The sequence below is a fragment of the Phyllobates terribilis genome, unplaced genomic scaffold, assembly GCF_046119375.1.
Source record: "Phyllobates terribilis strain yellow unplaced genomic scaffold, ASM4611937v1 Scaffold_283__1_contigs__length_2490627, whole genome shotgun sequence".
In the NCBI taxonomy this organism is placed as follows: Eukaryota; Metazoa; Chordata; class Amphibia; order Anura; family Dendrobatidae; genus Phyllobates; species Phyllobates terribilis.
The window spans coordinates 1,157,416-1,301,594 of NW_027363043.1; positions in this window are offsets into that span (position 1 = coordinate 1,157,416).

Genomic DNA, 144,179 nt, shown 5'->3' on the forward strand with positions numbered 1-144,179 from the left:
ACAACAGGTCATCCGATCCAGGCCTGTTTGCCCACTGGACAAGTCATTGGATCAGGGCCTATCTAACAGGTCTTCGGATCCAGGCCCATTTGCCCACTGGACAACAGGTCATCGGATCGGGGCCCTTATGCCCACCGGACAACAGGTCGTCGGATCGGGGCCGGTCTGCCCACCGGACAGCAGGTCATCGGATCGGGGTCTGTGTGCCCACCGGACAACAAATCATTCGATCGGGGCCTGTCTGCCCCAACAGACAATAGGTTATCGGATCCAAACCAGTTTTCCTACTGGACAACAGGTCATCGGATCGGGGTCCATCTGTCCACCAGACAACAGACCATCGGATGCAGGCCTGTTTGCCCACTGGACAATGGGCCCATCTGCCCACCGGACAACAGGTCAAAGGGGCCTGGATCCGATGACCTGTTGTCCGGTGGGCAGATGGGTCCCGATCCGATGACCTGTTATCCGGTGGGCAAACGGGCCTGGATCCGATGACCTGTAGTCCGGTGGGCAGATGGGCCCCGATCTGATGACCTGTTGTCCGGTGGGCTGACGGGCCCCGATCCGATGACCTGTTGTCCGGTGGGCTGACGGGCCCCGATCCGATGACCTGTTGTCCAGTGGGCAAACGGGCCCTGATCCGATGACCTGTTGTCCAGTGGGCAGACGGGCGGGTCCGATGACCTGTTGTCCGGTGGGCAGATGGGCCCTGATCCGATGACCTGTTGTCCAGTGGACAGACCGACCACGATCCGATGGTCTGTTGTCCGGTGGGCAGATGGTCCCTGATCCGATGAGCAATTATTGTCCGGTGGGTATAAGGGCCCCGATCCGATGAGCTATTGTCCGGTGTGTATAGAGGCCTCGATCCGATGATCTGTTGTCCGGTGGACAGACGGGCCTGGATCCGATGACCTGTTGTCCGGTGGGCAAACGGGCCTGGATCTGATGACCTGTTGTCCGGTTGGCAAACATGCCTGGATCCGATGACCTGTTGTCTGGATCTAGGCCCTTTTTCCCACCGGACAACAGGTCATTGGATCGGGGCCCATCTGCCCACCGGACAACAGGTCATCGGATCCAGGCCCGTTTGCCCACCTGAGAACAGGTCTTTGGATCGGGGCCCAACTGCCCACCAGACAACAGGTCATCGGATCCAGGCATGTTTGCCCACCGGACAACAGGTCATCGGATCGGGGCCCATCTGCCCACTGGACACCAGTTCATCAGATCCGGGCCCATCTGCCCACCGGACAACAGGTCATCGGATCCAGACCCGTTTGCCCACCGGACAACATTTGGTCATCGGATAGGCCCGTTAGTTAGCCCACTCAACAGCAGTGCATCTGATCCAGGAAGATAGCGTCTGCTATCGAAACGCGTCGTGGCGTTAGAGAGCGTACTAAACAATAAAAGGTTTGTGTGTTATAACCTAATCCACTGTCTAGTTGTTCTAGCGCTTCACTAACACCGCAGAATTCCTTCTTTCTTGAGTGCATCTGATCCAGACCCGTTTGCCCACCCTTGACCACAAAACAGCTAAAGACGGCCCACACATACTGTGTAAAAGTGATAATTTCACACTGACAATCCCTAGTGCAGGTTGTAAAGCTGGGGCTGTCAATACTTATGAGGGGGCTGCTGTAACATGGGCAGGGGGCTTTTATACAATGGCTCGTAAAGCCAGTGCAGTACTTTCATGTCATTCATTACATGGATAGCTACAACAACATATGAAAAAAAGTACAAAAGTACAATTAGGAGGTCATCTTTAGAACATGACCCTGAAGATTATATTTTCCAGTGAAAATAAATCATTTGGTCTGATACATGATCTACAAATACCAAAGTGACAGATTTTTACCCCAAGTTCCTCTAGTACAATTTCTTGTCTGGTTTGGAAAAAATGTTTTCAAATACCCTCTTTGGCAATTCTGAGTTAATAGAGGGGTCTCCCCATTCAGGTCCCATCATCAATGGGGAGTTATAAAAAGAGTCTCTCTCTGGAGGACAGGTCATCGGATCCAGGCACGTTTGCCCACCGGACAACAAGTCATTGGATCGGGGACCATCTGCCCACCGGACAACAGGTCATCTGATCCAGACCCGTTTGCCCACCGTCCGGACAAAAGGTCATCGGATCTGGGCCCGTCTACCCACCTTACAACAGGCCATCGGATTAAAACCCGTCTTCTGCCCACCGGACAATAGGTCATCGGATCCAGGCCCGTTTGCCCACCGGAAAGCAGGTCATCAGATCCCGGGGCCCATGCCTACCAGACAACATAATGAGCACAGTGATGTCACAGATGAGCACAGTCATGTCACAGTACAGGAGTAATGAGCACAATGATGTCAGTACAGGAGGAATGAGCACAGTGATGTCACAGTACAGGAGTAATGAGCACAGTGATGTCACATGTTGTACAGGAGGAGTATTGAGCACAATAATGTCAGTACAGGAGTAATGAGCACGTCTGTACAGTGATGTCACAGTACAGGAGTAATGAACACAGCAATGTCAGTACAGGAGGAATGAGCACAGTGATGTCACACAGGTCATGGGATCCAGGCTCGTTTGCCCACCGGAAAACAGGTCATCGGATCGGGGCCCATCTGCCCACCGGACATCAGGTCATCGGATCCAAGCACGTTTGCCCACCTGAGAACAGGTCTTTGGATCAGGGCCCATTTGCCCACCGAACAACAAACAGGTCATCGGATCCAGGCCCGTTTGCACACCGGACAACAGGTCATCGGATCGGGGCCCATCTGCCCACCGGACAACAGGTCATTGGATCCAGGCATGTTTGCCCACCAGGTCATCGGATCCGGGCCCATTTGCCCACCGGAAAACAGGTCATTGAATCGGGGCCCATCTGCCCACCGGACAACAGGTCATCATCGGATCCAGGCTCGTTTGCCCATCGGACAATAGGTCATCGGATCGGGGCCCGTCTGCCCACCGGACAACATGTTGGTCATCGGATCCAGGCCCGTTTGCCCACCGGAAAACAGGTCATTGGATCGGGGCCCATCTGCCCACCGGACAACAGGTCATCATCGGATCCAGGCTCGTTTGCCCACCGGACAACAGGTCATTGGACATCTGGGCCCATTTGCCCACCGGATAACAGGTCATCGGATCCGGGCCCATTTGCCCACCGGACAACAGGTCATCAGATCCCCGGGCCCATCTGCCCACCAGACAACAGGTCATTGGATCCAGGCTCGTTTGCCCACCGGAAAACAGGTCATCGGATCGGGGCCCATCTGCCCACCATCGAATCCAGGCACGTTTGCCCACCGGAGAACAGGTCTTTGGATCGGGGCCCATTTCACCGAACAACAGGTCATCGGATCCAGGCCCGTTTGCCCACCGGATAACAGGTCATTGGATCCGGGGCCAATCTGCCCACCGGACAACAGCTGGATCGAGGCATGTTTGCCCACCGGACAACAGGTCATCGGATCCGGGCCGATTTGCCCACCGGACAACAGGTCATCGAATCGGGGCCCATCTGCCATATATATATATTATATACATAGAGTATGGGCAGGTGGGCCTTAAAGGGATTTTCCTGGACAAACATATTGATGGCCTATCCCTTGGTTAGGTCATTAATATCAGATTTGTGGGGGTCCAGCACACGGCACCTCCACTAATCAGCTGTTTGCAGCTTCGGCAGAGGTCAGATGTAAACAGTGTGGAGGAGCTGAACATCACTGATCTCGGATCCAGGCTCGTTTGCCCACCGGACAACAGGTCATCCATCGGATTGGGGCCTGTCTGCCCACCGGACAACAGGTCATTGGATCAACAGGTCATCAGATCGGGGCCCATCTGCCCACTCCGACACAGGTCATCGGATCCAGGCTCGTTTGCCCACCGAGCAACAGATCATAGGATCGGGGCCCAACTGTCCACCGGACAACAAGTCATCGGATCTGGCCAGGTCTGTTTGCCCACCGAACAACAGGTCATCGGATCAGGGCCCATCTATCTGCCCACCGGACAAAAGGTCATCGGATCGAGGCCCGTTTGCCCACAGGACAACAGGTCATAGGATTGTGGCCGGTCTGCTCACCGGACAAAAGGTCATGGGATCGGGGCCCTTCTGCCCACCGGACAACAGGTCATGGGATCGGGGCCCGTCTGCCCACCGGACAAAAGGTCATGGGATCGGGGCCTATCTGCCCACCGGACGGACAACAGATCATCGGATCCAGGCCCATTTGCCCACCTGACAATAGGTAATCGGATCTGGCCCATCTGCCCACCGGACAACAGCTCATCGGACCGAGGCCCTTATAGCCACCGGACAATAGCTCATCGGATCGGGGCCCTTATGCCCACAGGACAACAGGTCATCGGATCGGGGCCGGACTGCCCACCAGACAACACATCGGATCGGGGCCCATCTGCCCACCTGACTTAGCTCATCAGATCGAGGCCCTTATACCCACCGGACAATAAATAGCTCATTGGATCGGGGCCCCTATGCCCACCGGACAACAGGTGCCGATGTGCCCACCGGACAACAGGTCATCGGATCCGGGCCCGTCTCCTCACCGGACAACAGGTCATCGGATCGGGGCCATCTGCCCACCGGACAACAGGTCATCGGATCGGGGCCCATCTGTCCACCGGACAACAGGTCATGGGATCAGGGCCGGTCTGCCCACCGGACAACAGGTCATCGGATCTGAGCCCGTCTGCCCACCGGACAACAGATCATCGGATCGGGGCCCGTCTGCCCCAACAGACTATATTATAGGTCATCGGATCCAGTCCACTTTTTCCACCGGACAACAGGTCATCGGATCGGGGCCCATCTGTCCACCGGACAACAGGTCATCGGATCCGGCCCATTTGCCCACTGGACAACAGGTCATCGGATCGGGGCCCATCAGACAACAGGTCATCGGATCCAGGCTCGTTTGCACACCGGAAAACAGGTCTTTGGATCGGGGCCCATTTGCCCACCGAACAACAGGTCATCGCATCCAGGCCCGTTTGCCCACTGGACAACAAACAGGTCATCGGATCGGGGCCCATCTGCCCACCGGACAAAAGGTCATCGGATCCAGGCATTTTTGCCCACTGGACAACAGGTCATCGAATAGGGGCCCATCTGCCCAACGGACAACAGGTCATCGGATCCAGGCTCGTTTGCCCACCGGACAACAGGTCATTGTCTGCCCACCGGACAACAGGTCATCGGAACGGGGCAGTTTGCTCACCGGAAAACAGGTCATTGGATCGGGGCCCATCTTCCCACCGGAGAACAGGTCATCGGATCCAGGCTCGTTTGCCCACTGGACAACAGGTCATTGGATCGGGGCCCATCTGCCCACCGGACAACAGCTCATCGGACCGAGGCCCTTATAGCCACCGGACAATAGCTCATCGGATCGGGGCCCTTATGCCCACAGGACAACAGGTCATCGGATCGGGGCCGCAATACCCACCAGACAACAGGTCAACGGATCGGGGCCCATCTACTCACCTGACAATAGCTCATCGGATCGAGGCCCTTATACCCACCGGACAATAGCTCATCGGATCGGGGCCTCTATGCCCACCGGACAACAGGTGCCGATGTGCCCACCGGACAACAGGTCATCGGATCCGGGCCCGTCTCCTCACAGGACAACAGGTCATCGGATCGGGGCCATCTGCCCACCGGACAATAGGTCATCGAATCGGGGCTCGTCTGCCCACCGGACAACAGGCCATCGGATCGGCGCCCGTCTGCTCCCTGGACAACAGGTCATCTGATCTGATCGGGGCCTTTCTGCCCACTGGACAAGAGGTCAACAGATCCAGGCTCGTTTGCCCATCGGACAAAAGGTCACCAGATCAGGCCACCTGCCCACCTGACAACAGGTCATCGGATCCGGGCCCGTCTGTCAACCGGACAACAGGTCATGGGATCGGGGCCGGTCTGCCCACCGGACAACAGGTGACCTGTTGTCCTGTGAGCTGACGGGCCCCGCTCCGATAAAGTGTTTTCAGGTGGGAAAACGGGACTGGATCCGAAGACCTGTTGTCCAGTGGACAGATGGGCCCCGATCCGATGACCTGCTGTCTGGATGGAAAACGGGACTGGATCCAATGACCTATTGTCCGGTGGGCAGATGGGATCCAATCCGACAACCTGTTGTCCGGTGGGCAGATGGGCCCCGATCCGATGACCTGTTGCCCGGTCGGCAAACAGGCCAGGATCTGATGGCCTGTTGTCCGGTGGACAGATGGGCCCCGATCCGATGAGCTGTTGTCCGGTGGGAAAAAGGGACTGGATCCGTTCACCTATTGTTCGGTGGGCAGACAGGCCCCGATCCCATGACCTGTTGTCTGGTGGGCAGACGGGCGCGGATCCGATGACCTGTTGTCCGGTGGGAAAAAGGAACTGGATCCGATGACTTATTGTCCGGTAGGCAGACGGGCCCCGATCCGATGACCTGTTGTCCGGTGGACAGATGGGCCCAGATCCAATGACCTGTTTTCCGGTGGGAATACGGGACTGGATCCGATGGCCTATTGTCCGGTGGGCAGACGGGCCCCGATCCGATGACCTCTTGTCCGGTGGGCAGATGGGCCCGGATCCCATGACCTGTGTTCTGGTGGGCAGACGGGCGCGGATCCGATGACCTGTTGTCCGGTGGGAAAAAGGAATTGGATCTGATGACCTATTGTCCAGTAGGCAGACGGGCCCCGATCCGATGACCTGTTGTCCGGCGGGCAGAAGGGCCCGGATCCGATGACCTGTTGTCCGGTGGACAGATGGGCCCCGATCTGATGACCTGTTTTTCTGTGGGAAAACGAGCCTGGATACGATGACCTGTTGTCCAGTGGCATATGCGCCCCGATCTGATGACCTATTGTCAGGTAGGCAAACGGGCCCGGATCCGATGACCTGTAGTCCGGTGGACAGATGGGCCCCGATCCGATGACCTGTTTTCCGGTGGGAAAACGGGACGGGATCCGATGGCCTATTGTCCGGTGGGCAGACGGGCCCCGATCCGTTAACCTGTTGTCCGGTGGGCAGATGGGCCCCGATCCGATGACCTGTTGTCCAGTGGGCATATGAGCCCCGATCCGATGACCTATTGTTAGGTAGGCCAACGGGCCCGGATCCGATAACCTGTTGTCCGGTGGACAGATGGTTCCCGATACGATGACCTGTTTTCCGGTGGGAAAACGGGACTGGATCCGATGACCTCTTGTCCGGTGGGCAGACGGGCCCGGATCCGATGACCTGTTGTCCAGTGGGCATATGCGCCCCGATCCGATGACCTATTGTCAGGTGGGCAAACGGGACCGGATCTGATGACCTGTTGTCCGGTGGACAGATGGGCCCCGATCCGATGACCTGTTTTCAGGTGGGAAAACTTGACTGGATCCGATGACCTATTGTCCGGTGAGCAGATGGGCCCTGATCCGATGACCTGTAGTCGGGTGGGCAGACGGGCCTGGATCCGATAACCTGTTGTCCGGTGGACAGATGGGCCCCGATCCGATGACCTGTTGTCCGGTTGGAAAACGGGACTGGATCCGATGACCTATTGTCCGATGGGCAGAGGGGCTTCAATCCAACAAACTGTTGTCCGGTGGACAGATGGGCCCCGATCCAATGACCTGTTGTCCGGTGGGCAAATAGGCCAGGATCCGATGACCTGTTGTCCAGTGGGCATATGCGCCCCGATCCAATGACCTATTGTCAGGTGGGCAAATGGGCCCGGATCTGATGACCTGTTGTCCGGTGGACAGGTGGGCCCCGATCCGATGACCTGTTTTCCGGGGGGAAAACGGGACTGGATCCAATGGCCTATTGTCCGGTGGCCAGACGGGCCCCGATCCGATGACCTATTGTCAGGTGGGCAAACGGGCCCGGATCCGATGACCCGTTTTCCGGTGGGAAAACGGAACTGGATCCGATGGCCTATTGTCCGGTGGGCAGACGGTCCCCCATCAGATGACCTGTTGTCCAGTGGACAGATGGGCGCCGATCCGATGACCTGTTGTCCAGTGGGCAGACGGGCCCGGATCCGATGGCCTGTTGTCCGGTGGGCAGATGGGCCCCGATCCGATGACCTGTTTTCCGGTGGTCAACCGGCCAGGATCCGATGACCTTTTGTCCGGTGGGAAAACGGGACTGGATCCGATGTCCTATTGTCCGGTGGGCAGACGGTCCCCAATCAGATGACCTGTTGTCCAGTGGGCAGATGGGCGCCGATCCGATGACCTGTTGTCCAGTGGGCAAACAGGCCAGGATCCGACGACCTGTTGTTCAGTGGGTATATGCGCCACGATCTGATGACCTGTTTTACGGTGAGAAAACGGGACTGGATCCGATGGCCTATTGTCCGGTGGGCAGACGGGCCCCGATCCGATGACCTGTTGTCCGGTGGACAGAGGGGCCCGGATCCGATGACCTGTTGTCCGGTGGACAGATGGGCCCCGATACGATGACCTGTTGTCCGATTGGAAAACGGGACTGGATCCGATGACCTATTGTCCGGTGGGCAGATGGACTCCAATCCGACAACCTGTTGTCCGGTGGACAGATGGGCCCCGATCCGATGACCTGTATTCAGGTGAAAAAATGGAACTGGATCCGATGACCTATTGTCCAGTGGGCATATGCGCCCCGATCCGATGACCTATTGTCAGGTGGGCAAACGGGCCTATATCCGATGACCTGTTGTCCGTTGGACAGATGGGCCCCGATCCGATGACCTGTTTTCCTGTGGGAAAACGGGACTGGATCCGATGACCTGTTGTCCAGTGGGCATATGCGCCCCGATCCGATGACCTATTGTCAGGTGTGCAAACGTGTCCGGATCCGATGACCTATTGTCCGGTGGATAGATAGGCCCCGATCCGATGACCTGTTTTCAGGTGGGAAAACGGGACTGGATCCTTTCAGCTGTTGTCCAATTGGCATATGCACCCCGATCCGATGACCTATTGTCCGGTGGGCAGACGGGCCCGGATCCGATGACCTGTTGTCCGGTGGATAGATGGGCCCCGATCCGATGACCTGTTTTCCGGTGGGAAAATGGGACTGGATCCGATGACCTGTTGTCCGGTGGGCAGATGGGCCCCGATCCGATGACCTGTTGTCCAGTGGGCAGACGCGCCCGGATCCGATGACCTGTTGTCCGGTGGATAGATGGGCCCCGATCCGATGACCTGTTTTCCGGTGGGAAAATGGGACTGGATCCGATGACCTGTTGTCCGGTGGACAGATGGGCCCCGATCCGATGACCTGTTTTCAGATGGGTAAACGGGACTGGATCCGATGACCTATTGTCCGGTGGGGAGACGGGCCCCGTTACGATGACCTGTTGTCCGGTTAGCAGATGGGCCCTGTTCCGATGACCTGTTGTCCGGTGGACAGATGGTCGCCGATCCGATGACCTGTTGTCCGGTTGGAAAACGGGACTGGATCCGATGACCTATTGTCCGGTGGGCAGATGGGCTTCAATCCGACAACCTGTTGTCCGGTGGACAGATGGGCCCCGATCCGATGACCTGTTTTCAGGTGGGAAAATGGGACTGGATCCGATGACCTGATGTCCAGTGGGCATATGCGCCCCGATCCAATGACCTATTGTCAGGTGGGCAAATGAGCCCCGATCCGATGACCTGTTGTCCGGTGGACAGATGTGCCCCGATCCGATGACCTGTTTTCCGGGGGAAAAACGGGACTGGATCCAATGGCCTATTGTCCGGTGGCCAGACGGGCCCCGATCCGATGACCTGTTGTCCGGTGGGCAGATGGGCCCCGATCCGATGACCTGTTGTCCGGTGGGCAGACGAGCCCCGATCCGATGACCTGTTGTCCGGTGAGCAGATGGGCCCTGATCTGATGACCTGTTGTCCGGTGGGCAGACGGGCCCGGATCCGATGACCTGTTGTACGGTGGACAGATGGGCCCCGATCCAATGACCTGTTGTCCGGTTGGAAAACGGGACTGGATCCGATGGCCTATTGTCCAGTGGGCAGACGGACCCCGATCCAATGACCTGTTGTCCGGTGGGCAGATGGGCTCCGATCCGATCACCTGTTGTCCGGTGGGCAGACGGGCCCGGATCCGATGACCTGTTGTCCGGTGGACAGATGCGCCCCGATCCGATGACCTGTTTTCAGGTGGGAAAAAGGGACTGGATCCGATGACCTGTTGTCCAGTGGGCATATGCGCCCCGATCCGATGACCTATTGTCAGGTGGGCAAACGGGCCCGGATCCGATGACCCGTTTTCCGGTGGGAAAACGGGACTGGATCCAATGGCCTATTGTCCGGTGGGCAGACGGTCCCCCATCAGATGACCTGTTGTCCAGTGGACAGATGGGCGCCGATCCGATGACCTGTTGTCCAGTGGGCAGACGGGCCCGGATCCGATGGCCTGTTGTCCGGTGGGCAGATGGGCCCCGATCCGATGACCTGTTTTCCGGTGGTCAACCGGCCAGGATCCGATGACCTTTTGTCCGGTGGGAAAACGGGACTGGATCCGATGTCCTAATGTCCGGTGGGCAGACGGTCCCCAATCAGATGACCTGTTGTCCAGTGGGCAGATGGGCGCCGATCCGATGACCTGTTGTCCAGTGGGCAAACAGGCCAGGATCCGATGACCTGTTGTTCAGTGGGTATATGCGCCACGATCTGATGACCTGTTTACGGTGAGAAAACGGGACTGGATCCGATGGCCTATTGTCCGGTGGGCAGACGGGCCCCGATCCGATGACATGTTGTCCGGTGGGCAGACGGGCCCGGATCCGATGACCTGTTGTCCGGTGGACAGATGGGCCCCGATACGATGACCTGTTGTCCGATTGGAAAACGGGACTGGATCTGATGACCTATTGTCCGGTGGGCAGATGGACTCCAATCCGACAACCTGTTGTCCGGTGGACAGATGGGCCCCGATCCGATGACCTGTATTCAGGTGAAAAAACGGAACTGGATCCGATGACCTGTTGTCCAGTGGGCATATGCGCCCCGATCCGATGACCTATTGTCAGGTGGCCAAACGGGCCTATATCCGATGACCTGTTGTCCGTTGGACAGATGGGCCCCGATCCGATGACCTGTTTTCCTGTGGGAAAACGGGACTGGATCCGATGACCTGTTGTCCAGTGGGCATATGCGCCCCGATCCGATGACCTATTGTCAGGTGTGCAAACGTGTCCGGATCCGATGACCTATTGTCTGGTGGATAGATGGGCCCCGATCCGATGACCTGTTTTCAGGTGGGAAAACGGGACTGGATCCTTTCAGCTGTTGTCCAATTGGCATATGCACCCCGATCCGATGACCTATTGTCCGGTGGGCAGACGGGCCCGGATCCGATGACCTGTTGTCCGGTGGATAGATGGGCCCCGATCCGATGACCTGTTTTCCGGTGGGAAAATGGGACTGGATCCGATGACCTGTTGTCCGGTGGGCAGATGGGCCCCGATCCGATGACCTGTTGTCCAGTGGGCAGACGCGCCCGGATCCGATGACCTGTTGTCCGGTGGATAGATGGGCCCCGATCCGATGACCTGTTTTCCGGTGGGAAAATGGGACTGGATCCGATGACCTGTTGTCCGGTGGACAGATGGGCCCCGATCCGATGACCTGTTTTCAGATGGGTAAACAGGACTGGATCCGATGACCTATTGTCCGGTGGGGAGACGGGCCCCGTTACGATGACCTGTTGTCCGGTTAGCAGATGGGCCCTGTTCCGATGACCTGTTGTCCGGTGGGCAGACGGGCCCGGATGCGATAACCTGTTGTCCGGTGGACAGATGGTCCCCGATCCGATGACCTGTTGTCCGGTTGGAAAACGGGACTGGATCCGATGACCTATTGTCCGGTGGGCAGATGGGCTTCAATCCGACAACCTGTTGTCCGGTGGACAGATGGGCCCCGATCCGATGACCTGTTTTCAGGTGGGAAAATGGGACTGGATCCGATGACCTGATGTCCAGTGGGCATATGCGCCCCGATCCAATGACCTATTGTCAGGTGGGCAAATGGGCCCGGATCCGATGACCTTTTGTCCGGTGGACAGAAGGGCCCCGATCCGATGACCTGTTTTCCGGTTGGAAAATGGGACTGGATCCGATGACCTATTGTCCGGTGGGCAGATGGACTCCAATCCGACAAACTGTTGTCCGGTGGACAGATGGGCCCCGACCCGATGACCTGTTTTCAGGTGGGAAAAAGGGACTGGATCCGATGACCTGATGTCCAGTGGGCATATGCGCCCCGATCCAATGACCTATTGTCAGGTGGGCAAATGTGCCCCGATCCGATGACCTGTTGTCCGGTGGACAGATGTGCCCCGATCCGATGACCTGTTTTCCGGTGGGAAAACGGGACTGGATCCGATGACCTGTTGTCCGGTGGGCAGACGGGCCCAGATCTGATGACCTGTTGTCCAGTGGGTATATGCGCCCCGATCCGATGACCTATTGTCAGGTGTGCAAACGGGTCCGGATCCGATGACCTGTTGTCCGGTGGACAGATGGGCCCCGATCCGATGACCTGTTGTCTGGTGGGCAGACGGGCCCGGATGCGATGACCTTTTGTCCGGTGGGAAAACGGGACTGGATCCGATGGCCTATTGCTAATGGGCAGACGGGCCCCGATCCGATGACCTGTTGTCCGGTGGGCAGATGGGCCCGGATCCGATGACCTGTTGTCCGGTGGGCAGACGGGCCCGGATGCGATGACCTGTTGTCCGGTGGACAGATTGGCCCCGATCCGATGACCTGTTATCCGGTGGGAAAATGGGACTGGATCCGTTCAGCTGTTGTCCAGTGGGCATATGCACCCCGATCTGATGACCTATTGTCAGGTGGGCAAACGGGCCCGGATCCGATGACCTGTTGTCTGTTGGACAGATGGGCCCCGATCCGATGACCTGTTGTCCAGTGGGCAGACGCGCCCGGATCCAATGACCTGTTGTCCGGTGGACAGATGGGCCCCGATCCGATGACCTGTTGTCCAGTGGGCAGACGCGCCCGGATCCAATGACCTGTTGTCCGGTGGACAGATGGGCCACAATCCGATGATCTATTGTCCAGTGGGTAAACGGGACTGGATTCGATGACCTGTTGTCCAGTGGGCATATGCGCCCCGATCCGATGACCTATTGTCAGGTGGGCAAACGGGCCCGGATCCGATGACCTGTTGTCACGTGGACAGATGGGCCCCGATCCAATGACCTGTTTTCCGGTGGGTAAACGGGACTGGATCCGATGGCCTATTGTCCGGTGGGCAGACGGGCCCCGATCCGATAACCTGTTGTCCGGTGGGCAGATGGGCCCCGATCCGATGACCTGTTGTCCGGTGGGCAGACGGGCCCTGATCCGATAACCTGTTGTCCGGTGGACAGATGGGCCCCGATCCGATGACCTGTTGTCCGGTTGGAAAACGGGACTGGATCCGATGACCTATTGTCCCGTGGGCAGATGGGCTTCAATCCGACAACCTTTTGTCCGGTGGACAAATGGGCCCCGATCCGATGACCTGTTGTCTTGCGGGCAGATGGGCCCCGATCCGATGACCTGTTTTCCGGTGGGAAAGCGGGACTGGATCCGATGACCTGTTGTGCAGTGGGCACATGCGCCCCGATCCGATGACCTGTTGTCCCGTGGACAGATGGGCCCAGATCCGATGACCTGTTTTCCGGTGGATAAACGGGACTGGATCCGATGGCCTATTGTCCGGTGGGCAGAAGGGCCCCGATCCGATGACCTTTTGTCCGGTGGGCAGATGGGCCCCGATCTGATGACCTGTTGTCCGGTGGACAGATGGGCCCCGATCCGATGACCTGTTTTCAGGTGGGAAAACGGGACTGGATCCGATGACCTGTTGTCCAGTGGGCATATGCACCCCGATCCGATGACCTATTGTCAGGTGGGCAAATGGGACGGATCCGATGGCCTGTTATCCGGTGGACAGATGGGCCCCGATCCGATGAACTGTTTTCCGATGGGAAAATGGGACTGGATCCGATGGCCTATTGTCCGGTGGGCAGACGGGCCCCGATCAGATAACCTGTTGTCCAGTGGGCAGATGGGCCCCGATCCGATGACCTGTTGTCCGGTGGGCAGACGGGCCCTGATCCGATAACCCGTTGTCCGGTGGACAGATGGGCCCCCATCCGATGACCTGTTGTCCTGTTGGAAAACGGGACTGGATCCGATGACCTATTGTCCAGTGGGCATATGAACCCCGATCCGATGACCTATTGTCAGGTGGGCAAACGGGCCCGGATCCGATGACCTGTTGTCAGGTGGACATATGGGCCCCGATCCGATGACCTGTTTTCCGGTGGGAAAACGGGACTGGATCTGATGACCTGTTGTCCGGTGGACAGATGGGCCCCGATCCGATGACCTGTTTTCCGATGGGAAAACGGGACTGGATCCGATGGCCTATTGTCCGGGGGGCAGACGGGCCCCGATCCGATGACCTGTTGTCCGGTGGGCAGATGGGCCCTGATCCGATGACCCGTTGTTCGGTGGACAGATGGGCCCCGATCCGATGACCTGTTGTCCGGTTGGAAAACGGGACTGGATCCGATGACCTCTTGTCCTGTGGGCATATGAGCCCCGATCCGATGACCTATTGTCCGGTGGGCAGACGGGCCCCGATCCGATGACCTGTTGTCCGGTGGACAGATGCGCCCCGATCCGATGACCTGTTTTCAGGTGGGAAAAAGGGACTGGATCCGATGACCTGTTGTCCAGTGGGCATATGCGCCCCGATCCGATGACCTATTGTCAGGTGGGCAAACGGGCCCGGATCCGATGACCCGTTTTCCGGTGGGAAAACGGGACTGGATCCGATGGCCTATTGTCCGGTGGGCAGACGGTCCCCCATCAGATGACCTGTTGTCCAGTGGACAGATGGGCGCCGATCCGATGACCTGTTGTCCAGTGGGCAGACGGGCCCGGATCCGATGGCCTGTTGTCCGGTGGGCAGATGGGCCCCGATCCGATGACCTGTTTTCCGGTGGTCAACCGGCCAGGATCCGATGACCTTTTGTCCGGTGGGAAAACGGGACTGGATCCGATGTCCTAATGTCCGGTGGGCAGACGGTCCCCAATCAGATGACCTGTTGTCCAGTGGGCAGATGGGCGCCGATCCGATGACCTGTTGTCCAGTGGGCAAACAGGCCAGGATCCGATGACCTGTTGTTCAGTGGGTATATGCGCCACGATCTGATGACCTGTTTACGGTGAGAAAACGGGACTGGATCCGATGGCCTATTGTCCGGTGGGCAGACGGGCCCCGATCCGATGACATGTTGTCCGGTGGGCAGACGGGCCCGGATCCGATGACCTGTTGTCCGGTGGACAGATGGGCCCCGATACGATGACCTGTTGTCCGATTGGAAAACGGGACTGGATCTGATGACCTATTGTCCGGTGGGCAGATGGACTCCAATCCGACAACCTGTTGTCCGGTGGACAGATGGGCCCCGATCCGATGACCTGTATTCAGGTGAAAAAACGGAACTGGATCCGATGACCTGTTGTCCAGTGGGCATATGCGCCCCGATCCGATGACCTATTGTCAGGTGGCCAAACGGGCCTATATCCGATGACCTGTTGTCCGTTGGACAGATGGGCCCCGATCCGATGACCTGTTTTCCTGTGGGAAAACGGGACTGGATCCGATGACCTGTTGTCCAGTGGGCATATGCGCCCCGATCCGATGACCTATTGTCAGGTGTGCAAACGTGTCCGGATCCGATGACCTATTGTCTGGTGGATAGATGGGCCCCGATCCGATGACCTGTTTTCAGGTGGGAAAACGGGACTGGATCCTTTCAGCTGTTGTCCAATTGGCATATGCACCCCGATCCGATGACCTATTGTCCGGTGGGCAGACGGGCCCGGATCCGATGACCTGTTGTCTGGTGGATAGATGGGCCCCGATCCGATGACCTGTTTTCCGGTGGGAAAATGGGACTGGATCCGATGACCTGTTGTCCGGTGGGCAGATGGGCCCCGATCCGATGACCTGTTGTCCAGTGGGCAGACGCGCCCGGATCCGATGACCTGTTGTCCGGTGGATAGATGGGCCCCGATCCGATGACCTGTTTTCCGGTGGGAAAATGGGACTGGATCCGATGACCTGTTGTCCGGTGGACAGATGGGCCCCGATCCGATGACCTGTTTTCAGATGGGTAAACGGGACTGGATCCGATGACCTATTGTCCGGTGGGGAGACGGGCCCCGTTACGATGACCTGTTGTCCGGTTAGCAGATGGGCCCTGTTCCGATGACCTGTTGTCCGGTGGGCAGACGGGCCCGGATGCGATAACCTGTTGTCCGGTGGACAGATGGTCCCCGATCCGATGACCTGTTGTCCGGTTGGAAAACGGGACTGGATCCGATGACCTATTGTCCGGTGGGCAGATGGGCTTCAATCCGACAACCTGTTGTCCGGTGGACAGATGGGCCCCGATCCGATGACCTGTTTTCAGGTGGGAAAATGGGACTGGATCCGATGACCTGATGTCCAGTGGGCATATGCGCCCCGATCCAATGACCTATTGTCAGGTGGGCAAATGGGCCCGGATCCGATGACCTTTTGTCCGGTGGACAGAAGGGCCCCGATCCGATGACCTGTTTTCCGGTTGGAAAATGGGACTGGATCCGATGACCTATTGTCCGGTGGGCAGATGGACTCCAATCCGACAAACTGTTGTCCGGTGGACAGATGGGCCCCGACCCGATGACCTGTTTTCAGGTGGGAAAAAGGGACTGGATCCGATGACCTGATGTCCAGTGGGCATATGCGCCCCGATCCAATGACCTATTGTCAGGTGGGCAAATGTGCCCCGATCCGATGACCTGTTGTCCGGTGGACAGATGTGCCCCGATCCGATGACCTGTTTTCCGGTGGGAAAACGGGACTGGATCCGATGACCTGTTGTCCGGTGGGCAGACGGGCCCAGATCTGATGACCTGTTGTCCAGTGGGTATATGCGCCCCGATCCGATGACCTATTGTCAGGTGTGCAAACGGGTCCGGATCCGATGACCTGTTGTCCGGTGGACAGATGGGCCCCGATCCGATGACCTGTTGTCTGGTGGGCAGACGGGCCCGGATGCGATGACCTTTTGTCCGGTGGGAAAACGGGACTGGATCCGATGGCCTATTGCTAATGGGCAGACGGGCCCCGATCCGATGACCTGTTGTCCGGTGGGCAGATGGGCCCGGATCCGATGACCTGTTGTCCGGTGGGCAGACGGGCCCGGATGCGATGACCTGTTGTCCGGTGGACAGATTGGCACCGATCCGATGACCTGTTGTCCGGTGGGAAAATGGGACTGGATCCGTTCAGCTGTTGTCCAGTGGGCATATGCACCCCGATCTGATGACCTATTGTCAGGTGGGCAAACGGGCCCGGATCCGATGACCTGTTGTCTGTTGGACAGATGGGCCCCGATCCGATGACCTGTTGTCCAGTGGGCAGACGCGCCCGGATCCAATGACCTGTTGTCCGGTGGACAGATGGGCCCCGATCCGATGACCTGTTGTCCAGTGGGCAGACGCGCCCAGATCCAATGACCTGTTGTCCGGTGGACAGATGGGCCACAATCCGATGATCTATTGTCCAGTGGGTAAACGGGACTGGATTCGATGACCTGTTGTCCAGTGGGCATATGCGCCCCGATCCGATGACCTATTGTCAGGTGGGCAAACGGGCCCGGATCCGATGACCTGTTGTCACGTGGACAGATGGGCCCCGATCCAATGACCTGTTTTCCGGTGGGTAAACGGGACTGGATCCGATGGCCTATTGTCCGGTGGGCAGACGGGCCCCGATCCGATAACCTGTTGTCCGGTGGGCAGATGGGCCCCGATCCGATGACCTGTTGTCCGGTGGGCAGACGGGCCCTGATCCGATAACCTGTTGTCCGGTGGACAGATGGGCCCCGATCCGATGACCTGTTGTCCGGTTGGAAAACGGGACTGGATCCGATGACCTATTGTCCCGTGGGCAGATGGGCTTCAATCCGACAACCTTTTGTCCGGTGGACAAATGGGCCCCGATCCGATGACCTGTTGTCTTGCGGGCAGATGGGCCCCGATCCGATGACCTGTTTTCCGGTGGGAAAGCGGGACTGGATCCGATGACCTGTTGTGCAGTGGGCACATGCGCCCCGATCCGATGACCTGTTGTCCCGTGGACAGATGGGCCCAGATCCGATGACCTGTTTTCCGGTGGATAAACGGGACTGGATCCGATGGCCTATTGTCCGGTGGGCAGAAGGGCCCCGATCCGATGACCTTTTGTCCGGTGGGCAGATGGGCCCCGATCTGATGACCTGTTGTCCGGTGGACAGATGGGCCCCGATCCGATGACCTGTTTTCAGGTGGGAAAACGGGACTGGATCCGATGACCTGTTGTCCAGTGGGCATATGCACCCCGATCCGATGACCTATTGTCAGGTGGGCAAATGGGACGGATCCGATGGCCTGTTATCCGGTGGACAGATGGGCCCCGATCCGATGAACTGTTTTCCGATGGGAAAATGGGACTGGATCCGATGGCCTATTGTCCGGTGGGCAGACGGGCCCCGATCAGATAACCTGTTGTCTGGTGGGCAGATGGGCCCCGATCCGATGACCTGTTGTCCGGTGGGCAGACGGGCCCTGATCCGATAACCCGTTGTCCGGTGGACAGATGGGCCCCGATCCGATGACCTGTTGTCCTGTTGGAAAACGGGACTGGATCCGATGACCTATTGTCCAGTGGGCATATGAACCCCGATCCGATGACCTATTGTCAGGTGGGCAAACGGGCCCGGATCCGATGACCTGTTGTCAGGTGGACATATGGGCCCCGATCCGATGACCTGTTTTCCGGTGGGAAAACGGGACTGGATCCGATGACCTGTTGTCCGGTGGACAGATGGGCCCCGATCCGATGACCTGTTTTCCGATGGGAAAACGGGACTGGATCCGATGGCCTATTGTCCGGGGGGCAGACGGGCCCCGATCCGATGACCTGTTGTCCGGTGGGCAGATGGGCCCTGATCCGATGACCCGTTGTCCGGTGGACAGATGGGCCCCGATCCGATGACCTGTTGTCCGGTTGGAAAACGGGACTGGATCCGATGACCTCTTGTCCTGTGGGCATATGAGCCCCGATCCGATGACCTATTGTCCGGTGGGCAGACGGGCCCCGATCCGATGACCTGTTGTCCAGTGGACAGATGGGTCCCGATCCGATGACCTGTTGTCCAGTGGGCATACGGGCCCGGATCCGATGACCTGTTGTCCGGTGGACAGATGGGCCCCAATCCGATGACCTGTTTTCCGATGGGAAAACGGGACTGGATCTGATGGCCTATTGTCCGGTGGGCAGACGGGCTCCGATCCGATGACCTGTTGTTCGGTGGGCAGATGGGCCCTGATCCGATAACCCGTTGTCCGGTGGACAGATGGGCCCCGATCCGATGACCTGTTGTCCGGTTGGAAAACGGGACTGGATCCGATGACCTATTGTCCAGTGGGCATATGAGTCCCGATCCGATGACCTATTGTCAGGTGGGCAAACGGGCCCGGATCCGATGACCTGTTGTCCGGTGGACATATGGGCCCCGATCCGATGACCTGTTTTCCGGTGGGAAAACGGGACTGGATCCGATGGCCTATTGTCCGGTGGGCAGACGGGCCCCGATCCGATGACCTGTTGTCCAGTGGACAGATGGGTCCCGGATCCGATGACCTGTTGTCCGGTGGACAGATGGGCCCTGATCGGATGACCTGTTTTCCGATGGGAAAACGGGACTGGATCCGATGGCCTATTGTCCGGTGGGCAGACGGGCCCCGATCCGATAACCTGTTGTCCGGTGGGCAGATGGGCCCCGATCCGATGACCTGTTGTCCGGTGGGCAGACGGGCCCTGATCCGATAACCCGTTGTCCGGTGAACAGATGGGCCCCGATCCGATGACCTGTTTTCCTGTTGGAAAACGGGACTGGATCCGATGACCTCTTGTCCGGTGGACAGATGGGCCCCGATCCGATGACCTGTTTTCAGATGGGAAAACGGGACTGGATCCAATGACCTGTTGTCCGGTGGACATATGGGCCCCGATCCGATGACCTGTTTTCCGGTGGGAAAACGGGACTAGATCCGATGGCCTATTGTCCGGTGGGCAGACGGGCCCCGATCCGATGACCTGTTGTCCAGTGGACAGATGGGTCCCGATCCGATGACCTGTTGTCCAGTGGGCAGACGGGCCCGGATCCGATGACCTGTTGTCCGGTGGACAGATGGGCCCCGATCCGATGACCTGTTTTCAGATGGGAAAACGGGACTGGATCCAATGACCTATTGTCCGATGGGGAGACGGACCCCGATCCGATGACCTGTTGTCCGGTAAGCAGATGGGCCCTGATCCAATGACCTGATGTCCGGTGGGCAGACGGGCCCTGATCCGATAACCTGTTGTCCGGTGGACAGATGGGCCCCGATCCGATGACCTGTTGTCCGGTTGGAAAACCGGACTGGATCCGATGACCTATTGTCCGGTGGGCAGATGGGCTTCAATCCGACAACCTGTTGTCCGGTGGACAGATGGGCCCCGATCCGATGACCTGTTGTCTTGCGGGCAGAAGGGCCCCGATCCGATGACCTGTTGTCCTGTGGGCAGATGGGTCCCGATCCGATGACCTGTTTTCAGGTGGGAAAACGGGACTGGATCCGATGACCTGTTGTCCGGTGGAGAGATGGGCCCCGATCCGATGACCTGTTTTCAGGTGGGAAAACGGGACTGGATCCGATGACCTGTTGTCCAGTGAGCATATGTGCCCCGGTCCGATGACCTATTGTCAGGTGGGCAAACGGGCCCGGATCCGATGACCTGTTGTCCGGTGGACAGATGGGTCCCTATCCGATGACCTGTTTTCCGGTGGGAAAACGGGACTGGATCCAATGGCCTATTGTCCGGTGGGCAGACGGGCCCCGATCTGATGACCTGTTGTCCAGTGGGCAGATGGGCCCCAATCCGATGACCTGTTTTCCGGTGGGAATGCGGGACTGGATCCGATGACCTGTTGTACAGTGGGCATATGCGCCCCGATCCGATGACCTCTTGTCCCGTGGACAGATGGGCCCCGATCCGATGACCTGTTTTCCGGTGGATAAATGGGACTGTATCCGATGGTCTATTGTCCGGTGGGCAGAAGGGCCCCGATCCGATGACCTTTTGTCCGGTGGGCAGATGGGCCCCGATCTGATGACCTGTTGTCCGATGGGCAGACGGGCCCGGTTCCGATGACCTGTTGTCCGGTGGACAGATGGGCCCCGATCCGATCACCTGTTTTCAGGTGGGAAAACGGGACTGGATCCGATGACCTGTTGTCCAGTTGGCATATGCACCCCGATCCGATGACCTATTGTCAGGTGTGCAAACGGGACGGATCCGATGGCCTGTTATCCGGTGGACAGATGGGCCCCGATCCGATGACCTGTTGTCCAGTGGGTAGACGGGACCGGATCCGATGACCTGTTGTCCGGTGGACAGATGGGCCCCGATCCGATGATCTGTTTTCAGGTGGGAAAACGGGACTGGATCCGATGACCTATTGTCCGGTGGGCAGACGGGCCCCGATCCGATGACCTGTTGTCCGGTGAGCAGATGGGCCCTGATCCGATGACCTGTTGTCCGGTGGGCAGACGGGCCCGGAACCGATAGCCTGTTGTCCGGTGGACAGATGGGCCCCGATCCAATGACCTGTTGTCCTGTTGGAAAACGGGACTGGATCCGATGACCTATTGTCCGGTGGGCAGATGGGCTTCAATCTGACAACCTGTTGTCCGGTGGACCGATGGGCCCCGATCCGATGACCTGTTTTCAGGTGGGAAAACGGGACTGGATCCGATGACCTGTTGTCCAGAGGGCATATGCACCCCGATCCGATGACCTGTTGTCCAGTGGGCAGACGGGACCGGATCCGATGACCTGTTGTCCGGTGGACAGATGGGCCCCGATCCGATGACCTGTTTTCACGTGGGAAAACGGGACTGGATCCGATGACCTATTGTCCGGTGTGCAGACGGGCCCCGATCCGATGACCTGTTGTCCGGTGAGCAGATGGGCCCTGATCCGATGACCTGTTGTCCGGTGTGCAGAAGGGCCCGGATCCGATAACCTATTGTCTGGTGGACAGATGGGCCCCGATCCGATGACCTGTTGTCCGGTTGGAAAACGGGACTGGATCCGATGACCTATTGTAAGGTGGGCAGATGGGCTTCAATCCGAAAACCTGTTGTCCCGTGGACAGATGGGGCCCAATCCGATGACCTGTTTTCCTATGGGAAAACGGTACAGGATCCGATGGCCTATTGTCCGGTGGGCAGACGGGCCCCGGTCCGATGACCTGTTGTCCGGTGGGCAGATGGGCCCCGATCCGATGACCTGTTGTCCGGTGGGCAGATGGGCCCGAATCCGATGACCTGTTGTCCGGTGGACAGATGGGCCCCGATCTGATGACCTGTTTTGAGGTGAGAAAACGGGACTGGATCCGATGACCTGTTGTCCAGTGGGCAGACGGGCCCGGTTCCGATAACCTGTTGTCCAGTGGGCAGACGGGACCGGATCCGATGAACTGCTTTCCGGTTCGAAAACAGGACTGGATCCGATGACCTGTTGTCCGGTGGGCAGACGGGCCCCGATCCGATGACCTGTTGTCCAGTGGGCAGACGGGACCGGATCCGATGACCTGTTGTCCGGTGGACAGATGGGCCCCGATCCGATGACCTGTTTTCAGGTGGGAAAACGGGACTGGATCCGATGACCTATTGTCCGGTGGGCAGACGGGCCCCAATCCGATGACCTGTTGTCCGGTGAGCAGATGGGCCCTGATCCGATGAACTGTTGTCCGGTGGGCAGACGGGCCCTGATCTGATAACCTGTTGTCTGGTGGACAGATGGGCCCCGATCCGATGACCTGTTTTCCGGTGGGAAAACGGGACTGGATCCGATGACCTGTTGTCCCGTGGACAGATGGGCCCCTATCCGATGACCTGTTTTCCTATGGGAAAACGGGACTGGATCCGATGGCCTATTGTCCGGTTGGCAGACGGGCCCCGGTCCGATGACCTGTTGTCCGGTGTTCAGATGGGCCCCGATCCGATGACCTGTTGTCCGGTGGGCAGACGGGCCCGTATCCGATGACCTGTTGTCCGGTGGGCAGATGAGCTCCGATCCGATGACCTGTTGTCCAGTGGGCAGACGGGCCCGGATCCGATGACCTCTTGTCCGGTGGACAGATGGGCCCCGATCCGATGACCTGTTTTCAGATGAGAAAACGCGACTGGATCCGATGACCTATTGTCCGGTGGGCAGACGGGCCCCGATCCGATGACCTGTTGTCCGGTGAGCAGATGGTCCCTGATCCGATGTTCTGTTGTCCGGTGGGCAGACGGGCCCCGATCCGATGACCTGTTGTCCGGTTGGAAAACGGGACTGTATCCGATGACCTATTGTCCCGTGGGCAGATGGGCTTCAATCCGACAACCTGTTGTACGGTGGACAGATGGACCCCGATCCGATGAGCTGTTTTCCGGTGGGAAAACGAGACTGGATCCGATTACCTGTTGTCCAGTGGGCATATGCACCCGGATCCGATGACCTATTGTCAGGTGGGCAAACGGGCCCGGATCTGATGACCTGTTGTCCCGTGGACAGATGGGCCCCGATCCGATGACCTGTTTTCCGATGGGAAAACGGGACTGGATGCGATGGCCTATTGTCTGGCGGGCATATGCGCCCCGATCCGATGACCTATTGCCAGGTGGGCAAACGGGCCCGGATCCGATGACCTGTTGTCCGGTGGACAGATGGGCCCCGATCCGATGACCTGTTTTCCGGTGGGAAAACGGGACTGGATCCGATGACCGGTTGTCCCGTGGACAGATGGGGCCCGATCCGATGACCTGTTTTCCTATGGGAAAACGGGACTGGATCCGATGACCTGTTGTCCGGTAGGCAGACGGGCCCGGTCCCGATGACCTGTTGTCCGGTGGGCAGATGGGCCCCGATCCGATGAACTGCTTTCCGGTACGAAAACGGGACTGGATCCGATGACCTATTGTCCGGTGGGCAGACGGGCCCCGATCCGATGACTTGTTGTCCGGTGAGCAGATGGGTCCTGATCCGATGTTCTGTTGTCCGGTGGGCAGACGGGCCGGATCCGATAACCAGTTGTCCGGTGGACAGATGGGCCCCGATCCGATGACCTGTTGTCCGGTTGGAAAACGGGACTGTATCCGATGACCTATTGTCCAGTGGGCAGATGGGCTTCAATCCGACAACCTGTTGTACGGTGGACAGATGGGCCCCGATCCAATGAGCTGTTTTCCGGTGGGAAAACGAGACTGGATCCGATGACCTGTTGTCCAGTGGGCATATGCACCCGGATCCGATGACCTATTGTCAGGTGGGCAAAGGGGCCCGGTTCCGATGACCTGTTGTCCCGTGGACAAATGGGCCCCGATCCGATGACCTGTTTTCCGATGGGAAAACGGGACTGGATCCGATGGCCTATAGTCTGGCGGGCAGACGGGCCTCGATCCAATGACCTGTTGTCCGGTGGGCAGATGGGTCCCGATCCGATGACCTGTTGTCCGTTGGGAAAACGGGACTGGATCTGATGACCCGTTGTCCAGTGGGCATATGCGCCCCGATCCGATGACCTATTGTCAGGTGGGCCAACGGGCCCGGATCCGATGACCTGTTGTCCCGTGGACAGATGGGCCCCGATCCGATGACCTGTTTTCCGATGGGAAAACGGGACTGGATCCGATGGCCTATTGTCTGGCGGGCAGACGGGCCCCGATCCGATGACCTGTTGTCCGGTAGGCAGATGGGTCCCGATCCGATGACCTGTTGTCCGGTGGGAAAACGGGACTAGATCTGATGACCTGTTGTCCAGTGTGCATATGCGCCCCGATCCGATGACCTATTGTCAGGTGGGCAAACGGCCCGGATCCGATGACCTGTTGTCACGTGGACAGATGGGCCCTGATCCGATGACCTGTTTTCCGGTGGGTAAACGGGACTGGATCCGATGGCCTATTGTCCGGTGGGTAGACAGGCCCCGATCCGATGACCTGTTGTCCGGTGGGCAGACAGGCCCCGATCCGATGACCTGTTGTTCGGTGGGCAGACGGGCCCGGTTCCGATGACCTGTTGTCCGGTGGACAGATGGGCCCCGATCCGATGACCTGTTTTCAGGTGGGTAAAAGGGACTGGATCCGATGACCTGTTGTCCAGTGCGCATATGAGCCCCGATACGATGACCTATTGTCAGGTGGGCAAACGGGCCCGGATTCGATGACCTGTTGTCCGGTGGACATATGGGCCCCGATCCGATGACCTGTTGTCCGGTGGGAAAACGGGACTGGATCCGATGGCCTATTGTCCGTTGGGCAGACGGGCCCCGATCCGATGACCTGTTTTCCGGTGGGAAAACGGGACTGGATCCGATGGCCTATTGTCCGGTGGGCAGACGGGCCCCGATCCGATAACGGTTGTCCGATGGGCAGATGGGCCCCAATCCGATGACCTGTTTTCAGGTGGGGAAAAGGGACTGGATACGATGACCTGTTGTCCAGTGGGCATATGAGCCCCGATACGATGACCTATTGTCAGGTGGGCAAACGGGCCCGAATCCGATGACCTGTTGTCCGGCGGACATATGGGCCCCAATCCGATGACCTGTTTTCCGGTGGGAAAACGGGACTGGATCCGATGGCCTATAGTCCGTTGGGCAGACGGGCCCCGATCTGATGACCTGTTGTCCGGTGGGCAGATGGGTCCCGATCCGATGAACTGTTGTCCAGTGGGCAGACGGGCCCGGATCCGATGAACTGTTGTCCGGTGGACAGATGGGCCCCTATCCGATGACCTGTTTTTAGATGGGAAAAAGGGACTGGATTCGATGACCTATTGTCCGGTGGGCAGACAGGCCCCGATCCGATGACCTGTTGTCCGGTGAGCAGATGGGCCCTGATCCAATGACCTGTTGTCCGGTGGGCAGACGGGCCGGGATCCGATAACCTGTTGTCTGGTGGACAGATGGGCCCCGATCCGATGACCTGTTGTCCGGTTGGAAAACGGGACTGGATCCGATGACCTATTGTCCGGTGGGCAGATGGGCTTCTATCGGGCAACCTGTTGTCCGGTGGACAGATGGGCCCCGATCCGATGACCTGTTTTCTGGTGGGAAAACGGGACTGGATACGATGGCCTATTGTCCGGTGGGCAGATGGGCCCCGGTCCGATGACCTGTTGTCCGGTGGGCAGATGGGCCCCGATCCGATGACCTGTTGTCCCGTGGGCAGACGGGCCCGGATACGATAACCTGTTGTCTGGTGGACAGATGGGCTCCGATCCGATGACCTGTTGTCCGGTTGGAAAACGGGACTGTATCCGATGACCTGTTGTACGGTGGACAGATGGGCCCCGATCCGATGAGCTGCTTTCCGGTGGGAAAACGAGACTGGATCCGATTACCTGTTGTCCAGTGGGCATATGCACCCCGATCCGATGACCTGTTTTCCGATGGGAAAACGGGACTGGATCCGATGGCCTATTGTCTGGCGGGCATATGCGCCCCGATCCGATGACCTATTGTCAGGTGGGCAAACGAGCCCGGATCCGATGACCTGTTGTCCGGTGGAGAGATGGGCCCCGATCCGATGACCTGTTTTCCGGTGGGAAAACGGGACTGGATCCGATGACCGGTTGTCCCGTGGACAGATGGGGCCCGATCCGATGACCTGTTTTCCTATGGGAAAACGGGACTGGATCCGATGGCCTATTGTCCGGTGGGCAGACGAGCGCCGGTCCGATGACCTGTTGTCCGGTGGGCAGATGGGCCCCGATCCGATGACCTGTTGTCCGGTGGGCAGACGGGCCCGGATCCGATGACCTGTTGTCCGGTGGACAGATGGGCCCCGATCTGATGACCTGTTTTCCGGTGGGAAAACGGGACTGGATCCGATGACCTGTTGTCCGGTGAGCAGACGGGCCCGGTTCCGATGACCTGTTGTCCGGTGGGCAGATGGGCCCCGATCCGATGAACTGCTTTCCGGTTCGAAAACAGGACTGGATCCGATGACCTATTGTCTGGTGGGCAGACGGGCCCCGATCCGATGACCTGTTGTCCGGTGGACAGATGGACCCCGATCCGATGACCTGTTTTCAGGTGGGAAAACAGGACTGGATCCGATGACCTATTGTCCGGTGGACAGACGGGCCCCGATCCGATGACCTGTTGTCCGGTGAGCAGATGGGCCCTGATCCGATGTTCTGTTGTCCGGTGGGCAGACGGGCCGGATCCGATAACCAGTTGTCCGGTGGACAGATGGGCCCCGATCCGATGACCTGTTGTCCGGTTGGAAAACGGGACTGTATCCGATGACCTATTGTCCGGTGGGCAGATGGGCTTCAATGCGACAACCTGTTGTACGGTGGACAGATGGACCCCGATCCGATGAGCTGTTTTCCGGTGGGAAAACGAGACTGGATCCGATGACCTGTTGTCCAGTGGGCATATGCACCCGGATCCGATGACCTATTGTCAGGTGGGCAAACGGGCCCGGATCCGATGACCTGTTGTCCCGTGGACAAATGGGCCCCGATCCGATGACCTGTTTTCCGATGGGAAAACGGGACTGGATCCGATGGCCTATAGTCTGGCGGGCAGATGGGCCTCGATCCAATGACCTGTTGTCCGGTGGGCAGATGGGTCCCGATCCGATGACCTGTTGTCCGTTGGGAAAACGGGACTGGATCTGATGACCCGTTGTCCAGTGGGCATATGCGCCCCGATCCGATGACCTATTGTCAGGTGGGCCAACGGGCCCGGATCCGATGACCTGTTGTCCCGTGGACAGATGGGCCCCGATCCGATGACCTGTTTTCCGATGTGAAAACGGGACTGGATCCGATGGCCTATTGTCTGGCGGGCAGACGGGCCCCGATCCAATGACCTGTTGTCCGGTGGGCAGATGGGTCCCGCTCCGATGACCTGTTGTCCGGTGGGAAAACGGGACTGGATCTGATGACCTGTTGTCCAGTGGGCATATGCGCCCCGATCCGATGACCTATTGTCAGGTGGGCAAACGGCCCGGATCCGATGACCTCTTGTCACGTTGACAGATGGGCCCTGATCCGATGACCTGTTTTCCGGTGGGTAAACGGGACTGGATCCGATGGCCTATTGTCCGGTGGGCAGACAGGCCCCGATCCGATGACCTGTTGTCCGGTGGGCAGATGGGCCCGGATCCGATGACCTGTTGTTCGGTGGGCAGACGGGCCCGATTCCGATGACCTGTTGTTCGGTGGGCAGACGGGCCCGGTTCCGATGACCTGTTGTCCGGTGGACAGATGGGCCCCGATCCGATGACCTGTTTTCAGGTGGGAAAAAGGGACTGGATCCGATGACCTGTTGTCCAGTGCGCATATGAGCCCCGATACGATGACCTATTGTCAGGTGGGCAAACGGGCCCGAATTCGATGACCTGTTGTCCGGTGGACATATGGGCCCCGATCCGATGACCTGTTGTCCGGTGGGAAAACAGGACTGGATCCGATGGCCTATTGTCCGTTGGGCAGACGGGCCCCGATCCGATGACCTGTTGTCCAGTGGGCAGACGGGCCCGGATCAGATGACCTGTTGTCCGGTGGACAGATGGGCCCCGATCCGATGACCTATTTTCAGATGGGAAAACGGGACTGGATCCGATGACCTATTGTCCGGTGGACAGACGGGCCCCGATCCGATGACCTGTTGTCCGGTGAGCAGATGGGCCCCGATCCAATGACCTATTGTCCGGTGGACAGACGGGCCCCGATCCGATGACCTGTTGTCCGGTGAGCAGATGGGCCCCGATCCAATGACCTGTTGTCCGATGGGCAGACTTGCCCGGATCCGATAACCTGTTGTCCGGTGGACAGATAGGCCCCGATCCGATGACCTGTTGTCCGGTTGGAAAACGGGACTGGATCCGATGACCTATTGTCCGGTGGGCAGATGGGCTTCAATCCGACAACCTGTTGTCCGGTGGATAGATGGGCCCCGATCAGATGACCTGTTTTCCGGTGGGAAAACGGGACTGGATCCGATGGCCTGTTGTCCGGTGAGCAGATGGGCCCCGATCCGATGACCTGTTGTCCAGTGGGCAGACGGATCCGGATCCGATGACCTCTTGTCCGGTGGACAGATGGGCCCCGATCCGATGACCTGTTTTCAGATGAGAAAACGGGACTGGATCCGATGACCTATTGTCCGGTGGGCAGACGGGCCCCGATCCGATGACCTGTTGTCCGGTGAGCAGATGAGCCCTGATCCGATGTTCTGTTGTCCGGTGGGCAGACGGGCCCGGATCCGATAACCTGTTGTCCGGTGGACAGATGGGCCCCGATCCGATGACCTGTTGTCCGGTGGGCAGATGGGCCCCGATCCGATGACCTGTTGTCCAGTGGGTAAACGGGACTGGATCCGATGACCTATTGTCCGGTGGGCAGATGGGCACGGATCCGACGACCTGTTGTCCGGCGGACATATGGGCCCCGATCCGATGACCTGTTTTCCGGTGGGAAAACGGGACTGGATCCGATGGCCTATAGTCCGTTGGGCAGACGGGCCCCGATCCGATGACCTGTTGTCCGGTGGGCAGATGGGTCCCGATCCGATGACCTGTTGTCCAGTGGGCAGACGGGCCCGGATCCGATGAACTGTTGTCCGGTGGACAGATGGGCCCCTATCCGATGACCTGTTTTTAGATGGGAAAACGGGACTGGACCCGATGACCTATTGTCCGGTGGGCAGATGGGCTTCAATGCGACAAACTGTTGTCCGGTGGACAGATGGGCCCCGATCCGATGACCTGTTTTCCGGTGGGAAAACGGGACTGGATCCAATGACCTGTTGTCCAGTGGGCATATGCGCCCCGATCCGATTACCTATTTTCAGGTGGGCAAACGGGCCCGGATCCGATGACCTGTTGTCCGGTGGACAGATGGGCCCCTATCCGATGACCTGTTTTCCGGTGGGAAAACGGGACTGGATCCGATGGCCTATTGTCCGGTGGGCAGACGGGCCCCAATCCGATGACCTGTTGTCCGATGGGCAGATGCGCCCCAATCCGATGACCTGTTTTCAGGTGGGGAAAAGGGACTGGATACGATGACGTGTTGTCCAGTGGGCATATGAGCCCCGATACGATGACCTATTGTCAGGTGGGCAAACGGGCCCGGATCCGATGACCTGTTGTCCGGCGGACATATGGGCCCCGATCCGATGACCTGTTTTCCGGTGGGAAAACGGGACTGGATCCGATGGCCTATAGTCCGTTGGGCAGACGGGCCCCGATCCGATGACCTGTTGTCCGGTGGGCAGATGGGTCCCGATCCGATGACCTGCTGTCCAGTGGGCAGATGGGCCCGGATCCGATGAACTGTTGTCCGGTGGACAGATGGGCCCCTATCCGATGACCTGTTTTTAGATGGGAAAACGGGACTGGATCCGATGACCTATTGTCCGGTGGGCAGACGGGCCCTGATCCAATGACCTGTTGTCCGGTGAACAGATGGGCCCCTATCCGATGACCTGTTTTTAGATGGGAAAACGGGACTGGATCCGATGACCTGTTGTCCGGTGAGCAGATGGGCCCTGATCCAATGACCTGTTGTCCGGTGGGCAGACGGGCCGGGATCCGATAACCTGTTGTCTGGTGGACAGATGGGCCCCGATCCGATGACCTGTTGTCCGGTTGGAAAACGGGACTGGATCCAATGACCTATTGTCCGGTGCGCAGATGGGATTCAATCGGGCAACCTGTTGTCCGGTGGACAGATGGGCCCCGATCCGATGACCTGTTTTCCTGTAGGAAAACGGGACTGGATCCGATGGCCTATTGTCCGGTGGGCAGATGGGCCCCGGTCCGATGACCTGTTGTCCGGTGGGCAGATGGGCCCCGATCCGATGACCTGTTGTCCGGTGGGCAGACGGGCCCCGATCCGATGACCTGTTGTCCGGTGGACAGATGGGCCCCGATCTGATGACCTGTTTTCCGGTGGGAAAATGGGACTGGATCCGATGAACTGTTGTCCGGTGGGTAGACGGGCCCCGATCCGATTACCTTTTGTCCGGTGAGCAGATGGGCCCTGATCCGATAACCTGATGTCCGGTGGGCAGACAGGCCCGGATCCGATAACCTGTTGTCTGGTGGGCAGATGGGCTCCGATCCGATGACCTGTTGTCCGGTTGGAAAAAGGGACAGGATCCGATGACCTGTTGTCCAGTGGACAGATGGGCCCCGATCCGATGACCTGTTTTCCTATGGGAAAACGGGACTGGATCCGATGGCCTATTGTACGGTGGGCAGACGGGCCCCGGTCCGATGACCTGTTGTCCGGTGGGCAGATGGGCCCCGATCCGATGACCTGTTGTCCGGTGGGGAGACGGCCCAGATCCGATGACCTGTTGTCCGGTGGACAGATGGGCCCCGATCTGATGACCTGTTTTCCTGTGGGAAGACGGGACTGGATCCGATGACCTGTTGTCCGGTGGGCAGATGGGCCCCAATCCAATGACCTGTTGTCCAGTGGGCAGATGGGCCCGGATCCGATGACCTCTTGTCCGGTGGACAGATGGGCCCCGATCCGATGACCTGTTTTCAGATGAGAGAACGGGACTGGATCCGATGACCTATTGTCCGGTGGGCAGACGGGCCCTGATCCGATGTTCTTTTGTCCGGTGGGCAGACGGGCCGGGATCCGATAACCTGTTGTCCGGTGGACAGATGGGCTCCGATCCGATAACCTGTTGTCCGGTTGGAAAACGGGACTGGATCCGATGACCTATTGTCCGGTGGGCAGATGGGCTTCAATCCGACAACCTGTTGTCCGGTGGACAGATGGGCCCCGTTCCGATGAGCTGTTTTCCGGTGGGAAAACGGGACTGGATCCGATGACCTGTTGTCCAGTGGGCATATGCGCCCCAATCCGATGACCTATTGTCAGGTGGGTAAACAGGACTGGATCCGATGGCCTATTGTCCGGTGGGCAGAAGGGCCCCGATCCGATGACCTGTTGTCCGGTGGGCAGATGGGCCCCGATCCGATGACCTGTTTTCCGGTGGGTAAACGGGACTGGATTCGATGGCCTATTGTCCGGTGGGCAGAAGGGCCCCGATCCGATGACCTGTTGTCCGGTGGGAAGATAGGCCCCGTTCCGATGACCTGTCGTCCGGTGGGCAGACAGGCCCGTTTCTGATGACCTGTTGTCCGGTGGACAGAAGGGCTCCGATCCGATGACCTGTATTCAGGTGGGAAAACGGGACTGGATCCGATGACCTATTGTCCAGTGGGCATATGCACCCTGATCTGATGACCTATTGTCCGGTGGGCAGACAGGCCCGGATCCGATAACCTGTTGTCTGGTGGGCAGATGGGCTCCGATCCGATGACCTGTTGTCCGGTTGGAAAAAGGGACAGGATCCGATGACCTGTTGTCCAGTGGACAGATGGGCCCCGATCCGATGACCTGTTTTCCTATGGGAAAACGGGACTGGATCCGATGGCCTATTGTACGGTGGGCAGACGGGCCCCGGTCCGATGACCTGTTGTCCGGTGGGCAGATGGGCCCCGATCCGATGACCTGTTGTCCGGTGGGGAGACGGCCCAGATCCGATGACCTGTTGTCCGGTGGACAGATGGGCCCCGATCTGATGACCTGTTTTCCTGTGGGAAGACGGGACTGGATCCGATGACCTGTTGTCCGGTGGGCAGATGGGCCCCGATCCAATGACCTGTTGTCCAGTGGGCAGATGGGCCCGGATCCGATGACCTCTTGTCCGGTGGACAGATGGGCCCCGATCCGATGACCTGTTTTCAGATGAGAGAACGGGACTGGATCCGATGACCTATTGTCCGGTGGGCAGACGGGCCCTGATCCGATGTTCTTTTGTCCGGTGGGCAGACGGGCCGGGATCCGATAACCTGTTGTCCGGTGGACAGATGGGCTCCGATCCGATGACCTGTTGTCCGGTTGGAAAACGGGACTGGATCCGATGACCTATTGTCCGGTGGGCAGATGGGCTTCAATCCGACAACCTGTTGTCCGGTGGACAGATGGGCCCCGTTCCGATGAGCTGTTTTCCGGTGGGAAAACGGGACTGGATCCGATGACCTGTTGTCCAGTGGGCATATGCGCCCCAATCCGATGACCTATTGTCAGGTGGGTAAACAGGACTGGATCCGATGGCCTATTGTCCGGTGGGCAGAAGGGCCCCGATCCGATGACCTGTTGTCCGGTGGGCAGATGGGCCCCGATCCGATGACCTGTTTTCCGGTGGGTAAACGGGACTGGATTCGATGGCCTATTGTCCGGTGGGCAGAAGGGCCCCGATCCGATGACCTGTTGTCCGGTGGGAAGATGGGCCCCGTTCCGATGACCTGTTGTCCGGTGGGCAGACAGGCCCGTTTCTGATGACCTGTTGTCCGGTGGACAGATGGGCCCCGATCCGATGACCTGTATTCAGGTGGGAAAACGGGACTGGATCCATGACCTATTGTCCAGTGGGCATATGCACCCTGATCTGATGATCTATTGTCAGGTGGGCAAACGGGCCCGGTTCTGATGACCTGTTGTCCGGTGGACAGATGGGCCCCTATCCGATGAACTGTTTTCCGGTGGGAAAACGGGACTGGATCCGATGGTCTATTGTCCGGTGGGCAGACGGGCCCCGATCCGATGACCTGTTGTCCAGTGGGCAGACGGGACCGGATCCGATGACCTGTTGTCCAGTGGGCAGACGGGACCGGATCCGATGACCTGTAGTCCGGTGGACAGATGGGCCCCGATTAGATGACCTGTTTTCAGGTGGGAAAACGAGACTGGATCCGATGACCTATTATCTGGTGGGCAGACGGGCCCCGATCCGATGACCTGTTGTCCGGTGAGCAGATGGGCCCTGATCCGATGACCTGTTGTCCGGTGGGCAGACGAGCCCGGATCCGATGACCTGTTGTCTGGTGGACAGATGGGCCCCGATCCGATGACCTGTTGTCCGGTTGGAAAACGGGACTGGATCCGATGAACTCTTGTCCGGTGGGCAGATGGGCTTCAATCCGACAACCTGTTGTCCGGTGGACAGTTGGGCCCCGATCCGATGTCCTCTTTTCCGGTGGGAAAACGGGACTGGATCCGATGACCTGTTGTCCCGTGAACAGATGGGCCCCGATCCGATGACCTGTTTTCCTATGGGAAAATGGGACCGGATCCGATGGCCTATTGTCCGGTGGGCAGACGGGCCCCAGTCCGATGACCTGTTGTCCGGTGGGCAGATGGGCCCCGATCCGATGACCTGTTGTCCGGTGGGCAGACGGGCCCGGATCCGATGACCTGTTGTCCGGTGGACAGATGGGCCCCGATCCGATGACCTGTTTTCAGGTGGGAAAAAGGGACTGGATCCGATGACCTATTGCTCGGTGGGCAAACGGGCCCCGATCCGATGACCTTTTGTCCGGTGAGCAGATGGGCCCTGATCCGATGACCTGTTGTCCGGTGGGCAGACGGGCCTGGATTCGATAACCTGTTTTCTGGTGGACAGATGGGCCCCGATCCGATGACCTGTTGTCAGGTTGGAAAATGGGACGGGAACCGATGACCTATTGTCCGGTGGGCAGATGGGCTTCAATCCGACAACCAGTTGTCCGGTGGACAGATGGGCCCCGATCCGATGACCTGTTTTCCGGTGGGAAAACGGGACTGGATCTGATGACCTGTTGTCCCGTGGACAGATGGGCCCCGATCCGATGACCAGTTTTCCTATGGGAAAACGGGACTGATTCCGATGGCCTATCGTCCGGTGGTCAGACGGGCCCCGGTCCGATGACCTGTTGTCCGGTGGGCAGATGGGCCCCGATCCGATGACCTGTTGTCCGGTGGGCAGACGGGCCCGGATCCGATGACCTGTTGTCCAGTGGGCAGATGGGCCCCGATCTGATGACCTGTTTTCAGATGAGAAAACGGGACTGGATCCGATGACCTATTGTCCGGTGGGCACACGGGCCCCGATCCGATGACCTGTTTTCCGGTGAGCAGATGGGCCCTGATCCGATGTTCTGTTGTCCGGTGGGCAGACGGGCCCTGATCCGATAACTTGTTGTCCGGTGGACAGATGTGCCCCGATCCAATGAGCTGTTTTCCGGTGGGAAAACGGGACTGGATCCGATAACCTGTTGTCCGGTGGACAGATGGGCTCCGATCCGATGACCTGTTGTCCGGTTGGAAAACGGGACTGGATCCGATGACCTATTGTCCAGGGGGCAGATGGGCTTCAATCCGACAACCTGTTGTCCGGTGGACAGATGGGCCCCGTTCCGATGAGCTGTTTTCCGGTGGGAAAACGGGACTGGATCCGATGACCTGTTGTCCAGTGGGCATATGCGCCCCAATCCGATGACCTATTGTCAGGTGGGTAAACAGGACTGGATCCGATGGCCTATTGTCCGGTGGGCAGAAGGGCCCCGATCCGATGACCTGTTGTCCGGTGGGCAGATGGGCCCCGATCCGATGACCTGTTTTCCGGTGGGTAAACGGGACTGGATTCGATGGCCTATTGTCCGGTGGGCAGAAGGGCCCCGATCCGATGACCTGTTGTCCGGTGGGAAGATGGGCCCCGTTCCGATGACCTGTTGTCCGGTGGGCAGACAGGCCCGTTTCTGATGACCTGTTGTCCGGTGGACAGATGGGCCCCGATCCGATGACCTGTATTCAGGTGGGAAAACGGGACTGGATCCGATGACCTATTGTCCAGTGGGCATATGCACCCTGATCTGATGACCTATTGTCAGGTGGGCAAACGGGCCCGGTTCTGATGACCTGTTGTCCGGTGGACAGATGGGCCCCTATCCGATGAACTGTTTTCCGGTGGGAAAACGGGACTGGATCCGATGGTCTATTGTCCGGTGGGCAGACGGGCCCCGATCCGATGACCTGTTGTCCAGTGGGCAGACGGGACCGGATCCGATGACCTGTTGTCCGGTGGACAGATGGGCCCCGATTAGATGACCTGTTTTCAGGTGGGAAAACGAGACTGGATCCGATGACCTATTATCTGGTGGGCAGACGGGCCCCGATCCGATGACCTGTTGTCCGGTGAGCAGATGGGCCCTGATCCGATGACCTGTTGTCCGGTGGGCAGACGAGCCCGGATCCGATGACCTGTTGTCTGGTGGACAGATGTGCCCCGATCCAATGAGCTGTTTTCCGGTGGAAAAACGGGACTGGATCCGATGAAATGTTGTCCAGTGGGCATATGCGCCCCGATCCGATGACCTATTGTCCGGTGGGCAAACGGGCCCGGATCCGATGACCTGTTGCCCCGTGGACAGATGGGCCCCAATCCGATGACCTGTTTTCCGATGGGAAAACGGGACTAGATCCGATGGCCTATTGTCTCGCGGGCAGACGGGCCCCGATCCGATGACCTGTTGTCCGGTGGGCAGATGGGTCTCGATCAGATGACCTGTTGTCCGGTGGGAAAACGGGACTGGATCCGATAACCTGTTGTCCGGTGGGCAGATGGGCCCCAATCCGATGGCCTCTTTTGCGGTTGGAAAGCGGGACTGGATCCGATGACCTGTTGTTCAGTCGGCATATGTGCCCCGATCCGATGACCTATTGTCAGGCGGGCAAAAGGGCCCAGATCCGATGACCTGTTGTCCCGTGGACAGATGGGCCCCGATCCGATGACCTGTTTTCCGGTGGGTAAACGGGACTGGATCCGATGGCCTATTGTCCGGTGGGCAGATGGGCCCCGATCCGATGACCTGTTGTCTGGTGGGCAGATGGGCTCCGATCCGATGACCTGTTGTCCGGTGGGCAGACGGGCCCGGTTCTGATGACCTGTTGTCCGCTGGACAGATGGGCACCGATCCGATGACCTGTATTCAGGTGGGAAAACGGGACTGGATCCGCTGACCTGTTGTCCAGTGGGCATATGCACCCAGATCCGATGACCTATTGTCAGGTGGGCAAACGGGCCCGGATCCGATGACCTGTTGTCCGGTGGAGAGATGGGCCCCGATCCGATGAACTGTTGTCCAGTGGGCAGACGGGACCGGATCCGATGACCTGTTGTCCAGTGGGCAGACGGGACCGGATCCGATGACCTGTTGTCCGGTGGACAGATGGGCCCCGATCCGATGACCTGTTTTCAGGTGGGAAAACGAGACTGGATCCGATGACCTATTGTCAGGTGGGCAGACGGGCCCCGATCCGATTACCTGTTGTCCGGTGAGCAGATGGGCCCTGATCCGATGACCTGTTGTCCGGTGGGCAGACGAGCCCCGATCCGATAACCTGTTGTCTGGTGGACAGATGGGCCCCGATCCGATGACCTGTTGTCCGGTTGGAAAACGGGACTGGATCCGATGACCTTTTGTCCGGTGGGCAGATGGGCTTCAATCGGGCAACCTGTTGTCCGGTGGACAGATGGGCCCCGATCCGATGACCTGTTTTCCGGTGTTAAAACGGGACTGGATCCGATGGCCTATTGTCCGGTGGGCAGATGGGCCCCGGTCCGATGACCTGTCGTCCGGTATGCAGATGGGCCCCGATCCGATGACCTGTTGTCCGGTGGGCAGACGGGCCCGGATCCGATGACCTGTTGTCCGGTGGACAGATGGGCCCCGATCTGATGACCGGTTGTCCGGTGGGAAAACGGGACTGGATCCGATGACCTGTTGTCCGGTGGGCAGATGGGCCCCGATCCGATGACCTGTTTTCAGGTGGGAAAAAGGGACTGGATCCGATGACCTATTGCTCGGTGGGCAGACGGGCCCCGATCCGATGACCTTTTGTCCGGTGAGCAGATGGGCCCTGATCCGATGACCTGTTGTCCGGTGGGCAGACGGGCCTGGATCCAATAACCTGTTTTCTGGTGGACAGATGGGCCCCGATCCGATGACCTGTTTTCCGTTGGGAAAACGGGACTGGATCTGATGACCTGTTGTCCCGTGGACAGATGGGCCCCGATCCGATGACCAGTTTTCCTATGGGAAAACGGGACTGGATCCGATGGCCTATCGTCCGGTGGTCAGACGGGCCCCAGTCCGATGACCTGTTGTCCGGTGGGCAGATGGGCCCCGATCCGATGGCCTTTTGTCCGGTGGGCAGACGGGCCCGGATCCGATGACCTGTTGTCCGGTGGGCAGATGGGCCCCGATCTGATGACCTGTTTTCCGGAGGGAAAACGGGACTGGATCCGATGACCTGTTGTCCGGTGGGCAGATGGGCCCCGATCCGATGACCTGTTTTCAGATGAGAAAACGGGACTGGATCCGATGACCTATTGTCCGGTGGGCACACGGGCCCCGATCCGATGACCTGTTTTCCGGTGAGCAGATGGGCCCTGATCCGATGTTCTGTTGTCCGGTGGGCAGACGGGCCCTGATCCGATAACTTGTTGTCCGGTGGACAGATGTGCCCCGATCCAATGAGCTGTTTTCCGGTGGGAAAACGGGACTGGATCCGATGAAATGTTGTCCAGTGGACATATGCACCCAGATCCGATGACCTATTGTCAGGTGGGCAAACGGGCCCGGATCCGATGACCTGTTGTCCGGTGGACAGATGGGCCCCGATCCGATGAACTGTTGTCCAGTGGGCAGACGGGACCGGATCCGATGACCTGTTGTCCAGTGGGCAGACGGGACCGGATCCGATGACCTGTTGTCCGGTGGACAGATGGGCCCCGATCCGATGACCTGTTTTCAGGTGGGAAAACGAGACTGGATCCGATGACCTGTTGTCCGGTGAGCAGATGGGCCCTGATCCGATGACCTGTTGTCCGGTGGGCAGACGAGCCCCGATCCGATAACCTGTTGTCTGGTGGACAGATGGGCCCCGATCCGATGACCTGTTGGCCGGTTGGAAAACGAGACTGGATCCGATGATCTATTGTCCGGTGGGCAGATGGGCTTCAATCGGGCAACCTGTTGTCCGGTGGACAGATGGGCCCCGATCCGATGACCTGTTTTCCGGTGTGAAAACGGGACTGGATCCGATGGCCTATTGTCCGGTGGGCAGATGGGCACCGGTCCGATGACCTGTTGTCCGGTGGGCAGATGGGCCCCGGTCCGATGACCTGTTGTCCGGTGGGCAGATGGGCCCCGATCCGATGACCTGTTGTCCGGTGGGCAGACGGGCCCGGATCCGATGACCTGTTGTCCGGTGGATAGATGGGCCCCAATCTGATGACCTGTTTTCCGGTGGGAAAACGGGACTGGATCCGATGACCTGTTGTCCGGTGGGCAGACGGGCCCGGTTCCGATGACCTGTTGTCCGGTGGGCAGATGGGCCCCGATCCGATGAACTGTTTTCCGGTTGGAAAACGGGACTGGATCCGATGGCCTATTGTCCGGTGGGTAGACGGGCCCCGATCCGATGACCTTTTGTCCGGTGAGCAGATGGGCCCTGATCCGATAACCTGATGTCCGGTGGGCAGACGGGCCCGGATCCGATAACCTGTCGTCCGGATGGAAAACGGGACTGGATCCGATTACCTATTGTCCGGTGGGCAGATGGGCTTCAATCCGACAATCTGTTGTCCGGTGGACAGATGGGCCCCGATCCGATGACCTGTTTTCCGGTTGGAAAACGGGACAGGATCTGATGACCTTTTGTCCCGTGGATAGATGGGCCCCGATCCAATGACCTGTTGTCCAGTGGGCAGATGGGCCTGGATCCGATGACCTGTTTTCAGATGAGAAAACGGGACTGGATCCGATGACCTATTGTCCGGTGGGCAGACGGGCCCCGATCCAATGACCTGTTGTCCGGTGAGCAGATGGGCCCTGATCCAATGTTCTTTTGTCCGGTGGGCAGACGGGCCCGGATCCGATAACCTGTTGTCCGGTGGGCAGACGGGCCCGGTTCCGATGACCTGTTGTCCGGTGGGCAGATGGGCCCCGATCCGATGAACTGTTTTCCGGTGGGAAAACGGGACTGGATCCGATGACCTGTTGTCCGGTGGGCAGACGGGCCCGGTTCCGATGACCTGTTGTCCGGTGGGCAGATGGGCCCCGATCCGATGAACTGTTTTCCGGTTGGAAAACGGGACTGGATCCGATGGCCTATTGTCCGGTGGGTAGACGGGCCCCGATCCGATGACCTTTTGTCCGGTGAGCAGATGGGCCCTGATCCGATGAGCTGTTTTCCGGTTGGAAAAGGGGACTGGATCCGATGACCTGTTGTCCGGTGGGCAGACGGGCCCGTTTCTGATGACCTGTTGTCCGGTGGACAGATGGGCCCCGATCCGATGACCTGTATTCAGGTGGGAAAACGGGACTGGATCCGATGACCTATTGTCCAGTGGGCATATGCACCCTGATCTGATGACCTATTGTCAGGTGGGCAAACGGGCCCGGTTCTGATGACCTGTTGTCCGGTGGACAGATGGGCCCCTATCCGATGAACTGTTTTCCGGTGGGAAAACGGGACTGGATCCGATGGTCTATTGTCCGGTGGGCAGACGGGCCCCGATCCAATGACCTGTTGTCCAGTGGACAGACGGGACCGGATCCGATGACCTGTTGTCCGGTGGACAGATGGGCCCCGATCCGATGACCTGTTTTCATTTGGGAAAACGAGACTGGATCCGATGACCTATTATCCGGTGGGCAGACGGGCCCCGATCCGATGACCTGTTGTCCGGTGAGCAGATGGGCCCTGATCTGATGACCTGTTGTCCGGTGGGCAGATGGGCCTCGATCCGATGACCTGTTGTCCGGTTGGAAAACGGGACTGGATCCGATGAACTCTTGTCCGTTGGGCAGATGGGCTTCAATCCGACAACCTGTTGTCCGGTGGACAGATGGGCCCCGATCCGATGTCCTGTTTTCCGGTGGGAAAACGGGACTGGATCCGATGACCTGTTGTCCCGTGGACAGATGGGCCCCGATCCGATGACCTGTTTTCCTATGGGAAAATGGGACCGGATCCGATGGCCTATTGTCCGGTGGGCAAACGGGCCCCAGTCCGATGACCTGTTGTCCGGTGGGCAGATGGGCCCCGATCCGATGACCTGTTGTCCGGTGGGCAGACGGGCCCGGATCCGATGACCTGTTGTCCGGTGGACAGATGGGCCCCGATCCGATGACCTGTTTTCAGGTGGGAAAAAGGGACTGGATCCGATGACCTATTGTCCGGTGGGCAGACGGGCCCCGATCCGATGACCTTTTGTCCGGTGAGCAGATGGGCCCTGATCCGATGACCTGTTGTCCGGTGGGCAGATGGGCTTCAATCCGACAACCAGTTGTCCGGTGGACAGATGGGCCCCGATCCGATGACCTGTTTTCCGGTGGGAAAACGGGACTGGATCTGATGACCTATTGTCCCGTGGACAGATGGGCCCCGATCCGATGACCAGTTTTCCTATGGGAAAACGGGACTGGATCCGATGGCCTATCGTCCGGTGGTCAGACGGGCCCCGGTCCGATGACCTGTTGTCCGGTGGGCAGATGGGCCCCGATCCGATGACCTGTTGTCCGGTGGGCAGGCGGGCCCGGATCCGATGACCTGTTGTCCGGTGGACAGATGGGCCCCGATCCGATGACCTGTTTTCCGGTGGGAAAACGGGACTAGATCCGATGGCCTATTGTCTCGCGGGCAGAGGGGCCCCGATCCGATGACCTGTTGTCCGGTGGGCAGATGGGCCCCGATCTGATGACCTGTTTTCCGGTGGGAAAACGGGACTGGATCCGATAACCTGTTGTCCGGTGGGAAGATGGGCCCCGATCCGATGACCTGTTTTCAGGTGAGAAAACGGGACTGGATCCGATGACCTATTGTCCGGTGGGCAGATGGGCCCCGATCCGATGACCTGTTTTCCGGTGAGCAGACGGGCCCTGATCCGATAACTTGTTGTCCGGTGGACAGTTGTGCCCCGATCCGATGAGCTGTTTTCCGGTGGGAAAACGGGACTGGATCCGATGAACTGTTGTCCAGTGGGCATATGCGCCCCGATCCGATGACCTATTGTCAGGTGGGCAAACGGGCCCGGATCCGATGACCTGTTGTCCCATGGACAGATGGGCCCCGATCCGATGACCTGTTGTCCGGTGGGCAGATGGGCCCCGATCCGATGACCTGTTGTCCGGTGGGCAGACGGGCCCGGTTCTGATGACCTGTTGTCCACTGGACAGATGGGCCCCGATCCGATGACCTGTATTCAGGTGGGAAAACGGGACTGGATCCGATGACCTGTTGTCCAGTGGGCATATGCACCCCGATCCGATGACCTATTGTCAGGTGGGCAAACGGGCCCGGATCCGATGACCTGTTGTCCGGTGGACAGATGGGTCCCGATCCGATGAACTGTTGTCCAGTGGGCAGACGGGACCGGATCCGATGACCTGTTGTCCGGTGGAGAGATGGGCCCCGATCCGATGACCTGTTTTCAGGTGGGAAAACGAGACTGGATCCGATGACCTATTGTCCGGTGGGCAGACGGGCCCCGATTCGATGACCTGTTGTCCGGTGAGCAGATGGGCCCTGATCCGATGACCTGTTGTCCGGTGGGCAGACGAGCCCCGATCCGATAACCTGTTGTCTGGTGGACAGATGGGCCCCGATCCGATGACCTGTTGTCCGGTTGGAAAACGGGACTGGATCCGATGACCTCTTGTCCGGTGGGCAGATGGGCTTCAATCCGACAACCTGTTGTTCGGTGGACAGATGGGCCCCGATCCGATGACCTGTTTTCCGGTGGGAAAACGGGACTGGATCCGATGACCTGTTGACCCGTGGACAGATGGGCCCCGATCCGATGACCTGTTTTCCTATGGGAAAATGGGATCGGATCCGATCGCCTATTGTCCGGTGGGCAGACGGGCCCCGGTCCGATGACCTGTTGTCCGGTGGGTAGATGGGCCCCTATCCGATGACCTGTTTTCCGGTGGGAAAACGGGACTGGATCTGATGACCTGTTGTCCCGTGGACAGATGAGCCCCGATCCGATGACCTGTTTTCCTATGGGAAAATGGGATCGGATCCGATGGCCTATTGTCCGGTGGGCAGACGGGCCCCGGTCCGATGACCTGTTGTCCGGTGGGCAGACGGGCCCGGATCCGATGACCTATTGTCCGGTGGACAGATGGGCCCCGATCTGATGACCTATTTTCCGGAGGGAAAACGGGACTGGATCCGATAACCTGTTGTCCGGTGGGCAGATGGGCCCCGATCCGATGACCTGTTGTCCAGTGGGCAGACGGGCCCGGATCCGATGACCTCTTGTCCGGTGGACAGATGGGCCCTGATCCGATGACCTGTTTTCAGATGAGAAAACGGGTCTGGATCCGATGACCTATTGTCCGGTGGGCAGACGGGCACCGATCCGATGACCTGTTTTCCAGTGAGCAGATGGGCCCTGATCCGATGTTCTGTTGTTCGGTGGGCAGACGGGCCCTGATCCGATAACCTGTTGTCCGGTGGACAGTTGTGCCCCGATCCGATGAGCTGTTTTCCGGTGGGAAAACGGGACTGGATCCGATGAACTGTTGTCCAGTGGGCATATGCGCCCCGATCCGATGACCTATTGTCAGGTGGGCGAACGGGCCCGGATCCGATGACCTGTTGTCCCGTGGACAGATGGGCCCCAATCCGATGACCTGTTGTCCAGGGGGAAAACGGGACTAGATCCGATGGCCTATTGTCTTGCGGGCAGACGGGCCCCGATCCGATGACCTGTTGTCCGGTGGGCAGATGGGTCCCGATCCGATGACCTGTTGTCCAGGGGGAAAACGGGAATGGATCCGATGACCTGTTGTCCGGTGGAGAGATGGGCCCCGATCCGATGACCTGTTTTCAGGTGGGAAAACGGGACTGGATCCGATGACCAGTTGTCCAGGGGGCATATGCGCCCCGATCCGATGACCTATTGTCCGGTGGGCAGACGGGCCCCGATCCGATGTCCTGTTTTCAGGTGAGCAGATGGGCCCTGATCCGATGTTCTGTTGTCCGGTGGGCAGACGGGCCCTGATCCGATAACTTGTTGTCCGGTGGACAGATGGGCCCCGATCCGATGACCTGGTTTCCGGTGGGTAAACGGGACGGGATCCGATGGCCTATTGTCCGATGGGCAGAAGGGCCCCGATCCGATGACCTGTTGTCCGGTGGGCACATGGGCCCCGATCCGATGACCTGTTGTCCGGTGGGCAGACGGGCCCGGTTCTGATGACCTGTTGTCCGCTGGATAGAGGGGCCCCGATCCGATGACCTGTATTCAGGTGGGAAAATGGGACTGGATCCGATGACCTGTTGTCCAGTGGGCATATGCACCCCGATCCGATGACCTATTGTCAGGTGGGCAAACGGGCCCGGATCCGATGACCTGTTGTCCGGTGGACAGATGGGCCCCGATCCGATGAACTGTTGTCCCGTGGGCACACGGGACCGGATCCGATGACCTGTTGTCCAGTGGGCAGACGGGACCGGATCCGATGACCTGTTGTCCGGTGGACAGATGGGCCCCGATCCGATGACCTGTTTTCAGGTGGGAAAACGAGACTGGATCCGATGACCTATTGTCCGGTGGGCAGATGGGCTTCAATCCGACAACCTTTTGTCCGGTGGACAGATGGGCCCCGATCCGATGACCTGTTTTCCGGTGGGAAAACGGGACTGGATCTGATGACCTCTTGTCCCGTGGACAGATGAGTCCCGAACCGATGACCAGTTTTCCTATGGGAAAACGGGACTGGATCCGATGGCCTATTGTCCGGTGGTCAGACGGGCCCCGGTCCGATGACCTGTTGTCCGGTGGGCAGATGGGCCCCGATCCGATGACCTGTTGTCCGGGGGGCAGACGGGCCCGGATCCGATGACCTGTTGTCCGGTGGACAGATGGGCCCCGATCTGATGACCTATTTTCCGGTGGGAAAACGGGACTGGATCCGATAACCTGTTGTCCGGTGGGCAGATGGGCCCCGATCCGATGACCTGTTGTCCAGTGGGCAGACGGGCCCGGATCCGATGACCTCTTGTCCGGTGGACAGATGGGCCCTGATCCGATGACCTGTTTTCAGATGAGAAAACGGGACTGGATCCGATGACCTATTGTCCGGTGGGCTGACGGGCACCGATCCGATGACCTGTTTTCCAGTGAGCAGATGGGCCCTGATCCGATGTTCTGTTGTTCGGTTGGCAGACGGGCCCTGATCCGATAACCTGTTGTCCGGTGGACAGTTGTGCCCCGATCCGATGAGCTGTTTTCCGGTGGGAAACGGGACTGGATCCGATGAACTGTTGTCCAGTGGGCATATGCGCCCCGATCCGATGACCTATTGTCAGGTGGGCGAACGGGCCCGGATCCGATGACCTGTTGTCCCGTGGACAGATGGGCCCCAATCCAATGACCTGTTGTCCAGGGGGAAAACGGGACTGGATCCGATGACCTGTTGTCCAGTGGGCAGATGGGTCCCGATCCCATGGCTTGTTGTCCAGTGGGCAGATTTGTCCCGATCCGATGACCTGTTGTCCAGTGGGCAGACGGGCCCGGATCCGATAACCTGTAGTCCGGTGAACAGATGGGCCCCGATCCGATGACTTGTTGTCCGGTTGGAAAACGGGACTGGATCCGATGACCTATTGTCCGGTGGGCAGATGGGCTTCAATCCGACAACCTGTTGTCCGGTGGACAGATGGGCCCCGATCCGATGACCTGTTGTCCAGTGGGCAGATGGGTCCCGATCCCATGACCTGTTGTCCAGTGGGCAGACGGGCCCGGATCCGATGACCTGTTGTCCTGTGGACAGATGGGCCCCGATCCGATGACCTGTTTTCAGATGGGAAAACGGGACTGTATCCGATGACCTGTTGTCCGGTGGGCAGACGGGCCCTGATCCGATGACCTGTTTTCCGGTGGGAAAATGGGACTGGATCCGATGACCTGTTGTCCGGTGGGCAGACGGGCCCGGTTCGAATGACCTGTTGTCCAGTGGGCAGATGGGTCCCGATCCTATGAGCTGTTGTCCGGTGGGCAGACGGGCCCGGTTCCGATGACCTGTTGTCCGGTGGGCAGATGGGTCCCGATCCGATGACCTGTTGTCCGGTGGGCAGACGGGCTCGGATCCGATGACCTGTTGTCCGGTGGGCTGATGGGTCCCTATCCGATGACCTGTTGTCCGATGGGCAGAAGGGCTCGGATCCGATGACCTGTTGTCCGGTCGGAAAACGGGACTGGATCCGATGACCAGTTGTCCAGTGGGCATATGCGCCCCGATCCGATGACCTATTGTCAGGTGGGCAAACGGGCCCGGATCCGATGACCTGTTGTCACGTGGACAGATGGGCCCCGATCCGATGACCTGTTTTCCAGTGGTTAAACGGGACTGGAACCGATGGCCTATTGTCCGGTGGGGAGACGGGCCCCGATCCGATGACCTGTTGTCCGGTGGGCAGACGGGCCCGGTTCCGATGACCTGTTGTCCGGTGGACAGATGGGCCCCGATCCGATGACCTGTTTTCAGGTGGGAAAACGGGACTGGATCCGATGACCTGTTGTCCAGTGGGCGTATGAGCCTCGATCCGATGACCTATTGTCAGGTGGGCTAACGGGCCCGGATTCGATGACCTATTGTCCGGTGGGCAGATGGGTCCCGATCCGATGACCTGTTGTCCAGTGGGCAGATGGGTCCCGATCCGATGACCTGTTGTCCAGTGGGCAGACGGGCCCGGATCCGACGACCTGTTGTCCGGTGGACAGATCGGCCCCGATCCGATGACCTGTTTTCAGATGGGAAAACGGGACTGGATCCGATGACCTGTTGACCAGTGGGCATATGCGCCCCGATCCGATGACCTATTGTCAGGTGGGCAAACGGGCCCGGATCCGATGACCTGTCAGTTTTTAAAGGTATAAAAATTTAAGACGCAGAAGTAGCATATAAACAATTCTCTATATAAAAATGTTAAATTATTGAACCCATAATATAAGCGCCACAAGAAGCATTTACCTCTTTAATGATCGTATTTTAGTTGCCATACCTCCTCCTAAACAATGAGTTAAAAAACAATCAAAATCTTTTGTGTTCTCCAAATTGTTGTCAATAAAAACATAAGTTTAACTCACACAAAATAATTCATCATATAGCTTTATCAATAAGAAAATATTTGGCCACAGAAAATGACGGGGAAACAATATTTTCAATCAACTACACCTAAATGGTGTGTCACAACAATGTCATTGTTTCAATCGTTCTAATAAAGACTTTTTTTTATACTGGATTTGGATCTTCACTTCAATTCGTTCACCTTGCTTCTACATCTGCCAGAGACTGGATCCTGTGCTTCGTTATATGGAACATGCTGGGAATCCTTCAAGGGTGAGCTGAATATTACTCTTTGACCTATGTGGGGTCCATTATACTGTTTGGAGGGCTAGTGCGGACTATTATACAGTGTGGGGCCATTATACTGTATGTAGGCCCATTACACTGCATAGAGGGCTGTGTGGGGGGCACAGTTGGGGGATCACACTGTGTTGTGGTCACATTACTTTTCCTTGGGAGTTGAGGGGGGGGGCACAGTTTGATGACCCTACTGTACATGTGGAGGCTAAGGTGGAGGAATTCACCATGGGGGTATCATACTGTATTTGGGGGGGCACTTCTGTTGGCATCATACTTTATGGTGGCAATGAGAGAGGAATCGAGGACTTCAGCAGGAGGAAAATTACTATGTAAAGGCTAGAAAATTGAGATATGCTCTTCTGTGACCCCGACATATATCATTTTTTTTTCTTTGAAGGGGGAGGCCCCAACTATAACTTCTGCTATGGGGCATCATGATTTCTACGTACTCCCCTGCCTCACGGCATCAATATATACGTGGACAGCACTGCTACAGCAATACACAGAATTAACAAAATGAAGGTGAGTGGCCCCCTAACCTATTAGCCCCCTGTGCAGCTGCACTGGTTGCACCAATGATATCCACTTAGTCTAGTAAAAACTGTCACCCCTTATCAAAGCTGAGCAACAAAAAACTCTCCTAGTTACCCATAGCAATCAGAGATTAAAAGGGTATTCCCATCTCCAAGATCCTATCCCAATATGTAGTAGGTGTAGTAATAATAATAATATTAGCAAATGCCTCCAATTAGAAATGTAGAATAGTTTTTCTGATTCGCTATGTCACTTCCCTCATGTGCAGGCATTGCAGGACCTTAGGTATCCATGGTTACGACCACTAGCAACTAGCTAATTAACTATTGCTAGATCATTGGTCGTAACCATGGATAGCTAAAGTCCTGCAATGCCTGCACATGAGGGAAGTGACATAGCGAATCAGAAAAACTATTCTACATTTCTAATCGGATGTATTTGCTAATATTATTACACCTACTCCATATTGGGAGAGGATTTTGGAGATGGGAATACCCCTTTAATAAAAGCTGAGCTCTGACTGGTTGCTATGGGTAACGAGAATAGTTGTAATGCTGCTACATAATCTACATAATTTCTCACCTTTCTCATCAGTCAGGTGGATGTGACTGGGTCCTGGGTCTCCTCCTCCGCTTCCATCCTGTCAGTCGTGTCATGGCTCAGTGAAGCCTAAGAAGCGGGTTATTCTGTTCTTCTTGGCTTCTCCTGTCCCTATTCTCCAGTCGATTCTTCTTGCCTTCCTTGTGGTTTGTGAGCTCCTGTGTGTCTCCTCTCACCTGCAGTGAGCGAGTGCAAAGCACCTGAGCTGCGCTCCTGTTTATGTAGCCACCTGCCATTGTGATGTCATCACTATGTCATGAAGATTCCACAAGCTGGCATCTATTGTGATGTCATCGCTGTCATAGATTCCACATTCCGGCACCTGCCATTGTGATGTCATCGCTATGTCGCCATGCTTCCACATGCTGGTATGTGCCTCTGTGATATCACAGCTTTGGCCAATATGGCTGTAGTCCTGGGGCAGCATAAGTCACATGACTGGTACAAGTCGTATGGTCCAGGACATTGCAGTCCAATTGAAGAAATCATAGCTTGATTACAATCCGGTTTTCCACACAATTTACCTCACACATATTATTTACACCAGTGCATTATTAATGGCCGTACAGAACTAGGCCTCAAAAAGGCTGGGTTTATTGAGGTCATGACACGGATTTATTACTGGGTTTGATATGGAGGTTGAATGTGGAACTAGGAATGTGATAGGCTGGTGGTGGAGTTAAAGTGAGATTTATATAATAGGAGGGCAGCCATCTTTGGCGTGACAGTCAGCACTGGCTTCACTTTCCTCTCCTACGGACATACAGTTGAAACCAGATGTTTACATACATTATATAAAAAGACACATACGCATGTTTTTCTCAAACAGGTATAAAGCATTGCAATGGTAGTGCATTGCAATGCATTATACCAGTGATCAGACTGCTAAAAGTTAAAGTCCCATAGAGGAACTAAGAAAAAAAAAAGAATAAAAAAATAGTAAAAATATTTTATTTAAAAATCACAAAATAATGAAAAAGGAATAAAAAAAATTATACCCATAAATACATATTTTTATGTAAAAACAAAAATAAACAAAAAAGTTAACATATTGCCGCGTCTGGAACAACCACATCTATTCTGTCACAATAGTTAACAATTTCTGTTTTTGTTCATTCTACCTCCCAAAAATTGGAAAAGAAAGCAATCAAAAAATGTCATGTGTCCGAAAATGGTACCAATGAAAACGCCAACTCATCCCGCAAAAAATAAGCCCTCACATGACTGTTGGCAGAAATGTAGAAAAATTATAGTTCTCAAAAAAAAAAAGCATCTTTTAGTGTGTGACAGCTGCCAAACATGAAGCGATTGCTGTAATCGCTGCCATCGCACCGACCCAGAGAGTAAAGTTGTCTAATCACTTATACCACACGAGGAACGGCGTAAAAAATAAATAAAACAAATTCTTCACCTGCTGTTGATTTGTTCATTTAGCCTCCCAAAAATCGCAGAAATGCTCGGCGCACATTTATTCTGCACTGAGCGCTTACAATGGGGTTTACGTGTAAATCTCTGAAATACACGATTCAGACAGAACCCCTGGGGGGAAGATTCCCTATAATGAGGCAGATGGTGGCACTGTGGACTCTGTCTGGCCTATGATCCGGCGGTGTCCGTCTTTTTAGGCGTGCATAAAAGTGCGGTTGACAACAGTTTTGTGCACTTCTGAAAGGAAGAACAACACTGAACAGAGACCAGATGGAGTCCAGAATATCTCTGCTGCCTCATTATAGTGAATGGATCACTCGTGGTTTCATCTGAATCATCATTTGGAGATTTAGATGGAAACCCTGATGGTCCATTTTCTCCTATTATGCCTTTTGAAAATTGAAAACTTGAGGCCAAAGTAACATTTTAGAGGAAAAAATGGTAATTTTCCATTGACTCAGCCCAAAGTTATACAATTCTGAGGCTCGAGGGTTAAAAATGCACACGAGACCACTAGATGAATTCCTCAAGAGGTATAGTTTCCAAAATGGGGTTTCTGCTGTTTTGGCATGTCAGTGGCTTTTAAATGTGACATGGCATCCACAATCTGTTGCAGACAAAATTCAATTGGCGCTCCTTCCCTTCCAAGCTCTGCCATGCACACAAACAGTATTTTTCCACCACACATGGGGTACTCAGGAAAAATTGCACAACAAATTGTATGGTCCATTTTCTCTTGTTAATCTTGTGAAAATGAAAAATTTGGGGCAAAAGGAACATGTTTGTTGGAAAAATGTAATTTTTCATTTACACGGATCGTTATAAAATTCTGTGAAGTACCTGGAAATACCTGTGGGTTCAAGCTGCTCACCACACCTCTAGATAAATTCTTTGAGGGGTGTAGTTTCCAAAATAGGGTCACTTGTGGGGGGGTTTCGACTGTTTAGACACATCAGGGGCTCTGCACTCGCGACATGGTGTGAATTATCTATTCCAGCCAATTTTGCACTACAAAAGTCAAATGGAGCGCCTTCTTTTCCGAGCACTGCCATGCACCCAAACAGTAGTTGTCCACCACATATGGGTTGTCGGCGTACTCATGAGAAATTACAGAAAAAATGAACGGTTTATTTTCTCCTATTACCCTTGTAAAAATGTAAAATTTGGGGATAAATGAACATTTTTTTGTGGGAAAAATTAAAATGTTCGTTTTTTACTTCCACGTTTCTTTAATTCCTCTGAAGCATCTGAAGGGTTAATAAACTTTTTGAATGTGGTTTTGAGCGCTTTGAGTGATGCATTTTTTAAAAAGATGTCGCTTTTGAGCATTTTCTGTGTTAGAGGCCCTTTAAGGTCACATCAAACCTGATGTGGTCCCTAAAAAAAAGTTTTGTAAATTTTGTTGGAAAAATTAGAAATTGCTGATAAACTTTTAACCCTTCTAACTTCTTTAAAAAAAAAAAAATAAAATATGATGCAGATGTAAAGTAGATAGATGGGAAATGTTATTTAGAAATTATTTTGTACAGCATGACTAACTGCTTTAAGGATATAAAAATTGAAAGTGTGAAAATTGCAAAATTTTCTACATTTTCGAGAAAATTCCGATATTTTCACTAACAAATGCAAAAAAAACTTTGGACCTAAATTTATGACTAACATAAATTACAATGTGTCACGGAGAAACAATCTCAGAATAACTGGGATTGGTTGAAGAGTTCCAGAATTATTAAAACATAAAATGACACTGGTCAGCAAGGTGAAAACAGGCTCAGGGGTGAATGAATTTGGTGCAACTGTATGTCACGGTCGTTATTTCCCATATATATCAATAAGTTGGCGAAGCTGGGCTGGGCTGGACTGGCGCAATAACATCAAAAGTGCACAAAAATCTTATGACAGTTCAAGTATTTTTACTCTAGAAAGTGTTTGAAGAATAGACCTAATAGTGCCTCAAAATAATGCTTATAGTGCCCACAGCCATATTGTTTCATTGCAGCCACATTGCCCTAAGTCATAATGCCCCATTATACCAGCCATCGATCCTATGATGTCCAATAAAAGGAAACATTTTACAAGATAATAATGCACATTTTTCTTGTTCCAGTGCTGCTCCATTCTACTCTAACAGTATTCTTCCCATTAACCCCCCACCCCCAGTACATTAAGGGCCCCATTCATTAAGCCTGGCGTTGTGTTCACAAGTCTTAATGATGGGTGAGCAGGAGTAAATGCACCTAATTCGTTAAGAGATGCATGCCACATAATGATGGAACATCTTACTGGTGTGCGGGGCTGGAGGACATTTCTGGTGTAAGGTTATGCCACAAAAGTGAATTTTTAAAGAATCTGTCGCGTGGGCTTCCACATGCCCCGTCCCGCCCTTCCTCTGCTCACTTTGGCATATCTGGCCAGAATTAGCAAGGAAATTCCAAGTGTTGCAACATTTTGGAATAACTTCTAAACCAGGCTTAAGTCCTGATGAATCAGATACTAAGTGCTGATATTACAGGGGCCACCAAAGGAAACTAGGCACAGGCCTCAGGCGGCTCGTCACCACTTAGTATGCCAAGCTGTGCTCTGGTGCAGTGCCATGAAGGCACGGTGACTACAGAATTTCCTAGGATTCTCTCATCAACTGGCAATGGCTCCAGCCCCTTAAACCATTACTACCTGCAGGCAGCGGTACAAAGACCTGGATTTCTCCACAATGCCACCTATCATTAAACTACATGTTAATATCTAGATCTTAGAGGAACAGAATATGACTGTAGACTCATTGATTTCCATTAATCATCCCCTTCATGTTATTTCAAAAGGAACCTCTGGTCAGCCGCTTGTTGCTGCAGCTTCCGTAGACTCCACAGCCTGCCCTGGGGACATCCTGAGAGCAGATCAGCTGCCCAAAAGCCACCAGACCCCTCAGGCTGGTTTCTGTGAAACTATCCCAGAAATATATTACAGCACATTAATTATTCTTATTTATTATAGCGCCATTTATTCCATGATGTGAAAGGGGTATACATAGCAAAAACAATTACAGATTATTCAGATTAATCTGCTGAACGCCAGTTTGACTCAAGTTTATCTCAAATAAACTGACTTTTACATTATAATCCTCTGTATCTGCGAAGTATACATTACACACACAGTGGTGATACCATGGGTGGTGCAAGCCAAAAAGGCACATTAAAGACCATCTTCACTTAGAGCCTGTTACACTGAATAAGTAACACGTTATCCAGGTTTTCTGACACTAGGAATAGGGTTTGCTACATTGTTATAATAGTCGGTACACCACCGTAGATTAGATACAACACTTACATTATGTTAGATGGTTAAGAGATGACGTTACCATACCTCCCAACTTTTGAATAACCGAAAGAGGGACACATCATGTGGCACGGCACGGCAATTTTTGGCCCCTGGCCACACCCCAATCCACAGCCATTTACCATTATCTTTATCCCCCGGCAGGAAGAGTTGTCAGAGGGGCTCTGGCAGTGAGGGACTCAGCAGACGCTTGAGACTGCAGGGCGAAGACCCAAATCTGGGACTGGCTGCTGTGTCCGGGATGGTTGGGACTAGAGATGAGCGGATCAATTCACGGGTCTCTGGTCCAGCGTCCAGATGAGTGGTACTGGGCGGCTGGACAGGAGGCCGCGAGTCTCTTATCTTCCGGTGTCTCCGGCGGCTTTTGAAAACCCGGGGCAGCGCAACGTCATCTGTGCGTCCTGCTCCTCTCTAGTTGGGACCTGTGAATTATTTTTTGTTCCTTCATTCACAGTCGGAGCCGCCAGAACTTTCTCATCTTTATGTAGCTTCACTACATGACATATGACTTTTTTTGTTTCTGTAAGGGCGAGTTCACACGTTGCAGAAATACTGTGTTTTTTGTTTTCAGCAGATGTCCGCACCAAACTACGCAATAACAATCTTCTCCCCCTTATTTGATGCATTTTTGGTGCAGGTGTGAAGCCGCTTTTTTTAATGTGCTTTTAATAGTATAGAAAAACTGATTCTGCACTTAATATAGTATCTGCCTTTTTTTTTAGGCTTCACATAGAAGCATCTAGAGAGAAAAAAGCACCAAAACCGCAGCAGCGTCCTTGGGCGCACAGTGAGCGCCTTTTTTGGTAAAGTAGTTTTTATTAAGGATTTTTTACATAAATGGGGTAAAGAAAAAGGAGGGGATACATATTATAAATACACAGTTATATAGAAGCAAACAAGAACAAAATAAAAGCAAAATTTAAAGGGATGAAAGATATAGGCAAAATAAAGGGTTAAGGGTGAGAAGGGGGAAGGAAAAATATAGTTTATTAAAGAAAATTAAGGAAAAAGAAAAAATTAAAGGGATAGAGGGAAAATGGAAAAGATTGGTATGGACAAGATAAGCAAGAGAAAGGAGTTACGATATACATATAAGATACCTTATATATAAAACATTTAAAAAGGTAGGAGGGGAAGAAAAGGTATGGGAAAAGCAAAGAAAGAAATGGGAAAGGAAGAACACTTGCAAAAACAGGTGAAGAGACAGGAATATAGATAAATACTAACTTATAAATAACATAAAATACTATTTGTTGAATTCTAATAGCGGGCGCACGTCTCATGAAATCACATCCACTTTGCTTGAACAGTTAAACATAGCAGAATTATTGTGCAACCTGGTGGTAGGATGTACGTTACCCCAACGCGCGTTTTGCGTCGGCTTCCTCAGGGGGTACCTACATCCCGCCACCAGGTTGTATATGATTACACACTATGTATGTATTTTGTTTCCCCTGAGAATTACTTGTCATCTTTACTGGATTTATGAAATCATTCCTTTTGTCCCTCTTGATACTATAGCCGTTTCATCAGGTTATATATGTTTACATTTAGGTGATAGGTCTAATCGTATATCTGATGGTCTATATATAAATATTACCTTTTTCTAACTTGAAGCATAGTTCATACCGTCTGATACTGATTGGCCTGCCTTTTATACCTCTGTATTTTCTCTATTTGTTGGAGCGGTTTATGCCCTGATTACTGAGTGAGGAGTGCATGAATTTGGGGCTGTTCTACCATTGGATCGCTGTCCTATAATTATTGTTTGTTGCTTGTGGGAACCTGTATACCTGTGGTGGTGTGGCACTCTGTCACTTCTCCTTTATATCAATTTTATATTGCTAATGTTTCAATAAAGAATCTGATTTTATTTGGATTAATCCTTAGACGCATCTCTCTGCTCCCCTTTCTTTCTTTCGGGTAGATCTATTCGGAAGGGCGTATTATAGTGGACGGCATCATTTGTGTTGGGATACTTACTGATCACACAGGATGACGCACTGCTGAAAATGACTTTTGTGCTGCTCAGATCATTTCACCCCATTGAGCGTTTTGCTCCTTGCTTGGCAGCCTGTTTGCAGGACTAGTCTGCAAGATTGTGTGTGAAAAGCTTAAAAGGGTTCTCCAAGAAATGTAATAAAACATTTACAAACTATTCCTATTTCTGAATACCTTCATTTAGCAGAGGTTTGCTTTATCTACTGCACACTCAGGATTTTAAACATGGCAACTGCCAGGACACGAAGTAGGACCGACACAGTAAAACGGTCAGGCTGACTGAACGGGGGCATGTGCGATCATAATGCCGCTGCTCTGCCCTTGGTCTTGTGCCTGACAGCCTTTCCTACTCAGAGCGTGTGTCCTCAGATCTAGGACAGGTTGTAATTGATGGTAGCCGCCATCTTGGAATCCTGAGTGCAGTAGACCAAGCAAAAAGGTATTTAGAAAAGTGTTTACTATGTAACCCCTTCATGACCTTGTGATTTTCTGCTTTTGTTTTTCCCTCCCCTTATTACAAGAGCCATAACCCTTTAATTTTTCTGTCCCCATAGTCATATGAGGGCTTTTTTTTTACCCCATGTTCACTATATGGTAAGACTGACCTTGTTATATTATTCTCCAGGTCAGTATGAGTACACAGATACCAAACATGTATAGGGTTTGTTAGTTTTTCCCTCAGATTACTTGTTTTTATATTTAGATAAATAGGACATTTCTGAACGCTGATACCAAATGTGCACTTTTTCAAATGGTTTTTAATGGAGCAAAAGGAAGAGGGTTTAAACGTAGGTTTTAAAAGTATGAAAAATAGAACACATCGACTTAATAGTCCCCTTAGGGGACTTGAAGCTGGGATTGTCTGATCGCCTGTGCCATGTATAGCAGAAGTCACGATCTGCTATATACTGTACGCCGGCTACGGGCTGGTGTTCACAGGAGGATTGTAATGACTGGCATGGAGGGGGGGGGGCGGGTTTGCAGACCCTCAGTTGTCATAACAAACCATCAGCACCCCATAATCACGTGACAGGGAGACCAATGATGCAATTTCTGCCAGCACGTGTTAAATCCTGCCATCAGTGATTGACAGACATTTAACCAGTTAATAGCTGCAAGTGGATAAACTGCTCCACTCATGACTGTTAAGGCACATGATGACTGATTAGATCAGCCATCATGTGCAAGGAAAGGTGTGGACTCAGTGTGCAAGTCCACATTAACACCTTTACCCCCAAGGTTGTTTGCACATTAATGACCAGGCCACTTTAAGGTAATACCTCTGGAACGCTTCAACGGATCCCACTGATTGAAATTGTTTTTTCGTGACATCTCGTACTTCATGATACTGGTAAAATTTGATATGACTGGCTTTTTTTGTGAAAAAAAGAGAAAAAAAAATCAGAAATTTGGCGAAAATTTTGCAATTTTCAAACTTTGAATTTTCATGTCCTTAAATCAGAGAGATATGTCACACAAAAGTAGTTAATAAATAACATTTCTCACATGTCTACTTTACATCAAAAATATTTTCGTTCCGAAATTGTGCTGGTTAGGAAGTTATAAGGGTTAAAAGGTGACCAGCGATTTCTCATTTTTCCAACAAAATTTACAAAACCATTTTTTTTTTTTTTTCGAGACCACATCACATTTGAAGTGACTTTAAGAGGCCTTTATGACAGAAAATGCCCAAAAGTGACACCATTCTAAAAAATGCACCCCTCAAGGTGCTTAACACCACATTCAAGAAGTTTATTAACCCTTCAGGTGCTTCATAGGAATTTTTGGAATATGGAACAATTAACATTTAACTTTTTTTCACAAAAATTGTACACATTTTTAATTTTTTTTTTTTTCGCAAGATTTAACAGGAAAAAAAATAGACCCCAAAATTTGTTGTGCAATTTCTCCTGAGCACGCCGATACCCCATATGTGGGGGAAAACCACTGCTTGGGCACAGAAGGGAAGGAGCGCTATTTGACTTTTTGAATGTAAAATTTGGTTGAATAATTAGTGGACGCTGTGTCGCATTTAGGTGCATCAGAGGCTTCCCAAACAGTGGAAACCGCCCACCATTGACACCATTTTGGAAACTACACCCCTCAAGGATTTTATCAAGGGGTACAGTGAACATTTTGAACCCAGAGGTACGACACAGAATTTGATAACTGTCAGGAATTCCAACACACACAGAGGGACGACACCGGGGAGATCACGCAATATCTCACCGTGCCGTCATGCTGTTCGGAGTCGTGAGCACGCGATCCAGACTACTCTTTACGTTGGTATCGGTAAGCAACCAGTGAGTGTATGACGCAACACCCTGGGTTCCACAGCCTTGAATTCGTGTTTAACGCCCTCCGTACGGTCATTGTCAGCTTCAAGATAGCCCAATTATTAATTCTCTCTGCCACCACCGGCCGAGTTTGAAATATCATACAGTCCGGACGCCTACATTTTGGTAGCGTATATGGCTTCGGGGAAGGGAACTATTACAGAACAAAAGGAACAGGACTATTAAATTTTATATTTAATCCAAAAGGGAGGCAGTGTTTAGGAAAAATATATACAAGGATGTTACAAAGGGGACATTAAAATACATATGCAGTTACATAAAATAAACAGGAGGAAAGAAGAAAACTTACACTATACGATCGCTGAGACGATTCAATATAGGTGGAGGAGGGGCTCTCCAGTTAGATTATGCTGTTATTGAAAATAATTCTTATTCCGCCCCTGGCAATGAGTGCTACTGTCTTCTCCATGGATTGTCTTATACCTAAGGGGAGATCTGCCCACACGCTCCTTGTGGTGACATCATGTGGGCCGGTCTCCAGCCTGTACATTTTTATTAAAAACGCTAACTTCTGTGATAACTGATCGCTCGTTGATCACAGAAGCTTGCAAACTACGCCATTTTTTTCCTTATGATTTTATCTTTATTTAGATATCACACATCACATAGCTGCAGTCTGCTATTCTGGTGTTTTTGCGCTACAGCTCCCTGATTTTGGTTACAGCCCTGGAAAACTACCTATACATTCCTGGGCTGATTTGGTCACTACACATATGGGTCTCGTTACTGTCGGACGTATGGAACTCATAATATTTCATATCGGAGTCGATCTGGCTATGGCTGGTGGCCGGGAATTGTTTGTGAGTGCCTTTGAACTTAACAAACCATTTCCTCTTTCCTCCAAACTCTGGCCTGGGAGAAGGTGTCAATCTATCTCAGGTCTGTGTTTTAATTACCTCCTGCGTCTTTCAGAGACAAGATGCTTGCTTCCTAACAAAGTTATAACACTCCTTGCCTGGCATCGTTTGCATTAGCTATTTCTCAGGCGTGTGCTAATTGGGGCTTTTGTGCTGAGCAGAAGGGGAATAAGGGAGGGGGGTGAACATCTATGTCAGGCAGATATGGAAGAACATTTTCCTGATACTAATATTTTCCTGACAATAACATTAGGTCATCATGTTGAATAAGTTGTCATTAGTTTTGCGCGCAAGTGCTCGTTACTTGAGTTTGCATCGGGTACTCGGATATGCACCAAGTATAGCGGGTGCTCGAGTGAGATGCTCGAATCCACGCATTTTCACTGTTAGACACCCCCCAAAAAGAAAAGTGTGGGGGATTGCTCGTGTATGGCAGGCAATCCCCCGTGTTTTTTTTTTTTTTTGGGCTGTATAACAGACGCAAAACATGCGGGGCGGAGACTTTTTTTTTTAAAGTCCTAGTACAACCCTAACTCCAGGGATCCATTCACTCTAATGAGGCAGCAGGGTTAGTCTGGACTCCGTCTGGCCTCTGTTTAGTGGTGTCCTTTTTTCTTTTTTTTAAATAAAGGAGGTTCACAAAACTGTGGCCGAAGGCACTTTTATGCGTGCCTAATGAAAAGACGGACACCGTGGGATCACAGGCCAGAGGGCATCTCCATTTGCCTCCTTACAGGGAATCTTCCGCCGAGGGTTCCATCTGAAGCACGTATTTCAGAGATTTACACGGATACCCCGGCATAAGCGTTCAGAGCAGGATAAATGTGAGCCAAGCTATACTGCGATCTTTGGGAGGCTTTTTTTTTCTGCAGAGACTAGTTTTTGCATCGCCATATTTTGAGAGCTATAACTTTTTTCCATATTTTGGCTGACAGTCATGTAAGGACTTGTTTTTTTGCTGGACGAGTTGACATTTTTATTGGTACCATTATTGGGCACATGACTTTTTATCGCTTTTGTGACCACACAGCTTCTAATTTTAATTAGCCAGACTTCTAAATTTGTTAAGCCAAGAGAAATACACTATTATCTTTGTGTTGACAATATTGACTACTCTTGGTTTGGAAACAATGTTTGTTAATATGCTGATTATCAATTGTACTAAAGTCAGCTAGTTTATTTACAAGAGCAGGGGATTTAGCTCAACCAATGAGACCTGAGCACTGTACCCCCCCTCCCCACGTGACTGATGACCTTAGCCACATATATAAATATAAAAAGGGGTTTTCTATCCTGCTGAAAAGGGAATCATGGAGAATCAGATAGACATTCTTCAGGACAGCAGATGGATAGCATGGCTCAATCCAGATTTGCATTCTACATGATTCCGGCCTAAGGGTATACGACCATGACTGGAAGGATATAGATCTGCTCCATTGACCATCAGAGAACCCATGGATACATTTGGGGGAACCAGGTTGGGACGATGAAGTCATCTAGCCCCATGGATATGTTGTTTGGAGTTGCCAGGTGGGACCCTCTGGTCACCTGGAACCCATGGAGACGTTCGGAGAAGCCAGATTGGAACCAGCCGGTCATCTGACCCCATTGAAGCTCTTGGAGAAGCCCAGGTGGGACCATCGGGTCTCCTGCCCTGTACCTCGGTGGACTGTCAGCTTCCTAAGCTTGCTGCTACCTCCTCTCTGTGGCAGCCCGCCAAAAGTGGGGAGCCACTAGTGAGGTAGCTGGCCCTGGAAGTCCCGAAGTTGCAGCTGATCTATTCTGGGCGGGCCAGCGGCCGGGTGAGACTGTGCAATGTTGTGGCATCTTGGGTGTTTGCTGGGACTGTTCTATATGTTTGGTGGTTCAATAAAGTATTGCCACACTGTTTTACCCTCACCCTGCGTTGTCTGAATAGTGTTATGCCCATGGAAGACTCAAGGTCTTCACAGCATTTAGGGGGTTAAAGTGCGGAGAGCGGTGCAGGCACTGCTCCTGGCACAGAGTGCCAGCTGTCAGAATCAGCTGACACCTGGCGGCTATCACACCCGCACAACCTGTGTGCGATCGCCATGTCGTAATACCTCCCTGGTCAATAAAGCCAAGGGCACAGGAATGTATTACCATGTCAGAAAGGGGTTAAAGGCAGGGAACTTTACCTGTGATTAAAATATACTGCAAGAGAGGAAGGTGTTAAATGTGTATTCATCTACATTTCTCAGAGATCACCTTTAACAATGCTCAAGCACAATTAGCTTGTAGTGAAGTGCAGTCATCGTTCTAAATTAGAGATATACAGTGCTGGCCAAAAGTATTGGCACCCCTGCAATTCTGTCAGATAATACTCAGTTTCTTCCTGAAAATGATTGCAATCACAAATTCTTTGGTCTTATTATCTTCATTTAATTTGCTTGCAAGGAAAAAACGCAAAAGAGAATGAAGCAAAAATCAAATCATTGATCATTTCACACAAAACTCCAACAATGGGCCGGACAAAAGTATTGGCACCCTCAGCCTAATACTTGGTTGCACAACCTTTAGCCAAAATAACTGTGAACAACCGCTTCCGGTAACCATCAATGAGTTTCTTACAATGCTCTGCTGGAATTGTAGACCATTCTTCTTTGGCAAACTGCTCCAGGTCCCTGATATTTGAAGGGTGCCTTCTCCAAACTGCCATTTTGAGATCTCTCCACAGGTGTTCTATGGGATTTAGGTCTGGACTCATTGCTGGCCACCTTAGAAGTCTCCAGTGCTTTCTCTCAAACCATTTTATAGTGCTTTTGGAAGTGTGTTTTGGGTCATTGTCCTGCTGGAAGACCCATGACCTCTGAGGGAGACCCAGCTTTCTCACACTGGGCCCTACATTATGCTGCAAAATTTGTTGGTAGTCTTCAGACTTCATAATGCCATGCACACGGTCAAGCAGTCCAGTGCCAGAGGCAGCAAAGCAACCCCAAAACATCAGGGAACCTCCGCCATGTTTGACTGCAGGGACCGTGTTCTTTTCTTTGAATGCCTCTTTTTTTCCTGTACACTCTATGTTGATGCTTTTTCCCAAAAGCTCTACTTTTGTCTCATCTGACCAGAGAACATTCTTCCAAAACGTTTTAGGCTTTCTCAGGTAAGTTTTGGCAAACTCCAGCCTGGCTTTTTTATGTCTCGAGGTAAGAAGTGGGGTCTTCCTGGTTATCCTACCATACAGTCCTTTTCATTCAGACGTCGATGGATAGTACGGGTTGACACTGTTGTACCCTCGGACTGCAGGGCAGCTTGAACTTGTTTGGATGTTAGTCAAGGTTCTTTATCCACCATCCGCACAATCTTGCGTTGAAATCTCTCGTCAATTTTTCTTTTCCGTCCACATCTAGGGAGGTTAGCCACAGTGCCATGGGCTTTAAACTTCTTGATGACACTGCGCACGGAAGACACAGGAACATTCAGGTCTTTGGAGATGGACTTGTAGCCTTGAGATTGCTCATGCTTCCTCACAATTTGGTTTCTCAAGTCCTCAGACAGTTCTTTGGTCTTCTTTCTTTTCTCCATGCTCAATGTGGTACACACAAGGACACAGGACAGAGGTTGAGTCAACTTTAATCCATGTTAACTGGCTGCAAGTGTGATTTAGTTATTGCCAACACCTGTTAGGTGCCACAGGTAAGTTACAGGTGCTGTTAATTACACGAATTAGAGAAGCATCACATGATTTTTCAAAGGGTGCCAATACTTTTGTCCACCCCCTTTTTTAGGTTTGGTGTGGAATTATATCCAATTTGGCTTTAGGACAATTCTTTTTGTGTTTTTTTCATTGAAGACAAATTAAATGAAGAGAATAATACCAAAGAATTTGTGATTGCAATCATTTTCAGGAAGAAACGGAGTATTATCTGACAGAATTGCAGGGGTGCCAATACTTTTGGCCAGCACTGTATACACGGCTCCGGAAAAGCTACATTCCTCCAACACATGGTGAATTTACACTTTAGCAGAAGTAGAGTAGAAATTCCCAACTGTAATGCCATCCTTCAATATATGTAACAAGCAATACATTCATTAAAACATTTTTTTTTATTATTTAAGAACAAGCGCACTAACAAAATGGAGGACAAATAAATAAGTGACGTTTCACTGTTTAAACTGTTCAGTCAGTCAGGGGCATCTCCACAGCGATCTCTTCCAGCATGGCAAGGAAAGATGGAAGACTGTCAGCAGCATCTGGAATACAAAGTTATTTTGACTAGTGTAGAAAACCTATTTGACCTGCTATATAGCAATTCAGTGGTGTCCAATGAGCCACATTAAGCATATAACGGCAGTTAAAGATCCGGTGCCCCCACCGTTATAGGAGGTATACTTAATGAGTACCCCTGGATGTGACCCCATCAGGTATTCTCCCATCACCTCTAGCTTCAAGCGCCCTCTAACCGGCAGTATCATTTTCTCTCAAGCTTCCCACCCATCTACACATCCAGATCTGCTGTTCTTTGCAGGGTTCTTCACAAGTCACCATCTGGAGACCTGCTCTTTATGGCTGTTCGCTAGACCTGATGTAAATGCACCCAGCTGTAAGGCACACGGGGGGTCTGAGCCCCAGAATGCGGACCCCTGCTGTAGGGAATGAGGCTAGTGACACTGGATAACAGTTATATGGGGAGAGTGAGGAGAACAAGGAAGCTAATGGTCAAGTCACTCAAAACCCAGCCCACCAGTCTAGACATGGATGAGGATTGTAGCCTGTTACCAACATGGCCGAGATCACTACTTAAATGGAATCTGCAATCAGGATTTTGGGACCTAATCTGAGCGACCGATTCCAGCGGTGTGACACTTATCGGACTGCTTAGTGTAGTGCTGATAAATATCAATAATTATCAGTAGGAGACCACCACTAGAGGACTAGTAAACCTGCTGCCATGTAGTCCTACAGAGCTCATCCTCATCACTGATTAGCAGCTTTGACCATGGGTACAATTAATGGTGGGGTTACACAGAGCTCAGCATTCAGAGAACTGCTAGACAGAGAAAAGTGATGTCGCTTACTGTCATTTTTATGACCACAGGAATCAGGGTCTCTGCTACCCCATCTGAGTGCAGCATAATGTAGGGGCAATCACCTGGTGACAATTTTAACCCCATCAGCTGTACTCCTTCCCCTGCTGCTAGTTATAGGCTGCAGCAGTGACAGTGCAGGGGAAAGGGAGCGAGCTGTAAACCCTGCATGGCAAGACAGCGGGGCTCTGATTCATCCAGACTGGTGTTATTAAAGTATTTGCACCATAATTCTGGCGTCATATCTAACTGCTGGCAGTCACTGTTTTCACCAAATGGTTTTAGGCTTTTACAGTGCTTGGTATGAAGGTGTCAGAACTGCAGTCACCCGTATTGATGACAGTACCATGATGTGTAGTGATCTCTGCAGAGTAAGGCTGGCTTTCACCATCTTATCTGCCATTTCAATTATAATCACCTACCTGACACCCAACTAAGTGCAGGGATGTCCATGAGGGCCGGCTCTAGGCTTAGTAGAGACACAAACCTTTTAGCATCATTCACATTAGCTATAAGACCGACACCAGCCAGGGAGAGGTGACTCAGTTTATGCTCTTCTGGGACATCAAAGGTCTCAAAATCTACAAGGCAAAAAAATATATAATATAGTTTTAGCATAGGTTGATCTTTGGAAAAGGAATAAGCAACTGGCTGCTCAAAGATAACCAGCAATCTTGCTGCAAGTCCACTCATATCTTATGGTTTAAAAGGGCTTTAATGTGGTGCTTAAGATTAGGAGGCATTCCTAGATTGTAGTAAGATACGGCACTAAAATCTCTGTAAATACTACACCAACATGTGTGCTAGTTAGAAATTCACACATTCACCAGACATGTGGACAGGACAGTTTGGAAGAAATTACAAAGAACCAATCAAGAACCGAATATAGAAAATGTATGCATAAATAGGAAAAAACCTTTAATGAATACACGGTTAGGTAAGAGAGTGACACTAGAGACCGGCGCTCACACCAATGTACATACAATAGTTAAAATACAAAAATATAGAATAGATCTCACAGACACAGGGCAAAGTGTGTGGTATGGAATCCAATATATAATGTATCAGAGCAAAGATTATAGATCTAACCATGCAATAGCTCTGTCCAAGAGTAATTGAATAAATCTACTATATGACGAGATAAGAGTGCTTGTGCATAATCTAAATAGGGATTCCCAACACTTGGGTGGGCTCCACACAAGTCTCTGGACCACACAGGTACTAATGCTTTATTTACTACCGACCTTGATATGCACTAAGCACCTTTACATACTTCCTGTGTTGGGAATCCCTATTTGGTCTATGCACAAGCACTCTTATATTGTCATAGAGTAGATTTATTCAATTACTCTTGGACAGAGCTATTGCATGGTTAGATCTATAATCTTTGCTCTGATACATTATATATTGGATTCCATACCACACACTTTGCCCTGTGTCTGTGAGATCTAGTCTATATTTTTGTATTTTAACTATTGTATGTACACTGGTGTGAGCGCCTGTCTCTATGGTGTCACTCTAAAAAACCTTTAATGAATACACGGTTAAGTAGATTTCCTATTTATGCAGAATTTGACTATTTTGTTCAGTTGTTTTTGATTGGTTCTTTGGCATTCCTAGTTTACCTTTGGGCTCAATGCACCAAAATGGGTCATCTAGCATCAATGAACTTGAACCACCTTCACTGCACACGTCAGTGTTGTGCCCTCCTCTCCCCACCCCCAAATAGCTGCAGAGTCCCACCTGTATAGTGGAGCCCAAGACCACACTCTGGATCTCTGGCACTCCTGATGTCACGTGCAGGGGCCCCAGGAGCCTCCGAACACCACACTGACATCTGTCTGCTCTCCTCCACAACTGAGCAGCAGCAGAAGCCCAGCTAACAGACATTGCTGTCACTGCAAACACTCATTGGATTAACTGACACGATGTCAGCGAGTTTCTGAAGATCCGGATACTGCAGCCATGAGATCTGTGGCTGCATTAGGCAGATGGGACATTGCAGCTAATAGAGAGTAAGAGTGTAACAGAGATGGCCCTAAACTGCATTTAAAGGGAATCTGTCACCAGGTTTATTGCCACCTGATCTGAGAGCAGCACAACGTGGGGACAAAGATCCCCAATTCCAGAGACGTGTTGCTTTCTGGGCTGACTGCTGTAGTATTGATAAGTGATCCTCCCCCAGCAGGAGACTGCCACCAGAGGACTAGTAAAGCTACTGCCATGTAGTCCAACCCTGTCCCCACAACTGATGGATAGCTCTATACACCGTGCATAGGCAGAAAGCTACCAATCAGTGGTGTGGGTGGGGTTATACAGAGCCCAGCATTCAGAGCATTTGTAGATCTGCAGCAGACACAGTTACTCTGAACTGCACCAAGCGATCCATCACTGTAATCAGGGTCTCTGCCCCTAAATCATGCTGCTCTCAGATGGGGCAGCAAAATCCTGGTGACAAATTCACTAACCCCATCCAGCTTCAGGTGCAAATATTAGAATTGATTCTGATGCTCAAAATTAAATGTAAAGGCAAGTGGCTAATGGCAGGCAATAGGTACAGCAAGGTGTGGAAGAGTTACCTGCAGGATTGTAGGGAACAAACTTCTCAATGTCGGGGTACTGCTGTTCGTCTGTCTTATCAGAAGTGTCAGAAACCTAGTGGGGAACGGGAACCAGGTCACAAGCTTCATTTATCCAGTATTTACCATTAGGTTCTCCATATATGATCTGAAAAGGAGTCAGCCAAGCCCTTGTGGCCTAGCTGTGGTCTGGCCATACACTGTTTGGCTAGTAGCCATCTCTCCCAACATACAGATGAGCTCTCATGTGTGTTCTGTGGGGAGGAGGGTAATCTGCTGCCTCTAAGCAATGTGTGCCTAGAGAACAAGGAGCGGGTATTTGAACTGAACATTTGTTAGGGCAGCCAGGAGACCCCCATACACGTTACACAGCTAGATTAGCCAGATATTAGCCCACTTTAATCCAACAGATAATAATGGGACTTGTAATAGTAGAAAATGCCATGTGATCTTCTTGCAGATGTTCCTGTGGCATTTTAGGATTATGTAGATACAAGTCTGTACATCAGTACAGGGCAGAACACAAGAGCGGTGTATGATCAGAGCTGCGGTAGTACATTATACCTGTATAACAGCTGGCGCAGGCTTTGGCACTTTCCGGTCTCCTTTCAGAGGCTGCCCGTTCTTCTGGGTCATTACTTGCTTGTTGATATTTCCTAGAGCTTTTCTTGATGTTTTCCCACATGATACAGAACCGCGCACTTTGTCCTGGTGGGTTTTCACAAGCGACTTTCCTTTTTAAAAAAAAAATCAGATACCTTTTATTAAAAGACTTTTTTAACATTGCACATAAACATTGAGGCATCACCCAACTGGCAATGCCCTTCAAAACCCACCCGTTCCCCCTCCCCCCGCCCATTACACCCCCAAAAACCATATGGCAAAGACAAATTTAATTACAGACGGCATATTATCATATAGCTTATCTAACTGTTAAAGCATTGATAATTTGATCCATGGATACAGAGCATAATATCTAATAGTCAGTGATTAGTTAAGTAGAACCTGAGAGACCACAACATTTCAGACTCAATTGATATTTAAAATGGACATAATATGATAACCATGAAACGTGCTCCATCTACCCCAGATTTGATCAAATTTCCGTATAGCCTTCCGCTTTTTGTACACTCCCTCTTCTAATCTTAATAAAAGACGCAATCTATCCAAGAATTCCTGGAACCTGAGAGGGATCCAACCAATGTGCAGCTATAAGCTTTCTGATCTGATATAGAGTCCTCTTAACGGCTATTATTTCATCCTCGTCACATCCTATTATTTCTACATGGCCCAACACACACTTTAGGATATAAGGGTAGATTACACTCAAACATATTATTAATGTACTACACACACATTCCAGAATACCGCGACCCTCCTACACGTCCACATCATATGCATAAGATCTGCTCCTTCCTCTCCACATTTTGGACACACACTGTCATTCCTTGCTCCAATGCGCTGTAGAAATTTGGGAGTTCTATATACCCTATGCAATAAGTACAACTGTGAGAGTCTATGTGCCGCACATGTAGATAGTATCGGAACGCTCCCCACCACATCTTCCCATTCTTCCGAGGTTATAGTACCAATGTCATGCTCCCACCTCTCCTTAACATTTAAGGGTCTGTCCCACTGAAATTGCTGCATAAGTATCCCGTAGATTCTGGAAATCAATCCCTTCCCACCTCTATGGCATAATAATGTGTTAAACAGTAGATGATGTTGGATTTTACTCTGCATATGTCGCGGCTGTACAAACCATGCATGCCTTATTTGGAGATAAAAGTAGAAACTAGTTTGTGGAATACAGTATTCTTCTTTCAGCTGATGGAACGATTTAAATATTTCCCCCTCTAATATTTGTGCCACATTAGTTATTCCCAATTTTTCCCATATTCCGAATCCTTTCAATTTCTGGATCTCTGGAAGGCCCGCATTATGCCACAACGGGGTAAAACCCTCTATTCCCAACAACAGTTTGATTTTCTGCCACGTTTTCCCCATAAGTGCTAGGGTCGGAAGATGCCGCCTAGCATCCCACCCCGAGATTCCCGTTTCTAGAATGGAGGTAATTGGCAAATTGTGTTTGAGTAGACGTATCAGTTTATCTAGGTTCCCCTGAATTAACCAGAGTTGTTGAGTCTGAGAGGCTAGAAAATATATCCATGGATTAGGTGCGGCTAGTCCCCCCTGATCTTTGGGCCTTTGAAGTGTATCCAACCCCTTTTTTCCAGATCAATTCCTGAAATAGTGCTTGAAATTTATAAAATTTTCTCATGGGGACCCAGACAGGTGAATTATGAAGGATATATAATAATTGGGGCATTAACACTATTTTAATGAAGTTAGTTCGACCTACTACTGATAGGGGGAGTTTGCTCCAAGTATTGGCCTTTTGTTGAAATCTGGTAAGCAGTTCAAGTAAGTTTAAAGGAATGTAATCTCCGATAGATGTGGTCACTCTAACTCCGAGATATTTAAATTCTCGCACAATCTTCAATCAAGTATTCCCTGCCCTAGTATTCAGAGACAAACCATCCACCGGCATAAGAACTGATTTATCCCAATCAATCTGTAGGCCAGAATGATCTCCAAACTCCCTTATTAAATTCATAGCCGTCGTCAGAGATTGCTCCGTGTCGCCCAAAAACAACAGAAGGTCGTCGGCATATAGGGCTACCCGCTCCTCCAGTGTTCTATAGCGGAACCCCTGTATTTCGCTGCTGGAGCGAAGCTTAACAGCCAACGGCTCCATAGCCAGGGCGAACAGTAAGGGAGACAACGGGCAGCCCTGACGCGTGACTCTGCCCATTTCAATGCTACCAGAAAGATTGCCATTAATTTGAATCTGAGCTACCGGATTGTTATACAGAAGCCGCGGCCAGGCCCGAAATCCAGTACCAAACCCCATCTTTCTCAAAACAGCCCATAAATACTCCCATTCGACACTATCAAAAGCGATAGCACTGCCCTACCACCCGCATTTTGTGACTGCATTTGCAGATTAAGAATTAATTGCCGTCGACTTGGCCGGTATAAACCCAGTCTGGTCTTCTGCAACCAAATGTGTGATAACCGCCACCAGTCTGGTAGCCAAGACCTTAGCTAAAATTTTTACATCTACCGAGAGTAAGGATATTGGCCTATATGATTCAGGGTTTAATGCATCCTTTCCAGGTTTTGTCAAAAGAACTATGCTAGCCTCCCTCATTGAAGTCGGCAAAGCCCCCCCCTCCCTCGCCCCCTTAAGCCCTTCCAGTAACCTGGGAAGCAAAACCCCCCCAGCTTCCTTATAAATTTCCGCGAGGATCCCATCAGTACCAGGGGCCTTGTTATTTTGAAAATCTTTTAAAGCTTCCTGCATCTCCTCCAGTGTAATTGGTGCATCTAGTTGCTCTCTCTGGCCATCTGTCAGACATGGTATTTGCATATCATGAAGATAGAGATCTATATCCCTTTGCGCCTTAGTCAGTTTGGAGGAGTATAATTGTCTGTAAAACTTCCATTGAATCAGTAACTACCACACCCTTAGTATCCCTGATAGGTGCAATCATAGGAGCCCCAGTCTGGGCCTTGGCTATGGTGGCCAGTAAGTGCCCTGTACTCTCTCCCTCCACATAAAATTGCTGTTTAAGAAAGAACCGTTTATGCTCCGCTTGTTTCAATATATGATCATTTAGTGTAGCCTGTGCCCGTGTCCAGTGTTCCCTATTCTCTATGCTTGGGGACCCAACATACCTCTGTTCCAATATGTCTACTTCCCTCCGCAGCTCCTGAAGACGGGCCCTGTTTTTGGATTTGATCATGGAAATTTCCTTAATCAGGATCCCCCGTAAAAATGCCTTCATGGCTTCCCATACCGTATTTAAAGGGGCAGAGCCTATGTTGTCTTTAAAGAAACGATCCAATTTACCTGCTAAGTACATCTGTTCCCCAAATACATCCAGCCAGTAGGGGTTAAACCTCCACAGTGCCCTTCTGTTTATGGTGCCAGGATCGACCCCCAAAACAACCAATAATGGTGAATGATCAGATAACAATCTCGTGCAGTATTCTACTTTAGTAACTAGAGGGACTAGATGACTATTTCCCAGAGCCAGGTCAATTCTGGACAGAGGAATAGGATGGCGAGTAACACGAATACTGCTTAACATTTGGGAATCGAGCCCGCCACACATCTACCAAGCTAATTTCCTGCAAGACCCTTGCCAACGACGTCTCTTGATGAGCCCCTCCCCCCACATTACCCCTATACTTATCAAGCTCAGCGTGTAGGTACATATTAAAATCACCGATGACTAACAGGGGTATGGTAGCAAATTCCGTTATCCACGGGAATAGCTGGCGCAAAGTCCGTATAGAGAAAGGTGGAGGAACATACAGAGCAATTAGACAAGTTCTAAGCCCAGCCACTCTGCACACTAGACATACATACCTTCCCTCCCTGTCACAAATACTTCCTTCACATTCAAAGGGTAAATTCGGATGAATCAATCTACTAACCCCCCTAGAATAAGTACTATGTGTAGAATGATAGGCCGGCCCCCTCCAAAGCTTGCTCAGTGCCGCAGCGGCCCCCGTATCGCAATCCGTCTCCTGTAAATCTTTAGTTGTGATCTCCCATACCTCTAATATTCCAGGATACTACATTAACCTGCTTAACCATATTTTAACGATTGAAAATGAACTGTCACATGCCCCCCTCTGTACCCACTCCTGCGTCTGACCATCAACATTATAACATTGTACTAATACACAGTCTGTATTAATCAAAGTAGATTTTGTTCTTTTACCGCCATCACTCCCTCATTTAACATCCCCTCCCCCCTTAATTAAATGAATACCAACAGCCGTAACATGAAGAGCTGGATATTTAGCCTCATGCAACCTAACACGCCTTAGCACACGAGGCGCCGTGGCATAAGGTGCATCACAGACTCCCCCATTTTTCCCCCACACAGCGACTTTCCTTTAGGGAAATCTAGATCATGTGAGGACGGTTCCTGAGCCAACCATGTGGACCATCAATGGGCATGAAAGTGAAAGATTGCCAACACCAAAGCTGCAGAGGCAAAAGTCTTCCAATACACAAGGAACAGAATTATGCCCACCTGGATGTCAGGTGTACTAGTAATCCCAGCACCCAGCCCTCATGCCCAAAAGGACTACGTCATTTCTACACTAAAAGGATTTCACGTGACAAAACCCCACTGGAGTGGCACTTTAACCTCTTACCAACATGATTTGCCGTTACATCATATGCCAGATGTGACTTCACGCCTGGAAGATGATGGCTGTGATATTTAGCCATCATCTGCCTTTAATAGCCACATGTAGGCCAGAGCTCCACCTGTTAGAGATGGACAGCGGCATTACCAGCGAACTGAGAAGGGAGTCATGCCATGTGCCCATCTGTGCCCCTGTAACACGATCGTGGGATGCCATCACTGCCAGGAAGGAGTCTGCTGAAAAGACCCATGCCTGTCATGACAGATCTGTGAATGCTGGCTATATACTGCAGTATTGCTGTACATAACACAAGAAATCAGATAATTGCATGTTCAAGTCCCCTAAGGGGACAAAAAGGAAAAAGTAGAATCTGAACATTCAAATCACCCCTGCCCCTCTATGACCCATTTTAAAATAAAACATATGGGCGTTACTTCTGTAAAAGTCCAATCAAAATATAAAAATAATTTACCTGATCAGTGAACGGCATAAAAACAAAAACCCTCATATGGCTGTACTGACAGAAAAATAAAGATACTGCTCTTAGAAGAATAAGAAAAATGCAGAGATGGGAAATAACATGGTCAGGAAGGGGTTAAATTCTGCCACTTCTATAGAAAACTGAACCCATTTGCCAAATAAGGCAGGGGGTTAGAGGAACACCGACCTTATATTGTAGAGATCAGGGGTGGTCTTGTAGACTTCTAGGATGCTTAAGAAGTGGACATTCCCTTTAAGCTACATTGTGCAGACAAAGCCATGGCAGTGTAGAAGGCCGACAAGATCTCAGTGGAAAGGCTGCAGGTTTGCGTCTGCATTAGGCAAGTTATAGAGGTAGAAGTGTTGGGACCTTGTTGCTGTGCAGGTAGAATCTGGAGCCTCGGCACCGTCCTGCGTAGCCCATACTACAGGGAGGAGGAGCAGCGCCATGTGTAGTAATCTGAGCAGGATAGTCAGTGTTCAGCCAGCACTGATGGAGACTGACACCCCAACTCATTACCCAATACATGACAGGCTTAAAGACCCTCTCCCATCAGAGCTTATCCTCTTAGTATATTGTAATCAGATTATACAGCACTGTACTTACAGCTGCTCATTATACCTTTCTACTGGGCTAATTATTCTCTTTTCTCTGCTCTATGTAGAATTAGGAAGACTCTTCCCTGCAAAAATCATTCCCCTCCTGACCAAGCTGCTCTCATCCCCCTGCCAGGGACTTTTGCAGTGACTTATGACTCATACAAGGAAAACTGACCTCCTGTTTCTACATACAGCTTATAAATATTATCAAAAATGTCCAATCACATTGTAAATATAACGACATCCAAAAATGGGTGTGTCGCAATGGACACATGGACAGTGTAGAGCAGGGGTCCTCAAACTACGGCCCGCGGGGCTTTTATCCGGCCCGCCTGGCTATGGGCGGAGGAGAGGAGAGCGGTGCCATTGCCCGCCTTTCCGCCCGCTTGCTCAGGGCCCCGGCAGGCGGATACTTACCTCTTCCCGTGCCTCCGCAGATCCGCTGTCTTCCTGCTGTGCGCTTCCTGTGACGTCTCAGGTCAGAGGGCGCGGTGACGTCTTTACACCGCACTCTCCCGAGTGCTGTCACAGGGAGAGCAGAGCGGGACGACGCCGCCGCGACGCTGGAGTCCAGACCACACCAGAGCAGCGGCAGCAGGTGAGGAGGAGTGAGGTGAGTATTGGATTTTTTTTTTTTTTAATGTATGGAGGCATAGGTCATTATATGGGGGGGTGACATCCTGCATGGGGAATGATATGGGGGGTGACATCCTGCATGGGGCATTATATGGGGGGGTGACATGCTGCATGTGGCATTATATGGGGGGGTGACATGCTGCATGGGGCATTATATGGGGGGGTGACATGCTGCATGGGGCATTATATGGGTGGTGACATGCTGCATAGGGCATTATATGGGGGGGTGACATGCTGCATGTGGCATTATATGGGGGGTGACATGCTGCATGGGGCATTATATGGGGAGTGACATGCTGCATGGGGCATTATATGGGGGGTGACATGCTGCATGGGGCATTATATGGGGGGTGACATCCTGCATGGGGCATTATATGGGGGGGGAGGGACATCCTGCATGGGGCATTATATGGGGGGTGACATCCTGCATGGGGCATTATATGGGGAGGGAAGGGACATCCTGCATGGGGCATAATATGGGGGGGGGTTGACATGCTGCATGGGGCATTATATGGTGGGGGTGACATGCTGCATGGGGCATTATATGGGGGGGGTGACATGCTGCATGGGGCATTATAAGGGGTGGAACAGCCTGCATATGGCATTAAAAGGGGGAAACAGCCTGCCTATTGGGAACATTTACCTGCCCATTGAGGACCTATGCTGCCTATTGGGGATATTTACCTGCCTATTGGGGACATTTGCCTGCCTATTGGGGACATTTACCTGCCTATTGAGGACCTATGCTGCCTATTGGGTACAGTTACCTACCTATTGAAATACCGGTTGATTTAACTTTACTTGTTCTTCATTTTAAATATTGTATTTGTTACTGTATTGTTTTTTTAAACTACAAAATAAGATATGTGCAGTGTGCATAGTAATTTGTTCATAGTTTTTTTTAAAAACTATATTCCGGCCCTCCAATGGTCTGAGGGACTGTGAACTGGCCCCCTGTTTAAAAAGTTTGAGGACCCCTGGTGTAGAGGGTTATGTAAAAGAATGGGAAGCCACTAGGCGGCAGCACAACCTCACATAACAGGATTTTTGATCCAGATGGCTGTGAATCTACTAGTCATTAGGTTACCTGACTCAGGGTCCTTCTAAAAATGAAATAATCATTCATAGATCCCAACAGCCAAATGTAGATGTATTGAAGTACAACAGTGAGACATAATACCTGTGTAGGATTGCATTGCCAAACCCAGGAAAAAAAAAACCAACTCAGACGTACATTTCGCCTTCTGCCTTCTAAAATTTTAAGTGCTATACAATATGATGATTGCAATATATTGAGAATAAAAACTTTGATTATTGCTTCTGTAAAGATGGGTGGGCAGAAGAAACCAAGTTCATTATGAGGTGGACCCCCAATTAACACTTGTGGGGAGGCGCAATTAATTTGTAAAAAACCAAAACACTGGAGTGGTGCTTTTTTTACTGCATTGCTGGAGTGGCGCTTTATATACAATTGCCCGGTCTCATACTCACTTGCTGCCGCCTTTGTTTTCCAGAGTTGCTCCCATCGTTGTCCGGTGAAGAGTGACCTGTTGGCTGCTCCAGTGTTTCATGGAGCTGCGGAGGTCACTTTCCCATACAAGTCTATGAGAGCCTTGTTCTGGCTTCCATAGAGTTGCATTGAGATCTTGTGTCGTAGCTTCTGACTTATGGCCAGTCAACTGCGCTCACAAGATAGTGCCATAGGAACAGAACAGTGCCGAAAAACAGTGAAGACGCCGGAGGGCGAGTATATGACCAGAGGCCCTACATTTAAAAGAGCCATCCCAGCGCTGAAAACCAAACAAAAAAAGCTGGAGTGGTGCTGTAAGTCCCAACTTTCCATGAGTATCAGGCGGCTCCACCATGCCCTGTCCATGCTCCACCCACTTGGCAGAGCTGGCTGACCTGGCATGAAAGTGCTAAAAAGGTCACAATTTTTAATCATTAAGTTGCATAAAAGTTTTGACTTGTCAGAGTTCTGCTAGAAATCTATTAAACCCCTTGATGAATTGGGGCCAGATCGGCCGTTACCTTTAGAAACCACTTACCGGCACCTGATAGTTGTGCACGATCTCTGGACAACAGCGCAGCATTAACATCACCGTTCTCCTGGTCAGTGTAGATCACGGTCGCCATTATAGTCAGATTCTGCAGGCAAAATATAAGAATGAGCCACATTTCATTGTACAACACACAAACAAGTAGTGTCCTCCTCACCAACCCCTGGACAATCTCCTCACACCACAACTCAGGAATATTAGAGGAGCCCTTCATTATGATGGTCCTTGTCAGGAGGAATATAGCGTAAGCTCAGAAGAGGAAGCCATTCCTGGTAAGCAGGTGCCCAGTGTTATAGCGATGATCCTCCTACAGATGCCAGGACCAGAGAATAGAGGCCTGTACCTCCAACCACAGCAACAACCCATTACAGGGACCGGACAGATCCTTAGTGCTATGAGCAGCACTGATCAGCCGCCATGTCTACACTGCAGCAATTACCCATTACAGGGTCCTGACAGATCCATAGTGCTATGAGCAGCACTGATCAGCAGCCATGTCTACACTGCAGCAATTACCCATTACAGGGTCCTGACAGATCCATAGTGCTATGAGCAGCACTGATCAGCCGCCATGTCTACACTGCAGCAATTACCAATTACAGGGACCTGACAGATCCATAGTGCTATGAGCAGCACTGATCAGCAGCCATGTCTACACTGCAGCAGTTATCCATTACAGGGTCCTGAAAGATCCATAGTGCTATGAGCAGCATTGATCAGCAGCCACGTCTATACTGCAGCAATTACCCATTACAGGGACCTGACAGATCCATAGTGCTATGAGCAGCACTGATCAGCAGCCATGTCTACACTGCAGCAATTACCCATTAGAGGGACCTAACAGATCCATAGTGCTATGAGCAGCACTGATCAGCAGCCATGTCTACACTGCAGCAATTACCCATTACAGGGACCTGACAGATCCCTATGAGCAGCACTGATCAGCAGCCATGTCTACACTGCAGCAATTACCCATTACAGGGTCCTGACAGATCCATAGTGTTACGAGAAGCACTGATCAGTAGCCATGTATACACTGCAGCAATTACCCATTACAGGGTCCTGACAGATCCATAGTGCTATGTGCAGCACTGATCAGCAGCCATATCTACACTGCAGCAATTACCCATCACAGGGTTCTGACAGATCCATAGTGCTATGAGCAGCACTGACCAGCCGCCATGTCTACACTGCAGCAATTACCCATTACAGGGTCCTGACAGATCCATAGTGCTATGAGCAGCACTGATCAGCAGCCAAGTCTACACTGCAGCAATTACCCATTACAGGGTCCTGACAGATCCATAGTGCTATGAGCAGCACTGATCAGTAGCCATGTCTACACTGGAGCAATTACCCATTACAGGGACCTGACAGATCCATAGTGCTATGTGCAGCACTGATCAGCCGCCATGTCTACACTGCAGCAATTACCCATTACAGGGCCCTGACAGATCCATAGTGCTATGTGCAGCACTGATCAGCAGCCATGTCCACACTGCAGCAATTACCCATTACAGGGACCTGACAGATCCATAGTGCTATGAGCAGCACTGATCAGCAGCCATGTCTACACTGCAGCAATTACCCATTACAGGGACCTGACAGATCCATAGTGCTATGAGCAGCACTGATCAGCAGCCATGTCCACACTGCAGCAATTACCCATTACAGGGTCCTGACAGATCCATAGTGCTATGACCAGCACTTATCAGCAGCCATGTCTACACTGCAGCAATTACCCAATACAGGGTCCTGACAGATCCATAGTGCTATGAGCAGCACTGATCAGCGACCATGTCTACACTGCAGCAATTACCCATTACAGGGCGCTGACAGATCGATAGTGCTATGAGCAGCACTGATCAGCAGCCATGTCTACACTGCAGCAATTACCCATTACAGGGACCTGACAGATCCATAGTGCTATGAGCAGCACTGATCAGCAGCAATGTCCACACTGCAGCAATTACCCATTACAGGGTCCTGATAGATCCATAGTGCTATGAGCAGCACTGATCAGCCACCATGTCTACACTGCAGCAATTACCCATCACAGGCTCCTGACAGATCCATAGTGCTATGAGCAGCACTGATCAGCAGCCATGTCTACACTGCAGCAATTACCCATTACAGGGACCTGACAGATTCATAGTGCTATGAGCAGCACTGATCAGCAGCCATGTTTACACTGCAGCAATTACCCATTACAGGGTCCTGACAGATCCATAGTGCTATGAGTAGCACTGATCAGCAGCCATGTCTACACTGCAGCAATTACCCATTACAGGGTCCTGACAGATCCATAGTGCTATGAGAAGCACTGATGAGCAGCCATGTCTACACTGCAGCAATTACCCATTACAAGGTCCTGACAGATGCATAGTGCTATGAGCAGCACTGATCAGCAGCCATGTCTACACTGCAGCAATTACCCATTACAGGGACCTGACAGATCCATAGTGCTATGAGCAGCACTGATCAGCAGCCATGTCTACACTGCAGCAATTACCCATTACAGGGTCCTGACAGATCCATAGTGCTATGAGCAGCACTGATCAGCAGCCATGTCTACACTGCAGCAATTACCCATTACAGGGTCCTGACATCCATAGTGCTATGAGCAGCACTGATCAGCAGCCATGTCTACACTGCAGCAATTACCTATTACACGGTCCTGACAGATGCATAGTGCTATGAGCAACACTGATCAGCAGCCATGTCTACACTGCAGCAATTGCCCATTACAGGGTCCTGACAGATCCATAGTGCTATGAGCAGCACTGATCAGCAGCCATGTCTACACTGCAGCAATTACCCATTACAGGGTCCTGACATCCATAGTGCTATGAGCAGCACTGATCAGCAGCCATGTCTACACTGCAGCAATTACCCATTACAGGGTCCTGAGAGATCCATAGTGCTATGAGCAGCACTGATCAGCAGCCATGTCTACACTGCAGCAATTACCTATTACAGGGTCCTGACAGATCCATAGTGCTATGAGCAGAACTGATCAGCAGCCATGTCTACACTGCAGCAATTACCCATTACAGGGACCTGACAGATCCATAGTGCTATGAGCAGCACTGATCAGCAGCCATGTTTACACTGCAGCAATTACCCATTACAGGGTCCAGACAGATCCATAGTGCTATGAGCAGCACTGATCAGCCGCCATGTCTACACTGCAGCAATTACCCATTACAGGGTCCTGACAGATCCATAGTGCTATGAGCAGCACTGATCAGCAGCCATGTCTACACTGCAGCAATTACACATTAGAGGGACCTGACAGATCCATAGTGCTATGAGCAGCACTGATCAGCCGCCATGTCTACACTGCAGCAATTACCCATTACAGGGACCTGACAGATCCATAGTGCTATGAGCAGCACTGATCAGCAGCCATGTCTACACTGCAGCAATTACCCATTACAGGAACCTGACAGATCCATAGTGCTATGAGCAGCACTGATCAGCTGCCATGTCTACACTGCAGCAATTACCCATTACAGGGCCCTGACAGATCCATAGTGCTATGAGCAGCACTGATAAGCAGCCATGTCTACACTGCAGCAATTACCCATTACAGGGTCCTGACAGATCCATAGTGCTATGAGCAGCACTGATCAGCCATCATGTCTACACTGCAGCAATTACCCATTACAGGGTCCTGACAGATGCATAGTGCTATGAGCAGCACTGATCAGCAGCCATGTCTACACTGCAGCAATTACCCATTACAGGGACCTGACAGATCTATAGTGCTATGAGCAGCACTGATCAGCAGCCATGTCTACACTGCAGCAATTACCCATTACAGGGACCTGACAGATCTATAGTGCTATGAGCAGCACTGATCAGCAGCCATGTCTACACTGCAGCAATTACCCATTACATGGACCTGACAGATACATAGTGCTATGAGCAGCACTGATCAGCAGCCATGTCTGCACTGCAGCAATTACCCATTACAGGGACCTGACAGATCCATAGTGCTATGAGCAGCACTGATCAGCAGCCATGTCTACACTGCAGCAATTACCTATTACAGGGTCCTGAAAATCCATAGTGCTATGAGCAGCACTGGTCAGCAGCCATGTCTACACTGCAGCAATTACCCATTACAGGGAGCTGACAGCTCCATAGTGCTATGAGCAGCACTGTTCTGCCGCCATGTCTACACTGCAGCAATTACCCATTACAGGGTCCTGACAGATCCATAGAGCAATGAGCAGCACTGATCAGCAGCCATGTCTACACTGCAGCAATTACCCATTACAGGGTCCTGACAGATCCATAGAGCAATGAGCAGCACTGATCAGCAGCCATGTCTACACTGCAGCAATTACCCATTACAGGGACCTGACAGATCCATAGTGCTATGAGCAGCACTGATCAGCAGCCATGTCTACACTGCAGCAACTACCTATTACAGGGTCCTGACAGATCCATAGTGCTATGAGCAGCACTGATCAGCAGCCATGTCTACACTGCAGCAATTACCCATTACAGGGACCTGACAGATCCATAGTGCTATGAGCAGCACTGTTCAGCAGCCATGTCTACACTGCAGCAATTACCCATTACAGGGTCCTGACAGATCCATAGAGCAATGAGCAGCACTGATCAGCAGCCATGTCTACACTGCAGCAATTACCCATTACAGGGTCCTGACAGATCCATAGTGCTATGAACAGCACTGATCAGCCGCCATGTATACACTGCAGCAATTACCCATTACAGGGACCTGACAGATCCATAGTGCTATGAGCAGCACTGTTCAGCAGCCATGTCTACACTGCAGCAATTACCCATTACAGGGTCCTGACAGATCCATAGTGCTATGAGCAGCACTGATCAGCAGCCATGTCTACAATGTAGCAATTACCCATTACAGGGTCCTGACAGATCCATAATGCTATGAGCAGCACTGATCAGCAGCCATGTCTACACTGCAGCAATAAAACATTACAGGGACCTGACAGATCCATAGTGCTATGAGCAGCACTGATCAGCAGCCATGTCTACACTGCAGCAATTAAACATTACAGGGACCTGACAGATACATAGTGCTATGAGAAGCACTGATCAGCAGCCATGTCTACACTGCAGCAATTACCCATTACAGAAACCTGACAGATCGAAAGTGCTATGAGCAGTACTGATCAGCAGCCATGTCTACACTGTAGCAATTACTCATTACAGGAACATGACAGATCCATAGTGCCATGAGCAGCACTGATCAACAGCCATGTCTCCACTGCAGCAACTACACATTACAGGGTCCTGACAGATCCATAGTGCTATGAGCAGTATTGATCAGCAGCCATGTCTACACTGTAGCAATTACTCATTACAGGAACCTGACAGATCCATAGTGCCATGAGCAGCACTGATCAGCAGCCATGTCTACACTGCAGCAAATACCCATTACAGGGTCCTGACAGATACATAGTGCTATGAGCAGCACTGATCAGCTGCCATGTCTACACTGTAGCAATTACCCAATACAGGGTCCTGACAGTTCCATAGTGCTATGAGCAGCACTGATCAGCCGCCATGTCTACACTGTAGCAATTACCCAATACAGGGTCCTGACAGATCCATAGTGCTATGAGCAGCACTAATCAGCAGCCATGTCTACACTGCAGCAATTACCCAATACAGGGTCCTGACAGATCCATAGTGCTATGAGCAGCACTGATCAGCAGCCATGTCTACCCTGCAGCAATTACCCAATACAGGGTCCTGACAGATCCATAGTGCTATAAGCAGCACTGATCAGCAGCCATGTCTACACTGCAGCAATTACCCAATACAGGGTCCTGACAGATCCATAGTGCTATGAGCAGCACTGATCAGCAGCCATGTCTACACTGCAGCAATTACTCATTACAGGGTACTGACAGATCCATAGTGCTATGGGCAGCACTGATCAGCCAGCATGTGTACACTGCAGCAATTACCCATTACAGGGTCCTGACAGATCCATAGTGCTATGAGCAGCACTGATCAGCCGCCATGTCTACACTGCAGCAATTACCCATCACACGGACCTGACAGATCCATAGTGCTATGAGCAGCACTGACACGGACCTGACAGATCCATAGTGCTATGAGCAGCACTGATCAGCCGCCATGTCTACACTGCAGCAATTACCCATTACACGGACCTGACAGATCCATAGTGCTATGAGCAGCACTGATCAACAGCCATGTCTACACTGCAATTACACATTACAGGGTCCTGACTGATCCATAGTGTTATGAGCAGCACTAATCAGCAGCCATGTCTACACTGCAGCAATTACCCATTACAGGGTCCTGACATCCATAGTGCTATGAGCAGCACTGATCAGCAGCCATGTCTATACTGCAGTAATTACCCATTACAGGGTCCTGACAGATCCATAGTGCTATGAGCAGCAATGATCAGCAGCCATGTCTACACTGCAGCAATTACCCAATACAGGGTCCTGACAGATCCATAATGTTATGAGCAGCAATGATCAGCAGCCATGTCTACACTGCAGCAATTACCCAATACAGGGTCCTGACAGATCCATAGTGCTATGAGCAGCACTGTTCAGCCAGCATGTGTACACTGCAGCAATTACCCATTACAGGTTCCTGACAGATCCATAGTGCTATGAGCAGCACTGATCAGCCGCCATGTCTACACTGCAGCAATTACAAATTACAGGGTCCTGACATCCATAGTGCTGTGAGCAGCACTGATCAGCCGACATGTCTACACTGCAGCAATTACCCATTACAGGGTCCTGACAGATCCATAGTGCTATGAGCAGCACTGATCAGGAGCCATGTCTACACTGCAGCAATTACCCATTACAGGGTCCTGACACCCATAGAGCTATGAGCAGCACTGATAAGCCGCCATGTCTACACTGCAGCAACTACCCATTACAGGGACCTGACAGATCCATAGTGCTATGAGCAGCACTGATCAGCAGCCATGTCTACACTGCAGCAATTACTCATTACAGGGTCCTGACAGATCCATAGTGCTATGAGCAGCACTGATCAGCCAGCATGTCTACACTGCAGCAATTACCCATTACAGGGAGCTGACAGCTCCATAGTGCTATGAGCAGCACTGTTCTGCCGCCATGTCTACACTGCAGCAATTACCCATTACAGGGTCCTGACAGATCCATAGAGCAATGAGCAGCACTGATCAGCAGCCATGTCTACACTGCAGCAATTACCCATTACAGGGTCCTGACAGATCCATAGAGCAATGAGCAGCACTGATCAGCAGCCATGTCTACACTGCAGCAATTACCCATTACAGGGACCTGACAGATCCATAGTGCTATGAGCAGCACTGATCAGCAGCCATGTCTACACTGCAGCAACTACCTATTACAGGGTCCTGACAGATCCATAGTGCTATGAGCAGCACTGTTCAGCAGCCATGTCTACACTGCAGCAATTACCCATTACAGGGTCCTGACAGATCCATAGAGCAATGAGCAGCACTGATCAGCAGCCATGTCTACACTGCAGCAATTACCCATTACAGGGTCCTGACAGATCCATAGTGCTATGAACAGCACTGATCAGCCGCCATGTATACACTGCAGCAATTACCCATTACAGGGACCTGACAGATCCATAGTGCTATGAGCAGCACTGTTCAGCAGCCATGTCTACACTGCAGCAATTACCCATTACAGGGTCCTGACAGATCCATAGTGCTATGAGCAGCACTGATCAGCAGCCATGTCTACAATGTAGCAATTACCCATTACAGGGTCCTGACAGATCCATAATGCTATGAGCAGCACTGATCAGCAGCCATGTCTACACTGCAGCAATAAAACATTACAGGGACCTGACAGATCCATAGTGCTATGAGCAGCACTGATCAGCAGCCATGTCTACACTGCAGCAATTAAACATTACAGGGACCTGACAGATACATAGTGCTATGAGAAGCACTGATCAGCAGCCATGTCTACACTGCAGCAATTACCCATTACAGGAACCTGACAGATCGAAAGTGCTATGAGCAGTATTGATCAGCAGCCATGTCTACACTGTAGCAATTACTCATTACAGGAACCTGACAGATCCATAGTGCTATGAGCAGCACTGATCAGCAGCCATGTCTACACTGCAGCAACTACACATTACAGGGTCCTGACAGATCCATAGTGCTATGAGCAGTATTGATCAGCAGCCATGTCTACACTGTAGCAATTACTCATTACAGGAACCTGACAGATCCATAGTGCCATGAGCAGCACTGATCAGCAGCCATGTCTACACTGCAGCAAATACCCATTACAGGGTCCTGACAGATACAAAGTGCTATGAGCAGCACTGATCAGCTGCCATGTCTACACTGTAGCAATTACCCAATACAGGGTCCTGACAGTTCCATAGTGCTATGAGCAGCACTGATCAGCCGCCATGTCTACACTGTAGCAATTACCCAATACAGGGTCCTGACAGATCCATAGTGCTATGAGCAGCACTAATCAGCAGCCATGTCTACACTGCAGCAATTACCCAATACAGGGTCCTGACAGATCCATAGTGCTATGAGCAGCACTGATCAGCAGCCATGTCTACCCTGCAGCAATTACCCAATACAGGGTCCTGACAGATCCATAGTGCTATAAGCAGCACTGATCAGCAGCCATGTCTACACAGCAATTACTCATTACAGGGTACTGACAGATCCATAGTGCTATGGGCAGCACTGATCAGCCAGCATGTGTACACTGCAGCAATTACCCATTACAGGGTCCTGACAGATCCATAGTGCTATGAACAGCACTGATCAGCCGCCATGTCTACACTGCAGCAATTACCCATCACACGGACCTGACAGATCCATAGTGCTATGAGCAGCACTGATCAGCCGCCATGTCTACACTGCAATTACACATTACAGGGTCCTGACTGATCCATAGTGTTATGAGCAGCACTAATCAGCAGCCATGTCTACACTGCAGCAATTACCCATTACAGGGTCCTGACATCCATAGTGCTATGAGCAGCACTGATCAGCAGCCATGTCTATACTGCAGCAATTACCCATTACAGGGTCCTGACAGATCCATAGTGCTATGAGCAGCAATGATCAGCAGCCATGTCTACACTGCAGCAATTACCCAATACAGGGTCCTGACAGATCCATAATGTTATGAGCAGCAATGATCAGCAGCCATGTCTACACTGCAGCAATTACCCAATACAGGGTCCTGACAGATCCATAGTGCTATGAGCAGCACTGTTCAGCCAGCATGTGTACACTGCAGCAATTACCCATTACAGGTTCCTGACAGATCCATAGTGCTATGAGCAGCACTGATCAGCCGCCATGTCTACACTGCAGCAATTACAAATTACAGGGTCCTGACATCCATAGTGCTGTGAGCAGCACTGATCAGCCGACATGTCTACACTGCAGCAATTACTCATTACAGGGTCCTGACAGATCCATAGTGCTATGAGCAGCACTGATCAGCCAGCATGTCTACACTGCAGCAATTACCCATTAGAGTCCTGACATCCATAGTGCTATGAGCAGCACTGATCAGCCGCCATGTCTACACTGCAGCAATTACCCATTACAGGGACCCGACAGATCCATAGTTCTATGAGCAGCACTGATCAGCAGCCAAGTCTACACTGTAGCAATTACCCATTACAGGGTCCTGACAGATCCATAGTGCTATGAGTAGCACTGATTAGCCGCCATATCTACACTGCAGCAATTACCCATTACAGGGTCCTGACAGATCCATAGAGCAATGAGCAGCACTGATCAGCAGCCATGTCTACACTGCAGCAATTACCCATTACAGGGTCCTGACAGATCCATAGTGCTATGAACAGCACTGATCAGCCGCCATGTCTACACTGCAGCAATTACCCATTACATGGACCTGACAGATCCATAGTGCTATGAGCAGCACTGATCAGCAGCCATGTCTACACTGCAGCAATTACCCATTACAGGGTCCTGACAGATCCATAGTGCTATGAGCAGCAATGATCAGCAGCCATGTCTACACTGCAGCAATTACCCAATACAGGGTCCTGACAGATCCATAATGCTATGAGCAGCACTGATCAGCAGCCATGTCTACACTGCAGCAATTACTCATTACAGGGTCCTGACAGATCCATAGTGCTATGAGCAGCACTGATCAGCCAGCATGTGTACACTGCAGCAATTACCCATTACAGGTTCCTGACAGATCCATAGTGCTATGAGCAGCACTGATCAGCCGCCATGTCTACACTGCAGCAATTACCCATTATAGGGTCCTGACATCCATAGTGTTGTGAGCAGCACTGATCAGCCGCCATGTCTACACTGCAGCAATTACCCATTACAGGGTCCTGACAGATCCATAGTGCTATGAGCAGCACTGATCAGGAGCCATGTCTAAACTGCAGCAATTACCCATTACAGGGTCCTGACATCCATAGAGCTATGAGCAGCACTGATCAGCCGCCATGTCTACACTGCAGCAATTACCCATTACAGGGACCTGACAGATCCATAGTGCTATGAGCAGCACTGATCAGCAGCCATGTCTACACTGCAGCAATTACCCATTACAGGGTCCTGACATCCATAGTGCTATGAGCAGCACTGATCAGCAGCCATGTCTACACTGCAGCAATTACCCATTACAGGGTCCTGACAGATCCATAGTGCTATGAGCAGCAGTGATCAGCAGCCATGTCTACACTGCAGCAATTACCCATTGCAGGGACCCGACAGATCCATAGTTCTATGAGCAGCACTGATCAGCAGCCATGTCTACACTGTAGCAATTACCCATTACAGGGTCCTCACAGATCCATAGTGCTATGAGCAGCACTGATCAGCAGCCATGTCTACACTGCAGCAATTACCCATTACAGGGTCCTGACAGATCCATAGTGCTATGAACAGCACTGATCAGCCGCCATGTATACACTGCAGCAATTACCCATTACAGGGACCTGACAGATCCATAGTGCTATGAGCAGCACTGATCAGCAGCCATGTCTACACTGCAGCAATTACCCATTACAGTGTCCTGACAGATCCATAGTGCTATGAGCAGCACTGATCAGCACCCATGTCTACAATGTAGCAATTACCCATTACAGGGTCCTGACAGATCCATAATGTTATGAGCAGCACTGATCAGCAGCCATGTCTATACTGCAGCAATAAAACATTACAGGGACCTGACAGATCCATAGTGCTATGAGCAGCACTGATCAGCAGCCATGTCTACACTGCAGCAATTACCCATTACAGGGCCCTGACAGATCCATAGTGCTATGAGCAGCACTGATCAGCCGCCATGTCTACACTGCAGCAATTAAACATTACAGGGACCTGACAGATACATAGTCCTATGAGCAGCATTGATCAGCAGCCATGTCTACACTGCAGCAATTACCCATTACAGGAACCTGACAGATCGAAAGTGCTATGAGCAGTATTGATCAGCAGCCATGTCTACACTGCAGCAAATACCCATTACAGGGTCCTGACAGATACATAGTGCTATGAGCAGCACTGATCAGCTGCCAAGTCTACACTGTAGCAATTACCCAATACAGGGTCCTGACAGTTCCATAGTGCTATGAGCAGCACTGATCAGCCGCCATGTCTACACTGTAGCAATTACCCAATACAGGGTCCTGACAGATCCATAGTGCTATGAGCAGCACTGATCAGCAGCCATGTCTACACTGCAGCAATTACCCAATACAGGGTCCTGACAGATCCATAGTGCTATGAGCAGCACTGATCAGCAGCCATGTCTACACTGCAGCAATTACCCAATACAGAGTCCTGACAGATCCATAGTGCTATAAGCAGCACTGATCAGCAGCCATGTGTACACTGCAGCAATTACCCAACATAGGGTCCTGACAGATCCATAGTGCTATGAGCAGCACTGATCAGCAGCCATGTCTACACTGCAGCAATTACCCATTACAGGGACCCGACAGATCCATAGTTCTATGAGCAGCACTGATCAGCAGCCATGTCTACACTGTAGCAATTACCCATTACAGGGTTCTGACAGATCCATAGTGCTATGAGCAGCACTGATCAGCCAGCATGTGTACACTGCAGCAATTACCCATTACAGGGTCCTGACAGATCCATAGTGCTATGAGCAGCACTGATCAGCCGCCATGTCTACACTGCAGCAATTACCCATTACAGGGTCCTGACATCCATAGTGCTGTGAGCAGCACTGATCAGCCGCCATGTCTACACTGCAGCAATTACCCATTACAGGGTCCTTACATCTATAGAGCTATGAGCAGCACTGATCAGCCGCCATGTCTACACTGCAGCAATTACCCATTACACGGACCTGACAGATTCATAGTGCTGTGAGCAGCACTGATCAGCAGCCATGTCTACACTGTAGCAATTACTCATTACAGGAACCTAACAGATCCATAGTGTCATGAGCAGCACTGATCAGCAGCCATGTCTACACTGCAGCAACTACACATTACAGGGTCCTGACAGATCCATAGTGCTATGAGCAGCACTGATCAGCAGCTATGTCTACACTGCAGCAAATACCCATTACAGGGTCCTGACAGATACATAGTGCTATGAGCAGCACTGATCAGCTGCCATGTCTACACTGTAGCAATTACCCATTACAGGGTCCTGACATCCATAGTGCTATGAGCAGCACGGATCAGCAGCCATGTCTACACTGCAGCAATTACCCATTACAGGGTCCTGACAGATCCATAGTGCTATGAGCAGCAGTGATCAGCAGCCATGTCTACACTGCAGCAATTACCCATTACAGAGTCCTGACATCCATAGTGCTATGAGCAGCACTGATCAGCCGCCATGTCTACACTGCAGCAATTACCCATTACAGGGTCCTGACATCCATAGTGCTATGAGCAGCACTGATCAGCAGCCATGTCTACACTGCAGCAATTACCCATTACAGGGACCCGACAGATCCATAGAGCAATGAGCAGCACTGATCAGCAGCCATGTCTACACTGCAGCAATTACCCATTACAGGGTCCTGACAGATCCATAGTGCTATGAACAGCACTGATCAGCCGCCATGTATACACTGCAGCAATTACCCATTACAGGGACCTGACAGATCCATAGTGCTATGAGCAGCACTGATCAGCAGCCATGTCTACACTGCAGCAATTACCCATTACAGGGTCCTGACAGATCCATAGTGCTATGAGCAGCACTGATCAGCACCCATGTATACAATGTAGCAATTACCCATTACAGGGTCCTGACAGATCCATAATGCTATGAGCAGCACTGATCAGCAGCCATGTCTACACTGCAGCAATAAAACATTACACGGACCTGACAGATCCATAGTGCTATGAGCAGCACTGATCAGCAGCCATGTCTACACTGCAGCAATTACCCATTACAGGGCCCTGACAGATCCATAGTGCTATGAGCAGCACTGATCAGCCGCCATGTCTACACTGCAGCAATTAAACATTACAGGGACCTGACAGATACATAGTCCTATGAGCAGCACTGATCAGCAGCCATGTCTACACTGCAGCAATTACCCATTACAGGAACCTGACAGATCGAAAGTGCTATGAGCAGTATTGATCAGCAGCCATGTCTACACTGTAGCAATTACTCATTACAGGAACCTAACAGATCCATAGTGTCATGAGCAGCACTGATCAGCAGCCATGTCTACACTGCAGCAACTACACATTACAGGGTCCTGACAGATCCATAGTGCTATGAGCAGCACTGATCAGCAGCTATGTCTACACTGCAGCAAATACCCATTACAGGGTCCTGACAGATACATAGTGCTATGAGCAGCACTGATCAGCTGCCATGTCTACATTGTAGCAATTACCCAATACAGGGTCCTGACAGTTCCATAGTGCTATGAGCAGCACTGATCAGCCGCCATGTATACACTGTAGCAATTACCCAATACAGGGTCCTGACAGATCCATAGTGCTATGAGCAGCACTGATCAGCAGCCATGTCTACACTGCAGCAATTACCCAATACAGGGTCCTGACAGATCCATAGTGCTATGAGCAGCACTGATCAGCAGCCATGTCTACACTGCAGCAATTACCCAATACAGGGTCCTGACAGATCCATAGTGCTATAAGCAGCACTGATCAGCAGCCATGTCTACACTGCAGCAATTACCCAATATAGGGTCCTGACAGATCCATAGTGCTATGAGCAGCACTGATCAGCAGCCATGTCTACACTGCAGCAATTACTCATTACAGGGTCCTGACAGATCCATAGTGCTATGAGCAGCACTGATCAGCAGCCATGTCTACACTGCAGCAATTACCCATTACAGGGTCCTGACAGATCCATAGTGCTATGAGCAGCACTGATCAGCCGCCATGTCTACACTGCAGCAATTACCCATTACAGGGTCCTGACATCCATAGTGCTGTGAGCAGCACTGATCAGCCGCCATGTCTACACTGCAGCAATTACCCATTACAGGGTCCTGACATCCATAGAGCTATGAGCAGCACTGATCAGCCGCCACGTCTACACTGCAGCAATTACCCATTACAGGGTCCTGACTGATCCATAGTGTTATGAGCAGCACTAATCAGCAGCCATGTCTACACTGCAGCAATTACCCATTACAGGGTCCTGACATCCATAGTGCTATGAGCAGCACTGATCAGCAGCCATGTCTATACTGCAGCAATTACCCATTACAGGGTCCTGACAGATCCATAGTGCTATGAGCAGCAATGATCAGCAGCCATGTCTACACTGCAGCAATTATCCAATACAGGGTCCTGACAGATCCATAGTGCTATGAGCAGCACTGATCAGCAGCCATGTCTACACTGCAGCAATTACTCATTACAGGGACCTGACAGATCCATAGTGCTATGAGCAGCACTGATCAGCCAGCATGTGTACACTGCAGCAATTACTCATTACAGGTTCCTGACAGATCCATAGTGCTATGAGCAGCACTGATCAGCCGCCATGTCTACACTGCAGCAATTACCCATTACAGGGTCCTGACATCCATAGTGCTATGAGCAGCACTGATCAGCCGCCATGTCTACACTGCAGCAATTACCCATTACAGGGTCCTGACAGATCCATAGTGCTATGAGCAGCACTGATCAGGAGCCATGTCTACACTGCAGCAATTACCCATTACAGGGTCCTGACATCCATAGAGCTATGAGCAGCACTGATCAGCCGCCATTTCTACACTGCAGCAATTACCCATTACAGGGACATGACAGATCCATAGTGCTATGAGCAGCACTGATCAGCAGCCATGTCTACACTGCAGCAATTACTCATTACAGGGTCCTGACAGATCCATAGTGCTATGAGCAGCACTGATCAGCCAGCATGTCTACACTGCAGCAATTACCCATTACAGGGTCCTGACTGATCCATAGTCTTATGAGCAGCACTTATCAGCAGCCATGTCTACACTGCAGCAATTACCCATTACAGGGTCCTGACATCCATAGTGCTATGAGCAGCACTGATCAGCAGCCATGTCTACACTGCAGCAATTACTCATTACAGGGTCCTGACAGATCCATAGTGCTATGAGCAGCACTGATCAGCCAGCATGTCTACACTGCAGCAATTACCCATTACAGGGTCCTGACTGATCCATAGTGTTATGAGCAGCACTAATCAGCAGCCATGTCTACACTGCAGCAATTACCCATTACAGGGTCCTGACAGATCCATAGTGCTATGAGCAGCACTGATCAGCAGCCATGTCTACACAGCACCAATTACCCATTACAGGGTCCTGACAGATCCATAGTGCTATGAGCAGCACTGATCAGCCGCCATGTCTACACTGTAGCAATTACCCAATACAGGGTCCTGACAGATCCATAGTGCTATGAGCAGCACTGATCAGCAGCCATGTCTACACTGCAGCAATTACCCATTACAGGGTCCTGACAGATCCATAGTGCTATGAGCAGCACTGATCAGCAGACAGGTCTACACTGCAGCAATTACCCATTACAGGGTCCTGACAGATCCATAGTGCTATGAGCAGCACTGATCAGCCGCCATGTCTACACTGCAGCAATTACCCATTACAGGGTCCTGACAGATCCATAGTGCTATGAGCAGCACTGATCAGCAGACAGGTCTACACTGCAGCAATTACCCATTACAGGGTCCTGACAGATCCATAGTGCTATGAGCAGCATTGATCAGCAGCCATGTCTACACTGTAGCAATTACTCATTACAGGAACCTGACAGATCCATAGTGCTATGAGCAGCACTGATCAGCAGCCAAGTCTACACTGCAGCAATTACCCATTACAGGGACCTAACAGATCAATAGTGCTATGAGCAGCACTGATCAGCCGCCATGTCTACACTGCAGCAATTACCCATTACAGGGACCTGACAGATCCATAGTGCTATGAGCAGCACTGATCAGCAGCCATGTCTACACTGCAGCAATTACCCATTACAGGGACCTGACAGATCCATAGTGCTATGAGCAGCATTGATCAGCCGCCATGTCTACACTGCAGCAATTACCCATTACAGGGACCTGACAGATCCATAGTGCTATGAGCAGCATTGATCAGCCGCCATGTCTACACTGCAGCAGCTCAAAACCATTTGACAAGGAGCAAGGTGGTGGATGTGACTGGTCTGACACCGGCCTACTTCTAGTCACCATGTGATTGGTCTGTAGATCAGGAGAGACCGGCCACATCTGTCATGGGACCAGTCAGGTCTCTTTCTATAGTCCATAAACTACATTTTCTCTGAAGTGTCAGGATAAAACACATCTGGCTCCATTTCATGCTGTCTGTGGTTTGGGCAACATGAACCTAGTGACAGGTTCCCTCTAAATGCCGTAGACATTAATTGACAGCAGCTTTATCATGATCCGGATGGCAACAGTTTAGAGCACCCATCGGTTCCCCCTGAAATGCAATGTAGGGTACTAACGGGTAGGCATGTGGGAACCATCACAGGCTCTGGCACAGCCATAAAAGACCAATTAAAATGTGACCCTTCTGGGTAGAAAGTAGAAACCAGCTATGATTGTTCAGGTCAGCTTTAGTGATGCCAATCAGTGCCAAAAATAGAAAGAAAAAAACAAACAAAAAAACAAAAACCTGGATTAAATTGTGTGCATGGGGGAGGGTGTTTCTTGCCTTTTCACTGCACCTGGAGATTCCCGATTTATGGGGTAAAATGAATGGTGTCATTCAAAATTACTACCCAACTCATGAGAACAAGGCCTTACATGGCTGTGTGCACAGAAAACTAAAGCACAAAGTGGAACAGTTCATGAACACGGTGCGGCCAGAAATGCCACAATAAGTGATCCCCGGATCAGCGGCCCATAGACCAGGAGCAGTGCGTGGCCTCAGCTCCTCCGCCAGGCAGCACAGGGCTGCATCACAGCTCAGGATAGGAGGTGCCGCAGCAGTGTAAGAAGTTATTGCCCTAGGAAGGCAACAACCAGCACAGGTGAGGAGCACAGAGACTGCAGAGTCCTGGTGTCTGCGCAGCGCAGGGAATGGGTTTAGGATACAGCAGCAAACACCATCACAGCACAAGAGCGACAGATCAGAGCTTTTACTCCAGAAGAGGCATAAGACAGGAATAAGACAAGAAGTCTTTTTTACATAATGCAAATTTGCACAGTGTGACGGCAGCAAGACACAGAAGAAGCTTCATTCAGCGACGTGCGCCTCTTAATGATCATCCTCCAGTAAGATCGGCTCATGCACAACTCCAGTCTTATCAGCCCAAATGATTGCTGTGTGGATACTCCCAATCCAAGTCACTGTCTAGGGGACGTCCTGCCAAACACATCACCAGACCACTGTACCGGATACAAGAGTCTTCAGTCACCAGACTCCTCAATGGCCCCACATTCATTACTGCAATGAAGTAAAGGAATCTGTCACCAGGCTTTTACCACCTAATCTAAGAGCAGCATAATGTACAAACAGACCAGGATTCCAGCAATGTGTCACTTACTGGGCTGCTTGCTGTAGTTATAAAGTCAGTTTTATCAGCAGGAGATTATCTAGATATATAAATCTGCACCAGGTAGTCCAACCCCACCACCGATTATAAGATTTCTGTGTACACTGCATACTCTGAAATCTGCCAACCAGCGGTGTTATACAGAGCTCAGCAGTCATAGAAATGCCGCAGGTAGAATTTTTTAATCAAAATCGCAGCAAGTGACATCACTGGAATCAGGGTCTCTGCACCTACATTATGTCACTCTCCGATGGGGTAGCAAAAACCTGGTGAGGTTCCCTGTAAGGGTGCAGTTATCAAGGAGGGCTTTAAAGAGAACCTGTCACCAGATTGAGCCCATGAACAAATGCCACCACTTTTACTGCATCCCACAAACGTGTCTATCAGCTCCTGACTCTTCCTGTGTACCCCAAATAATAGCATTTGATCTGCTCCCACACTATGTAAATGAGGGTGGTCCAGTCTTATGATCGTCCTCGCTGCGGCCTCTGTCCCTCTCTGCTCCTAATCAGCAGTGCGCCTAGCAGCATCGGAATAAGCTACTGCACAGGCCAGCGATATCAGCTCGCTGCTCACATGAAACAAAGCTATGCGCGGTGCTGTTGTATGCGCTGCTCACAGTAGGGCAGAGCAGAGTGCGCCAGTGCGGTGCCGTGAAGCTATTGCACAGGCGCGAGCTCTCGGTTCACTATGTGGATGACACGTCACATCTATCCTAGGAGGAGGATGCGTTTAGGAGCGGAGAGAGGGACAGACACCGCAGCGAGGACACCCATCAGACCGGACCACCCTCATTTACATACAGAGCAGATCAAATGGTATTATTTGGGGTATATAAGGGGAGTCAGGAGCTGACATGTTTGTGAGATGCAGCACAGGAGCAGTAAAGGTGGTGGCATTTGTTCATAGACTCACACTGGTGACAGGTTCCCTTTAATAGCTGGAATCCCACAGATGTAAATGGTACGGGCTGATGCAGCAAAGCTTTCACCAGAAATCTGACAAAAGCTGCAAAGTTTAAGCCCAACTCAGTTGAGCCATCATGTCAGTTTCTCCCAGGGTCAACAAAATGGGCAGAGGTGGCACAGGGGCATGGTGGCCGCTGCTCATCGTACAGACAAGCAGAGACGTTCACTATAAGTCTTACGCCAACATGGGGTGGATTAGGATTATGGGCACAGGTGTACAACATCATCCGACACTCCTGACTCATGAAGAGGTTTGCCTGACGAGCTAGGACTCCAGGACAGCCGCTCATCAAGACCAGCACCAACAACACTGGTCTTCATTAGTGATGGGCGAGCACTAAAATGCTCGGGTCGAGCACATTGGAATACTCGGGTGCTCGACCCGAGCAACGAGCTCAAAGTAAGTCTATGGGAAACTCGAGGATTTTTCAGGCGGCTCCCCCTGGCGGTCTGCAGAGGGCCTAAAAATTGCCCAAATCAATGGGAAATGTGCTCAAATGACATGGGAACAACATGGGGAAGACCCTTGGAAGCATCTCTGACTCCCAGGTCACTGCTGTCAACAATGTTGTCAGAGGTATTACGCCACTTTTACGGACTCACAATAAAACATACAAAAACGAAACCATAATGGATTTTCCTGGGAAATATGTTAAGGAACATCCTTTCCAGGGTAATGACTTGTATATAAGGCAAAATAAATAACCAAAAACAAAAATACTCCTCCACACCTTGGGCTATGTTCAAACTTAGCGTTTTTGCATTGCTTTCACCCGTGACAAATGCATTCACCGGGAAATGTCATTTTAACATTTTACAACCTTATCTGGCCATGTGGTGTAGGACACATCAGACACATCCTGTTTTATTTATGATGGAGGGACTCTGAAAGCCGCAAACCTATTTTTAGGGCCATCATGCGGCCTTTACTATTCTTAGAGAGCCATCAGCTGGCTAGGCTTTGTTGTTCCCATTACTAAAGAGTGGGTCTCCTATACTGTTATTGCGTATGCAGTGAGTGGCTGGGCTGCCAAAAATTGGGAGGCACTCCAATGCCCCTTGGAAGAGACGTGGAGGAGGGCCTCATAAAAAAAAAAAGGTTCCCATTAGAAAGGAGCGGGTCTCCTATACTTGTAATGCCCATGCACTAAGTGCATAGGCTGACAAACATTTACCCCTGGGGGGTATACATTAACATACGGCATAAAAAAAAAAAAATTTTAACGGCATCATAAACACCCTTTAAAAAAATTATGTGGGTGTTGCATCACGGAGCACGGTCACACTGGTGATATGGTGGTGGAGGATGAGGAGAAGGAGGAGGACAAGAGCAAATAGCCAAAATCAGGAAGCATATACCCATGTGTGGGTGTGAAAAGGTGCATGGGAATACACCTCCCAAGAAAAGACACTGGCTTTCAGTTTATGTTACACTGCTATCATTCGGTGGTGTTGAGAAGTCTGGCCCAATCCATTCCTTGTTCATTTTTATAACAGTCAGCCTGTCAGCATTTTCAGTTGACAGGCGGATGCCCTTATCAGTTATAATTCCACCAGCGACACTAAAAACCCGCTCTGACAAAATGCTAGCGGCAGGGCAGGTCAGGACCTCCGAGGCATAGAGAGCCAGTTCACTCCACGTATCCAGCTTTGATACCCAATAATTATAAGGCACAGAGGAATTACAGAGGATGTTGGTACGGTCGGCAAGGTACTCCCTCAGCATCTTCCCAAACTTTGCAGTCCTTTTGAGATTACCCCGAGCCTCAGGACCTGTGCGATGGGAGGGGCTGAGAAAATTCTCCCAGAACCAGAAATTTTGAGAACGCGAGGGTCATGGGAAAGGCAGCGTAACAAACTCAGCCATGCGTGCCAGTCTGCTAACAGGCAAGACTTCCGTGTCCTCACCAAGAGGACGACTGACCATGCTCTCCTCCTTCTCCTCTCTGTCCTCAGGTCATCCACGCTGAACAGACGGTATGACAGTAGTGCAGGTAGTACCATCTATAGCGCATGAAACTAGCTCCTGTCATTCCTCCTCCTCATTGTCACCCAATCCAAGTTGGGATGAGATGAGGCTGGGCTGTGTGTAATCACCCTGTATGGTTCCTTGCTCCATCTCATCGTGCTCCGCCTGCAATGCACCCTCTTTTGTGAGCAGAGAGCGTTTCAGAAGACAGAGAAGCGGGATGGTGACGCTAATTATGGCATCATCGCCACTCACCATCTTGGTTGAGTCCTCAAAGTTTTGGAGGATATGTCTGACATCCATGTCCACTCTTGAGGTCTTATGTGTGGAGTCTGAACTGAATACCGACGGCTTTGTTGATGCTGGTAGTCAACAACTGCTCTCTTCTGCTCACAAATCCTTCCCAACATCTGCAGTGTAGAGTTCCAACACATGGGGACATCACATACCAGTCTGAGCCGGAAGCTGCAAATGCTGCTGAAACACAAGGGTGGCGGAAGCTGTAGGCGATTTTCTAAAATGGGCACACAGGCGGCGTACTTTAACAAGCAGATCCGGCAGCTCCGGGTAGGATTTGAGAAACCGCTGAACCACGAGGTTAAGCACAGGGGCCAGGAATGGTACATATGTGAGCTCGCCTCGCCTCAGAGCCGCCACCATGTTCCGGCCATTGTCACACACGACCATGCCTGGCTTTAGGTTCGGCGGTGTGAGCCACACATCTGCCTGCTCTTTCAGAGCTGTTCACAACTCTTCAGCATTGTGCGCTTTGTCACATAAGCATATTAGCTTCAGCACAGCCAGTTGCCGCTTGGCCGAGGCAGTGCTTCCAGCTTGTGACTGATGTGGTCATTTCGGAGATGGAGGAGGCTGAGGTGCAGGAGCTGTAGACTGTGGGGGCAACCCTGATTGACCTAGGGTCCGCAATCCTTAACCCAGTGTGCCGTGATTGAGATGTACCGTCCCTGCCCACAAGCACTTGTCCACGTGTCCGTGGTTAGGTGGACTTTCCCAGTAACTGCGTTGTTGAAGGCACGGCTAATGTTTTGGGACACGTGCTTGTGTAATGCGGCACACGGGGAGAAATAGTGGGTGCAGGGGACCGAGTACCGAGGGACGGCGGCCGCCGCCATCAGGTTGCGGAATGCTTCCACCTCCATGAGCCTAAAAGGCAACATTTCAAGTGTAAGCAGTCGTGAAATGTGGGAATTTAGTAGTGTGGCCTGTGGGGCGTTGGCTGCGTATTTGCGCTTGCGTTCCAAGGTCTGGGGTATGGACAACTGGACGCTGCGCTGGGACAAGGACGTGCTTCCTGATGCTGCTAGTTGATAGAGTGTGCAACGACTGGTGCAGGGAAGGAGGCATCTTCGCATGCATTATGGACAGGGGATTGGCTTGCATGCACAACAGCGGAAGAAGCAGTGGTGCCACCTGCAGACACTGTTCCTGGACCCTGGGGTTTGGCCCACAAAGTCGGGTGCTTTGCTGCCAAGTGCCTGATCATGCTGGTGGTGGTCAGGCTGCTAGTTTTGTCACCACTGCTGATGCTGGCCTGGCAGGTGGTGCAAATGGCCTTTTTGGGGTTATCAGCAGAGTCTTTAAAAAACAACCAGACTCGGGAAGACCTAACAGTTGCACTGGCAACTTCCTTTGTGTTTGGGTTACGGGGAACGGTTGCCTGCCTTCTGTCTGCGGCCACCACACTGCTTTTTCTTGCCTGTTGGGGTGTTCTGCCTCCCTCCCCGTGTGCTGCTCTCTTCTCTCTGCATCTCCTCCTGCCAGGTTGGGTCAGGTACTATATCATCCACCACCTCGTCTTCCACTTCTGCACCCTGGTCCTCCTGACTTTCTGGCAATTGTGTCTCATCATCGTCCACCTCTTGTGACAGTTTCCCACCGTCGCCTTCGTGTGACCGTGGCTGCTCAAATATTTGGGCATCGCTACATGCGTTCTCCTCTTGCCCCGCTTCAAGTGGACCGGGCGAGAGGCCCGAATCTATAAATTGAAAAGTGAACAACTCTTCAGAGTGTCCAAGTGTGGGATCAGTTGTCTCCGGGCACGAAGGCATGGTGGGAGGAAGGAGGTTCAGGGTGAGGAATATGCGGTCCAGACTCACTGGCCACTGAGACTTGACCGTTTGGAAGACAGGGTGGTGGTGGCTAAGTGACTGGAAGCATTATCTGCTATCCAACCAATGACCTTTTCACACTGCTCTGCGTTCAATAGTGGTGTTCTGCAGTCCCCTATTAATTGGGAGAGGAAGGTGGAGCGAGAAGATGTGGGTGTTTGTTGCGGCACAATTTCAGCTTGCCCACGGCCTTGGCCTCTGCATGCACCATCACCATCACATCCAGTTGCCCCTTCCCTTGCTCATTTTAGCAAACTGGTGTCAATTGCAACAAAATTTTAATGGAGGCCAGAAATGGCAATATTTTCAGAGCAATTATATGTGATCCGTGTGACGGACAAACAGTTTTAAATAGCTGGATTTTTAGCGCTGTAATATGAAAAGGACCTGGCTGTATTCTGCAGTGCCAACAAGCAAATGGCGCAGATAAATGGTGTTCTCAGACTTGCTTTTTAAGCAAATAATGAGGATTAAGATCCCAAAAAAAATTATTCCTGGCCCCTGAGACCTGGGGCTATGTCTAGAATTGTCTAACAGCAGCAGACAGAACTGGAATGGAGCCTCTTATGCTATTTGCACTGCAGTCTGCTATATACCCTGCCTGACTGATATCTTTGCAGATGGATTAGTCCTCAGAAGGACTGTTTGTTGAGATGGATATGTGTAACATACTTCTGTTCTCCCTACACTACCTAATAAACAAGCAAATCTCTCCCTAGCTCAGCAGCACCTCTCCCTACACTGTCTGATTCCGGAGTGACTGACGAGCGCAGCGGCCCCAGGTCTGATATAGACCTGATGACTCTGTGCGGCCAGCCAATCACTGTAATGCCACAACCAACATGGCTGCGGCATTACAATGAGTGGCAGGCAATCCCTGCATGTTCATTAGCTCGGTAAAGAGCAACAAACATGCAGGGAGGGGACTCGAGCTCCCGCCGAGTAACCCCGGAAATACTCAGCGAGCACCACCGAGCATGCTCGCTCATCACTAGTCTTCATGCATCAGGTCCATGTATTTAGCAGTACATGATTCATCTGCACTACCACAGACTGTAGAGACAAGGAGAAGAGGAAACCCCAGAGAATTAGTAGGGAGGTTTCCCCTCTAACTACAGAAGCCGGGCGAAGAGCAGCTCATCTTTCAGCCCCATGCTATACCTGCATCCACCACCAGGGGGAGTCTAGGGAACAGACTTGGGTTATAGAGCCCATATATGAAATCCTATGCACAGGGCTCCCCCTACTGGTGTCTAGCAGCAGCGCAAGACTAGAGTAAGCCACAGGAGCGCCAACATCGCGACATTACAGCTCCCAGCACCATCAGGACATAGGCGGGCATGCTGGGAGTTGTAGTTTCACGGTAGTCGACAAGCCAGCGCTTGTCATGTAACGGAGGTAATAAGACGCCATACCACAAACCGCCCTCCACCAGCAGCGTAACAGGCAGGGAAGCCGGGAACGTATTCACAGACGGTTACTAGACACAGCCTGACAGCCGCTCCTGAGAGCGGACCGGGCACCGATAAAGAGCATGGCCGGGAAGCCGGAACCGCCGATACAGAACGCGGCTGTCATCAGCGCGTCCTGATTGGTCGCTGCCCCGGCACCTCTGTAATCTGATTGGATAATGGACGGGCCGCTCTTATTGGCTGGAGACACGTTACCTACTCGCCTGTAATAGCGCTATAATAGTCCTGTTATCACTGTACAGGGGAGGAGCTTGGCTGCGCTTTATAGGGGGGGTTATAGGATTTCATCCCTGGTGGGTCTCATCTGTTTTATCTTATGTAACGTAAATCTGTAGGCTCCAAGATACATAAAAGCACGGGGTTTCCTGTGTCCCTGCTGGGCTCTTGTGGTTATTCTCAGCTGGGGATACCCGTGTTACATTGTGGGGTCCAGCACAGAGTCTCGCAGTGTCTGCCAGTAAGGCTGTGTTCACACTGCGCCTCTCACAGGCGGATTCCGCCACAGAAAGCCCCTGAGGAAGCCGGAGGCCACTGCCAGGAATAGACGGCATCTCTGTACTCCCTCGCGGGGCCCATGGCGGCTCAGACACGTCTCTTATCAAACCGCAGAGAAGTGTCCGCTCCGTCCTCCGCTCCGTCCTCCTCTCCGTTCCGTCCTCCGCCCCGTCCTCAGCTCCGTCCTCTGTTTCGTCCTCCCCTCCGCTCCGTCCTCAGCTCCGTCCTCCGTTTCGTCCTCCCCTCCGCTCCGTCCTCAGCTCCTCTATCCTCCGCTCCGTCCTCCCCTCCGCTCCTCTGTCCTCCGCTCCGTCCTCCGCTCCGTCCTCTGCTCTTCCTCAGCTCCGCTCCGTCCTCCCCTCCGTCCTCCGCTCCGTCCTCCGCTCCGTCCTCTGCTCGTCCTCAGCTCCGCTCCGTCCTCCGCTCGTCCTCCGCTCTGTGCTCCGCTCCTCTGTCCTCCGCTCCGTCCTCAGCTCCGTCCTCCATTTCGTCCTCCCCTCCGCTCCGTCCTCAGCTCCTCTATCCTCCGCTCCGTCCTCCCCTCCGCTCCGTCCTCCTTTCCTCTGTCCTCTGCTCCATCCTCCACTCTGTCGTCCGCTCCTCTGTCCTCCGCTCTGTCCTCTGCTCCGTCCTCTGCTCGTCTTCCGCTCTGTCCTCTGCTCCATCCTCCGCTCTGTCGTCCGCTCCTCTGTCCTCCGCTCTGTCCTCTGCTCCGTCCTCGGCTCTGTCCTCCGCTCCTCTGTCCTCCGCTCCTCTGTCCTCTGCTCCGTCCTCCTCTCCGTCCTCCGCTCCTCTGTCCTCCGCTCCGTCCTCCCCTCCCCTCTGTCCTCCGCTCCTCTGTCCTCCGCTCCTATGTCCTCCGCTCTGTCCTCTGCTCGTCCTCCGCTCCTCCGTCCTCCGCTCTGTCCTCCGCTCTGTCCTCTGCTCCGTCCTCTGCTCCTCTGTCCTCCGCTCCTCTGTCCTCCGCTCTGTCCTCCGTCCTCCGCTCCGTCCTCTGCTCCGTCCTCTGCTCCTCTGTCCTCCACTCCATCCTCTGCTCCGTCCTCTGCTCGTCCTCCGCTCTGTCCTCCGCTCCTCCGCTCTGTCCTCCGCTCCTCCGTCCTCCGCTCTGTCCTCTGCTCCTCCGTCATTCCCTCCGTCCTCCGCTCCTCCGTCCTCCGCTCTGTCCTCTGCTCCTCTGTCCTCCGCTCCGTCCTCTGCTCGTCCTCTGCTCGTCCTCCGCTCTGTCCTCTGCTCCTCCGTCCTCCGCTCTGTCCTCCGCTCCTCTGTCCTCCGCTCCGGCCTATACGGGACAAGGCAGGAGAAGGAGCAGAAGATGTCGGGGGGGTCTGGGCTTTTCCCATTGTTAATAAACCACAAGTGTCTCTTCATTATTTAGTGGAACGAGACCGAAAAACCACAATAAAGAAAACGCCGCAAAAACCGTGAGAAAGGCTGTGTGACCACTATGCGTTTTTTAAGCATTTCCACAGCGGCAATTCCGCTGCAGAAACGCTTAAAAAAAACGCTTGGTAGAAGGTCTGCCATGTTCCCCAATGATGATCCGCATGTGCTGTGCACATGTTGTGGAAATTTTCGCTGTGGATTATCATTGCGAAAAAATCCGCAGCACAACCAATTATTTTGCGGAATCGAGGCGTTTTCGCCGCCATTGACTTGCATGGAATCCGCATCACTGCATCTGCACATGCGTATATCATGCGGTTCAATGCGCGGATGGTACCAGGGTTTGGAGAAGAGGAGACTCTCCTCCGGAATCGGGTACCATAGTATCTGTAAAAAAAAGAATAAAATCAAAAATATACATTATACTTACCTTCTGATGGCCCCCCGGTGTCCTTGTCCTGGCTTGCCGGCAGCTTGTGGTGGACTAAAAGGACCTGCGGTGACATCATTTAGTCATGTGACGGGTCACTCAACCTCTGACGTCGGCGGTCGCGTGACCCGTCACATGAGTAAATGACGTCATGGCAGGTCCTTTTAGTCCACCGCGAGCTGCCGGCAAGCCAGGACAAGGACACCGGGGGCCATCAGAAGGTAAGTATAATATTTATTTTTTACCATTCTTTAGGGTCACACTATATAAATCCATGCCGGTTGCATGGATTTATATAGTGTGACCAAGTTGTCAAGCACTTTCTAAGTGATGCTAAAATCGCTTGGAAAGCGCTTGTCAACCCGCATGCGGAAATGCATGTGAAGAACGTTTCACATCCGCATCTCCCTGGCAGGAAAATGCATGTACAATCCGCATGTACAATCCGCATGTACAATCCGCATGTACAATCCGCATGTACAATCCGCATGCGGTTTTTCTGCCAAGGAGATGCAGAAACGCTCAGGAAAAAATCCGGAGCATTTCTGCATCGTGGGCACATAGCCAAAAACTATAAAAAAAAGTCCTGGAAAAACACTAAAGGGAAAATGCTCAGGAGACGACCGAAAAACACCCAAAAGAAGATTCAGGTAACATGTCAGAGAGTCTAAGGAACGTGGTGTGAACATAGACCTGAGGCCGGAGACACTGAGGATTATACTGGGCTCTTCCAGCTAAACTCACTGCAGCAAAATCCACATAAACCTGCACTTCAGCTCTGCTTGTATACAGCTTATATATATCCTGTATACAGCTTGTATGTATCCTGTATACAGCTTGTGTATATCCTGTATACAGCATGTATGTATCCTGTATACAGCTTGTATGTATCCTGTATACAGCTTGTATATATCCTGTATACAGCTTGTATGTATCCTGTATACAGCTTGTGTACATCCTGTATACAGCATGTATGTATCCTGTATACAGCTTGTGTGTATCCTGTATACAGCTTGTATGTATCCTGTATACAGCTCGTGTGTATCCTGTATACAGCTTGTGTATATCCTGTATACAGCTTGTATATATCCTGTATACAGCTTATATGTATCCTGTATACAGCTTGTATGTATCCTGTATACAGCTTGTATGTGTCTTTTATGTATCCTGTATACAGCTTGTATGTGTCTTTTATGTATCCTGTATACAGCTTGCATATATCCTGTATACAGCTTGTATGTATCCTGTATACAGCTTGTATGTATCCTGTATACAGCTTGTGTGTATCATGTATACAGATTCTGTGTATCCTGTATACAGCTTGTGTGTATCCTGTATACAGCTTGTATGTATCTTGTATACAGCTTGTATGTATCTTGTATATAGCTTGTGTGTGTCCTGTATACAGCTTGTATGTATCCTGTATACAGCTTGTGTGTATCCTGTATACAGCTTGTGTGTATCCTGTATATAGCTTGTGTGTGTCCTGTATACAGCTTGTATGTATCCTATATACAGCTTGTGTGTATCCTGTATATAGCTTGTGTGTGTCCTGTATACAGCTCGTATGTATCCTGTATACAGCTTGTGTGTATCCTGTATACAGCTTGTGTGTATCCTGTATACAGCTTGTATGTATCCTGTATACAGCTTGTATGTATCCTGTATGCAGCTTGTGTGTATCCTGTATACAGCTTGTATGTGTCTTGTATGTATCCTGTATTCAGCTTGTGTGTATCCTGTATACAGCTTGTATGTGTCTTGTATGTATCCTGTATACAGCTTATATGTATCCTGTATGCAGCTTGTGTGTATCCTGTATACAGCTTGTATGTGTCTTGTATGTATCCTGTATGCAGCTTGTGTGTATCCTGTATACAGCTTGTATGTGTCTTGTGTGTATCCTGTATACAGCTTGTATGTATCCTGTATGCAGCTTGTGTGTATCCTGTATACAGCTTGTATGTGTCTTGTATGTATCCTGTATACAGCTTGTGTGTATCCTGTATACAGCTTGTATGTGTCTTGTATGTATCCTGTATACAGCTTGTGTGTATCCTGTATACAGCTTGTATGTATCCTGTATGCAGCTTGTGTGTATCCTGTATACAGCTTGTATGTGTCTTGTATGTATCCTGTATACAGCTTCTGTGTATCCTGTATACAGCTTGTGTTTATCCTATATACAGCTTGTATGTATCCTGTATACAGCTTGTGTGTATCCTGTATACAGCTTGTATGTATCCTGTATACAGCTTGTATGTGTCTTGTATGTATCCTGTATACAGCTTGTGTGTATCCTGTATACAGCTTGTATGCATCCTGTATACAGCTTGTGTGTATCCTGTATACAGCTTGTATGTATCCTGTATACAGCTCGTGTGTATCCTGTATACAGCTTGTGTATATCCTGTATACAGCTTGTATGTATCCTGTATACAGCTTATATGTATCCTGTATACAGCTTGTATGTATCCTGTATACAGCTTGTATGTGTCTTTTATGTATCCTGTATACAGCTTGTATGTATCCTGTATACAGCTTGTGTGTATCATGTATACAGCTTGTATGTATCCTGTATACAGCTTGTATGTATCTTGTATACAGCTTGTATGTATCTTGTATACAGCTTGTGTGTATCCTGTATACAGCTTGTATGCATCCTGTGTACAGCTTGTATGTATCCTGTATACAGCTTGTATGTATCTTGTATACAGCTTGTGTGTATCCTGTATACAGCTTGTGTGTATCCTGTATACAGCTTGTATGTATCCTGTATACAGCTTGTATGTATCTTGTATACAGCTTGTGTGTATCCTGTATACAGCTTGTATGCATCCTGTGTACAGCTTGTATGTATCCTGTATACAGCTTGTGTGTATCCTGTATACAGCTTGTATGTATCCTGTATACAGCTTGTATGTATCCTGTATGCAGCGTGTGTGTATCCTGTATACAGCTTGTATGTGTCTTGTATTTATCCTGTATACAGCTTGTGTGTATCCTGTATACAGCTTGTATGTGTCTTGTATGTATCCTGTATGCAGCGTGTGTGTATCCTGTATACAGCTTGTATGTGTCTTGTATGTATCTTGTATACAGCTTGTGTGTATCCTGTATACAGCTTGTGTGTGTCTTGTATGTATCCTGTATACAGCTTGTATGTATCCTGTATGCAGCGTGTGTGTATCCTGTATACAGCTTGTATGTGTCTTGTATGTATCCTGTATACAGCTTGTGTGTATCCTGTATACAGCTTGTATGTGTCTTGTATGTATCCTGTATACAGCTTGTATGTGTCTTGTATGTATCCTGTATACAGCTTGTGTGTATCCTGTATGCAGCTTGTATGTGTCTTGTATGTATCCTGTATACAGCTTGTATGTATCCTGTATGCAGCGTGTGTGTATCCTGTATACAGCTTGTATGTGTCTTGTATGTATCCTGTATACAGCTTGTGTGTATCCTGTATACAGCTTGTATGTGTCTTGTATGTATCCTGTATGCAGCTTGTGTGTATCCTGTATACAGCTTGTATGTGTCTTGTATGTATCCTGTATACAGCTTGTGTGTATCCTGTATACAGCTTGTATGTATCCTGTATGCAGTTTGTGTGTATCCTGTATACAGCTTGTATGTGTCTTGTATGTATCCTGTATACACCTTGTGTGTATCCTGTATACAGCTTGTGTGTATCCTGTATACAGCTTGTGTTTATCCTGTATACAGCTTGTATATATCCTGTATACAGCTTGTGTGTATCCTGTATACAGCTTGTATGTATCCTGTATACAGCTTGTATGTATCCTGTATACAGCTTGTGTGTATCCTGTATACAGCTTGTGTGTATCCTGTATACAGCTTGTATGTATCCTGTATACAGCTTGTATGTATCCTGTATACAGCTTGTATGTATCCTGTATACAGCTTGTGTGTATCCTGTATACAGCTTGTGTGTATCCTGTATACAGCTTGTATGTATTCTGTATACAGCTTGTATGTATCCTGTATACAGCTTGTATGTATCCTGTATACAGCTTGTGTGTATCCTGTATACAGCTTGTGTGTATCCTGTATACAGCTTATGTGTATCCTGTATACAGCTTGTGTGTATCCTGTATACAGCTTGTGTGTATCCTGTATACAGCTTGTATGTGTCTTGTGTGTATCCTGTATACAGCTTGTATGTATCCTGTATACAGCTTGTGTGTATCCTGTATACAGCTTGTGTGTATCCTGTATACAGCTCTTGTGTATCCTGTATACAGCTTGTATGCAGCTTATATGTGAATTGTAGGCAGATTCTGTGCCTCTTATATGTATCTTGTGTGCATCTTGTATGCTGCTTGTATGTAATGTCGTGGGAGCCCTTCCAAGAAGAGCTAATTTGGATTGAGATAACAAATTCTCTCTAAATCTGTCTGCCATTTTTGGTTCAAATTAGAGAAATAGAATCAATACGAAGCATCGGAGATAAGAGAATAACTCACAGCCAGTGTCTGAGTGCACAATTCTTGTCTGAGTCTCAGAAGCCCAGTCACATATATTTATTACAACAACAGAGATATGAAAAGGGGAATGTCTTTACAGGCTTTACATCACCTAATGCTGCAGATATTTTAATTGGGGAAAGAAAGCATTTTAATTGGAAATAACAAAATCGTAAATTATGGAAACATATGCAGTTGTCCTTCAAACTAAAATTAGCTCTATCCAATTAACTATACTTAAAAAAAACAGAGGAAAGTGTAACAGAAACACAGCTCTACTGTTATGATCTGCAACATGAGCTGGGGAAAGCTGTCCCTACAGTAAGACTAAGCTGAATGCCTACGATGTAGCGGGCTGCCTGTTCCTAGCGAACAGACCCGCCTTAGTCCTCGGCTAGTCTGATCGAAGACCTATAGCATTAGGGGAGGGGTCCCTAAAAGAACTAAGTACTGGGACAAAAATTGGACACCTCCTAAACAGAGAAGTTGTTGCAGAACACAAAAGACAAACTGACAAAAAGGTACTAAAGGTCCCAGAAGGACCAAGCGAACTGACAGAGAAAGGCACCGAAGTACCTGGCTAGAGAAACAGTCAAACACTGAAGTCCAGCACAGCCAAAGGGGCGGAGCTGGAATATAAAGGCAGATGGTCATGTCACCGCAAAACACAAGATGGAAAAAACAAACAGGAGGGTTCTAACAGTACCCCCTATTTTATGAGAATCCTCCGGATCCTCCAGGTCCAGGCCTATCCGGAAAACTCCTGTGGAAAGCTCTGACTAGCCTAGGGGCAGAGACATCATCTGCCCTTACCCAGAAGTTATCCTCGGGACCGAAACCTTTCCATGAGACAAGATACTGCAATCTCCCTCTATGCCATCTAGAATTCAAGATATGAGAAATTTCATATTCTCCGTCTTCCACCACAGGTGGAACTGTGACAGTGGCATCCCTATCTGATACATCAGCCTTTTTCAACAAGGAAACATGAAACACAGGATTAATCTTCCAGGAAGTAGGGATATCCAACCTAACAGCAGACGGGTTAACAACCTGAAGCACTTTAATTGGCCCCTCAAACTTAGGACCCAATTTTTTAGAGGGAATCCTCAACCGCAGGTTCTTTGAGGACAACCAAACCATGTGTAGCGTGGCAGGGACGCTGTTCCCCTCACCTCTCTGCTCCGAGCCCGGCGTCCTCCTCCCGCTCTTAAAGGGGCCGCGCGCGCCGTCCTAAGGAGTCCCCGGCCAATGGCCGGAGGACTTCACCATATATAAGGCACCTCCTCCAAAATGGAGGTGCCCGAGCAATGTTGTTGCACTGTTCACTACTCTGCTTCAGCCCTCAGGTCCCGTTGCCAGTTACCTGCCAGTTACCTGCCTGATTCCTGCCAGAGTCCTGCCAGTTTGCTGTCTGTTTCCTGCCTGATATTCCTGCTACCTGCTTGCTAGCCTGAGGTCCGACGGTCTGCCTTCCTACTCCTGTCAGTCTGTCTATGGACCAGCTTGCCCGCTCACCTGGGAGCGCTCCTCTGCTACCTGCCTGCTAGCCTACCTGGAGGCTCCGCCGTCACGTGCTGTGACCACCTGCTATTTCAGAGACTCTTGCCCGCTCACCTGGGAGCGCTCCTCCGCTACCTGCCTGCTTGCCTACCTGGAGGCTCTGCCGTCACGTGCTGTGACCACCTGCTCTTCCAGAGACTCTCGCCTGCTCACCTGGGAGCACTCATCTGTCATCCGCCTGCTAGCCTACCAGGAGGCTCAGCCGTCACAGGTCGTACCTACCCTATACCCAGAGACTGTCCCGGTCACTTGCTGTGACCTCCTGCCCGTTCACCCAGAGACTGCCCCGGTCACTTGCTGTGACCTCCTGCCCGTTCACCCAGAGACTGTCCCGGTCACTTGCTGTGACCTCCTGCCCGTTCACCCAGAGACTGCCCCGGTCACTTGCTGTGACCTCCTGCCCGTTCACCCAGAGACTGCCCCAGTCACTTGCTGTGACCTCCTGCCCGTTTACCCAGAGACTGTCCCGGTCACTTGCCGTGACCTCCTGCCCGTTCACCCAGAGACTGTCCCGGTCACCTGCTGTGACTGCCTGCCCGTCTTCCCTGGTCGCCTCCCGCTCCCTTACAAGGACCGCCCCCTTGTATAGTAGTTCAGAGGTTCCGCCTACCAGACCCGTTACAGTTTGCTCGGGCCATGGAACCCGGTGGCACCCAAGCTCCCTCGCTTTCGGACCTCTGTCATGAACTGTCCCGTCAGAGGTCCCAACAGGAGTCCATCCTGGGTCACCTGCGGAATGTCAATTCTCGTCTGGACACTATGACTGCTCCACCAGCAACCACCGCCAGTGCCATGACTCGCAACCCGGCAGCTCCGCTGCCCACCAATACCATGGTATCCTACCCCGGACCCCGGCTTTCTGCACCTCCTCGCTTCGGAGGCGACTCCGCTCAGGCTCGGGGCTTCATAAATCAGTGCACCCTGCACTTTGAACTCCTGTCCCACCAGTTTAACTCCGACCGGGCCAAAATTGCCTTCATCATGTCCCATCTCACCGGGGAGGCCCTGGCCTGGCTAAATCCTCTATGGGAGAGAGGAGACCCCCTGGTGTCCGACTTGCCTGCCTTTCTCACGGCTTTCCGGAAAGTCTTCGACGAACCCGGACGGAAGACCTCATCCGCATCATCTCTGCTACGCCTCCACCAGGGAAATCTCACCGTGGGCCAATATGCCATACGGTTCCGTACCCTTGCCTCGGAGCTGGCTTGGGATAACGACGCTCTGGTATCTGTCTTCTGGGAGGGTCTGTCCGGCCGTATTAAAGATGAACTCGCCGGTCGGGACATTCCTACCACTCTCGATGATTTAATAACTCTTGCCACCTGGATTGACCTACGGTTCCAGGAGCGTGCCAAAGAGGTCACCCGTGAGAGGAGGTTTCCACGTCTAGCTCCTACTTTTCAGAAACCCGTCACTCCCTCCGTTTCTCCCCAGGTACACTCTCCTGAGCCTATGCAGGTCGACCAGACCAAGATGGTCAAAACCCGTCAGGACTTACGCCGTGCCGAAGGGAGCTGCTTCTACTGTGGCAGTAAGGAGCACCGGATCCGTACCTGCCCGGAGAGGTCGGGAAACGCCTGTGTCTAGGTTCGCTCAGAGAGGTCGACCTAGACAAGAATAAATCCTCTCCATCTCTGCTACTGTCAGTCTCTATTATCTGCGGGGAGAATCGTTATTTCGAACTAGCCCAACTTGACTCTGGAGCGGCCGGGAATCTTATTTCACAGTCCCTGGTAGAAAAATACCGCATTCCCACCAAACCTCTGGCTATACCATTATCTGTCGCTGCTGTGGATGGGGGCCTCTTACCACGTCCCATCCAACTCATCACCGAATCCATAACTCTGCAGGTGGGAATGCTGCATTCTGAGAGCATCTCTTTTCATGTACTGCCTGGACTCTCTCACGCCCTCTTACTAGGTCTACCTTGGCTCCAGAGACATGCACCCGTGCTTGACTTGCAGACCGGAGAAGTCCTTCGCTGGGGACAGGACTGTCATAAGACTTGTTTGGTTCCTGTTCATCCCGTCCGTCCTTCTCCTACCCCAACTAATCTACCTGGACTTCCGATTCCCTATTGGTCATTTGCTGATGTCTTTAATAAAAAGGAGGCAGAGACATTACCCCCTCATAGACCATACGACTGTCCTATCGACCTGTTACCCGGTACTACTCCTCCCCGTGGGCGTATTTACCCATTGTCCGCTGCAGAGACCCGGTCGATGTCCGAATATATTGAGGAGAATTTGGCCAGGGGATTCATCCGGAAATCTACCTCCCCGGCGGGAGCAGGCTTCTTCTTCGTAAAAAAGAAGGACGGCTCTCTCCGTCCCTGTATAGACTATAGAGGCCTTAACCAGATCACGGTGAAGAATAAGTACCCCCTTCCGCTCATTCCAGAATTATTTGATCGCCTGAGGGGGGCTAGAGTCTTCACCAAACTGGACCTCCGTGGGGCGTACAACCTGGTCCATATCCGTCAAGGGGATGAATGGAAGACTGCATTCAACACCCGGGACGGCCACTATGAATATCTGGTAATGCCCTTTGGTCTCTGTAACGCTCCTGCCGTCTTTCAAGAGTTGGTCAATGACATCTTCCGGGACCTTCTCTACTCCTGCGTTGTGGTGTACCTGGACGACATCTTGGTCTTCTCTCCGGATCTCCAGACTCACCGGAGGGACGTTCGTCAGGTCCTGCTCAGGCTCAGGCAGAATCACCTCTTCGCTAAATATGAGAAGTGCCTCTTTGAGCAGACCTCGCTTCCGTTTTTGGGCTACATTATTTCTCAGACCGGCCTACGAATGGATCCAGAGAAACTGTCTGCCATCGAGAAATGGCCCCGACCGGAGGGGTTGAAGGCCATTCAGCGGTTCCTGGGCTTCGCCAACTACTACCGCCTCTTCATACCACACTTCTCTTCCCGGACTGCCCCAATTTCCGCGCTCACCCGTAAGGGTACTAATCCCAAGGAGTGGCCGTCCGAAGCAGAGGAGGCCTTTCTTTCCTTAAAACAGGCCTTCTCTTCCGCCCTGGTGCTGCATCGTCTGGATGGCAACAAGCAGTTCTTCCTGGAGGTTGACGCCTCCTCCTCTGGAGCCGGAGCTGTACTTACTCAAAAATCATCTTCCGGGAGGATGGTAACTTGCGGCTTCTTCTCCAAACTCTTCTCCTCTTCTGAGCACAATTATTCCATAGGAGACCGAGAGTTATTGGCCATCAAGCTGGCATTGGAGAAGTGGCGTTACCTGCTAGAGGGGGCTCTTCATCCGGTAATAATTTACACTGACCACAAGAACTTGGCTTATCTCCAGCATGCCCAGAGACTTAACCCCCGCCAAGCCCGGTGGTCCTTGTTTTTTGCTCGCTTTGATTTTGTTCTACATTTTCGCCCGGCTGACAAGAACATCAAAGCGGACGCCTTGTCCCGATCCTTTCTGGTATCTGACCTCGAGGAAGAACCTAAACATATCATCGATCCCGCCAGAGTAATGCAGGTGGCTCCCGTGAGTCTAAATCGTCTCCCTCCCGGTAAGACGTTCGTATCGGTACCTGATCGGGAGAAGATCCTACACTGGGGTCATTCGTCTAAACTAGCTGGCCACGCCGGTCAGAAAAAGACCCTCCAGCTTATTACCCGGCACTACTGGTGGCCTAACCTGCACAAGGATGTAATAGACTTTGTTTCTGCCTGTGTGTCCTGCGCCCGCAACAAAGTTCCGAGACACCTGCCAGCCGGTCGCCTCCTTCCTCTGCCAGTACCTGCTGCCCCCTGGCAGCATATAGCGATGGACTTCATAACTGATCTTCCCGTCTCTGCCGGTTGTACGGTCATTTGGGTGGTCGCTGACCGCTTTTCCAAGATGGCTCACTTCATTCCCCTGCCAGGCCTCCCGTCTGCACCCGAGCTGGCTAAAGACTTTATCCGCCACATCTTCCGTCTTCATGGCCTGCCCCGTCACATCGTGTCGGATCATGGGGTACAGTTCACTTCTCGTTTCTGGAGAGCCACTTGTAAATTGCTAGACGTCACCCTGGACTTCTCCTCCGCTTACCACCCACAGTCTAATGGTCAAGTGGAGCGGATCAATCAGAATTTGACCAGTTACCTCCGGCACTTCGTTAATGCCCACCATTCTGACTGGGTGGATCTCCTGCCATGGGCCGAATTCTCGTACAACAATCACGAGAGCGAATCTTCCTCCAAATCCCCGTTTTTTGTAGTCTTCGGTCAGCATCCTCGGATCCCGTTTCCCGTCTCCACCTCGGTGGACAATCCGGCTGCGGAATCTCTTGTTAACAAATTTTCCTCCATATGGGAGAGTACCCGGTCCGCACTCCTTCTGTCATCCGAGCGCATGAAAAGACATGCTGACAAAAAACGTCTGGATCCTCCTCAATTCCGTCCAGGGGATAAGGTCTGGCTCTCGTCCAAGTATGTCCGGCTCAAGATTCCTTCCTATAAGTTAGGGCCTCGGTTCATCGGTCCTCTGGAGGTCATCAGTCAGATCAACCCGGTGGCCTATAAATTGAAACTCCCGGCCAACTTGCGGATCCCTAACTCCTTCCATGTATCTCTCCTCAAACCCGTGGTACTTAACTCTTTTTCCAAGTCTACAGGTACGCCTCCTGCTCCGGTTTCCGCTGAAAACGAATTTGAGGTAGAGAACATTCTGGCCACCAAAAGGGTAAGAGGGAAGACCTTTTTTCTAGTAGATTGGAAGGGGTTTGGTCCTGAAGAGAGAACGTGGGAGCCCCGGGAGAACATCCATGCCCCTCTCATCCTTGCTAAATTTCTGTCTGGCCAAAAAAAGGGGGGGCCTAAAGGGGGGGGTACTGTAGCGTCGGCGTCCCTGCCCTCTGCTAGGCAGGGACGCTGTTCCCCTCACCTCTCTGCTCCGAGCCCGGCGTCCTCCTCCCGCTCTGCTGGCAGCGCGCGCTCCTTCCCGGCCACTGTGCTTAGGGCGCGCGCGCGCTCCCTCCCTCTTAAAGGGGCCGCGCGCGCCGTCCTAAGGAGTCCCCGGCCAATGGCCGGAGGACTTCACCATATATAAGGCACCTCCTCCAAAATGGAGGTGCCCGAGCAATGTTGTTGCACTGTTCACTACTCTGCTTCAGCCCTCAGGTCCCGTTGCCAGTTACCTGTCAGTTACCTGCCTGATTCCTGCCAGAGTCCTGCCAGTTTGCTGTCTGTTTCCTGCCTGATATTCCTGCTACCTGCTTGCTAGCCTGAGGTCCGACGGTCTGCCTTCCTACTCCTGTCAGTCTGTCTATGGACCAGCTTGCCCGCTCACCTGGGAGCGCTCCTCTGCTACCTGCCTGCTAGCCTACCTGGAGGCTCCGCCGTCACGTGCTGTGACCACCTGCTATTCCAGAGACTCTTGCCCGCTCACCTGGGAGCGCTCCTCCGCTACCTGCCTGCTTGCCTACCTGGAGGCTCCGCCGTCACGTGCTGTGACCACCTGCTATTTCAGAGACTCTTGCCCGCTCACCTGGGAGCGCTCCTCCGCTACCTGCCTGCTTGCCTACCTGGATGCTCTGCCGTCACGTGCTGTGACCACCTGCTTTTCCAGAGACTCTCGCCTGCTCACCTGGGAGCACTCATCTGTCATCTGCCTGCTAGCCTACCAGGAGGCTCAGCCATCACAGGTCGTACCTACCCTATACCCAGAGACTGTCCCGGTCACTTGCTGTGACCTCCTGCCCGTTCATCCAGAGACTGCCCCGGTCACTTGCTGTGACCTCCTGCCCGTTCATCCAGAGACTGTCCCGGTCACTTGCTGTGACCTCCTGCCCGTTCACCCAGAGACTGCCCCGGTCACTTGCTGTGACCTCCTGCCCGTTCACCCAGAGACTGCCCCAGTCACTTGCTGTGACCTCCTGCCCGTTTACCCAGAGACTGTCCCGGTCACTTGCCGTGACCTCCTGCCCGTTCACCCAGAGACTGTCCCGGTCACCTGCTGTGACTGCCTGCCCGTCTTCCCTGGTCGCCACCCGCTCCCTTACAAGGACCGCCCCCTTGTATAGTAGCTCAGAGGTTCCGCCTACCAGACCCGTTACACCATGTCACCCACAGTAAACAAAACCTCCTTACGTTTCCTGTCAAAATACTTCTTGGACTTCTTGTTAGCCTCTTGAAGGTTGCAACGTACATTAGTCCAAACTCTCTCCAAATCACCACAAAAATTCTCCTCCTCCGGCACCGCCGACCCTAATTTGGAGAGTGAACCAAAAGACGGATGTCTCCCAGTACAACAAAAAAAGGAGAACACTCAGCAGAGGAGGATGTATGATTGCTAAGAGCAAATTCTGCGAGAGGCAGAAACTCAGACCACGCCTATTGATTGTCCGCCACAAAACAACGCAAAAACTGTTCAACATTCTGGTTCTTTCTTTCAGTCTGTCCATTAGACTCAGGATGATACCCAGATGAAAATGACAAATGGACTCCCAACCTGTCACAAAAAGCACGCCAAAAGCGAGCCACAAACTGAGGCCCTCTATCAGAAACAATATCCGTGGGAACGCCATGGAGCTTGACAATCTCCTTAACAAACGCCTTAGCGAGTGTCTTGGCGCAGGGCAACTTAATGAATGGAACCAAATAACATCTTACTAAAATGGTCCACGACCACCCAGATGACAGTAAAACCCTCAGACACAGGAAGATCAGTAATGAAATCGATTGTGAGATGCGTCCAAGGCGCACTAGGAACCTCCAGAGGGCAAAGCAACCCCGCAGCAGGGGTATGTGAAGCCTTTGACCTAGCACACACAGTTCATTTACGCACCCACTTGATGACTTCCTTCTGCCATCCAGGCCACCAAAAACTGTGACTGATAAGTCTCTTAGTCTCCGAAATTCCTGGATGACCTGCCAACCGAGACTCATGACACTCCACAAACAAATCTCTCCTAAAGGCTTTAGGCATGAACAATCTCCCATGGGGAGTGTTAGATGGAGCATCATCTTGAGCTTTCAGAATCCCATTCTCCAAAACGGAGTTCAATGCCGCCACCACAACTCCTTTCTGTAAAATGCTCTCCTGCTCCTCGGCACCAACCATAGGAGAAAAACTGCGAGATAAAGCATTGGCTTTAACATTCTTAGTACCAGGGATATAGGAAACAGAAAAATGAAACAGAGAAAAAAAAAAGCCCACCTAGCTTGACGGGCATTCAAGCGCTTGGCAGCATCCAGATAGATCAAATTCTTATGAACTGTGAAAACCTGAATAGCGCCTTCCAAAAAATGACGCCAATGTTCAAACGCGAGTTTAATAGCCAGCAACTCATAACTCAGTTCAGTTTCCGAAAAATTTTTCGAAAAGAAGGCACATGGATGTACTCCATCCTTGTTTTCCTGAGACAAAACTGCTCCGACCCCCACCGATGAAGCATCGACCTCGACCAAAAAAGGCTTGGTCTCATCAGGCTGCATAAGGATAGGGGCAGAACTGAACCTCTCTTTGAGATACTCAAACGCTTCAATGGCCTCAGTAGTCCACTGGACCGTATTCTCACCTTTCCTGGTGAGATCGGTCAGAGGCTTAACAATTATAGAAAAATTCTTAATGAATTTCCTGTAATAATTGGCAAAACCCAAAAATCTCTGTATAGATTTCAAACCAATAGGCCTAGGCCATTCCTGCACAGCCTGAACCTTCACCGGGTCCATCTCAAAGCCCTCGCTGGAGACAATGTAGCCCAAAAAACTAATTCTCTGCACAGCGAACTCACATTTCTCCAGCTTAACAAAGAGTGAATTATCACTCAACAACTGCAAAACTTCACGTACACTCTGCCAGTGGGACTCTAGATCTGGTGAATAAATCAAAATGTCATCCAAATACACAACCACATTCTTACCAATCAAAGGTCTCAAGATGTCATTAATAAGGTTCTGAAAAAATGAAGGTGCATTGGTAAGATCAAAAGCCATCACCAGATTCTCAAAATGACCTACCGGAGTGTTAAAAGCAGTTTTCCATTCATCACCCTCCTTCACTCGTAACAAATTGTATGCCCCCCGGAGATCAATTTTAGAGAACCACTTGGCCCCCACCAACTGGTTAAACAAGTCAGGAATTAACGACAATGGGTAGGAATTGCGTACGGTAATCTTATTAATTTCACGAAAATCCAGACATGGACGTAAACTCCCGTCCTTTTTTTTAACAAAGAAAAATCCAACTGCCAGAGGCGACTTAGAAGGTCTAATGTGACCAGCAGCCAGGCTAGTCTATGTACTCCTCCAAGGCCTTTCTTTCAGGAATAGTCAGATTAAATAAGCGACTCTTGGGAAGAGTAGCTCCAGGAACAAACTCAATGGCGCAATCATAATCCCTATAGGGAGGTAAAACTTGCGACTCCTCCTCTGAAAACACCCTCCAAAAATCCTGAATAGGTACAGGTAATTCCCCTTTTTCCACAGCCGCAATGCGCCCATTACAACATCTATCATAGTACTTCGGACTCCCAAGACTTAATAACATTAGCAGACCAGTCCAGTAAAGGATTGTGTAGTTTTAACCAAGGCAAAGCTAAAACGACCGGAGAGGGTAAATTATCTAATACAACCAAGTCCAAATTTTCTTGGTGAACTCCATTGATAGTGAGGGGAAATGCAGCAACCTTGTGAGTAATACATTTCAAGGGAGGGTTATCAATTGCAATCACAGAAATAGGTGATGACAAAGGTTTGGATTCCAATTTAAGGTTTTCCAAAAACCCTTTATCAATCACATTAAGTGTTGAACCACAATCCACAAATACCTGAAATTCAATCAAATTTTCCTGCAAAGTAGTACTCCCTGAAAGAAATACTCCTGCGGAGCGTAAACAAGCAGTACGGGTGTAACTGACCATTTTTTTTCTTTACTTAAACAAAGCTTATAATCCTTAATCAAATGGTCAGCTTTATCACAATAAAGACACAATCCCTCCGCGAACCTCCGGTCTCTTTCCTGAGAGCAGAGTGACATCGCCCCAACCTCCATCGGTTCTCCGCCGTCAGAGCAGATTTTCTGGGGACTAGGACCTGACGTTACAGGAGTTTTTACCTCATTAACCCTGGACCTCAGTCTCCTGTCCACACGAACAGCTAATTGCATGGCATCCTGCAGAGTCTCAGGTGCAGGGAATGCAATTAGCAGATCCTTAACCCTTTCACTCAGACCAGCAAGAAATAAACATTTCAGCGCAGGATCATTCCATCTGACTTCTAAAGCCCATCTCCTGAATTGTGTGCAATAATTTTCAACATCACCTGACCCCTGATTCAAACGCTTGAGTTCTGCTTCAGCAGATGAGATTCTATCAGGATCGTCATATAAAAGACCCATAGCAGAAAAAACATTTTCAACAGACCTTAAACATGGATCATTAGGTTGGAGAGAAAAGGCCCACCCCCCCCCCCCCCCCAAGTGACATAATAAAACCAATGCACTGGGATTCATTCCCAGAGGACCTTGGTCTCAAACAAAAAGATAACAAGCATTTTTAAAGGAAAAAAAAAATCTTGCTGTTTACCATAAAAAAACATCAGGCAGGCCTACCTTCGGTTCCACAAAATGCGCTCCAGGACAGCTACTCACGTGTTGCTGTAGCTCGGTCACCTCCAGAGACAATCCCTGCAAGCGTTGAGCCAAATCCTGGACGGAAACCATACTGATCCCCAAATTTCTTTCCTTTTAGTTTTTTGGGCTGGACTTACTGTTATGATCTGCAACATGAACTAAGGAAAGATAGGGGAAAGCTGTCCCTACAGTAAGACTAAGCTGAATGCCTACGATGTAGCGGGCTGCCTGTTCTTAGCGAACAGACCTGCCTTAGTCCTCGGCTAGTCTGATCGAAGACCTATAGCATTAGGGGAGGGGTCCCTAAAAGAACTAAGTACTGGGACAAAAATGGGACACCTCCTAAACAGAGAAGTTGTTGCAGAACACAAAAGACAAACTGACAAAAAGGTACTAAAGGTCCCAGAAGGACCAAGCGAACTGACAGAGAAAGGCACCGAAGTACCTGGCTAGAGAAACAGTCAAACACTGAAGTCCAGCACAGCAAAAAGGGCGGAGCTGGAATATAAAGGCAGATGGTCACGTGACTGCAAAACACAAGATGGAAAAAACAAACAGGAGGGTTCTAACATCTACACCCTGTGTTATCGCTTTTATGAGTAAAACTTATAAATCTAATATTAAGAATATTAAGTTATTTAGATATATAGGTAGATTTAATTGTCTAAAATAATAATCAACGCAAAGTATAAATATTTACCACAACAATTCCTCCCTTTTTATGATTTGCAGACAATTTATCCGTCAGCTACTTCCCCATGCTATGGGAGCATGGAGGGGACAAATCCCATTCACTGACAGATACCTTGTCCGCAAATCTCATCATAACAAATACACCAGTTCTAGCAGTTACATACACTAGTAATACCAACATTCATGTAAAGAAAGGGTAAATGAATATACTTTTATTCCCTATCCCCATTTCCACTATATGAGGTCTACCATTCGGTTGAATTGTCTGCAACTCATGTATATAGGGAATGTTTGTGGACAGCATTTATACCTAGGTCACCATGCAGAAGTCTGAAGATTGCAGGCGTAAGGCGTGCTAAGGTGCAGGTTCCTTCTGCACCTGGGAGAAGCCATTTAGAGGCTTGGTGACCACATACTAGATATAAATCCTTGGCAATATGCAGGGTATGATGTCAGTGAGTCTCCCAAGACAACGTATATAAGTCAAAAGTCCTTGCATCAGAGGTTTCCTCCGTTGTAACGGGCAGTATCAAATGTCTCTTTGTAGAAACAGCTATAGTTGAAAGCCTCATATGGGGTTAGGGGCACTGCGAGATATGGCATAGTATCAGAGGATATTGGGCTGTGGGTGCATATCCAGCAGTTCTTAGGACAGTCTTTAGAAACTATGTCTCGCAGCAGGACTTGGTGATACTTATCAGTTTGTTGTCCCAGTCCTCTCCTAGTACATCATTGAGAGTTAGGGTTAGGGATGCAATTGCCATCAGAATGGTCGAAAGGGGCAGGGTCAGCTCTGCGGCCGGGAATCAGGACCTTTTCCAGTTGCTGGTGTTGATCTTTGCCTTGGAGCTTGACAGAAATAGCAGTGGTCAGTACTTAAAACGACTCACTGTATCTGGGTCCACTGGTCTCTTCATATGTCTCTTGACCACGACCCAGTCTCCTGGTACCAATGTGTGTGTGCCGCTTATACAGTTGGGGTCTGGAGGAAAGAACACGGTTAAAAGTAACAGTCAGATATTTGTGCAACTCCAAGACATATTCAGTGAGGAAACCATAGGAGGCTGCAGTTGCTGCGGGAAATACAACCGTCTTAGGGACGCCACCAAATAGTATTTCATCAGAGACAGCTTCTGTCTATACCTTGGGGCGGTCCTCACTGAATATAATGCAATGGGCAAGCAATCTACCCAGGACAAGTGTGTTTCCTGCATGCAATTCTGGATTTTTATCTTCAGGGCGCTATTAAGGTGCTCCACATTCCCACTACTTTGTGAGTGATAGGGAACATGGAAAACCTGTTCGATCCCCAGAGTGGCCATGATCTGTTCCATCACTTCTCTAGTGAAGTGTGTCTCTGTCACTCTCTATAGTTTGGCCACCCCATATCTGCAAACCACCTCATTTATCAATTTTCCTTTTTTCTTTTTTGTGTTAACTTTGGTCACGGCCCAAGCTTCAGGCAACCAAGGGAAGAGATTGGTGCATACCAGGACTTATTCATAAGTACCCACCTTAGGTAGCTGTATGTAGTCCTCCTGTAGTCTCTGAAACGGGTAATCTGGTTTTGGCGTGCATTTTGTGGGACCTTCGAATAGATCTACCGGGGTTATATTTTGCACAAGCAAGACACACTTTGTAGCCGCATTCGGAAACCCTGGGGCGCACCGGTTTTGTAGCACCACTGCACACATAACACCATTTGAGTTGTGCACCGGAGGAATGTGCTAGGGCAGCCATCATGGGGAACATGCAGCGTGGGAGGCAAATCCTGGTGTTTACCTGCCATACCACTGACTCTGACCGTACAGCACCCGCTTTGGCCCATGCGTTCTGTTCGTGTGGGGGAGCCTGGGTCTGGAAGACCTGCAGCAGTTCACGATCAACGGCCACTGAGGCCGGTGCAGTGACAGTCTCCTCTGTGAAAAGGTAGCTTCCCGCACTCTCGGTCACTGAGTCCCCTAGCGGGGCCGTGTCTGCTATGGCCAGTATTTCAGTCAGAGGTAGTTGTGCTGCTTCCTTAGCCGCCTGGTCGGCCAAGGCATTCCCTACAGCAAGGGGCATTTGTTCCCGTGTGTGCTCCAATAGCTGCCCTTCGGGTAAGGGTGAGTGCTGTGAGTAGCTGCTCTACTGCCTCATAGGATTGCTAGCAGAGGTCAGAAAATTACGACTCCGCCAAATGGCGCCAAAATCATGTGCGACCCTTTAAAACATATCTGAAGTCTGAAAATACATAAATCTCTTTACCTTTTCCCAGATTACACTTTGCAGCGAGCGCCTTCAGCTCAGCCTCTGGCGCAGAGCAGCTGGAGAAGAGTGGTTCATGCCTTACTGCCTTACCATTGTGGACTACTGCATGCCCGGTGATGAACCATCCTTGTTCACTGTCCCAAGCTCTGGAACCATCTACAAAATACTCAGCAGAGGGGTTAGTGAGGGATACTAACAAGCCCTATGTCTCTGTGTTACACACACGCCGTTAGGTTCAGATAGGGCGAGACGGGTTTCAAAGCCCTATGTCTCTGTGTTACACACACGCCGTTAGGTTCAGATAGGGCGAGACTGGTTTCGTGAATTTGTTGGAATCCTGGGGAGATCGTTACTTTGGGCGACCAGAGGCTGCAGCTTCTCTCAGACACACGATAGATTCAGTTGCTGACCAGACACATCTGACAAGAGTCTTTTTCAACAGTTTAACAGTGGAATTTAATCTGAAGCACGGCCAGTACAATTCAGGAATATTACAACAACAATCTTCATTACAGTACAATTTAATAAAGCAGGCACAGTATCATTAGTCTCTTCAGTAGCATAATTCAGCACAGATTAGATCTCTTAGCAGCACACTTCTGTGCATACATAACCACAGTCTTTTCCTTCACAAGGACTCAAAAGTACACAGCATCCTTTATCCTGCATGGAGATGGAGGGGGGGAGGGTTTGATGAGGGACACTATCCTTGTGACATGATTCCTTTCAGTCTTATCTTTCTGCCCGATAATACTCTGCACTGTTAGTTCATGGCGTCTATCTGACCTGTGTTTAGCTTCCCTCATGACCTGAATTCTATTTACTTGCCTTCTGTGAGATACAGATTACACACCACCTTTCTCTTCCACTCCAGCCAGAAAGTAAACAACTTCCCCACAATCCCCCTGGGGCACTGCTAAACACTCCCTGTCTCTTGTGACTCTGTTAACCCCTGTAGTTGCTGAATGCTTCTGGAGCACAACACTTACTGTCTCCTGTGCTTGTGTTACTTCTAATAGTTGCTGGATGCTTTTGAAGCAACAGCACTACTTCTGCATGTCACACTCTTCCCTCCTTTTTGAATGTCGTCCTCGACATTAGTCTTAATTGGTCAATCTGACCAATTCTGAGACAGTGGTGAAAGTTGAATAACTTTATATACAAATTGGCATTGTCCAATTGGTATAACATTCATAAACATTGATAAACAACCTATTCTTACGACCTTTTTCTTGTAGGATGCCTGTAAGAAATAAACAATTAATACAATTAAAACAATCAGCATCTCTTCAGCTGGAGCTTTTCAAACGTCTTCAACCAGCTCTCTCTAACTAGGCTTTAACAGTTCTTTGTTTCTACAAAGTCTTTTAAGGAAAATCAAAGCATGAAAACAAGTCTTTCCACTACTACAGTATCTTCCATACTGCTTCTCGGTGGTGAATACCACTCAAGTGGGCTTACCTGGTCCGCAGCCAGAGATACTTGTTTCTAGTTGACAGTCCTTGGCACTTGACTTGGTTCACCAAGTGTCTCATACGTCAGCATCACGGGCCTCCTCACTTCTCGAGTCGACATCCTCCTTGTGAGTTGTTCCTCAGACACCCGGGGTTCTTAGGTCACAGGAATTTCTTCCTCCGCACTCCTTTCCCATGCTTCCTCAGATGCTCTTGGACCTGCCTATGTAAGTTCCTGTACTTCTCCTAAATCGCTTGTTTCCGCACGATCTGGTAATTCCACTCCTCATGAGTGTCGATCGTTCTCTTCAGGGGCCGGTGTTCGATCATCAGATCTGAATTGGACTTCATCTGTACTCCTTGGAACGAACTCTGGAACCTCAGGACTTAATTCACTTTCCTGAGGACGGTACATCCCTCTCCTTGCCGGTCCGAGAAATACAACGGTGTGTTCTTCTCCATCGAAACTTTCAAGGTCACTATCCACCTCCGGAGCTTCAGTCTGTGGTGGTCCCTTAGTTGATCGCGGACCATGTCAGTCTACTTCTGAGAAATGTCTTGTTGTGGTGGGAGATAATCACAGGGTAATAGTAAATTCCAGTGGACTATTCTGTTTTTCTTTTCTCCCGTTTCCAATCAGATTTCATACACTGAGCTGTCATCAGCTTTCCTCCTTACGACCACATACACCTTGTCTTCCCAGTACGAACGAAGTTTTTCTGGACCACCTTTCTCACGTACGTTCTTGACTAGCACCCGGCTTCCCGGTGCCAATTCTGCTCCATAACATTTTTGATCATAGTACTCCTTACTCCTGCTCTGTCCTTGCATAACCACTTTGGACGCTATGTTGTATGCCTCTGCCATCCGTTCCTTCCATTTTCGAACGTACTCCGGATATGTTCTGTAAGTCTCTTACACCGGAGTTTCGAACATGATGTCGATTGGCAGTCTTGGCGATCGTCCATACAATATGAAAAAGGGTGAGTAACCCGTTGCATCGCTCTTTGTACAGTTATAGGCATGTACCACTTTTGACAGAGAACTCTTCCAGTTTTTCTTCTCATCAGCTGCTAAAGTGCGCAACATCGACAATAATGTCCGGTTAAAACATTCCACTTGTCCATTACCCTCTGAATTCTACAGTACTTTCCTAGCTTGTCAAAGAGCTGGTTCTCAAATTCTCTTCCTTGGTCGTGGTATAACCTCGTAAGGAACCCAAACCTCAAAACAAAATCATTGAAGATCTTCTCTGCCGCTGTTCGACCCGATTTATTGGTGGTGGCATATGCTTGAGCAAATCGAGTGAAATGGTCCATCACCACCAAGATGTATTCGTAACCACCCTTGCACATCTCGAGATGTAGAAAGTCTATTGAGACCATCTCAAACAGGTATGTAGTTTGGATGTTCCCATAGGTGCCCGGGTTGATGTGTTGGGGCGTTTATCTTTCAGACACCAACACTCCCTGGTCACGTACGTCTCAATATCTCTCTGCATGTACGGCCAGAAGAAATGTTCATGGATCAAATTTGTTGTCCTTTCCACTCCCAGGTGTCCCATGTTTTCATGGAGCTCTTTGAAGACCAACCTACGGAATACTCTGGGTAGTACCAACTGCCGGTTTTGTCCTCCTTTACGATACAGGATACCATCTTCACTGAGGTAGAGCTTCGTCCATTCTGTAATTAAAACAGATACTGCTGGTGACTCATTGTCGCTTTCCTGTTTACTTGCAAATCGATTTTGATCCACATAAAGTAGTATTCTACCAATTATCTGATCTTCCCGTTGTGCTCTACGGATTTTCCCTTTTGGTAGTTTTTGAATAGACAAGGGGTGATCTTGTTCTCTCGCTTTTATGGTGGTCAACGGACACCACAATGGTGTATCTTTCTCCTGATAAGCTTGTATAGTAGTGCTCTGAATTGCTTCTGTCATGGTTCTACTCCTCACTGTGTGTGGGACGCAGCTGCTCACAGCTCAGCCGTCCAATCTTGTACAGGGGCGTGCTGGAGCTGTCAGTACTGTGATTGACAGCTCGACCGTCAAATGTGGTACAGGGACATGCAATAGCTCAGTGTGGTGATTGACAGCTTGGCTGTCCAATCTTAGACTGGGAAGCACTGGCTATCTTCAGGTGTTCATTATCCCAGGTTAATGTCTAGCTACTTAACTGAGCTGTTTGTCACAGATCTCTGCCAGACGTACATTCAGCTAGTGTGTGGTTTGTTCTCTGTGCCTTGTTCTGTTTATTGATCTTCTACTGCCTGACCTTGGACCTTGTTCTGACCATCTGTCTGTTAACCCCTTCTGCTCTGATCTGCTGTCCTCGTGGAATTCTGACCAATGGTATGTTACCTGACTAAGCCTTTGCCTCTTCCTTCTGTTTATGACGTACTGTCCTGGCTTTGACTCCGGTCTCCTTGACTATCCCGTCTCACGGCCTGGCCGTGAAAAGTGACTCAGCGTCACATTATGTCTGGCCCATACGTTTTTCTTTTTCGCCAGTATGGAGACTGTCCACACTTTCTGTGATCAGGTGGCGAATCTGAAGCAGATGACTCAGGATCTGGGTAAGGAATGCCAGAGTCTGGAGTCATCACAATGTCAGTTGCAGGGTCAGATAACTAATTTAATGAAGACCTCCCATAGCCCTCCACTGCCGGCAGTGGCTGTGACGTCAGTATCCTCTGATGTACAGTTGGTCTCTCCCGAACCTGTAATAGCCCTCCCTGATAAATTTTCTGGAGAGAAAGGCCAGTTTAGACTTTTTAGAGAGACCTGTAGGTTATTTTTTACCCTGCTCCCCCGATCATCAGGGGAGGAGTTCCAGCGGTTGAGAATAATCTTGTCCGTACTGTGAGGGGGCCCTCAGACCTGGGCATTTTCCTTGTCCCCACAAGCCCAGAACGGTTTTCTGTGGACGCCTTCTTTGACATTTTAGGACTAATATATGACGAACCCGACAGGATCCAGGTCGCTGAGGCTAAGATCACGAACCTGGCACAAGGGGGTCGCACAGCTGAGGACTACTGTACTGAGTTCCGGCAGTGGTCCACTGCAGTTCTGTGGAATGATGCAGCTCTCAGGTGCCTGTTCCACAAAGGCCTTTCTGAAACCCTTAAGAACGGCCTGGTCCTGCATGATGCCCCTTGTTCTCTGGCGGAGGCCATGACCCAGGCCATACTAATGGACCATAGAATCCGTGAGAGACGGGATGAAGAGCAGGCTGCCCATTATTCTTCCCCGGAGCAGGTCCATTTACCGGAGGTGGAGCCATCAGAGATTAGAGTCGCCACTCTTCGTGTGGTAGAGAAAAAACATGGACAAGATCTTGGACGCTGTACTCTGTACTGTGGTCTCTCTGGACATTTTGTCACGAATTGCCCTACTCCTCCTCAGGCTGGCAAACCAGCAGGAGAACGTTTGAGTCTGGGTGATGGAAAAGGAGGTCACCCAGACTCCCAGGTACCTTTTTCTTTCTCTACTAAAGTACTGATAAATACTGTGTTATCCTTCGAGAACCAGGTGTTATCAACATTGGCGTTCATTGACTATGGGTCTGCTGCTAACTTTATTGATTCGGGACTGGTTCGGAAGTTAGGGTTAGGGACAGTTAGTTTAGAAAGACCCATGCAAATCTTCGCCCTTGACAAGACACCATTATCCCGGAATTTGGTCAAGAAGGCAACGGTGGATTTCACGCTTCAAGTAGGCGCTCTCCACTCTGAATGCATCTCATGTTTTGTATTGGATAATTTGCCTGCTGGGTTGGTACTGGGGCTTCCATGGCTGCAGATTCACAATCCTGTGATTGATTGGTGTCAGAGGGAGATTGTTAAATGGAGCTCCAATTGTTGCAAGAAATGTCTAAAAACTGTACAAATATGTTCCGCCAGTCTGAAGGGTCTGCCGGGGTACCTGAAGGACTTGGGAGACGTGTTCTCGGAGAAAGAGGCGGAGATACTACCTCCCCATCGTCCTTATGATTGTGCTATTGATCTTATTCCTAGTGCCAAATTGCCTAAAGCTCGCCTTTACAATTTGTCTGGGCCTGAACGGACCGCCATGAAAGAATATTATATTGAAAGATTACGGAAGGGTCATATCTGTCCTTCCTCCTCTCTGGTAGCTGCCGGATTTTTCTTCGTAAAAAAGAAAGGTGGGGTCTCCGTCCTTGCCTCGATTTCCAAGAACTAAAGAAAATCACGGTTAAAAATACTTACCCACTTACACTCATTCTCGACCTATATAATCATCTTCTAGGGGCCAGGGTGTTTTCTAAACTTGATCTTAGAGGGGCTTACAATTCGATACGCGTCCGGGAGGGTGATGAGTGGAAAACGGCTGTTACGGATCCGGGTGGTGGAACCTCTGTGCTTTGATGCAAGGAGGGACCAGAGGGGCGTAACTAAGTGCCTACTCGAACCGACCCAGGTCACACGGCGGCTTAGTCAACTCCGTGAACCAAGGAGAGACTGGGCAGGTGAACCAGGTGACACTCTGGGACCGACCTTGTGTGAGAGCAGGTGACTCCCACGGGTCATATGACAGGAGCTGACCGGTACAGCGGATGAGCACGGCAGGTAGCAGGCGGGTACGGCGGATAGCCAGACAGGTACTCTGGGTAAATGAGCAGGTGGGTAAGGCAGATAGCCAGACAGGTACTCCGGGTAAACGAGCAGGCGGGTACAGCAGGTAACTTGGCAGGTGCTCCGGGTAGGCAGGCGGGCATGGCAGGTAATCTGGCAGGTGCTCCGGGTAGGCAGGCTGGCGGGCATGGCAGGTAACTGGCAGACTAGCGGGCACGGCTGATAGACAGACTGGCGGGCAGGACTGTAGACAGACTGGCGGGCAGGACTGTTAGACAGACTGGCTGGCAGGACTGTTAGACAGGCTGGCGGGCAGGGAACCTGAGGGCCGAGGAGAGTGTTAGCACACAATCAACAACCTTGCACAGGCACCTCCATTTTGGAGGAGGTGCTTAATATAGGGGCAGTCCTCCGGCCATTGGCCAGGGACTCTTTAGGATGCCACACGGCCCCTTTAAAAGGGAGCGCGCGTGCGCACCCTAAGCACACGGCCTGGGAAGCTGCATGCAGTGCGCGCCTTAGCAGTGGGAGAACAGGAAGACACTGGGATCGCGACAGCGAGGGGAACGGCGTCTCTGCCCGACAGGAGGCAGAGACGCCGGTGCTACGACAGCGTTTCTAACGTCGTAGGGTCTGTTTGAAAACCTTGTCATACCATTTGGGTTGTCCAATGCATCTGCTATGTTTCAAAATCTTATGAATGATATTTTCTCTGTTTGCATTGGAAGATATGTTATGATTTACCTGGATGATATTCTAATTTTCTGTCCAGACTTGGATTCTCATCAGGAACATGTCCGGGTTGTGTTACAAAGGTTAAGGGACAACTCCTTGTTTGCTAAATCAGAGAAATATGTTTTTTCTGTTCAGGAAATTTCATTCTTGGGGTTCATCTTGTCAACAGAAAGGTTTAAGATGGACCCTGGGGAGGTACAGGCCATAATTGACTGGGTTCAGCCTCGTGATCTTAAGGCTTTGCAACGAGTTCTGGGATTCTCCAACTATTATAGGAAATTTATCAAGGGTTTCTCTCAGATTGCTAAACCTCTTACTGACCTGACATGTAAGGGGACTAATCTCAAGGTATGCTCACTGAGTGCTATCAGGGGTTTTGAAAATTTACAAGAGTGTTTCATGTCTGCCCCCATTCTGATCCAACCAGATCTCCAAGAACCATTCATTGTAGAGGTGGATGCTTCGGAGGTCGGAGTACTGGTGGTTTTGTCGCAGGGGCCTAAAACTCTGACTAACTTGCGTCCATGTGCTTTTTTGTCTAAGAAATTTTCGCCGGCGGAAAGAAATTATGATGTTGGGAATCGTGAGTTACTTGCTGTAAAATTAGCCTTTGAGGAATGGAGGCATTTTTTTGAGGTAGCGGTTCATCCAGTTACTGTGGTCACTGATCACAAGAATCTAGCCTATATTGAGTCAGCTAAAAGGTTAACTCCCAGACAGGCCAGATGGTCCTTGTTTTCCTCAAGGTTTAATTTTTCGATTACATTCAGACCGGGGTCTAAGAATGTGAAAGCTGACATATTGTCTCGTAGTTTCGATCCAATTTCTCCTCCAGAACCTCCATCCTCCATTAATTATTCCTCAGGGTATTGTGGTTTCTATGGTAACCTCAAAATTGGAGGAGGAGATCCGTAATGCCCACTCATTAGCTCCTCCTGCTACTCCAGGGTCTAAATTATTTGTGCCTTTGTATCTAAAATTACATGTGTTACAGGAATTTTATGATTCCGTTTTGAGTGGTCATCCTGGGGTTACTGCTACACGAAAAGCCATTGCCAGACTTTTTGGTGGCTGTCCATGCATAATGATATCAAAGTTTTGTATCTGCTTGTGAGGTCTGCGCACGCTCTAAAGTCAGTCAAAGCCGGCCTGGGAATTGGCTCCATTGCCAATTCCAGAAAGACCATGGACTCATTTGTCCATGGATTTCATCACAGATTTGCCTCTGTCTGATGGGAAAACTGCTATCTGGGCGGTAGTGTAGCATCGGCGTCTCTGCCTCCTGCCCGGCAGGGACGCCGTCACCTTTGCCGCCGCGGTCCTGCTCCGGTGTCTTCTGGCCTCCCTGCAGCTGCTGCTGGTGCACGCAGCCTCCCTGGCTCTGTGCTTAGGGCGTGCGTGCGCGCTCCCTCCCTCTTAAAGGGGCCGCGTTCGCCTTCCTAAAAAGTCCCCGGCCAATGGCCGGAGGACTTCCCCTGTATAAGGCACCTCCTCCAATTTGGAGGTGCCCGTGCAAGGTTACTGTAGCTTTGTGTTTGATACTCTGCTTCAGCCCTCAGGTCCCGCTGCTAGCCTGACTACAAGTTCAGCCCGCCAGCCAGACTACAAGTCCAGCCCGCCAGCCTGACTACAAGTCCAGCCCGCCAGCCTGACTACAAGTCCAGTCCGCCAACCTGACTTTAAGTCCAGTCCATCTGCTTGTCTACTCTCCAGCCCGACAGTCTGTCTACAGTCCAGTCCGCCAGTCTGTCTTTGGGTTCTGTCCGCCTGCTTACCTGGAAGCACCTGCCCGTTACCTGCCGTGCCTACCAGCCAGCCTACCTGGAGGCTCCTGCCTGTTACCTGTCGTGCCTGCCAGCTCGCTTACCTAGAAGCACCTGCCTTTTACCTGCCTTGCCTACCAGCCAGCCTACCTGGAGGCTCCTGCCTGTTACCTGCCGTGCCTGCCAGCTCGCTTACCTAGAAGCACCTGCCTGTTACCTGCCGTGCCTACCAGCCCGCTTACCTAGAAGCACCTACCTGTTACCAGCCGAGCCTACCGGCCCGCCTACCTGGAGGCTCCTGCTTGTTATCTGCCGTGCCTGCCAGTCCGTCTGCCCGGGTCACCCGTAAGCCTGCCTGCCGTGCTCATCTGCTGTACCGATCAGTCCCTGCCTTCTGACCCATGAGAGTCACCTGCTCTCATTCAAGGTCGGTCCCCAGAGTAGCACCTGGTCCCTCTGCTCGGTCCTTCCCTGGTCACGGAATCAATTGAGCCGCCGTACAGCCTTGGTCGGTCCGAGTTGATACCTAGTTACGCCCCTCTGTTCCCTCCTTGCACTGCAGCACAGAGGTTCCACCACCCGGATCCGTAACAGTTTGCACGGGCCATGGAACCCGGTGGCCCCCAGGCCCCTTCGCTTGCTGACCTGTACGAGGAGGTTTCTCATCAGAGATCCCAACAGGAAACCATCCTGACCTACCTGCAGTCTGTCAACACTCGCCTGGACACGCTGCCTGTCCCACTTGTGTCCGCCTCAAGTCGAGCGTCACCCACTCTGGCAGCGCCTCAACCTACCAATACCACGGCATCCAGCTTAGGACCCCGGCTTTCTGCGCCTCCTCATTTTGGAGGTGACCCCGTCCTATGTCGGGGCTTTCTGAAACAGTGCACACTGCACTTTGAACTTCTACCACATCAGTTTCCCTCCGACCGGGCCAAGGTGGCGTTCATCATGTCTCACCTCACCAGGGAAGCATTGGCATGGCTAAACCCTCTATGGGAGAGAGGGGATTCCCTGGTGTCCGATCTTCCGGCCTTCCTCACTGCCTTCCGGAAGGTCTTCGATGAACCCGGACGAAGGATCTCTACTGCCTCCTCATTGCTACCTCTCCGCCAAGGGAGTCTCACCGTGGCCCATTGTAACGGGTCTGGGAGGCGGAACCTCTGAGCTACTATACAAGGGGGCGGTCCTTGTAAGGGAGCGGGTGGCGACCAGGCAGGCAGTCACAGCAGGTGACCGGGACAGTCTCTGGGTGTACGGGCAGGAGGTCACGGCAAGTGACCGGGACAGTCTCTGGATGAACGGGCTGGAGGTCACGGCAAGTGACCGGGGCAGTCTCTGGGTGAACGGGCTGGAGGTCACGGCAAGTGACCGGGGCAGTCTCTAGGTAAAGGGTAGGTACGACCTGTGATGGCTGAACCTCCAGGTAGGCTAGCAAGGCAGATGGAGGATGTGTGCTCCCAGGTGAGCAAGCGAGAGTCTCTGGAATAGCAGGTGGTCACAGCACGTGACGGCGAAGCCTCCAGGTAGGCAAGCAGGCAGGTAGCGGAGAAGCGCTCCCAGGTGAGCGGGCAAGAGTCTCTGGAATAGCTGGTGGTCACAGCACGTGACGGCGGAGCCTCCGGGCAGGCAAGCAGGCAGGTAGCGGAGAAGCGCTCCCAGGTGAGCGGGCAAGAGTCTCTGGAATAGCTGGTGGTCACAGCACGTGACGGTGGAGCCTCCGGGCAGGCAAGCAGGCAGGTAACGGAGGAGCGCTCCCAGGTGAGCGGGCAAGCTGGTCCATAGACAGACTGACAGGAGTTGTAAGGCAGACCGTCGGACCTCAGGCTAGCAAGCAGGCAGGTAGCTGATGTGCGCTCCCAGGTGAGCGGGCAAGCTGGTCCTTAGACAGACTGACAGGAGTTGTAAGGCAGACCGTCGGACCTCAGCCTAGCAAGCAGGTAGCAGGAATAACAGGCAGGGAACAGACAGCAAACTGGCAGGACTCTGGCAGGAATCAGGCAGGTAACTGGCAACGGGACCTGAGGGCTGAAGCAGAGTAGAACAGTGCAACAACATTGCTCGGGCACCTCCATTTTGGAGGAGGTGCCTTATATATGGTGAAGTCCTCCGGTCATTGGCCGGGGACTCCTTAGGACGGCGCGCGCGGCCCCTTTAAGAGGAAGGGAGAGCGCGCGCGCGCGCCCTAAGCACAGTGGCCGGGAAGGAGCGCGCGCTGCCAGCAGAGTGGGAGGAGGACGCCGGGCATGGAGCAGGGAGGTGAGGGGAACAGCGTCCCTGCCTAGCAGAGGGCAGGGACGCCGGCGCTACAGTACCCCCCCCTTTAGGCCCCCCCTTTTTTAGGCCAGAAAGAAATTTAGCAAGGATAAGAGGGGCATGGATGTTCTCCCGGGGCTCCCACGTTCTCTCCTCAGGACCAAACCCCTTCCAATCTACTAGAAAAAAGGTCTTTCCTCTTACCCTTTTGGTGGCAAGAATGTTCTCTACCTCAAACTCGTCCTCAGCAGAAACCGGAGCAGGAGGCGTACCTGTAGACTTGGAAAAAGAGTTAAGTACCACAGGTTTGAGGAGAGATACATGGAAGGAGTTAGGGATCCGTAAGTTGGCCGGGAGTTTCAATTTATAGGCCACCGGGTTGATCTGACTGATGACCTCCAGGGGGCCGATGAACCGAGGCCCTAACTTGTAAGAAGGTATCTTGAGCCGGACATATTTAGATGAGAGCCAGACTTTATCTCCGGGACGAAATTGTGGAGGATCCAGGCGTTTTTTGTCAGCGTGTCTTTTCATCCGTTCGGACGACTGAAGGAGTGCGGATCGGGTACTCTCCCAAATGGAGGAAAATTTGCTAACGAGAGATTCCGCAGCGGGTTGTCCACAGAGGTGGAGACAGGAAAAGGAATCCGAGGATGCTGACCGAAGACTACAAAAAACGGGGATTTGGAGGAGGATTCGCTCTCGTGATTATTATAAGAGAACTCGGCCCATGGTAGGAGATCCACCCAGTCTGAATGATGGGCATTAACGAAGTGCCGGAGGTAACTGGTCAGGTTCTGATTGATCCGCTCCACTTGACCATTGGACTGTGGGTGGTAAGCGGAAGAGAAGTCCAGGGTGACATCTAGTAGTTTACAAGTGGCTCTCCAGAAACGTGAGGTGAACTGTACCCCACGATCCGACACGATGTGGAGGGGCAGGCCATGAAGACGAAAGATGTGATGAATAAAGTCTTTAGCTAGCTCGGGTGCAGACGGGAGGCCTGGCAGGGGAACGAAATGAGCCATCTTGGAGAAGCGGTCAGCGACCACCCAAATGACCGTACAACCGGCAGAAACTGGGAGGTCTGTTATAAAGTCCATTGCTATATGCTGCCAGGGGGCAGCAGGTACTGGGAGCGGAAGGAGGCGACCGGCTGGCAGATGTCTCGGAACCTTGTTGCGGGCGCAGGACACACAGGCAGAAACAAAGTCTATTACGTCCTTGTGCAGGGTAGGCCACCAGTAGTGCCGGGTAATAAGCTGGAGGGTCTTTTTCTGACCGGCATGGCCAGCTAGTTTAGACGAGTGACCCCAGTGAAGGATCTTCTCCCGATCAGGTACTGATACGAACGTCTTTCCGGGAGGGAGACGATTTAGACTCACGGGAGCCACCTGCATTACTCTGGCGGGATCGATGATGTGTTTCGGATCTTCCTCGAGATCAGACACCAGAAAGGATCGAGACAAGGCGTCCGCCTTGACGTTTTTGTCAGCCGGGCGAAAATGAAGAACAAAATCAAAGCGAGCAAAAAACAAGGACCACCGGGCTTGGCGCGGGTTAAGTCTCTGGGCATGCTGGAGGTAAGCCAAGTTCTTGTGGTCAGTGTAAATTATTACCGGGTGAAGAGCCCCCTCGAGCAGGTAACGCCACTCCTCCAATGCCAGCTTGATGGCCAATAACTCTCGGTCTCCTATGGAATAATTGCGCTCAGAGGAGGAGAAGAGTTTAGAGAAGAAGCCGCAAGTTACCATCCTCCCGGAAGATGATTTTTGAGTAAGTACCGCTCCGGCTCCAGAGGAGGAGGCGTCAACTTCCAGGAAGAACTGCTTGTTGCCATCCGGGCGATGCAGCACCGGGGCGGAAGAGAAGGCCTGTTTTAAGGAAAGAAAGGCCTCCTCTGCTTCGGGCGGCCACTCTTTGGGATTAGTACCCTTACGGGTGAGCGCGGAAATTGGGGCAGTCCGGGAAGAGAAGTGTGGTATGAAGAGGCGGTAGTAGTTGGCAAAGCCCAGGAACCGCTGAATGGCCTTCAACCCCTCCGGTCGGGGCCATTTCTCGATGGCAGACAGTTTCTCTGGATCCATTCGTAGGCCGGTCTGAGAAATAATGTAGCCCAAAAACGGAAGCGAGGTCTGCTCAAAGAGGCACTTCTCGTATTTAGCGAAGAGGTGATTCTGCCTGAGCCTGAGCAGGACCTGACGAACGTCCCTCCGGTGAGTCTGGAGATCCGGAGAGAAGACCAAGATGTCGTCCAGGTACACCACTACGCAGGAGTAGAGAAGGTCCCGGAAGATGTCATTGACCAACTCTTGAAAGACGGCAGGAGCGTTACAGAGACCAAAGGGCATTACCAGATATTCATAGTGGCCGTCCCGGGTGTTGAATGCCGTCTTCCATTCATCCCCCTGACGGATACGAACCAGGTTGTAAGCCCCACGGAGGTCCAGTTTGGTGAAGATTCTAGCCCCTCTCAGACGATCAAATAACTCCGGAATGAGCGGAAGGGGGTACTTATTTTTCACCGTGATCTGGTTAAGGTCTCTATAGTCTATACAGGGACGGAGAGAGCCGTCCTTCTTTTTTACGAAGAAGAAGCCTGCTCCCGCCGGGGAGGTAGACTTCCGGATGAATCCCCTGGCCAGATTCTCCTCAATATATTCGGACATCGACCGGGTCTCAGCAGCGGATAATGGATAGATACGCCCACGGGGAGGAGTAGTACCGGGTAACAAGTCGATAGGGCAGTCGTATGGTCTATGAGGGGGTAGTGTCTCTGCTTCCTTTTTATTAAAGACATCAGCATAAGACCAATAAGGAATCGGAAGTCCAGGTAGATTAGCTGGGGTAGGAGAAGGACGGACGGGATGGACGGGAACCAAACAGGTCTTATGGCAGTCCTGTCCCCAGCGAAGGATTTCTCCGGTCTGCCAGTCAAGCACGGGTGCATGTCTCTGGAGCCAAGGTAGACCTAGCAGGAGGGCGTGAGAGAGTCCAGGCAGAACATGAAAGGAGATACTCTCAGAATGCAGCATTCCCACCTGCAGAGTAATGGATTCGGTGATGAGTTGGATGGGGCGTGGTAAGAGACCCCCATCCACGGCAGCAACAGACAAGGGTACAGCCAGAGGTTTGGTGGGGATGCGGTACTTCTCTACCAGGGACTGTGAAATAAGATTCCCGGCTGCTCCAGAGTCCAGTTGGGCTAGTTCGAAAAAACGGTTCTCCCCGCAGACGATTGAAGCTGACAGCAGCAGAGATGGAGAGGATTTATTCTTGTCTAGGTTGACCTCTCTGAGCGAACCTAGACACAGGCGTTTCCCGACTTCTCTGGGCAGGCACGGATCCGGTGCTCCTTACTGCCACAGTAGAAGCAGCTCCCCTCGGCACGGCGTAAGTCCTGACGGGTTTTGACCATCTTGGTCTGGTCGACCTGCATAGGCTCAGGAGAGTGTACCTGGGGAGAGACGGAGGGAGTGACGGGTTTCTGAAAAGTAGGAGCTAGACGTGGAAGCCTCCTCTCACGGGTGACCTCTTTGGCACGCTCCTGGAACCGTAGGTCAATCCGGGTGGCAAGAGTTATTAGGTCATCGAGAGTGGTAGGAATGTCCCGACCGGCAAGTTCATCTTTAATACGGCCGGACAGACCCTCCCAGAAGACGGATACCAGAGCGTCGTTATCCCAGGCCAGCTCCGAGGCAAGGGTACGGAACCGTATGGCATATTGGCCCACGGTGAGACTTCCCTGACGGAGGCGTAGCAGAGACGATGCGGATGAGGTCTTCCGTCCGGGTTCATCGAAGACTTTCCGGAAAGCCGTGAGGAAGGCAGGCAAGTCGGACACCAGGGGATCTCCTCTCTCCCATAGAGGATTTAGCCAGGCCAGGGCCTCCCCGGTGAGATGGGACATGATGAAGGCAATTTTGGCCCGGTCAGAGTTAAACTGGTGGGACAATAGTTCAAAGTGCAGGGTGCACTGATTAATGAAGCCCCGAGCCTGGACGGAGTCGCCTCCGAAGCGAGGAGGTGCAGAAAGCCGGGGTCCGGGGTAGGATACCATGGTATTGGTGGGCAGCGGAGCTGCCGGGTTGCGAGTCATGGCACTGGCGGTGGTTGCTGGTGGAGCAGTCAGAGTGTCCAGGCGAGAATTGACATTCCGCAGGTGACCCAGGATGGACTCCTGTTGGGACCTCTGACGGGACAGTTCATGACAGAGGTCCGAGAGCGAGGGAGCTTGGGTGCAACCGGGTTCCATGGCCCGAGCAAACTGTAACGGGTCTGGGAGGCGGAACCTCTGAGCTACTATACAAGGGGGCGGTCCTTGTAAGGGAGCGGGTGGCGACCAGGCAGGCAGTCACAGCAGGTGACCGGGACAGTCTCTGGGTGTACGGGCAGGAGGTCACGGCAAGTGACCGGGACAGTCTCTGGATGAACGGGCTGGAGGTCACGGCAAGTGACCGGGGCAGTCTCTGGGTGAACGGGCTGGAGGTCACGGCAAGTGACCGGGGCAGTCTCTAGGTAAAGGGTAGGTACGACCTGTGATGGCTGAACCTCCAGGTAGGCTAGCAAGGCAGATGGAGGATGTGTGCTCCCAGGTGAGCAAGCGAGAGTCTCTGGAATAGCAGGTGGTCACAGCACGTGACGGCGAAGCCTCCAGGTAGGCAAGCAGGCAGGTAGCGGAGAAGCGCTCCCAGGTGAGCGGGCAAGAGTCTCTGGAATAGCTGGTGGTCACAGCACGTGACGGCGGAGCCTCCGGGCAGGCAAGCAGGCAGGTAGCGGAGAAGCGCTCCCAGGTGAGCGGGCAAGAGTCTCTGGAATAGCTGGTGGTCACAGCACGTGACGGTGGAGCCTCCGGGCAGGCAAGCAGGCAGGTAACGGAGGAGCGCTCCCAGGTGAGCGGGCAAGCTGGTCCATAGACAGACTGACAGGAGTTGTAAGGCAGACCGTCGGACCTCAGGCTAGCAAGCAGGCAGGTAGCTGATGTGCGCTCCCAGGTGAGCGGGCAAGCTGGTCCTTAGACAGACTGACAGGAGTTGTAAGGCAGACCGTCGGACCTCAGGCTAGCAAGCAGGTAGCAGGAATAACAGGCAGGGAACAGACAGCAAACTGGCAGGACTCTGGCAGGAATCAGGCAGGTAACTGGCAGGTAACTGGCAACGGGACCTGAGGGCTGAAGCAGAGTAGAACAGTGCAACAACATTGCTCGGGCACCTCCATTTTGGAGGAGGTGCCTTATATATGGTGAAGTCCTCCGGTCATTGGCCGGGGACTCCTTAGGACGGCGCGCGCGGCCCCTTTAAGAGGAAGGGAGAGCGCGCGCGCGCGCCCTAAGCACAGTGGCCGGGAAGGAGCGCGCGCTGCCAGCAGAGTGGGAGGAGGACGCCGGGCACGGAGCAGGGAGGTGAGGGGAACAGCGTCCCTGCCTAGCAGAGGGCAGGGACGCCGGCGCTACAGTACCCCCCCCTTTAGGCCCCCCCTTTTTTAGGCCAGAAAGAAATTTAGCAAGGATAAGAGGGGCATGGATGTTCTCCCGGGGCTCCCACGTTCTCTCCTCAGGACCAAACCCCTTCCAATCTACTAGAAAAAAGGTCTTTCCTCTTACCCTTTTGGTGGCAAGAATGTTCTCTACCTCAAACTCGTCCTCAGCAGAAACCGGAGCAGGAGGCGTACCTGTAGACTTGGAAAAAGAGTTAAGTACCACAGGTTTGAGGAGAGATACATGGAAGGAGTTAGGGATCCGTAAGTTGGCCGGGAGTTTCAATTTATAGGCCACCGGGTTGATCTGACTGATGACCTCCAGGGGGCTGATGAACCGAGGCCCTAACTTGTAAGAAGGTATCTTGAGCCGGACATATTTAGATGAGAGCCAGACTTTATCTCCGGGACGAAATTGTGGAGGATCCAGGCGTTTTTTGTCAGCGTGTCTTTTCATCCGTTCGGACGACTGAAGGAGTGCGGATCGGGTACTCTCCCAAATGGAGGAAAATTTGCTAACGAGAGATTCCGCAGCGGGTTGTCCACAGAGGTGGAGACAGGAAAAGGAATCCGAGGATGCTGACCGAAGACTACAAAAAACGGGGATTTGGAGGAGGATTCGCTCTCGTGATTATTATAAGAGAACTCGGCCCATGGTAGGAGATCCACCCAGTCTGAATGATGGGCATTAACGAAGTGCCGGAGGTAACTGGTCAGGTTCTGATTGATCCGCTCCACTTGACCATTGGACTGTGGGTGGTAAGCGGAAGAGAAGTCCAGGGTGACATCTAGTAGTTTACAAGTGGCTCTCCAGAAACGTGAGGTGAACTGTACCCCACGATCCGACACGATGTGGAGGGGCAGGCCATGAAGACGAAAGATGTGATGAATAAAGTCTTTAGCTAGCTCGGGTGCAGACGGGAGGCCTGGCAGGGGAACGAAATGAGCCATCTTGGAGAAGCGGTCAGCGACCACCCAAATGACCGTACAACCGGCAGAAACTGGGAGGTCTGTTATAAAGTCCATTGCTATATGCTGCCAGGGGGCAGCAGGTACTGGGAGCGGAAGGAGGCGACCGGCTGGCAGATGTCTCGGAACCTTGTTGCGGGCGCAGGACACACAGGCAGAAACAAAGTCTATTACGTCCTTGTGCAGGGTAGGCCACCAGTAGTGCCGGGTAATAAGCTGGAGGGTCTTTTTCTGACCGGCATGGCCAGCTAGTTTAGACGAGTGACCCCAGTGAAGGATCTTCTCCCGATCAGGTACTGATACGAATGTCTTTCCGGGAGGGAGACGATTTAGACTCACGGGAGCCACCTGCATTACTCTGGCGGGATCGATGATGTGTTTCGGATCTTCCTCGAGATCAGACACCAGAAAGGATCGAGACAAGGCGTCCGCCTTGACGTTTTTGTCAGCCGGGCGAAAATGAAGAACAAAATCAAAGCGAGCAAAAAACAAGGACCACCGGGCTTGGCGCGGGTTAAGTCTCTGGGCATGCTGGAGGTAAGCCAAGTTCTTGTGGTCAGTGTAAATTATTACCGGGTGAAGAGCCCCCTCGAGCAGGTAACGCCACTCCTCCAATGCCAGCTTGATGGCCAATAACTCTCGGTCTCCTATGGAATAATTGCGCTCAGAGGAGGAGAAGAGTTTAGAGAAGAAGCCGCAAGTTACCATCCTCCCGGAAGATGATTTTTGAGTAAGTACCGCTCCGGCTCCAGAGGAGGAGGCGTCAACTTCCAGGAAGAACTGCTTGTTGCCATCCTGGCGATGCAGCACCGGGGCGGAAGAGAAGGCCTGTTTTAAGGAAAGAAAGGCCTCCTCTGCTTCGGGCGGCCACTCTTTGGGATTAGTACCCTTACGGGTGAGCGCGGAAATTGGGGCAGTCCGGGAAGAGAAGTGTGGTATGAAGAGGCGGTAGTAGTTGGCAAAGCCCAGGAACCGCTGAATGGCCTTCAACCCCTCCGGTCGGGGCCATTTCTCGATGGCAGACAGTTTCTCTGGATCCATTCGTAGGCCGGTCTGAGAAATAATGTAGCCCAAAAACGGAAGCGAGGTCTGCTCAAAGAGGCACTTCTCGTATTTAGTGAAGAGGTGATTCTGCCTGAGCCTGAGCAGGACCTGACGAACGTCCCTCCGGTGAGTCTGGAGATCCGGAGAGAAGACCAAGATGTCGTCCAGGTACACCACTACGCAGGAGTAGAGAAGGTCCCGGAAGATGTCATTGACCAACTCTTGAAAGACGGCAGGAGCGTTACAGAGACCAAAGGGCATTACCAGATATTCATAGTGGCCGTCCCGGGTGTTGAATGCCGTCTTCCATTCATCCCCCTGACGGATACGAACCAGGTTGTAAGCCCCACGGAGGTCCAGTTTGGTGAAGATTCTAGCCCCTCTCAGACGATCAAATAACTCCGGAATGAGCGGAAGGGGGTACTTATTTTTCACCGTGATCTGGTTAAGGCCTCTATAGTCTATACAGGGACGGAGAGAGCCGTCCTTCTTTTTTACGAAGAAGAAGCCTGCTCCCGCCGGGGAGGTAGACTTCCGGATGAATCCCCTGGCCAGATTCTCCTCAATATATTCGGACATCGACCGGGTCTCAGCAGCGGATAATGGATAGATACGCCCACGGGGAGGAGTAGTACCGGGTAACAAGTCGATAGGGCAGTCGTATGGTCTATGAGGGGGTAGTGTCTCTGCTTCCTTTTTATTAAAGACATCAGCATAAGACCAATAAGGAATCGGAAGTCCAGGTAGATTAGCTGGGGTAGGAGAAGGACAGACGGGATGGACGGGAACCAAACAGGTCTTATGGCAGTCCTGTCCCCAGCGAAGGATTTCTCCGGTCTGCCAGTCAAGCACGGGTGCATGTCTCTGGAGCCAAGGTAGACCTAGCAGGAGGGCGTGAGAGAGTCCAGGCAGAACATGAAAGGAGATACTAAGGAGGGGACTCCTTAGGACGGCGCGCGCGGCCCCTTTAAGAGGAAGGGAGAGCGCGCGCGCCCTAAGCACAGTGGCCGGGAAGGAGCGCGCGCTGCCAGCAGAGCGGGAGGAGGACGCCGGGCACGGAGCAGGGAGGTGAGGGGAACAGCGTCCCTGCCTAGCAGAGGGCAGGGACGCCGGCGCTACACCCATTATGCCATACGGTTCCATACCCTCGCTTCTGAGCTTGCCTGGGACAACGAGGCCCTGGTGTCCACCTTCTGGGAGGGCTTTTCTGGTCGGATTAAGGACGAGTTAGCCGGCCGGGACGTTCCTACCACCCTGGATGACCTGGTGTCGCTAGAAACCCGAATTGATCGCCGTTTCCTAGAACATGCTAAGGAGACTACCCGGGAGAGAAGATTTCCTCGTCTTGCTCCTGCTTTCCAGAAACCGGTCTCTCAATCAACAGCTCCCCGGGCACGCTCGCCCAAACCTATGCAGATCGACCAGACCAAGGTGGTCAAATCTCGCCAAGAGACACACCGAGCCGAGGGGAGCTGTTTCTACTGTGGTCGTAAGGAGCACGTGATCCGTTCCTGCCCGGTGAAGCCAGGACACTCCAGTGTCTAGGACCACTCGAAGAGGTCGTCCTGGGCAAAAGTAAATCCTCTCCGTTCTTGACTTTATTCGTCTCTATCTCCTGTGGAGAGAACCACTTCTTCGAAACCGCACATCTGGATTCCGGAGCCGCTGGGAATCTCGTATCCCAGTCCCTTGTAGAGAAGTATCAGATTCCTACCAAACCTCTGGCCGAACCATTGGCAGTCACTTCCGTGGATGGAAGACTCCTTCCGGTGACCATCTTGCTCATCACTGAGCCCGTAACCCTGCAGGTGGGAATGCTGCACTCAGAGAGGATTTCCTTCCATGTGCTTTCCGGACTCTCTCACCCCCTTTTGCTAGGTCTACCCTGGCTACAGAAACATGAACCCGTTCTGAATTGGCAATCCGGTGAGGTGCTCCAGTGGGGGCAGGATTGCCATGAGATCTGTCTGATTCCGGTTTGCCCGGCTCGACCCCAATTGACTCCGACTAATTTACCCAGTCTTCCGGCACCCTACTGGTCCTATGCTGATGTCTTCGACAAGAAGGAGGTAGAGACTCTGTCACCCCATAGGCCATATGATTGCCCTATCGACCTGATACCCGGTGCCACTCCACCCCGTGGGCGTATCTACCTGTTGTCATTGGCCGAAACTCGGGCCATGTCGGAGTACATCGAAGAAAATCTGGTTAGGGGTTTCATCCGGAAATCTTCCTCCCCGGCTGGAGCCGGATTCTTCTTCGTTAAAAAGAAAGACGGTTCACTACGTCCATGTATCGATTATAGAGGACTCAACCAAATCACTGTCAAAAACAAATACCCCCTGCCGCTCATCTCTGAGCTGTTCGACCGCCTTAAAGGCGTGAAGATCTTCACGAAGCTCGGTCTTCATGGGGCGTATAACCTGGTCCGGATCCACCAAGGAGACGAGTGGAAGACGGAAGTCAATACCCGGGACGGTCACTATGAATACGGTGTGATGCCCTTCGGTCTCTGTAATGCTCCCGCCGTCTTCCAAGAATTAGTTAATGACATCTTCCGTGACCTCTTATATTCTTGCGTGGTGGTGTACCTGGACGACATCTTGGTCTTCTCTCCGGATCTTCCCTCACATCGTCAGGTCCTGCTTAGGCTCAGGCAGAATCACCTATATGCAAAATTTGAGAAGTGCCTCTTCGAGCAGTCCTCTCTTCCGTTCCTGGGCTATATTATCTCTAAGACAGGTCTACGGATGGACCCCGAGGAGGTCTCTGCCATCTTAAAGTGGCCCCGTCCGGAGGGGTTGAAGGCGATTCAGCGATTCCTGGGCTTCGCCAACTACTACCATCACTTCATCCCACATTTCTCTTCCCTGACTGCTCCCATCTCTGCGCTCACCCGAAAGGGAGCAAATCCTAAGGAATGGCCGTCCGAAGCGGAGGAGGCCTTCCTCTCCTTAAAACAAGCCTTCTCTTCTGCCCCTGTGCTGCACCGTCCGGATAGCAACTCCGGATAGCAACAAACAGTTCTTTCTGGAGGTTGATGCTTCCTCTTCCGGAGTCAGAGCGGTGCTCACCCAGAAGTCTCCATCCGGGAGAATGGTAACCTGCGGCTTCTTCTCCAAGCTCTTCTCCTCATCTGAGCGCAACTACTCCATAGGAGACCGAGAACTGCTAGCCATCAAATTGGCGCTGGAGGAGTGGCGTTACCTGCTCGAGGGGACTCTGCACCCGGTGGTCATCTATACTGACCACAAAAACTTGGCTTATCTTCAGAATGCCCAAAGACTCAATCCTCGTCAGGCCCAGTGGTCTTTGTTCTTCGCCCGCTTTAACTTTACCCTACATTACCGCCCGGCGGACAAGAACGTTAAAGCAGATGCCTTGTCCCGATCCTGTCTGTCTTCTGATCAAGAGGAGGAGCCTATGCATATCATCGATCCCTCCAAAGTGATGAATGTGGCCCCCTTGGATCTGTCTCGTCTCCCACCCGGTAAGACGTTTGTAGCGGTCCCGGATCGTAAGAAGGTTCTTCACTGGGGTCATTCATCCAAATTAGCCGGCCATGCTGGCCAGAAGAAGACCTTCCTGCTTATTACCCGGCATTACTGGTAGCTTACCCTGCGCCAGGATGTGGTAGACTTTGTCACGGCCTGTTCGTCCTGTGCCCGCAACAAGGTTCCCAGACATCTTCCTGCCGGCCGTTTCCTGCCTCTTCCCATACCTGCTGCCCCGTGGCAACACATTGCTATGGACTTTATTACGGATCTCCCTGTTTCTGCCGGTTGTAAAGACATTTGGGTGGTCGCTGACCGCTTTTCTAAAATGGCCCACTTCATCCCTCTGCCTGGTCTCCCGTCTGCATCTGTGCTGGCTAAGGACTTCATCCATCACATCTTTCGTCTCCACGGCCTACCCCTCCACATTGTGTCTGATCGAGGGGTCCAGTTCACTTCGCGCTTCTGGAGAGCTACGTGTAAGCTGCTGGATGTCACCCTGGATTTCTCCTCCGCTTATCATCCACAGTCCATTGGCCAAGTGGAGCATATCAACCAGATCCTTACCAGCTACCTCCGGCACTTTGTCAACGCTCACCATACCGATTGGGTGGAGCTCCTACCATGGGCCGAGTTCTCCTACAACAACCATGAGAGCGAATCTTCTTCCAAGTCCCCGTTCTTTGTGGTCTACGGTCAACATCCCCGGATTCCGTTTCCCGTCTCCGCTTCAGTGGACAACCCGGCCGCGGAGTCTCTGGTCAGCGAATTTTCCACTATTTGGGACGACACTAGATCCACACTTCTTCAATCCTCCGAGAGGATGAAGAAGCATGCTGATAAGAGACGTCTGGATCCACCTCAATTCCGTCCGGGTCTCCTCCAAACATGTTCGTCTCAAAATACCCTCCTATAAGTTGGGTCCACGGTTCATCGGCCCGTTTGAAGTCCTCAAGCAAATCAACCCAGTAGCCTACAACTTAAAACTCCCGGCCACCTTACGGATTCCCAACTCCTTCCACGTATCTCTCCTCAAACCAGTTGTGCTTAATTCTTTTTCCGACAATCCTGGTACCTCCCCAGCTTCGGTCTCCGCTGAGGACGTCTATGAGGTAGAGAACATTCTGGCCACCAAGAGGGTAAGAGGAAAAACCTTTTTTCTGGTGGATTGGAAGGGGTTTGGCCCAGAGGAGAGAACTTGGGAACCCAGTGAGAACATCCACGCCCCGCTTCTCCTTAAAACATTTCTTGCTGGCCTGAAAAAGAGGGGGCGTAAAGGGGGGGTACTGTAGCATCGGCATCTCTGCCTCCTACCCGGCAGAGACGCCGTCCCCCTTACCGCCGCGGTCCTGCTCCGCCGTCTTCTGGCCTCCCTGCAGCTGCTGCTGGTGCACGCAGCCTCCCTGGCTCGGTGACTACTTCTTGAAGCTCATCAAGAGAATGCCAAGAGTGTGCAAAGCAGTCATCAAAGCAAAAGGTGGCTACTTTGAAGAACCTAAAATATAAGACATATTTTCAGTTGTTTCACACTTTTTTGTTAAGTATTTAATTCCACATGTGTTAATTCATAGTTTTGATGCCTTCAGTGTGAATGTACAATTTTCAAAGTCATGAAAATACAGAAAAATCTTTAAATGAGAAGGTGTGTCCAAACTTTTGGTCTGTACTGTACATTCAGCTAGTGTGTGGTTTGTT